At 46.0% G+C, this 144,179-nt stretch overlaps 1 pseudogene; it reads right to left on the bottom strand.

Moving 5' to 3' along the window:
* Positions 1 to 102,997: 102,997 nt before the first annotated feature.
* LOC139278288 (large ribosomal subunit protein eL20-like) lies at positions 102,998 to 104,429 on the bottom strand (annotated as a pseudogene).
* Between the last annotated feature and the right edge of the window lie 39,750 nt (positions 104,430 to 144,179).

The raw sequence follows: 144,179 nt of genomic DNA, 5'->3' as shown, positions 1-144,179 counted from the left end.
ATCATGGCCAGATTTACTTCACCTGGCGCTGTACACCCTGGCTGCTTCTTGATGTGCCAGGCTGGCACCACCCCACACTAACACCATAAAGCATCCCTACAATGCCCAAGCCATTCCTTTCACACTTATCACCACTCGGGGGGGGGGTATCATTATGTTTCACCATTCACTAAAACTCACTAAGCCACTTCCAAAGGTGCACACAGATCTATCCAAGAAGGTAAAATGTTGAAAATAAAGATTTCAATGTTTGACAACACATTAGCAGAAACTTTACATCAGCATTGGCAATAACACCCAAGTGCCTACCCATATGTGTTGTTAGTTGGTATGATTGGACAAGGATGAGGGTGAGTGTGAAGGGTGGCTAGTGAGATGGGGTTGTAATAATGTAGAAAGAGAGAGAGAGGGATGGGTGGAGATGCAAGGTAAGTTGGTGTAAGGATCTGCAGGAGTAGGATAGGGAAGGCAGAGTGATGGGGAAGTGATGAGTGGCACAGCGGGATGAGGTTGAGTATGGCTTTGCAGTAACGTTTCGTGATCCACTGAGATCATTGAAAGGTTTGCGTCACTGCAGCGAGCTCCTCCAGATGAAATCCCTGCTTGTGCCCTCCTGTACAAAGTGCAACCAGGCTGCGTTGGTTTCCTGGGGAGGTCTCTTCCACCCACTGGAAAGGAAGAGAACCTCCCTGTGTGCTCTGCCTCCCTCCATAAACAGCAAGGGAGTCATGGGACAGCCTGTGCACCTCACTGCTGCAGAACACTGACAGCAGAATTGTCAAAATGAACGTGGGCATTGAAACCGGCTGATGACGCGTCATCAGATGATGTTATCAGACCCGCGTCCTTTTAATTGGCTGGGAACCTTGCAGGACAGGCATAACAAGCCCGATCATCATAGAATCATGTTGGAGGCCTGGATCAACACAGCTGCGGGATCGGGACTCGCCATGGAGATCGCCCGTTCCGGATCCACCGAGGTTGGTAAAATCCAGCCTTACACAAGAGCTAAACATCATCATAGATCACAACATAACGAGGCTCACAGACAATATCTGGCTTGTTGATCACTTCACCTGACCTGTGATTTACTTTTTAAGAGAAGCTAACACATCAGTCGTTACCAGAAGATATTACAATGTTAACTGTTTAAATATTTTGGTGAAGATTTTCCAGACCCAGCACTTAAGCATCCCACTGACAACATGGGATTTTGTGTGCTCAGTCATTTTAAACTAGGTACATCTATCCAGGCAAGATCCCAGTCCATATTGGGCCTAGCAATGGAAGCTTATCTTGGGGAGATGGGGAAGTGGGGGTTGGTGGGGAAATCAAGTGGGAATGCAAGGGATGTAGGCACTTAAAGGTCAATGTTTGAAAAAATATGTAACCAATTAAATGCATATTTCAGCTATCATAGACTGTTTAGATTAAAAGAAAATATGGCTGGCAGAATCTAGGCGCTTGCTTAATAAATGTAGAAGCAGAAAACAAAGTCTGTGGGCTAATAGTGGTGGGGCACAACACTAGAACCATTTCTTGAAAGCTGGCAATATGGTGGTGCTGCTGCTGCATGAGCTGGGTATGAGATTTGGCCTGCTTTATGCCAGGGTATCCTGTCCAGAGAACAACAGTGCAGCATGCCTGGCAAGTGGGAGCAGCCAGGCCCAATGCTGTGTGTACTACATGCCAGAGCTGGGAACAGACATAGGAGATGGCAAACCTTAAGGAAGCTGCCAAGATAAGCCTACCAAATCGGACGATTTCATCATCATCATAGGCAGTCCCTTGGAATCGAGAAAGACTTGCTTCCAATCCCAAAGTGAGTTCTCTGGTGGCTAAACAGTCCAATACGAGAGCCACAGACTCTGTCACAGTTGGGACAGACATTCATCGAGGGAAGGGGTGGGTGGGGCTGGTTTGCCGTGCGCTCCTTCCGCTGTCTGCGCCTGACCTCTTCACGCTCTTTGCGTTGAGACTCGAAGAACTCAACGCCCTCCCAGATGCACTTTCTCCACCTCGGGCGGTTTTAGGCCAGGGTCTTCCAGGTGTCAGTGGTGATGTCGCTCTTTACCAGGGAGGCTTTGAGGGTGCCCTTGTAATGCTTCAGCTGCCCACCTTTGGCTCGTTTACCATGAAAGAGCTCCGCATAAAGTATTTGCTTAGGGAGTCTCGTCTCTGGCATGCGGACTATGTGGCCTGCCCAGCAAAGCTGATCGAGTGTGGTCAGCGCTTCAATACTGGGGATGTTAACTTGGACGAGGACACTGATGTTGGTGTGCCTGTCCTCCCAGGGGATTTGCAGGATCTTGGGGAGACATCGTTGGTGATATATCTCCAGCGACTTGAGGTGCCTTCTATACATCGTCCATGCCTCAGATCCATATTACTACAGGTATTACTACAGCCCTGTAGACCATGAGCTTGGTGGTAGATTTGAGGGCCTGGACTTCAAACACTCTTTTCCTCAGACAGCCAAAGGCTGCACTAGCGCACTGGAGGCGATGTTGAATCTCCACATCAATGTCTGCCTTTGTTGATAAGAAGCTCTCGAGATATGGAAAATGGTCCACGTTGTCGAGGGCCGCGCCGTGAATCTTGATGATTGGAGGGCAGTGCTGTGCAGCAGGGACAGGCTGATGGAGGACCTTTGTCTTACGGATGTTAAGCGTACATGGTACCAGGTACATGACCTACATATTCATGTCACATAGTGTTGCCAGGCAATCTATTGCCATTTACTGCTGACCCATGCAACGCCTCACACAGCTTTACATCTCTTTCATTGCATACCTATAGGGCACACATTACAGATGTAACTTACACTCATATCTTCAATGAACTTCACACAAGGTACTGTAACAACAACTAGTTGCATGCTCTATGGTCATTTAATGTCACCCAGAGGGTTTGCAAATTCAGCATATGTCTATCAATGTGCCTTTGCTCCTTCAACGAGCATGTCAAGATTACTCCTTTGATTGCATGACAAGGCAAATACTAGAAGGCCTAATACAAGAGAACAGACTTCATTTGGAGGATAGCTCAGAAATTATCAGCCCATAACTAGCTAGGAAATCTTGCTTATAAAAGAAATGGTGAAGCCAGAGGCCTCGCCCAAATTATGGGCTAACAGCATCTAATTTTGATATCTTGCCCCCCATCTCATGCTCACCCTGACAGGCATACACACAATCACACAAACAGCAGACACAGTTAGTATATTGTTGAGCATAAGAGACTTAGGGCAAAGATAATTGTAGGTGGATTTATGGGGAATGTGACCACATAGATAGAGTGATGATTGGCTAAAAAGAAGTCTCTTGCATTGGAAATCTATTATGAGTGGTGTTTGAAAGGATTGGTCCTGATACATTCATGTTTGTTATATATACATAAGTTACCTGAACTTAGGAATCAATGGAACACGATACGAATTTGCTAATTATGCCAATTTGCAGTGTCTGGCAAATTACGATGGGGATTGCAAAATAATTCATGAATGGCAGATGGTCGTTACGTCTGTTCATGTCAAAATATATTAACTGGAATATTTTGGAAGTAAGGATAGGGATAATGAATACACCAATAATAACATTTTAATTGGAATAGAAAAGCAGAGGGTTCTAGATGTGTTGATACACAGGTCATCAAAGGTGACTATGTAAGTACCTAACAACATAAAAAGGCAAACAGAATCCTTGGGCTGCAGTTGGAGTACTATCTGCAATTTTGGGTGCTTCCATTAAGTATTGAAAAATAATGGTAAATATGCACACTTAATTTGGCTCCTACTCAAAATGGGCATGAGTGAATTATACAGGCATACCGCCCGAGTGTAAATTGAGGCCGGGTACATTTTCAGTGGTAGTAGGTGTAGGCGCCAGCTACCTGATTTCATGGGCCCACTCACCCCAGTTTTGTTGGATGGGAAACTGACCATTATATTTCAATTTTAAATATATAATTATAGAGTCATAGAATGAGACAGCACTGAAGGAGGCCATTCAGCCCATCGTGCCTGTGTCAGCTCTTTGGTAGAGCTATTCACACCCCCGCTCTTTCCCCATAGCCCTGTCATTTTTTTTCTCTTCAAGTATTTATCCAATTCTCTTTTGAAAGTTACTATTGAATCTGCTTCCACCACTCTTTCAGGCAGTCCATTCCAGATCACAACAATTCACTGTGTAAAAAGATGTTTCCTTATGTCGCCTCTGGTTCTTTTCCCAATTACTTTAAAATCTGTGTCCTCTGGTGACCGAGCCGTCTGCCACTGGAAACAATTTCTCCTTATTTACTCTATCAAAACTATTCAGGATTTTGAACACCTCTACCAAATCTCCTCTTAATCTACTCTGCTCTAAAAACAACCCTAGCTTCTCCGGTCTCTCCACATAACTGAAGTTCCTCATCCCTTCTACTATTATAGTAAGTCTTTCCTGCACTCTCTCCAAGGCCTTGACATTCTTTATAAAGTTTGGTCACAGAATTGAACACAATACTCAAGCTGAGGCCTAACGAATGATTTATAAAGGTTTAGCATAACTCCTTACCTTTGTACTCTATTCCTCTATTAATAAAGCCAAGGATCCCACATACTTTTTTAAAAGCCTTCTCAACTTGCCCTTCCATCTTCAGAGATTTGTGTGCGTACACCCCCAGTTCTCTTTATTCCTGCCTCTTCTCATTCTTTCTACCAAAATATATCACTTCACACTTCTCTATGTTAAAGTTGATTTGCCACATGTCTGCCCATTTCATTAATCTGTCTATGTCCACAGAAGTATCTTACTAAACTCTCCATTTTTTACTACATTTCTGAGTATCGTATCATCTGTAAACATTGAAATTATGCCTTGTATACTGTTTTGTATGGGGTTAATCACATATTGTTAATTATGATATTTAGACATTTACAGTGTGTCTCTCTCCCATGCCCCGTGGAATGTTATTGCTATAGAGAGAGAGAGAGGGAAGCAACCTTGGGACGCACACCAGCTTGTTATGAGACAGTCGGCGCCTCGCGATCTCATGCTTTGTGGACGAGCAGCTGGGGCCTTACAGATTAGGAGTTGGCCATACGCCACATGCACCCATGTTTTGTTCAATAGTATGTTTGTTCAATAGTATAAAGGAGCGGCACTGTCCCGTAGCTCTTTGAACTTCACCTTGGACCGTGATTCGCGAGCGGTGCCGGGATCCCCAAGGCTCCAGACCAGCCGTCGTTGCGGAGTTCCCGACGGGCTGAAGGCCATGAGCTTTGTTGCATCTTATCATACTTCTCTTTTCTTCGTAAACTGTCTTATTATGTTTCCTTTCTCTCAGTAAACGGTATTTTATTCTTTACTTCATTTGTCTTGTCTCTTATTTAACATTCATCCAGATCCCGAACCTGGATCTATTATTATCGATCCAAAACATTTTGGTGTCACGAACAGGATCTGGTAAAATGTTTAAGAGAAAAGACAAGAAGCAGTCTCCTCCTGCGGGAGAGAAGTATAGAACACCAGGGTGGAGTACGAGGGATGAGGGTTTTGGCTCTCTTGCCAATGTGCTAGCCCGGTTTGGACCCCTGCAACATTGGGATACGCAGTTATTGGAACAGAGCAAAGATAGAACCGTACCCCACGCGGTACTGTCTCTCCTGGAGGAAGCGGGCTTCGCAAAGGAGAAAAATAGTCCCCCACAAATGGGATGGATTTTGTTGACAGCATTAAGGGCGATGTGTAAACCACTTAAGGAAAGTGAGGCAGAAAACCTACAGTTAAAAACAGCTGTTAAGGTTTTGTAAAGTCAAAACTCGACCCTGACTGAAGCGGTCCGCACTGCACAAGAACGGGCGGACAAGGTCAATGAACAATCAGAAACTTTAATATGCCGTCTGGCGACAGTACAAAATAAAAAGAAAGCTAGACGACGGAAATTACAGATGGATCGGTCAAAAGTACGTGCATTGGTAGCTGGACCCACTTGGGATCTGGCTCGTTGGGACGGAGACATCTGGTACTCCTCTGACTCAGAATATGAGTGGACAGATGGAGAGGGGGGGGGATCGGGAGGAAATTAAAAACCCTCCCCCATACGCTCCGAGCACAGAAGCTAGACCCCTTATGACAAATAAGACGAAACAGCAAGATGGGGAACAGCCGGTAACCACTAGAGGTGGTGCGTGACTTCACCACTAGTGAGTTGCAAGAAATAGGGTCTCGATTTCGTCAAAAACCCAGGGAATCATTGTCAGAATGGCTAACCCGGATTTGGGACCAGGAAGCATCAGGCGTAATACTTAACCCCGAAGAGTTAACAAAAATGGGGACTATGACTACGGATCATCTTAACACAGCAGTGCTACGGAATGTCCAGGGCACAAGTTCACTATGGGACATGGTTACTATAGGGGTCCGGCAAAAATATCCCTCTGCCGTTGATTGGGAAGGGGAGATAAAACCTTGGAATATTATGGCAGAGGGTGCGATACAGTTGCGCAACATGGCAACACAGGGAGGAATATATCACCAACAATATGGGGGGCCAGATCAGGAGCTCTTTAGGGCAGGAATGCGGAGCAGGCTGATGAAGAGTGGCCCTCCTATGATGAGGGGTGCGCTACTCGCATTATTGGGACCAGCCCAAGGGCAGCGGGTGGGGCACGGTGTCCTATTGTTAGGACAGTTAGAGGATGCAGAAGATAGTATGCGAGAGTCGAGAACGGCTAATGTAGAGGGGGATTGGGACCAGCGACAAGGTTCGACCTCTGGGAAAGGTAAAGGGTCAGGAAAGACAAAGAAAAGAGTTACGCGGAGGGACATGTCCGCGGCTTTACTGAAGGCAGGGGTCCCCAAGGAAAAAATTGATGGAATCCCAACAGGAGCGATGTATTCGATGTGGAAGCAACACTGCGTCCCGGGAACAGGGAAGAGTGAAAGAAGGGAGGTAAGGGAGACTAAATCGGATAGCGATAAGCCTGCGGATGTGGAGAAACCACCTCCCGCTAGCCTATACCCCAAAGTAGAAGAGCTGTGGAAGGCTAGCAATCCCCTTGACTAGGGGAGTGGCCAGGATCCGGGAGTACTCCCCGTTAGAACCACATCAACCCAAGCTCCCGGGGATCTGAGGCCACGCATTCCGATTACAATACATTGGTGGGGGGGGAACATACAAAGAGATGTGGCTTTACTAGACACAGGGGCAGAAGTTACTATTATTCACGGAAATCCTAGGAAACACATAGGGACCCGTATGATGATTAATGGGTTCGGCGGGGCAGAAACGCCCGCTATCCAAACAACTATCAGAATGGCGTTGGGAAATTGGCCTCCGCGCTGGGTAACGGTCTTAATATTGGCAGTAAAGGAACATATTATTGGGATGGACCGTTTAAAGGGAACCACACACAACACCTCGTTCTGGCGATTCTCATTTGGGATACGGGCGATCACTGTGATTGCAGGGGAAGCAAAGTGGGAACCAGTGGTAATATCATGGCCATCGCGTATAGTGACTATGGGCCCAAGTTTCGGGTTGCGCCTAGAACGGCGCAGCCCCGACCTGGACGCCCGTTTTTCGCGCCACAAAGTGTGCCTAAAAAAAACTTACCGATTCTCCGGCTCCCTGCAGGCCCTCTGGAGCTGGGCGCGGTGCAGCACAAGCTGTAGGGGGCGGAGCCAGGTCCCTGCGCTGAAAACAGTGCCGGGACCTCTGCACAGGCGCGCTACAGTGGGCGCGCATGTGCAGTAGCTCCAGGCGGCCAAAACTGTGTGGGAGGGGCCCGAAGCACGCAGCCCCTAGCCCTGGCCGAATGGCCTCACTGGGGCTGCGTCGATAAGGCTGCCTCCCACGCCCAGCTCCTGCTTCCTCCGGACCGGACCCGACCTGACTTGAATCCCACTCCCAACCCCCCCCGCCACCGGACCACACCCCCCCCCCCCGACCCGACCTCCGCTTCCACTACTCCCGACCTTCCCCTCCGTTCCCGACCGCACCCCCCCTCCCCGACCGACCTCCACTCCCGACCTCCCCCCCCCAACCGACCTCCGCTCCCGACCGATCTCTGCCACCCCCCCGATCGACCGATCTCCGCCCCCTCCGACCGATCTCCGCCCCCCACAACTGATCTCCTCCCCCCTCCCCGACCGATCTCCGCCCCCCCTCGATCACCGATCTCCGACCGACCAACCCCCCTCCCCTCCGCCCCGACCCGCGCTCCCCCTGACCTGCGCTCCCGACCCCCCCGGACCCGATGCCACCTACCTGTCAATCCAGTAAGTCTAAGCTCGAAGTCTTGGGCCTGGCCCGTTCAGCCTCCCTCTCCTTTCTTTCTCTCTCTCTCTCTCCCTTCTCTCTCTCTCTCTCTCTCTCTCGCTCTCTTCCCCCCTTCTCTCCCCCTCCCCTCCCTCCATCCCTTCTCTCCCCCCTCCCCTCCCTCCCTTCTCCCCCCCTCCCCTACCTCCCTTCTCTCCCCCCTCCCTCCCTTCCTCTCCCCCTTCCCTTCCCCTCCCTCCCTTCTCTCCCCTCCCCCTCCTCCCTCCTCCTTCCCTCCTCCCTCCTCCTCCTCCTCTCCTCCCCCCTTCCTCCTCTGCTCCCCCTCCCCCCCTCCTTTCTCACCACCCCTCCCCTCCCTCCTTTCTCACCCCCCTCCCATCCATCCCTTCTCACTCCCCTCCCCTCCCTCCCTTCTCTCCCCCACTACACCCCCTCTCCCCCACTCCACCACCCCTCCTCCCCCTCCCCTCCACCCCCCCCCTCCCTATCCTCCCCCTCCCCTCCACCCCTTGCTGTCAGAAATACAGACACTGACAGACAGAGTGAGAGAGACACACACACACAGACAGAGAGATAGAGACACTAACAGAGACACACTGGAGGGGCCGTCCCAGCACGCTGTTGGAGGACTCCCGGTGCTGCAGTCAGTAAGTAGAAAATGTTTTATTTATTGATTTTTTTTTTTAAATGTATTAATTTTTTTTGATTGATTTATTGGTTGATTTATTGATGTATTTATCATTTATTATTGATGATGACTCTTTTTGTAAAACTGAAGTGTTTAATATTTGTAAACTTCCATTTAAACCCCCCCCCCCCCTATTCCCTATGCCTGATTTGTAACCTACGCCTGATTTTCTAAGTGTAGACAAGGTTTTTCTGAGCGTACAAAAATCTACACTTACTCCATTCAAAGTTAGTTTGGAGTAAGTTTTCACTGCCTAAACTTTCAAAACGGGCTTAAGAGGCCGGACACGCCCCCTTTTGAAAAATAAAATCTGTTCCAAACTGAAACTGTTCTAACTGACTGGAACTGGAGTAAACTAAATGCCGAGAATTGCAATTTCTAAGATACTCCATTCTAAACCAGTTGCTCCAAAAAAACAGGAGCAACTCAGGCCGAAACTTGGTCCCATAGAAACAGTACCCAATACCTGGGGGACAAAAAGAAATAGGGGAAACCCCCATACAAGGGCTCTTGGAGGCGGTATCATTAGACATGTGGTGTCCCCCTACAATAGCCCTGTTTGGCCTGTGCAGAAACCCGACAAAAGTTGGAGGATGACTGTGGACTACCGACAACTGAACAAATTTGCCCCACATCTGGCTATCGCTGTCCCAGATGTAGTAAATATAACAGAGCGGCTGTCTGAAGAAGGTGCGGAGTGGTATGCGGCAATTGACCTGGCCAATGCCTTTTTCTCCATTCCAATAGCAGAAGAATCCCAGGACCAGTTTGCATTCACTTGGGAAGGGAGGCAATACACATTTAAATGCCTACCTCAAGGTTACCTACATAGCCCTACCCTATGCCACGGATTGGTGGCCCGGGACCTGGACATGTGCACGTTGGTTCCTAATGTCTGACTGACACACTGCATCGATGGGGTCCCACCGAGGCAGTGGTGTCAGAAGCTCTAGTTACTTTAGTCCAACACATGCGAGACAGGGGCTGGGAGATAAATCCGAAGAAGGTGCAGGGCCCTAGCCAGACTGTCCAGTTTCTGGGGATCCAATGGTCTTGGGGGAGTGTGTCATACCCGAGCCTGTGAAGAATAAAATTCAAGAAACGGCCACCCCGACGAATAAAACTGAGACACAACGGTTCGTGGGACTATTGGGTTATTGGAGGAGACACATACCTCACCTCACGATGTTATTGGCCCCAAGTTTCCACATGATTTGCTCCTGATTTTTAGGAGCAACTGGTGTAGAACGGAGTATCTTAGAAATCGGAATTCTTGTCATTTAGTTTGCTCCAGTTCTAGTCAGTTAGAACAGTTTCACTTTGGAACAGAATTTTTTTTTCAAAAGGGGGCGTGTCCGGCCACTTACGCCTGTTTTCAAAGTTTCGTCAGTGAAAATTTACACCAAACTAACTTAGAATGGAGTAAGTGAAGATTTTTGTACGCTCGAAAAAACCTTGTCTACACTTTAGAAAATCAGGCGTAGGTTACAAATCAGGCGTAGGGAATGGTGGGGAGGGGGTTTAAAGGGAAGTTTACAAACATGAAACACTTCAGTTTTACAAATAAAGAGCCATCATCAATAATAAATGATAAATACATCAATAAATCAACCAATAAATCAATGGAAAAAAAAAATAAGAAATAATTTTTTTTTTTAAATCAATAAATAAAACATTTTCTACTTACCGACTGCAGCACCGGGAGCCCTCCAACAGCGTGCTGGGATGCCCCCCCCCCCCAGTGTGTCTCTGTCAGTGTCTCTATCTCTCTGTTTGTCTGTGTGTGTCTCTCATTCTCTGTCTGTCAGTGTCTGTGTTTCTGACAGCGAGGGGAGGGGGAGGAGGGGGGTAGAGGCAGAGAGGGGGAGAAGGGGAAGGGATAAGGGGGGAGGGGGGGAGAAGGGGATAAAGGGGAGATGGGGGGGAAAGGAGATGGGGGGAAAGGAGATGTGGGGGGAAGGAGATGGGGGGCGGGAGGAGATGGGAGGGAAGGAGATGGGGGGGAGAAGGAGATGGGGGGGGGAAGGAGAGGGGGGGAGAAGGAGATGGGGAAGGAGATGGGGGGAAGGAGATGTGGGGGAAGGAGATGGGGGGAAGGAGATGGTGGGGGAAGGAGATGGGGGGTAGGAGATGGGGGGGAAGGAGATTCGGGGGGGGGGAAAGGAGAAGGGAGAGGGAGGCTGAACGGGCCGGGCCCGAGATTTCGGGCAGGGTCCATCCCCAGCACCAGATTTACAGGTAGGTGGCGTTGGGTCGGGTCGGGGGGGTGGTGGGAGGGAGGTCGGTTCAGTTCGGGTCGGGGGGAGGGAGGGAGGGAGGGAGGGAGGGAGAGGGAGGTCAGGTCGGATCGAGTCTGGGGGCGGGGGGGAGCGGGAGTCGGGTCGGGTCCAGTCGGGTGGGGGGTGCGGGGGGACCGGGAGTCGGGTCGGCTCCAGTCCGGGGGCGGGGGTTGGAGCGGGAGTCGGGTCGGGTCCAGTCGAGGGGGGAGCGGGAGTCGGGTCGGGTCCGGTCCGGGGGGGGTGGGGGGAGCGGGAGTTGGGTCAGGTCCAGTCGGGGCGGGGTGGGGGGGGGAGCGGGAGCGGGAGTCGGGTCGGGTCTGGTCCGGTGGGGGGGGTTTAAAGGAAAGTTTACAAACATTAAACACTTCAGTTTTACAAATAAAGAGCCATCATCAATAATAAATGATAAAAACATCAATAAATCAACCAATAAATCAATCAAAAAAAATTAATAAGAAATCATTTTTTTTTTAAATCAATAAATAAAACATTTTCTACTTACCGACTGCAGCACCGGGAGCCCTCCAGCAGCGTGCTGGGATGCCCCCCAGTGTGTCTCTGTCAGTGTCTCTATCTCTCTGTCTGTCTGTGTGTGTCTCTCATTCTCTGTCTGTCAGTGTCTGTGTTTCTGACAGCGAGGGGAGGGGGAGGAGTGGGGTAGAGGCAGAGAGGGGGGGGAGCAGAGGGAGGGAAGGGGAAGGGATGGGGGAGAAGGGGAGGGATGGGGGGGATGGGGGAGGGATAAGGGGGATGGGGGAGAAGGGGATAAAGGGGAGATGGAGGGGAAAGGAGATGGGGGGAAAGGAGATGGGGGGAAAGGAGATGCAGGGGGAAGGAGATGGGAGGCGGGAGGAGATGGTGGGGGAAGGAGATGGGGGGAAGGAGATGGGGGGGAAGGAGATGGGGGGGAAGGAGATGGGGGAGAAAGGAGAAGGGGGAGGGAGGCTGAATGGGCTGGGCCCGAGACTTCGGGCAGGGTCCGTCCCCAGCACCAGATTTACACTGTTTTCAGCGCAGGGACCTGGCTCCGCCCCCTACAGCTCCTGCTGCGCTGCGCCGAGGGCCAGAGGACCTGCAGGGAGGTAGAGAATACGGAGGGTTTTTTTAGGCGCACTTTGTGGTGCGAAAAACGGCGTCCAGGTCGGAACTGCGCCGTTCTAGGCGCGGCTCGAAACTTGGGCCCAAAACCACTGTATGCCGTAACACGAAAAAAGGACCACTTTGAGTGGGGAAAGGAACAACAGATGGCCTTTGATGCAGACAAAGAAGCCATAGCTCAACCTTTACTCCTAGCCCCACGAGTGCCTGGACAGCCTTTTGAGCTACAGGTATCCATTACCAATGATACTGCAGTATGGAGTTTGTGGCAGGTTCAACATGGCAACCGTATACCGTTAGGGTTCTGGTCTAGAAAATTGACAGATGCTGCTACTCATTACACTCCATTTGAGGAACAATTATTAGCATGTTATTGGGCCCTAACAGAAACAGAAGGACAGACAGGGGACGACAAAGTCAGTTTAAGACCAGACCTACCCATATTATCCTGGGGTCTCTCAGAAAATGAGACACACAAGGTCGGGCGAGCGCAGCAAGGCTCCATAGTGCACTGGAAATGGTATATCGCAGACAGGGCAAGTAAAGGAAAAGAAAGAATCACCCGACTACATGAGCATGTGGCTGAATACCCACAAACAGTTGAGAGTGAACTTATGCAGTCGTCTGACAGTTTAACCAAAGAGTCACCGATCTCCTGGGGCGTGTCTTTTGAACAGTTAACACCTGAAGAACGTAGCCATGCCTGGTTCACAGATGGCTCAGCGGTCTGGCGAAACGGCCTTCGGCGAAGGCGAGCCGCTGCCTTCAATCCAAAAACCCAGACAATTGTGCATGATGAGGGCATGGGGGGCTCCAGCCAGCTAGCAGAACTAGCAGCTGTAGTCCTTGCATTAGAAGAGGAACAGCAACAAGTACACATATATACTGACTCATGGGCAGCAGCCAATGGCATGGCGAGCTGGATGCGAAACTGGCATGAACATAACTGGCAAGTAACTGGGAAAGACTTGTGGGGAAAGCACCTAACAAATATGGTCCAAAGCCCAGAAGATGAAAATAACTGTATATCATGTGGACGCTCACATGAAAAACACTTCAAAGACCTCTGAATATAATAACACCGTTGATAATATAGCCTGGGTATGGGCTGTCAAAGAGGCGGAAGAGGAAGAATATGGCATAGGCAAGTGGGCCCACCACAAATCTGGACATTTGGGCATTCAGGGTACAGTACAATGGGCACGAAATAGGGGGTTACATTTGACTACGGACGGTGTTAAACAGATCATAAACATCTGTGAAATTTGTCAAAAGGTGAAGCATTTTCCCCTACAATGACAACCCGGTGCCCATATTAAGAGAGGGACTCAACCAGCACAAATATGGCAAGTTGATTATGTCGGACCTTTACCATTGCAACAACGGTTTCAATATTTGCTCACTGCTGTTGATATCTATTCTGGAATTTTGATAGTTTATCCAGTGACTAAAGCGAATCAACAAAGTATGATTAAAGGACTGGAGAATTTAATCACATACTACGGTGAGCCAGCAGAAGTACAGTCTGATAATGGGTCGCACTTCACAGGTCAGACAGTGCAACAGTGGGCGGTAGACAACGGGATCTATTGGATGTTTCACATACCTTACTATCCGCAAGCTGCAGGGTTAATAGAACGCATGAATGGACTACTTAAGCAACAGATTAAAATATTAACTCCCACCAACACCTTGCAAGGGTGGTTAAAGATCTTACCACAAGCAGTGCGCAATCTGAATCACCGACCATTGCGGAAGGGAACTCCCATAAGCCACATGTTAGGCAAAGTTAGTGTCCCTACTATTGAAAAAGAAAATCAGACTCAGGATACAGTTTGTGAAGGAGGAAAAGTGTGGGTGCAGTACCCCCAGAAACCCTTACAAGCAGAGGAAATCTTAGCGAAAGGAGAAAGAAACACTTATTGGGTGATCCTGACTGGTCAAGATATTCCTCTCTGTGTTGACAAGGGTAAATTGACTAAATGAGGCTGAAATTAATATAGTTATGCTTCCTCCCACAGGAATTCTGCCCAAAATGACGACTTACCAACTCACGCTGGCAAGTCTCTGTGTCTTGTTAAATGTGACTGTGCTACTTCCATCCTCAAACACAGCATGGGATGGCTGTATAGGGTGGTGGTTAGCTAACACTGATTGTACTTAAGACAATCAAGGGTGGATTGTCTTTTACGGATGGTCCCCAAAAACATCCGCCACTTTGAAGCTGTTAATACATCCTACTGTTGTTTTACTCGTCGCGTTATTACTGTTTGTATGTATTCTTAGGTGTAGATTGCGGGCGTTGCTTGCGCATACTCAACGTGTAACTGATGCATTACGTCTTCAACTTGATTATATTACTTAGAGTGTCTCAATATCAAGGGTGGATTGTATTGTATGGGGTTAATCACATACTGTTAATTATGATATTTAGACATTTACAGTGTGTCTCTGTCCCATGCCCCGTGGAATGTTGTTGCTATAGAGAGAGAGAGAGGGAAGCGACCTTGGGACGCACACCAGCTTGTTATGAGACGGTCGGCGCCTCGAGATCTCATGCTTTGTGGACGAGCAGCTGAGGCCTTACAGATTAGGAGTTGGCCATAAGCCACATGCACCCATGTTTTGTTCAATAGTATGTTTGTTTAATAGTATAAAGGAGCGGCACTGTCCCGTAGCTCTTTGAACTTCACCTTGGACTGTGATTCGCGAGCGGTGCCGGGACCCTCAAAGGTCCAGACCAGCCATCGTTGCGGAGTTCCTGACAGGCTGAAGGCCATGAGCTTTGTTGCATCTTATCATACTTCTCTTTTCTTTGTAAACTGTATTATTATGTTTCTTTTCTCTCAGTAAACGGTTTTTATCTTTACTTCATTTGTCTTGTCTCTTATTTAACATTCATCCAGATCCCGAACCCGGGTCTATTATTATCGATCCAAAACATATACCCAAGTCCAGATCATTAATATATATCAAAAAGAGCAGTGGTCCTCATACCAACCCCAGGGGAACACCACTGTATAACTCCCTCCAGTCTGAGAAACAACAGTTCACCACAGTACTCTCTGTTTTCTGTTCCTCAGCTAATTTTGATTCCATGTTGTCACTGTTCTTTTAATCACATGGGCTTCAATTTTTCAAACAAGTCGATTATGTGGTACTTTGTCAAATATCTTTAGAAATTCCATACACACAACATCAACCACACTACCCTCATCACCTCTCGTCATTACTTCATCAAAAAACTCGATCAAGTTAGTCCAGCACGATTTGCGTTTAACAAATCCTTGCTGACTTTCATTTATTAGCATATACTTTTCCAAATGCCAATTAATTTTGTCCCAGATTATTGTCTTTAAAAGTTTCCCCACCACCGACATTAGGCTGACTGGCCTGTAGTTGCCGGGTTTATCCCTCTTCCCTTTTTTAAACAGGTGTGTAACATTTGTAATCTTCCAGTGCTCTGGCACCACCCCCATATCCAAGGAGAACTGGAAGATTATGGCCAGAGGCTCTGCAATTTCTACTCTTAGTTCCCTCTGTAACCAAGGATGACTTGCTTCCACGCCAAAAAGGGATGAGTTCACAGGTGTTTCAATGAAGGACCTAATATTCCAGATCCCGAACTACATGTTGAAGGGTGGAAGATGCCTGTGCGTGGATTTTTTTAACATGTGGTGGCCGTTGCACAGCAGCCACCACACGGGCTTCAGAGAGCCAGGTCTTCGTCCAGTGGCAAGGATTACCCAAGACGACTGAAGACCAGCTATGTTGCCCGGACCTAGCGTGCACACATATCACAGTGTGGGCTGGCCCGTGCTGCCCCTGGGCCCTCGCCTCTTCTGGGCCCCAAACTCACACCTCTCCTGGGCCTCGGTCACTTCCATCTACAAACTCTTGCCGCTCCTTCACCCCTCCTGCTGTGCCTGCCTGCACTACAATCAGCGACATGGCTTTGCAGCCGTCGCCCTCCTGCAGCGGCATGCGCTGCTCCCTGCAGTGGTATGCCGCCGCACGTTGCTCCCTCTAATGGCCCCGGCCTGCTGATGGTGCAGAGGACCTCTGAAACTCTGTACAGAGGACCTCTGAAACACATCAGGAGACATTCTGGGACACTGTGTCAAGACTTTTCCAACACTTGAGCAACATTTAATACAGAAATTCTCTGAGGACCTAATAAGAGTGAGTGCTGTGCTACTCCACCTTAAAGGAGTGGTGGCCTATAGTATACACTCAGTAGCATAATAGTGCCTTTATTGTTCTATGTTAATACATCAAAGTTATAAATCAATAAAAAATTTCAAAAGAGCCTTGTCCTATATAATTGACTCTAAATTCATTGCTTTGCAAACCAAAAAGTAATAATAGATTAGTGCAAAATCCAAACATGTGAGTTAAGTAGAATATGCCATAAGCTTGGCCTCAGTTAAACAAGTAAGAGCATAATCTAGCTTCTGTCATCAAACAATTTCTGCATCACTATCGTAAGTCATTTGGGTGCAGTTAAGGTAATGAGAAAATCTGAGAGATTTACTAAAAACTACATTTTAGACCAACTGATATGAATCAAATGGGATAAACTTGTTCATATCACAGTTACTCTTAAATAGCCTGCATTAGTAAGATACATGTTAATGCATGTTTTTAAAAGTTGCATAATCTAATTCTTCTCTTCAATATTACTTGACCATTTACTGATAGCTGATCTATGAAAAGTGATGGGCCTTGGCCTACATTGAAGCCCAGATGGAGATAAAATCATTCCTGCTTGTTATTGCTAAACAATACTAGGAATTAACTCACATATGAAAATATTTCACTGATAGTATTTGCAATAACCAACATCGACTCTCGCAAATTATATGGTACCATTTCATTTTTTGCTCTTTTTCACCAGTGCAGTATTTGCAAGCTTACAACCAGTGATCACATTCTAATGAAACTGGCAGAGGGCACTATAACAAAAGCTTCAAGTGTAGCAGTACAGAGCAAGCAGACAGTTGAATAGATTTAAGTAAAATATTGATGTAATTATATTAGCTGAAAGGCTTGTACCTGTTCCATCCAGTACCACAAATGAAATAGCATTTTAGTGGTTCAATTCTAGCTTTAGGTTCATTGGGTTTAGATCTCTTCAGATCAAATTGAACAAAACCAAGGCCAGTTCTTAATGATAATGTGCCTCTCTAGGCAATTGAGTATAAAATCTACAATTCTTACAAGAATATCAAAAATCTCCTGAAAAATGACTTAGCAATAATTAAAATGCAGGCACATTGGGTTTATTCTGCCTGTGGATGTTCTTTACTTTTGGTAAGAGGAGGAAAGTAGGTTACTAAAATGTACTTAATTTGCCATGATAGATTGAGTCCATGCTTCAGCGATTGTAATTGAATCTGTGACCTATTTCTTTAGTGAAGTAGACATTGCCTTTTGAGATTTATAGCCAGCATATTCCTATTTTAGAATCTACAAAACATCGACTCGCTGTATATGAAAAAAAGAATGTTTTCTTGCTTACTGGTGTAAATCATTTCTAAATTATTAAGAGTTTGTGCAAATCTTGCCAGAATACTAATGTGCAAATAAAACCTAATCCTCCAGGATTACCTTATTCACCTTATTACTCGCAGCACCAGGTGCAAATTTGGAAATGTGCAGGGATCACACTGGTGTTAGCTGTGGAAAACTGAATGCAGGTGAAATTTAAGCTAAAGGGGAAGTAGCGGAACAAGTGGACAGAAATTCTTACACTTTTTGCAAAAGCTCATCAGGCAGTACAAACCATTGTTATCCTTAGCCAAGGCTGATGTGACAATGGACAAAAGAGACAGGCAAAAAATGAAGGGCAAGGAAATCCAATTTACTGGCATGAGTCAGGTAAGTGAAAGCCTCACTTGATGGCTGCTGAAGTGGCAGTGGTGACCCACAAGTTGGTTATTAAGAGGGCGCCCCATTTGTAAATCCTTGGCATCATCCACACAGCAGCATTGCAACATGCCTGCAAGAACGTGAGGGCAGGCAATATCACAGCTGATTACCCATGCCATTGGCTGTCCCATACCTATAATGCATTGTAGCTGCAATGCTCCTTTCAGCAGATGCACTGCTCTGTATCTGGTTTTGTGATGACCCAGAACCTGTAAATATAGTTCCCCATAGTCTTGGCCAGGTAGCAGTATGGATATGTTTGGTGTCACCTTGACATGTGCAGTCAATCAGTGTGCGTTGGCTGTGCCACAGAGTATATTGCAATTTGATTGAGATGCTTCAAATAACATCGAGGTTAATCAGGTATTCACATATCTTAGTGGTAACATTGGGTCTGCTCTCACAGCTTCTTTAGGAATAAGAGCCTCTGCAAAGGTATGCAGTAATCTTCTGCTGATGTGCAGAGGATCTCACTGGCATCTTTCCATAGGTCTCATTTTCTTCTTCCTAACACCTCAAGTAGGTGTGTTCCCATTGGGGCAATTTTAGAATCACGAAATCATAGAATCATGGAATTATAGAATGGTTACAGCATGGAAGAAGACCATTCGGCCCGTCGAGCCTATGCTGGCTCTCGGCAAGAGCACCTCAGCTAGCCCCACTCCCCACCCTTTCCCGTAGCCCTGCAAATTATTTTCTTTCAGGTACTTACCCATTTCCTTTTTGAAAGCAGTGGTTGAGTCTGCCTCCACCACCCTTTCAGGCAGTGCATTCCAGATCCTAACCACTTGCTGCATAAAAATGTTTTTCTCATGCCACCTTTGGTTCTTTTGCCAATCACTTTAAATCTGTGTCCTCTGGTTCTCGACCCTTCTGCCAATGAGAACAGTTTCTCTCCATCTACTCTTTGTAGACTCTTCATAATTTTGAATATCTCTATCAAATCTTCTTTCAATCTTCTCTGCTTTAAGGAGAACAACCCCAGCTTCTCCAGTCTATTCACGTACCTGAAGTCTTTCATCCCTGGAATAATTCTCAGAAATCTTTTCTGCACCCTCTCCAAGATCTTCACATCCTTCCTATATAACTGTGCTCTTTAAGTGTACTTTTGCCTGACTTCCCCATCCTTAGCTATACTGGATGTCTAATTTCGTCAACGCTGTTTACACTGGAGACTCGAGTCTCATCACCGAGTGCATACAGAAAACAAGCGCAGGCAGCGGAAAGAACGTGAGGCAAACCTGTCCCACCCTCCCTTACCCTCAACGACTGTCTGTCCCACCTGTGGCAGGGACTGTGGCTCTCGTATTGGACTGTTCAGCCACCTAAGGATTCATTCTAAGAGTGGAAGCAAGTCTACCTCGATTCCGAGGGACTGCCTATGATGATGATTACACTGGACATCTGGCATGAATGAGTACCAAGAGTTTGCACACACGTCCCACCTTCTTTAGGAATAAGAGCCTTTGCATAGAAATGCACTAATCTTCTGCCGATGTGAGTGTATGGTACTGGTAAGTGGGAATAGAGAACCTCACATGTCCTTGCCCTATTTTCATATTTAAACAAAACCTTCACCTGTTTCAGACTGGAGTTTCTGCTTCCTGCCCCAAACCCATTGAAAACACTAATGGCATGTAAAATGGGTGAAGATTAGTCAGGACTGATCTCCCATTTTTAAGATTTGTTATGCTCTGTCTGCACTCATTTCTGGAGTAACAGATACTAAAATAAGCCCCATGTGGTTAGCAATGTTTCTTAATAGGAACCTAGAACTAGAAGTTGGACATTCGGCCCCTCAAGCCTGTTTCGCCATTCAATTAGATCATGGCTGATCTGTACTTCAACTCCATTTACCCGTTTTAGCTCCATATCCCGTGATACCTTTACCTAACAAAAATTGGGCATTTCAGAAAAATGTACAAATTAAAAATAATTAAAAGATAAATATCAGTAAAATATGAAATGATCACATAATTTACTCCTGATTAGTCATAAAATAAATATTGTGCATTTTCTAAATTATGTTTTAAAATGAACACATAAAAGTGCTGCCATATTTCAGAGATTTATGGTTATTTTACATCAATCGCTGATCAGAATTCATTCCTGACTTCTGCCATTTACCAGTTAAATGATCACCTTGCATATTCCAAATAATATGTCACACAGGTGTCTCTGAAATATTCAGCTTATGATACATGCGCTTTACATTTTATTCGAAAAAATATAATTTACATTTCAAATATTTTTCTTTAAAGAAATTATATTTTAGTGTACACTCAACTCTGTTTAATAAGCACCAAAATTAATATCTATTTAGATGAATTCAGAATGGCATTTATGATGACTGCTCTTTCTTACTTCTCATTAAACACTATACGAAAAATTGAAGGATGGGCATAACAATTTTCCTACAAAATTGCACACATCAAATATTGTAATATCAGTGAACTGCATATTAAATTCTGCCTACTCTGCTGATGACAAGTAGACAGTTTTCACAGATGATGGTGTGCTTATCAGCATTAGAGGTTAATTTGCTAGTTATTTTCTAAATTGCATATTCAAGTCCTTCTAATTGCTCTGCACAAATTGTGGGCCTTTTCATATCTTGTAAAGCAGCATATTGTACAATGAACTTAAATTAGGGCACTGTTGGAAAGCAATGATATTATGCTACGAACCAATCGGCAGTTATATGCTCATGTAACTTTTACTTAGATAAGCAGATTGAAGAAACTAAAAAACAATTTGAAATAACTGATAAAGATATAACAGACATTTTGAAATAATGAATCGTTTGGAATATTTTCTCTCATAAAAGGCATAATTTGCTGCTTTTCAAGTAAACATTGTATGTATACCCTGTTTGGAGCGTTATGTTTTTATATTTAAGCACAATGGAAATATATTTGTGTTATCTTCCCAGCCTAGAATATACACAACAATATAAAGGATGAGTCCAGAGAAAAAGTAAAATTAAATGGCAGGTATGTTCTTTATATTTGTTGAAGAAAGAAGAAAGAGAAAGTAGGGGTGTTGAGTCTGCCTAATGGTGTTTAAATTAATGATAAAATAGGGGATATTGTGCAGACTGTAACACAGTTATACAATTCTGCTATTATCGTAAATCAGAGGAGCAGATTCTGAATCTGAAGATGACTGGAAAGAGTTATATTACAAATCATTTACAATGACTCTAAAAAAATAACCTGCTTCAGTGTTGGGTTTGATTTAATAAAAACGTCATATATAGAGCAAAATAAAATGATCTTTAATTAAGTGAGGAGTTATTGCAACAATAATTTGTGTAGGTCTTTGTACCTCATTTTAAGGGAACACTATCTTCAGTGTTCTATTTTTTACACTTAGATCGCAGTGAATCTGGAAGAATAGTTATCTTATAACAAATTGTTCCCACCCCCACCCCCAACCACAAGAAATCCAGATTATAGAGTTTCATTAACAATTTATCAAAGAATATTTTGAATTGCAGTTGCAAGAAACATTTGCAGTTGATTTATTGAAGTGTGAAGGAACATTTTTTGTTATCGATGACTGATGCACAGCTTTAAAGAAATCTTACAATGCAAGTAGACATGTGTTGTTATTTCAGCATTGATAGGGACTGAGGCAATGTCAAAACAGAGAGACTAAAAATCTGTGACCAGTGTTTATAAAAACATTCATTTTAATGCTTATCATATACATGAAATAGGAATTGATAAAAGCTGAACGATGTTAACTAAACGTTTTAAATGGCTGAAAGGGAGTACAACAATGGCTGCTTTGTGAAATGAATCTCATTGTGCAAAGATGTTATTAGCATTCTGTTCGCATAGCTCTCATGTGATTTTACTCATGGTGTTCAAGCATATTATCATTCTGGGGAAAGCCTTCTCTACTTACTGTGGCATATATTCAACCACATTTAATTTAAAACATGAATAAAAGCAGACACTTTAGAACAGAGGATTGTTCGTGCACAAGTTTCTACTTAACTTACTGTTGAATAGTTACAACAGAAAAATAATCTAGCCTTAAAATAGCATTACACTGGTAGAAAGGAGGTAGAGATAAAATGTAGAATATTAATACCAAAACATACACGTATAAAGTGTATATAATGTTCCATTTATCAAACTGATAGTTCTAAAAAAAGATAAAAATTATTTTAAAACAATTATTGTAAAGTACAAATTTTGATCAGCACAATGAGAGTCAGCCTAGGATTTGGCTGTGTAGGTGCTAAGAATCCTCTTTTACCTCGCTCAAATGGCTATTCATTATGTATGAGCTTTAGGAGTATGTATCAGCAAGCTATTGTACATTAGGAGGCATCACAATTGAATTTGATCCCATTCTCATTCAATATCCACAGACACATGCATTTTAGCAATAGCAATTAGGAGAAGAAACCCTGCTTGATTTTTCCTCTCACCAGTCTGGGGACATGGAGACAGATTATTATGTGTCCAGCCCTGTTGTGATCAACTACCTTAGCACATACCTTGGATCAAAGAGAGGATCTTCCTGTTCTACCATCTCACTACCATCTCACAGCCTTCAAATTGGGCACATTAAACATTCACACACAGGAACTTGATGCATTCTTATGAAATTCGTTTTTACATCATTTTAACAGAGGGACTAACCTGTTTAAGGAATTTCATGTGTAAGTGTTAGGGACGAAATTCGGTGGTTACCGCCAGCCGATAGCACCCAGGAGAGGCGGAACATCGGCAGAAACAGCTTAGCACCGGTTTTGGATGATGTCGCCGCCTTCTGCAAACTTCAGATGAGTTCTTTCAGCGGCGCAACAAAGTACCGCCTCACCTACTACCACCAGGGAAATCATGATGTCAGTACACCTGCAACATCTAGCTCGCACCGCTGACGCGATATGCGATTTTTGCGCCTCATTTACCGGCTGGCGGGGGACTTGCCACTAAAAGGTGGCGTTCACAAGTCAAGGTTACAATGCCGGGGTGATATATAACAGGAGTAGCAACCGGGGCACAGAGGTCACGGTGAGTGCTATGTATTCTCCGAGCAGAGTGCGTCGGTGTTGGCATGCTACCGCTGCTGAGTACTTATCTTGCCGACTTTCAGCAACATTGACAGGTTCCATTTCAGATCCATTGCAGAGTAGCATTTCACTGTTACACTCGGCAACTTAATGGGGCAGTTCAGGCACACCACATCATGCTGCGGCGATGACTTCAAAGGCACCGGATACACAGATGGGATATGGCCAATGTGGGTCCACGCCAGAGGAGAGGCCGCAGACATCGGGGCAGGTGGTCTTACCCCCGCAGGGTTTACCGTACGCATTCTTTGCACCTTGATATGTCTGAGGAGCAGTGCCTAAGGAGGCTGCGGTTCCGCAAGAAGGTGGTCACGGAGCTCTGCCACCTCCTGCACACAGGCCTTGAAGCTGAAATCGACACCAAGACCTCGCTGTCTGTGCCAGTGAAAGTGACAGTAGCGCTCAACTTCTATGCTACAAGGTCCTTCCAGGCTGCTGTAGGCGATATGTGCACCCTCTCGCAGTTTGCAGTAGGAAGAAGCGGGATCAGCACTCTTGTGGCTTCGCCAGGATAGCGGGCTTCCCAATGGTTCAGGGAGCCATTGACTGCACGCATATTGCATTGTGGGTCCCGCCCCCCAATGGAGAGATGTTTCGCTATCGCAAGGGCTACCACTCCCTTAATGTCCAGTTGGTGTGTGACCAGATGGTCCTCGCTGTGAATGGCCACTATCCTGGCAGCTACCACGATGCCTTCATCCTGCTGGAGAGCAGTGTGCCACGACTGTTCCAGCCATCACAAGAAGGGCGTGGCTGGCTCATCGGTCACAAAGGATATGGTCTCGCCACCTGGCTGATGACACCCCTCCGCAACTCCACCACCCCTGCCGAGCAGCGCTACAACCATCATAGAGCAAACTATCAGAGTTCTAAAGCAACCTTTCCACTGCCTTGGAGGGCCATTTCAGTACTCCCCTGATAAAGTGTCTATGTTCATCGTTGTGTGCTGCATGCTGCACAACCTGGCCATCATGAGGGGCGAGCCATTGCCACTAGGGATGGCAGCTGCACCTCAGGAGGATGAAGACGATGAGGAGGAAGATAAGAAGCATTAGCCATGGAGGAAGCAGCCTGACACTGTTGCCACTGAAGAGCTGCTCGTCAGAGACTCATTGCGCATTGATTCCAGTAAATGATGCAACACATGCCGAGTGGACAGCTTATACACCTGGCATTGTGCTGAAGACATCACGCCCCATCCTCCAACCCGCCGTCTCTTACCAACCGTTCCCTTTTTCCCCCTCCCACGACTATTGCTCCTCCTCAATGGGGTCTCACTGCCTGAAAGTTGCTCCGACGGCGCCGCAAACACAACTTGTATCTTTTTCCACTACTTTAATTTCTCAGACGAGATCATTTTATTCATTGAAATAAAAAGAAATCTTGATCGGGCCCTGGAACTGACGGCTGTGGACTGCACCACCTCAGCATATATGGCAGCACTCTCGGCTGGATGGGTTGCAGACAGCGGCAGGTGCAAAGGCGAAATGATGTCGTCCTCAGAGAGTACATCACGTTCCATCTCAACTGACAAACTGCCACTCCCCTGTGGCAGAGCCTCAGCATCTGGAGCAATCTGGGGAGCACGGATTGCTGGCCTTCTTCAGCACCGTTAGCTCCCCGTTGGACGGATGGGAACCCAGACACGAAAGCAGCAGCCAATGCTTGCATGGCATCAAGTTGACTCTGCATCAAGGCAGAATGTGTTTACATGACAGCGCAGAGTGATTTTATGCCACCACGCACTGATGACATGACAGAATGCAGGCCTTGCGTGGCTTCGGCTTGGTGTTCAATGGCTACTGCCATGTCAGCCATAGCCCGCTCCATCATGTCTGGGACCACATGGTCACTTGTGGCTTCCAGCATCCATTGATATCTACCAAGGATGGGCTGCTGAGACGCAAGTGCAAAGGTTGAGGCAGACTCCTCCATCCTCACAGCATGTGCATCGAGGCTCACGGGCACCCTTGCCAATGCACCAACATCTGCGATGATTGTCTTGTGACAACCTCCAGCTCAGCCTCCTCATCAGAGTGCTGCTGTGCATCACTCAGGCGCGCACTCACCCTCTGGGGAGCTGGTCCCCGGCTTTCCCCTCCCCCATTGCGTTGCTGTAGGTCACTGGGTCCCGGAGCATCACCCACCTCCAAATTACCTACCATGCCTTCCTCGACTGAGGTGCTGTCCCTGCTCGCTGAGGCCGCTGGATCCTTAATAATTGGCAGAGAGGTGTCCTTCGCTCCCTTTTCATCTCCACCATTGCCGGCACTCGACGGCTGACGTATAGACTCCTGAGCCTCTGGTTCATCATTTGAAAGCACAACGCCTGAGAAGAGTGGTCACCTGCAGGGGAGGGGCCCAGGACTGGGAAAGGTGTTCTGAAATGCCAGTTTTATGGAAAGTGGGGAAGGATTGTAGTGTCAGGGCTAAATGGTCTGACAGAGGATGCATAGGCCCTCAACATACTGTCACTGTCCCAAGGAGGCTCAAGCTCACCCACTGCCACCGCACCCACTTGTGCACCCATGAGGGACGAAACTCGTTCCTCCACCGCACTGGGGGCCTGTATCTGTTCGCATCGGTTATGTGCTAGCTTGGCCTGCAAGATGAAACAGAACATCTGAGTTAGTGTCCTTCTATCCATCTATTGAAGTGCCTTACATAGTTGGGTAGATGTTACTCTGTGAGAATCTTCACAGGTCGATGTCACTCGGAATAGCTGCGTGCACTTGGTGTGGCAATGCTGGAATTTGGGGGCCAGCATCTAACAGTCATGGTAAGGCTATCATCTTCCACATGCATCTGGAGACTGAGGAGGCAACAAGACCAGGGGTGGGTCTCAATAACTGAGCAGGAAGGTTAACTGCAAATGCAGGCCTAAGGAGTGGCTGAGGCTGTAATTGCAAATTTTGCATCTGTGCTCACCCACGAAGAACATGGGGTCCGACATATTCTGATTGAGGAGAGACTGCACACACTAGACACTGAAATCAGAGCATGGCATGCTAAGGTTGATGTAAAAGATACTCATCCCTACCTACCACGTCAGGTCGTTGAACTTTTTCCTGCACTGCGTGGCAGTCCTGGGCACCGTGTTTCTCGCAGACACGTTCTGGGCAACTTCCCTCTACAATCTTCAGAAAATCTGCGGCTGTGGCCTCCTGCCAGTCTCGCTCCGCAACAATTCACATCGCCTCTCCACACCATCCAGGAGTGCATCCACAGCGGCATTGGAGAATTGGTGAGCATGTTAACAAGCTCTCGCCTCTGCCATCTTCCCCCTCTCAGTAAGAGTGTGTGGGCAGCGAAGATAAGCTTGAGGTTGTGCCTCGTTCTATCACTGTTTCAATTGACTCCACATGGTGTTAGTATGTCTGTTGCATAGCTACAAATGCTGATTACCACTCGGATTTTACTGCCCCATTTATCGCTGTTTAGTGCCTCAAAAGTGGCGTATGATGCCTGATTTACCGCTCCAATGCCCTCTTCAGATGGTACAACTGAATTTCATGGTTGGTGGCGATAATTACCACCAGGCGGTAAAACCAATGACCAGGTCATGTCTTGTGGACGATATCGAATTTCCACCCCTTAAGCTTTCATACGCTAGTATTCAAACTAGCCATTTTCATGGCAAGTCTGCTGCATTTATTCTATTCCCACGGCCATCAGTTAACCCATTTTGCAATCTGGTGAGGAAAATGTGGGGGTACAGAATTACCAAGCACACCTCTAAAACTTCACTCTAATAGGAGGCGACAAGAAAGGTACTGTGCTATACATACCTGTAGTTAATATAAGAACATAAGAATTAGGAACAGGAGTAGGCCATCTAGCCCCTCGAGCCTGCTCCGCCATTCAACAATATCATGGCTGATCTGGCCTTGGACTCAGCTCCACTTACCTGCCCACTCCCCGTAACCCTTAATTCCCTTATTGGTTAAAAAATCTATCTATCTATGATTTGAATACATTCAATGAGCTAGCCTCAACTGCTTCCTTGGGCAGAGAATTCCACAGATTCACAACCCTCTAGCAGAAGAAATTCCTTCTCAACTCGGTTTTAAATTGGCTCCCCTGTATTTTGAGGCTGTGCCCCCTAGTTCTAGTCTCCCCGACCAGTGGAAACAACCTCTCTGCCTCTATCTTGTCTATCCCTTTCATTATTTTAAATGTTTCTATAAGATCACCCCTCATCCTTCTGAACTCCAATGAGTAAAGACCCAGTCTACTCAATCTATCATCATAAGGTAACCCTCTCATCTCCGGAATCAGCCTCGTGAATCGTCTCTGTACCCCCTCCAAAGCTAGTATATCCTTCCTTAAATAAGGTGACCAAAACTGCACGCAGTACTCCAGGTGCGGCCTCACCAATACCCAATACAGTTGCAGCAGGACCTCTTTGCTTTTGTACTCCATCCTTCTCGCAATGAAGGCCAACATTCCATTCGCCTTCCTGATTACCTGCTGCACCTGCAAACTACCTTTTTGGGATTCATGCACAAGGACCCCCAGGTCTCTGCACCGCAGCATGTTGGAATTTCTCCCCATTCAAATAATATTCCCTTTTACTGTTTTTTTTCCCAAGGTGGATGACCTCACATTTTCCGACATTGTATTCCATCTGCCAAACCTTAGCCCATTCGCTTAACCTATCTAAATCTCTTTGCAGCCTCTCTGTGTCCTCTACACAACCCGCTTTCCCACTAATCTTTGTGTCATCTGCAAATTTTGTTACACTACACTCTGTCCCCTCTTCCAGGTCATCTATGTATATTGTAAACAGTTGTGGTCCCAGCACCGATCCCTGTGGCACACCACTAACCACCGATTTCCAACCCGAAAAGGACCCATTTATCCCAACTCTCTGCTTTCTGTTCGCCAGCCAATTCTCGATCCATGCTAATACATTTCCTCTGACTCCGCGTATCTTTATCTTCTGCAGTAACCTTTTGTGTGGCACCTTATCGAATGCCTTTTGGAAATCTAAATACACCACATCCATTGGTACACCTCTATCCACCATGCTCGTTATATCCTCAAAGAATTCCAGTAAATTTGTTACACATGATTTCCCCTTCATGAATCCATGTTGCGTCTGCTTGATTGCACTATTCCTATCTAGATGTCCCGCTATTTCTTCCTTAATGATAGCTTCAAGCATTTTCCCCACTACCGATGTTAAACTAACCAGCCTATAGTTACCTGCCTTTTGTCTGCCCCCTTTTTTAAACAGAGGCGTTACATTAGCTGCTCTCCAATCCGCTGGTACCTCCCCAGAGGCCAAAGAATTTTGGTAAATTATAACGAATGCATCTGCTATAACTTCCGCCATCTCTTTTAATACCCTGGGATGCATTTCATCAGAACCGAGGGACTTGTCTACCTTGAGTCCCATTAGCCTGTCCAGCACTACCCCCCTAGTGATAGTGATTGTCTCAAGGTCCTCCCTTCCCACATTCCTGTGACCAGCAATTTTTGGCATGGTTTTTGTGTCTTCCACTGTGAAGACCGAAGCAAAATAATTGTTTAAGGTCTCAGCCATTTCCACATTTCCCATTATTAAATCCCCCTTCTCATCTTCTAAGGGACCAACATTTATTTTAGTCACTCTTTTCCATTTTATATATCGATAAAAGCTTTTACTATCTGTTTTTATGTTTTGCGCAAGTTTACTTTCGTAATCTATCTTTCCTTTCTTTATTGCTTTCTTAGTCATTCTTTGCTGTCGTTTAAAATTTTCCCAATCTTCTAGTTTCCCATGAACCTTGGCCACCTTATATGCATTGGTTTTTAATTTGATACTCTCCTTTATTTCCTTGGTTATCCACGGCTGGTTATCCCTTCTCTTACCGCCCTTCTTTTTCACTGGATCTGGCTCAGGCCAAATATGTTCATGGCAAGATTATAGCAATCAATCCAGTTGAAAGAAGACTGTACAAGGGTGCATAAAAAGCTTAAATAGGCCAAATAGAAACTTACTGGACCTTTTGACTTGACAAAATATTCAAGTTCCACGTAGGCTATCGAGTACAATGTCTGGGCAAGATATTAAATTTTTTCATACGCTTTCTTCAGACAATCTTGCCCTGCATATGTGCTCCTACTGGCAGCTATGAAATTAAAAAAACACTTTTATAATACGTCACAGCACATCTTAAATATTATGCTGTGATGTACAAATCACACTTGTGGGCCATTATTCTCAGCAGTATGAGCAGCGGTTATCCCAGAAGGTGAACTTCTGGACTGACAGCAACAAATAGGTGAAACTAATTGTTCATCCCAAAACGGTATTAGCAATCATGTTGACTTAAACATAAAATGAAGTTAGACATCAAAGTAATTACTACCCAAATATTACATTCCATAAAACAAGCAGCATTAACCACATAACAAAAGCAAAATACTGCGGATGCTGGAAATCTGAAATAACAACAGAAAATGCTGGAAATACTCAGCAGGTCAGGCAACATCTGTGGTGAGAGAAACAGAGTTAGCATTTCAGGTCGATGACCCTTCATCAGAACTGGAAAAAGTTAGAGATATAACAGATTTTAAGCAAGTGTAGAGGCAGTGAAAGGGGAGTGGGGAGGAAAGATCAAAAGGATAGGTCTGTGATAGGATGGAAGGCAGGAGAGATTAAAAGGCAAAAGGGATGATGGTGTATGGCAAAAGGAGATGGTAATGGGACAAGAAAAGAAACAAATATGAGTCTAGAAGAGGTGTAAATGGGAATGGCAGAATCATCAGCAGCTGCCGCGTGAAACAATAGGGACAGAGGTTATGGTCTGAAATTGTTGAACTCGATTTAAAGTCCAGAAGGTTGTAAAGTGTCTAATCGAAAGATGAGGTGCTGTTCCTCAAGCTTACGTTGAGTCTTGTTGGAATAGTGTAAGGAGGCCGAGGACAGAGAGATCATAGTGGGAGTGGAGCAGAGGATTAAAGTGGCAGGCGACCAGAAGCTCGAGGTCACACTTACGGACTGAGCAGAAGTGTCTGTAAAGCGGTCTTAAACAATTATTGCTGATTTAATAATTATTTTGCTTGGAACTTGTCTTTGTTTGCCTTTGTGGGGGTCAGAGAGGAATTTACCAGAGTTTTTTTCTGAAGTTGGCTTACGTTATTTTTTGCCTCACCCAGGAAATTTGCATGGCTGTTGGGTGGCGAGGGGGAGGGATTGGATGGGCCGATGGCAGGTGACTGTTTAGGATAGGCTCATTAGTTTCCTGCCCTTTCTTTGCATAAATTCCTATACATTATGGCAGAAAATACAGGAGTAGAAAACATTTTTCTGCACAGTCAGATCTTACAGTTTTCAAAGATTTACATTCTTGGGCCTTATAGAAGTCAGACACTAGGTATTGTAGAGCTGTATGATCAGACCTCTGTCACTGAAACCAATGTGAAAGCAGCTTCAGGTAAATGGAACAACAGGAGACAGGTCAAATGTAATGTGAAATATTATAAAGAGGATGTATCATTGCTATAAAAGGCATTGGTGAGACCTCATCTGGAGTACTTTGAGCAGTTCTGGTCACCTAATCATAAGAAGGATATTAATGCCCTTGAGAACTTGAGAAGCCACAGAGGCAAGAAACAAAGGTGATTCTGGGTATCAGGGATTTAAGTTAAGAGGAAAGTTTTAAAAAGTTGTGTTTGTATTTTTCAGGACAAAAAAATAAAAACTTAATTGAAGTTTTCAAGATCAGGAAGGGAATTGTCAAAATTAATGGGTGATGTCGTTCACTTTGACACCAGAGTTATGAATATAGATTAAAGGATTTGAAATAAGAAGGGAGGCATGGTGGAATTTTTTTCATCCATGAGGATATTTTGAGAAGGCAGAGGTCATCCGTGAGCTTCCGTAGCTTCTCAAGGGTCCTATAGATAGATAGCGTCCTCTGCAGCCAAGAACTGGAATCTCGAAGGGTGTGTGGCCTACCTGGTGCCAGGGTAAGGGATATCTCATGGTGGCTGGAGAGGAACTTGGAAAGGGAGGAGTTAAATCCAGTTGTCGTGGTCCAGGTTGGAACAAATGACATAGGTAGAAACAGGGAGGAAGTCCTACTAAAAGAGTATCAGAAATTAGGCTCTAAATTAAAAAGCAGGACTTCAAGGGTAATAATCTCTGGATTATTGCCCGAGCCACTTGAAAATTGGCATCAAAGCAGACAGATCAGGAGAATTAACATGTGGCTAAAGGCTCGTGTGAGAAAGAGGGGTTTCTTTTCATGGGACACTGGCACCAGTTCTGGGACAGGAAGGAGCTGTACCAATGGGACGGGCTCCACCTGAACCAGGATGGGACCCGTGTCCAAGCAGAAAGGGTAAATAGGGAGGTGGCAAAGGCTTTAAACTAGTTAGATGGGGGGAGGTATCCTCAAGAAACGTAACCAGCTTAAATATAAACAAAACAGGAAAAGAGAGCATAGGAAAGAATCAAGTAAGGGAGGACATTGATGGCAAGGGAATAAATAGAATTATAAAACAGGAGTCTAAAAAGATGGTTAAACATAAAATGAGAGGAAATCCTATTAAAAAATAGGTAAACTGTCTGTACAGCAATGCACACAGTGTTCGTAATAAAGCAGGGAAGCTGGAGGCAATCATGCACTGCGAGGAACCAGACATAGTAGATTAGTAGGTATCATGTATTCTACTGTCATTGTAATCCATGTATAAACTGACCTAATATGTACACCGTGAGAACACTGACCACTAGGTGGTGAACTTGTGGGAGACACTCCTAACCTGGACTTTCAGGTATAAAAGGGGAAGCTCCACCCATCTTCTCCACTTCAGTGCTGGAATAAAGGTTACTGGTCACAGAGTGACCTTCTCTCTAGTATGGGCCTCGTGTGCATTTATACTGTATAGTAAGGACATATTAGAAGGGATCACTGAGACATGGCTACAAAAAAATCAGGACAGGGAATTAAACATTGCAGGGTATTACATATTTAGAAAATATAGAGAGGGGAAAAGGGGAGGTGGAGTAGCTGTACTTATTAGGGATAACATAATGGCAGTAGAAAAAAGTGACTCAGCTATCAGCAAGACAAAAATAGAATCCATATGGATAGAGATAAAAGATAATAAAGGATCAATCACACTAATAGGTGTAGTCTACAGAGCACCTAATAGTGGAGGGGAGAAAGAGGAAGAAATATGCAGACAAATTAGGGAAATGAGTAAAAAACATAGAATAATAATCATGGGAGATTTCAATTACCTAATATTAATTGGACAGAAGAGGTAGGTAAAGGGAATAAGGGAATGGAGTTCCTACAATGTGTACAGGACTCCTTTCTAACCCAATATACAAAAAACCCAACAAGGGAGGATTTGCTATTGGATCTAGTAATGGGTAATGAACCAGAGCAGATAAGAGAAGTAAAAGTAGGGGATCAACTAAGCAATAGTGACCATAATATAATACGCTTTATGATGATAATTGAGAAGGACATAAATATGATGAAAACCAGGATAATAGATTGGAGAAAAGCTGATTTTGAGGAGCTGATATAGAACTTGGGAAAATGAAATGGGCAACAATATTGGCAAAAAACGATTTAGAACAGTAATGGGAAACATTTAAAACGGTGTTCAACAGAGTGCAGGAACAATATATTCCACTAAAGCAAAGAACAAATTAAACAGTAATGAGACTAGTCTGCATCCCAGAGTACTTAGGAAGTGGCCCTAGAAATAGTGGATGCATTGGTGATCATTTTCCAACAGTCTATCGACTCGGGATCAGTTCCTATGGACTGGAGGGTAGCTAATGTAACACCACTTTTTAAAAAGGGAGGGAGAGAGAAAGCGGGTAATTATAGACTGGTTAGCCTGACATCAGTGGTGGGTAAAATGTTGGAATCCATTATTAAAGATGAAATAGCAGCGCATTTGTAAAGCAGTGACAGGATCGGTCCAAATCAGCATGGATTTATGAAGGGGAAATCATGCTTGACAAATCTTCTGAAATTTTTTGAGGATGTAACTAGTAAAGTAGACAAGGGAGAACCAGTGGATGTGGTGTATTTGGACTTTCAAAAAGCTTTTGACAAGGTCCCACAAAAGAGATTGATGTGCAAAATCAAAGCACATGGTATTGAGGGTAATATACTGACGTGGATAGAGAACAGGTTGGCAGACAGGAAGCAGAGAGTCGGGATAAACGGGTCCTTTTCAGAATGGCAGGCAGTGACTAGTGGGGTGCCGCAGGGCTCAGTGCTGGGACCCCAGCTCTTTACAATATATATCAATGATTTGGATGAAGGAATTGAGTGTAATATCTCTAAGTTTGCAGATGACACTAAGCTGGGTGGCAGTGTGAGCTGTGAGGGGGACGCTAAGAGGCTGCAGGGTGACTTGGACAGGTTAGGTGAGTGGGCAAATGCATGGAAGATGCAGTGTAATGTGGATAAATGTGAGGTTATCCACTTTGGGGGCAAAAACGCAAAGACAGAATATTATCTGAATGGTGGCAGATTAGGAAAAGGGGAGGTACAACGAAACCTGGGTGTCATGGTTCATCGGTCATTGAAAGTTGGCATGCAGGTACAGCAGGCGGTAAAGAAGACAAATGGTATGTTGGCCTTCATAGCTAGGGGATTTGAGTATAGGAGGAGGGAGGTCTTACTGCATTTGTACAGGACCTTGGTGAGGCCTCACCTGGAATATTGTGTTCAGTTTTGGTCTCCTAATCTGAGGAAGGACATTCTTGCTATTGAGGGAGTGCAGCGAATGTTTACCAGACTGATTCCCGGGATGGCTGGACTGACATATGAGGAGAGACTGGATCAACTGGGCCTTTATACATTGGAGTTTAGAAGGATGAGAGGAGATCTCATAGAAACATGCAAGATTCTGATGGGACGGGACAGGTTAGATGTGGGTAGATTGTTCCCGATGTTTGAGGAAGTCCAGAACCAAGGGACACAGTCTTAGGATACGGGGTAGGCCATTTAGGACTGAGATGAGGAGAAACTTCTTCACTCAGAGAGTTGTTAACCTGTGGAATTCCCTGCCGCAGAGAGTTGTTGATGCCAGTCCATTGAATATATTCAAGAGGGAGTTAGATATGGCCCTTATGGCTAAAGGGATCAAGGGGTATGGAGAGAAAGCAGGAAAGGGGTACCGAGGGAATGATCAGCCATGATCTTATCGAATGGTGGTGCAGGCTCAAAGAGCCGAATGGCCAACTCCTGCACCTATTTTTTATGTTTCTATGTTTCAATGAGACTCCATGGATGAATAAAGCCAGAAGGAAACAATTGAGGGTAAGGAAAGAAGCATACACTAAGTACATAGACAGCAGGGGAGTGCATGATAAGGGAGAACACAAAAAGATTAGGTGAGAAGTCAAAAAAGCAATTAGGAAGGCAAAGAGGAACTATGAAATTAAATTTTCAAGGAACATCAAACATAATTGTAAAATATTTAACAGGCACATCAATAAAAAAGGAAGGTTGGGATGGGAATAGGGCCAGCAAGGAATAGAAAGGATAATACCACAGGTAATGATAGAGAGATGGCAGAAATATTAAATAATTATTTTGCTTCAGTATTTACCAGGGAGATAGAACAGGTGGACATGACATTGGATGATTAGATAAGTAACTAGATAAGTACATTTAAAATAAAAAGAGGGGATATAGTCAATAAACTAATCAAACTCAAAGAGGATAAAACCCCTGGTCCAGATGGATTGCATCCATGCATTTTAAAAGAATCTAGGGAAGAGATAGCAGAAGCATTTCTACACATATTTAATAATTCATTAGAAAAAGTAGTGCCAGAGGACTGGCAGATAGCTAATGTAATACCTATATTTAAGAAAGGGGATAGAACATGTCCAGGGAATTGTAGACCTGTCAGCTTAACATCGATAATTGAATCCCTACTAAAGGAGAAAATAGAAGAACATATGAAGATAGACTTTAGGCTTCATTGTCGCCGATTTTTTTGGCAGCACAGCTGGTTTTCCGCCCGGCAAGAGTTTCCACGTAAGTTTTTGCCTTGGTATCGCCCACTTTTGAAGTCGCCCGCTGGGACCAAACCACCCATGTGCAATGCCAAGAACAACCGCCAGGACGTAAGTTTGGCCTCAACCACCAACGTCCAGATTGCCGAGAGACCAGCCCTGTAAAAGCTGCTTAAACAGGGCGGTAGGGGGGACCCTGCAAAGAAAGGTAAGTTAAAGCTTTTTCACTTACTTTATAAAAAACTTTAGCAAGGCAATTAGGGTTAAAACTGTCTTGAAAATGCTTTGTACATTCCTTTTTTTTAATGAAATTTTTTTATAAGCTTTCCCCCTCCCTAGGCCCAACCGCAGCCTTGGACTAAATTTTACTACTTACCGTCCATTCCAGTAACGTCCGCCCATGTTGCTAACTTTCCACTTACCCGCCGAGAAAACCGTTAACAATGAGTGTGCAACGCCCATTTTCTCGCCGGGCGAATAGTTTTACTTACTTTAAACTTTAAAATGGAAATTCTCGTCAGCTTTTTTCGCCAAACGTTAGCGGTGCTTCTCAGCAGGCAATCAGGTGTTGAGGGCCTTTAGGGAAAGTCTGGCCCGTGGAGACCAAAAATATAATAACAAATAGTCAGCATGGATTTCAAAAGGGAAAGTCTTGCTTGACCAACCTCATTTAATTTTTTGAAGAGGTAACATAGAAAGTAGACTATGGTAATGCAGTAGATGTAATTTATCTAGATTTTCAAAAGGCCTTCGATAAGGTACCACACACTCGGCTGAACAATGCGGAGTCAGGGGACAAGTAGCTGAATGGATAGCTAGCTGGCTTCCAGACAGAGAGCAGAGGGTAAAAGGTAGCTATTCACAGTGGCAAAAGGCGGGTAGTGGTGTTCCACAATGATCAGTGCTGGGACCACTGTTGTCCACAATTTATTTTAATGATTTAGCATTTGGAATCAAAAACACAATTTCTAAGTTTGCGGATGACACCAAATTGGGGGGGATAGTCAATACTGAGGAGGACTGCAACAAATTACAGGGGGACATTAATTAACCTGCATATAATTGGCAAATGAAATTCAACACAGATAAATGTGAGTATTACATTTTGGTAGGAAGAATAGGGAGGTCACTTATTATTTGGAGGGTGCGAGTCGAGGTGGGGTAGAGGAACAAAAGGATCTTGGAGTACAAATACACAAATCACTAAAAGTTGAGACACAGATTAGTCAGGCCATAAAAAAAGCAAATCAAGCACTAGGGTTTATTTCTAGATCTATAGAATTGAAAAATAGGGAAGTTATACTAAACCAATATCGAACCTTGGTTCAACCACATTTAGAGTACTGCGTAGAATTCTGGTCACCACATTATAAAAAGAATATAGAGGCACTGGAGATGGTGCAGAGAAGATTTACAAGGATATTAGCAGAAATATGATGATATATATATCAGGAAAGGTTGAACAGGCTAAGTCTCTTTTCTCTTGAAAAAAGAAGGCTGAGGGGTGACCTAATAGAGGTCTTTAAAAATAATGAAAGATTTTGATAGAGTGGATATAAAAGAAATTAAGGAGAATATTAGATCCAAGGAGGAGTAATACAAAGTTGCCAGAAAAAGTAGCAAGCCTGAGGATTGGAAGCAATTTAGAATTCAGCAAAAAAGAACCAAGAGATTGATTAAGAGGGGAAAAATAGAGTATGAGAGTAAACTTACAAAGAACATAAAAACCGACTGCAAATGTTTCTACACATACGTAAAAAGTTAAAGATTAGTGAAGACAAATGTAGGTCCTTTACAGACAGAAATGGGAGAATTTGTAATGGGGAACAAGGAAATGGCAGAACAATTAAATAAATACTTTGGTTCTGTCTTCACGGCAGAGGACACAAATAACGTCCCAGAGATGCTAGGGAACCAAGGGTCTAGTGAGCAAGAGGAATTAAAGGAAAGGATAATTAGTAAGAAAATAGTGCAGGAGAACCTAATTCGACTGAAGGCAGATAAATCCCCAGGGCCTGATGATCTGCATCCCAGAGTACTAAAAGAGGTAGCCATAGAAATAGTAGATGCATTGGTTGTCATCTTCCAAAATACTATAGATTATGGAACAGTTCCAGCAGAGTGGAGGGTAGCCAATGTAACCACATTATTTAAAAAGGGAGGGAGAGAGAAAATGGGGAACTACAGACTGGTGAGCTTGACATCAGTAGTAGGGAAAATGCTGGAGTCTATTATAAAGGATGCGATAACGGTACACTTAGGTAATATCAATGGGATTAAACAAAGTCAACATGGATTTATGAAAGGAAAATCATGTTTGACATAGAAACATAGAAACATAGAAAATAGGTGCAGGAGTAGGCCATTCGGCCCTTCTAGCCTGCACCGCCATTCAATGAGTTCATGGCTGAACATGCAACTTCAGTACCCCATTCCTGCTTTCTCACCATATCCCTTGATCCCCCTAATAGTAAGGACTTCATCTAACTCCTTTTTGAATATATTTAGTGAATTGGCCTCAACAACTTTCTGTGGTAGAGAATTCCACAGGTTCACCACTCTCTGGGTGAAGAAATTCCTCCTCATCTCGGTCCTAAATGGCTTATCCCTTATCCTTAGACTGTGTCCCCTGGTTCTGGACTTCCCCAACATTGGGAACATTCTTCCTGCATCTAACCTGTCTAACCCCGTCAGAATTTTAAACGTTTCTATGATGTCCCCTCTCATTCTTCTGAACTCCAGTGAATATAAGCCCAGTTGATCCAGTCTTTCTTGATAGGTCAGTTCCGCCATCCCGGGAATCAGTCTGGTGAACCTTCGCTGCACTCCCTCAATAGCAAGAATGTCCTTCCTCAGGTTAGGAGACCAAAACAGTACACAATACTCCAGGTGTGGCCTCACCAAGGCCCTGTACAACTGTAGCAACACCTCCCTGCCCCTGTTCTCAAATCCCCTCGCTATGAAGGCCAACATGCCATTTGCTTTCTTAACCGCCTGCTGTACCTGCATGCCAACCTTCAATGACTGATGTACCATGACACCCAGGTCTCTTTGCACCTCCCCTTTTCCTAATCTGTCACCATTCAGATAATAGTCTGTCTCTCTGTTTTTACCACCAAAGTGGATAACCTCACATTTATCCACATTATACTTCGTCTGCCATGCATTTGCCCACTCACCTAACCTATCCAAGTCGCTCTGCAGCCTCATAGCATCCTCCTCGCAACCTACTGGAGTTTTTTGAGGATATAACTGATAGAATAGATAAGAGAGATGCAGTGGATGTAGTGTATTTGGATTTTCAGAAGGCCTTTGATAAAGTACCACATAAGAGGTTAGTGTGCAAAATTAATGCACACAGGATTGGGGGTAATGTATTGGCATGGATTGAAAATTGGTTAACTGACAGGAAATAGAGAGTAACAATAAACGGGTCTTTTTCGGGGTGGTGGGCAGTAACTAGTGGGGTACCACAGGGATCAGTGCTTGGGCCCCAGCTATTCACAATATATATAAATGATTTGGGAGAGGGAACCAAATGTAATATTTCCAAGTTTGCTGACGACACAAAACTAGGTGGGATTGTGAGTTGTGAGGAGGATGCAAAGGCATTGCAAGGCGATTTAGATAGGTTGAGTGAGTGGGCAAACACATGGCAGATGCAGTATAACGTGGATAAATATGAAGTTATCCACTTTGGTAGGAAAAAAATAAGGACAAAGTATGATTTAAATGGTGATGGCTTGGGAAGTGTCAACGTACAGAGGAACCTGGGTGTCCTTGTACACCAATCATTGAAAGCAAACATGCAGGTGCAGCAAGCAATTAGGAAGGCAAATGGTATGTTGGCCTTCATTCCAAGAGGATTTGAGTACAGGAGCAAGGATGTCTTACTATAGCTATACAGGGCCTTGGTGGGACCACACCTGTGTGCAGTTTTGGTCTCCTTATCGAAGAAAGGATATACTTGCCACAGAGGGAGTGCAGCGAAGGTTCACCAGACTGATTCCTGGGATGGCAGGACTGTCGTATTAGGAGAGATTGGGTCGACTAGGCCTGTATTCACTAGAGTTTAGAAGAATGAGAGGGGATCTCAATGAAACGTATAAAATTCTGACTGGGTTGGATAGTCTGGATGCGGGGAGGATGTTTCCCCTGGCTGGGAATTCTAGAACAAGGGGTCACAGTCTCAGGATACAGGGTAGGAAATTTTGGACCGAGATGAGGAGAAATGTTTTCACTCAGAGGGTGGTGAACCTGTGGAATTCTCCACAGAAGGCTGTGGGAGGCCAAGTCACTGAATATATTTAAGAGATAAATAGATTTCTAGAAACAAAAGGCATCAAGGGGTATGGGGAAAAAGCGGGAATATTATTTTGAGATAGAGCATCAGCCATGATCATATTGAATGGCGGTGCAGACTTGAAGGGCCAAATGGCCTACTATTGCTCCTATTTTCTATGTTTCTAAAGAGTATGGGCCTGAACTTGGTGGCCTTGCTGGCCACTGCCGTTGGCTGCCGCTGAGTTTTTTGGACGGTTTCCCTCGGTGCCGTTTTCCACTAGGCCTCCCGCCGGTGGGAGGGGAGGGCCGTTGGGAACTGCCCGCTGACAGCCACTGGCGCACAAGGCGCGTAAGTGTTCTCCCGCCCGCCGAGCTGCCAGTTTGGTGCGGGTGGGAGTCGGCGGCAGCAGGGGGAAGGACCGTTGTGTGAATCCAGGTCTAACCCCAATGGTAAGTAAGAAGACCTGTAAAAAAGGCTAGTGAACTTCTTTTTTTTTCCAGCGATTTAGGTGGATGGGGTCCCCTGAAGGTTTTCCAGTTAATTTTTTTTTTGTGTAAATTTTTTTTTTCAGTGTTCCCCCCTTCCTGGGCCCGACTCAATCCTCGGCGGCACTTTGGCGAGGATCACATTTGCCACCGAGATTGGGAGCGCCCGCCCGTTGCCACCCAGGTTCACGGTGTAGGTCATTTTTTTGCCGCCGGGCAGACTTTCAAGGACTTTTTTTCGAAACTCCCACCCAAAGTACCTCAGGTATCTCGGCAGTCCTTTGGGCGGCACTTGGGCGGAACTTAGTTTCCACCAAGTTCAGGCCCAATGTTTCCACTTATGAGGAAGAGCATAACTAGAGGCCATCAATATAAGATAGTCACCAAGAAATCCAATAGGGAATTCAGAAGAAACCTCTTTACCCAAAGAGTGGTGAGAATGTGGAACTCGCTACCACAGGAAGAGGTTGAAGTGAATAATATAAGGGGAGGCTAGACAAGCATATGAGGGAATAGAGGGTTACGCTGATAGATTTAGATGAGAGGAAAGACAGGAGAAGGCTCGAGTGGGGCACAAACGGCGACATGGACTGTTTAGGCCTAATGGCCTGTTTCTGTGTCGAATATCCTATGTAAACCTATGTAAAGGGCATTCTCAGGTAACCAATTAGAAACTACAGCACCTCTCAATGGTAGAATCCAACACTACAACATTTCAATTTGGTCTACAAGGCCAACACTTCAGACTATTTTGTTCCTTCAGGCTTTAAAATCAGAAAACAAGGTCTCAAACTAAAGTGGGCAACTTTCAATTACAAGACCATTGAACTGTGCAGTAGTACTGTTATCATATAATTTAACAGATTACATCAGTAAAAATAAATATAAAGAAAGGTATGAGAATGTTTTGCCAACTCAAACTTTAATGTTTAAATGAATAACTCTCTCAATTAGTTATCAGAGCTTTTAGGAACTATATACAAGGGGATTGAACCAAACAAGCGCATCCCTTTGTCATAGATAATCCTCAGCCTTCTCACAATATGCCACGGATAAAATAATCCCACCTTGGTCCTTGCATTAACTTTGCACAGGACTTTGCACAGAGCTTGCAGCACATCTTTTCCAGTGGTGGCCAACTCGTTTTGCATACTTGTGGACCCAACCGTGATGCAGTGTCTGATGGTTGATGTCACAACTTCCAGCGTACTAAGCTTAAATAAAGGAGACTATGAAGGTATGAGGGCAGCGTTGGGTAAAGTGGACTGGGAAAATAGATTAAAGTGTAGGACAGTTGATGAACAGTGGTGTACATTTAAGGAGATATTTAACAGCTCTCAAGAAAAATATATTCCAGTGAGGAGAAAAGGGTGTAAGAGAAAAGGTAACTAAGGAAATTAGGGGCGCTATCCAATTAAAATCTAGGACATACAAAGTGGCCAAAACTAATGGGAGGACAGAAGTTTGGGAAGCTTTTAAAAGCCAGCAAAGAACGACTAAAAAAATGATTCAGAAAGGGAAGATGGACTATGAAAGTAAACTAGCACAAAATATAAAAACAGATAGCAAAAGTTTCTATAGGTATATAAAAAGGAAAAGAGTGGCTAAAGTAAATGTTGGTCCCTTAGAGAACAAGACCAGGGAATTAGTAATGGGGAACATGGAGATGGCAGAAACTCTGAACAAATATTTTGTATCAGTCTTTACGGTAGAGGACACTAACTATATTCCAACAGTGGATAGCCAAGGGGCTATAAGTGGGGAGAAACTTAACACAATCACAATCACTAAGGAGGTGGTACTCAGTAAAATAATGGAACTAAAGGCAGATAAATCCCCTGGACCTGATGGCTTGAATCCTAGGGTCTTAAGAAAAGTAACGGCAGGGATTATGGATGCATTGGTTGTAATTTAGCAAAATTCCCTGGATTCTGGGGAGGTCCCAGCAGATTGGAAAACTGCAAATGTAATGCCCCTATTTATAAAGGGAGGCAGACAAAAAGTAGGAAACTATAGACCAGTTAGCCCAAAATTGGGAAAATGTTAGAGTCCATTATTAAAGAAGCAGTCGCAGGACATTTAGAAAAACAATATTCAGTCAGGCAGAGTCAGCATGGATTTATGAAGGGGAAGTCATGTTTGACAAATTTGCTGGAGTACTTCGAGGATGGAACGAACAGGGTGGATAAAGAAGAACCAGTGGATGTGGTGTATTCGGACATCCAGAAGGCATTTGACAAGGTGCCATATAAAAGGTTACTGCACAAGATAAAAGTTCACGGGGGCAACATAGTAGCATGGATAGAGGATTGGCTAACGAACAGAAAATAGAGAGTCAGGATAAATGGTTCATTCTCTGGTTGGCAACCAGTAACTAGTGGGGTGCCACAGGGATCAGTGCTGGGACCCCAACTATTTACAATCTATATTAACGACTTGGAAGAAGGGACTGAGTGTAACGTAGCCATGTTTGCTGATGATACAAAGATGGGAGAAAAAGCAATGTGTGAGGAGGACACAAAAAATCTGCAAAAGGACATAGACAGGCTAAGTGAGTGGGCAAAAATTTGGCAGATGGAGTATAATGTTGGAAAGTGTGTGGTCATGCACTTTGGCAGAAAAAAAATCAAAGAGCAAGTTATTATTTAAATGGAGAAAGATTGCAAAGTGCCGCAGTACAGCGGCATCTGGGGGTACTTGTGCATGAAACGCAAAAGGATAGTATGCAGGTACAGCAAGTGATCAGGAAGGCCAATGGTATCTTGCAAAGGGGATGGAGTATAAAAGCAGGGAAGTTTTGCTACAACTATATAAGCTATTGGTGAGGCCAGACCTGGAATACTGTGTGCAGTTTTGATTTCCATAGTTACGAAAGGATATACTTGCTCTGAAGGCAGTTCAGAGAAGGTTCACTAGGTTGATTCCGGGGATGAGGGGGTTGACTTATGAGGAAAGGTTGAGTAGGTTGGGCCTCTACTCATTGGAATTCAGAAGAATGAGAGGTGATCTTATCGAATCGTATAAGATTATGAGGGGGCTTGACAAGGTGGATGCAGAGAGGATGTTTCCACTGATGGGGGAGACTAGATCTAGAGGGCATGATCTTAGAATAAGGGGCCGCCCATTTAAAACAGAGATGAGGAGAAACTTCTTCTCTCAGAGGGTTGTAAATCTGTGGAATTCGCTGCCTCAGAGAGCTGTGGAAGCTGGGACATTGAATAGATTTAAGACAGAAATAGACAGTTTAAGAGGATAAGGGGTTATGGGGAGCGGGTGGGGAAGTGGAGCTGAGTCCATGATCAGACCAGATCCCGCTACCCATAACCCTTAATTCCCTTATTGGTTAAAAATCTATCTATCTGTGACTTGAATACATTCAATGAGCTAGCCTCAACTGCTTCCTTGGGCAGAGAATTCCACAGATTCACAACCCTCTGGGAGAAGAAATTCCTTCTCAACTCGGTTTTAAATTGGCTCCCCCGTATTTTGAGGCTGTGCTCCCTAGTTCTAGTCTCCCCGACCAGTGGAAACAACCTCTCTGCCTCTATCTTGTCTATCCCTTTCATTATTTTAAATGTTTCTAGAAGATCACCCCTCATCCTTCTGAACTCCAACGAGTAAAGACCCAGTCTACTCAATCTATCATCAAAAAGTAACCCCCTCATCTCCGGAATAAGCCTAATAAATCGTCTCTGTACCCCCTCCAAAGCTAGTATATCCTTCCTTAAGTAAGGTGACCAAAACTGCATGCAGTACTCCAGGTGCGGCCTCACCAATACCCTGTACAGTTGCAGCAGGACCTCCCTGCTTTTGTACTCCATCCCTCTCGCAATGAAGGCCAACATTCCATTCGCCTTCCTGATTACCTGCTGCACCTGCAAACTAACTTTTTGGGATTCATGCACAAGGACCCCCAGGTCCCTCTGCACTGCAGCATGTTGTAATTTCTCCCCATTCAAATAATATTCCCTTTCACTGTTTTTTTTCCCAAGGTGGATGACCTCACATTTTCTGACATTATATTCCATCTGCCAAACCTTAGCCCATTCGCTTAACCGATCTAAATCTCTTTGCAGCCTCTCTGTGTCCTCTACACAACCAGCTTTCCCACTAATCTTTGTGTCATCTGCAAATTTTGTTACACTACACTCTGTCCCCTCTTCCAGGTCATCTATGTATATTGTAAACAGTTGTGGTCCCAGCACCGATCCTAGTGGCATACCACTAACCACCGATTTCCAACCCGAAAAGGACCCATTTATCCCAACTCTCTGCTTTCTGTTCGCCAGCCAATTCTCGATCCATGCTAATACATTTCCTCTGACTCCGCATATCTTTATCTTCTGCAGTAACCTTTGGTGTGGCACCTTATCGAATGCCTTTTAGAAATCTAAATACACCACATCCATCGGTACATCTCTATCCACCATGCTCGTTATATCCTCAAAGAATTCCAGTAAATTAGGTACACATGATTTCCCCTTCATGAATCCATGTTGCGTCTGCTTGATTGCACTATTCCTATCTAGATGTCCCGCTATTTCTTCCTTAATGATAGCTTCAAGCATTTTCCCCACTACAGATGTTAAACTAACCGGCCTATAGTTACCTGCCTTTTGTCTGCCCCCTTTTTTAAACAGAGGCGTTACATTAGCTGCTTTCCAATCCGCTGGTACCTCCCCAGAGTCCAGAGAATTTTAGTAGATTATAACGAATGCATCTGCTATAACTTCCACCATCTCTTTTAATACCCTGGGATGCATTTCATCAGGACCAGGGGACTTGTCTACCTTGAGTCCCATAGCCTGTACAGCACTACCCCCCTAGTGATAGTGATTGTCTCAAGGTCCTCCCTTCCCACATTCCCGTGACCAACAACTTTTGGCATGGTTTTTGTGTCTTTTTCAGAATGGCAGGCAGTGACTAGTGGGGTACTGCATGGCTCAGTGCTTGGACCCCAGTTATTTACAATTTACATTAATGATTTGGATGAGGGAATTGAGTGTAATATCTCCAAGTTTGCAGATGACACTAAACTGGGTGGCAGTGTGAGCTGTGAGGAGGACGCTAAAAGGCTGCAGGGTGACTTGGACAGGTTAGGTGAGTTGGCAAATGCATGGCAGATGCAGTATAATATGGATAAATGTGAGGTTATCCACTTTGGTGGCAAAAACACGAAGGCAGAATATTATCTGAATGGCGGCAGATTAGGAAAAGGGGAGGTGCAGCGAGACCTGGGTGCCATGGTACATCAGTCATTGAAAGTTGGCAGGCAGGTTCAGCAGGTGGTGAAGAAGGCTGAGAGGGGATCTCATAGAAACATATAAAATTCTGACGGGACTGGGCAGGTTAGATGCAGGAAGAATGTTCCCGATGTTGGGGAAGTCCAGAACCAGAGGACATCGTCTCAGGATAAGGGGTAAGCCATTTAGGACCGAGTTGAGGAGAAACCGCTTCACTCAGAGAGTTGTTAAACTGTGGAATTCCCTACCGCAGAGAGTTGTAGATGCCAGTTCATTGGATATATTCAAGAGAGAGTTAGATATGGCCCCTATGGCTAAGGGGATCAAGGGGTATGGAGAGAAAGCAGGAAAGGGGTACTGAGGTGAATGATCAGCCATGATTTTATTGAATGGTGGTGCAGGCTCGAAGGGCCGAATGGCCTACTCCTGCATCTAATTTCTATGTTTCTATGTTTCTATTCTACCTCGAGGAATTGGCAGTGGCTCCGAGGAGCAAAGGCCTGCTGTCCTGTCTCAGGATGACATAATTCCCGCGGACATTAGCTGCGCGCACGCTAATGACCTCACCGAGAAGGTATCTGGCGCATTTGGCGGCAGAAGTATGCACACGCGTGCGGGCGCATCGGGCCCCATTTTGGTCACTGAACAGGTCCTGTAGCGCCCAAACAATGGCCACTACTGAGCCCAATTTCACGCCTGCAGAGTCTAAACAAGGAAGTGCAAGTTGGAATAGTTAGTTGAATATAAAGTCTTGTACAGAAAATAAAGTAAAGAGAGGGAAAGAAAGATGGGATTATGAAATTAAAATCTGAAGGAATGAGACTCCACACTTGTAAAATTATATTTTCAGTGCCAGAGAGGTTATTTGGCAGTAATTAAGACTTATCACACCATTAAAAATTCACTTCCACTTAAATGGACAAGCCCTAACTTTTTCTGGAGTGTTTAGTGGATATCCAGTGAGTAAGTACAGCAACTTCATGCCCTTACATGGATTTCAATGCCGTGTCTATCGGTGAGGTACCAGTGTAGCAAGGCTTGTGGAGGAGCAGGCAACTTCCTGATTTCCACATTTAATTGCGCATGTGCAGACGTCAGAATTTGCTGTCCAATTTACTCCTTAATAACAGTGAGTGCTGATAGCCTCGCTGTTAATCTTACCTCAAAATCTGTATAAACTTACCTTGCTGACATACTCCTCAATGGGGCAATCCATTTCTAAGAATAAATCTACTTGTAACATTCTATTTTAATTCTTTTGTGGAATACAAATAGATGCTACAACACAGCATATTGAACATCTTGCAGCAACATAAAAAGTTCAAAGAAATGAAGATATAACAATCAATACTTCATGTGGTGAAAATTTCCATCTCCCTTAACATATGTACATACTGATGTTCTTTATTCTAGACATAAAAGCGTCACTGAAATTATCAAAACAGGCACGCAAACACAATGACGTGATCAGCTGGTTTATGTTGTTAGTGCAAACAGATTGACCCAAACCTACCTCTCAATTTCCCTGTCTGTTACATCAGAAATCCTATTGTGTGACCTCTGAGCAGGCGAGCAAGAGGAGATAGCGGCATTACCACTTAAACAGAAGTGCAGTGACTGATGGGTCAGCTCCATGGAGCGCTCTACAGGAAGTTAGAATGAGTCCAATTGCTGGCACTGATTTTCCTCTGCAGGTCCGGCCGAATGGACACAAAAGTTGACATGCATGTAACTGAACCCTTAATTTACTCCTAAAGTAGAGTAGGAGTGACATTTTTATAATCAATAAAGAGGACTGCAACAATGTGCTCATATGATAGGACTTTTCAGAATCAAGGTAAGTTCAGACCGGAATTTGCGGTCAGTGGTGAAGGAACGGAGCATGGCATTCACCGCGCTGATTGCTGTCCACAAAATGTTTGCGGGCTTTTAAGCACAGACTTACTCTCATCCAGCATCTGGTCCAGTGCGGTGCCCTCTATAGGGCATCTGTGAGCAAAAAACAGCGAGGCTATTCAACCAATCAGATTGAAGAATCCTTTCTGAGGCATGCATAGTCTAAACCAGGAAGTATAAATTAGATTTAAATCATGTACAGCAAACAAAATAAAGATTAGGAAAGACAGAGATAGAGATAAAAGTGACAAATGTATTTTTTTAAACAGATTTTTTTTAACAATCTCCAACATTAATTAACTTCTGAAGGAATGAGACTACACACTTGTAAAATTACATTTTCAGTGCCAGAGAGATTGTTTGGCAGTAATTATCACTTATCACGCTGTTAAAAATTCACTTACTCCTGAATGCACCAGCCCTAATTTTACCAGGTGTGTTTACTGGGTAACTAATGGGCTAGCACTCCAACTTCATGCCATTCCATGTATTTAACTGCAACGTCTCTCGGCGAGGTACTCTCACAGTGCAGCCTGTACAGGAGCTGAGAAACTCGCACCACAACATCTAGATTTTTGCGTTTGATTGCGCATATGTGTACTCTGGATGTTGCTATCCAATTTACTACATAGTAACAGTGAGAGCTGACAGCCTCACCATTATTCTTAACACAAAATCCAAGCCAACATATTGGCAGATCTGCAAAAAGCAACATTCATTTTTTATTCATTTGTAATGTTAGGTAGCTCAATGATGATAATCAATCTTCAAAAAAGGGCAGGATTGGCTCAATTGAAACTTGTAACCTTCGGACATTGAGATAGCCTTCATCATCATCATCATAGGCAGTCCCTCGAAATCGATGAAGACTTGCTTCCACTCTAAAAGTGAGTTCTCAGATGACTGTACAGTCCAATACAGGAATTACAATCTCTGTCACAGGTGGGACAGGCAGTCGTTGAAGGAAAGGGTGGGTGGGGAGTCTGCTTTGCCACACGCTCCTTCCACTGCCTGCGCTAGTTTTCTGTATGCTCTCGGCGATGAGATTCGAGGTGCTCAGCGCCCTCCTGGATGCTCTTCCTCCACTTCGGGTGGTCTTGGGCCAGGGACTCCTAGGTGTCGGTGGGGATATTGCACTTTATCAAGGAGGCTTTGAGGGTGTCCTTGAAACGTTTCCTCTGCCCACCTGGGGCTCGCTTACCGTGTAGGAGTTCCAGGTAGAGTGCTTGCTTTGGGAGTCTTGTGTCGGGCATGTGGACAATGTGGTCGAGTGTGGTCAGCACTTCGATGCTGGGGATGTTGGCGTGGTCGAGAACACTGATGTTGGTGCGTCTATCCTCCCAGGAGATTTGCAGGATCTTGCGGAGACATCTTTGGTGGTATTTCTCCAGCGATTTGAGGTGTCTACTGTATATGGTCCACGTCTCTGAACCATACAGGAGGGCGGGTATCAGTACAGCCCTGTAGACCAAGCTTGGTGCCAGATTTGAGGGCTTGATCTTCGAACATTCTCTTCCTTAGGTGACCGAAGTCTGCACTGGCGCACTGGAGGCGGTGTTGGACCTTGCCCCGATGTCTGCCCTTGCTTATAGTAGGGTACCGAGGTATGGAAAGTGGACAATGTTGTCCAAGGCCTGCCATGGATGTTGATGACCGGGGGGCAGTGCTGTGTGGTGGGGTCAGCTTAGTGGAGGACCTTTGCCTTATGGATGTTTAGTGTCAGGCATATGCTTTTGTATGCCTCAGTGAAGATGTTGACGATGGCTTGGAGTTCAGCCTCTGAATGTCCACAAACGTAAGCGTCGTCCGCGTACTGTAGTTTGATGACAGAGGATGGGACGATCTTGGATCTAGCGTGAAGGCGACGAAGTTTGAACAGGTTCCCACTGGTTCTATAGCTTAGTTCCACTCCAGCGGGGAGCTTGTTGAGCGTGAGGTGGAGCATTGCAGCGAGAAAGATCGAGAAGAGGGTTGGCGCAATAAGAGGGTTGCTCCAGACATGGATTGGGTCTGTGGTGGATCCGTTGGTCAGGATCATGGCTTGCATGTCGTCATGCAGCAGGCAGAGGATGGCGACAAACCTTTGGAGGCGGCCGAAACGGAGGAGAGCGCTCCATAGTCCCTCGCGGTAAACAGTGTCAAAGGCCTTTGTGAGGTCAAAGAAGGCCATGTACTTATGAGATAGAACGTTGTAACGCAGAGGAAGAACATTTGGTCCATCGGGCATGTGCCAGTGATCTGCCTGACAACTTCTAAGTTTTGATAAAGTTGCCAAGTCCACACTAGTAATATAGGCATTGGAACCATTTCCATTCTACATTTTAACAGTCCCTCTTTTTCATATTTTGGTGAAAACATAGAATATGATTTTTTTTATATACATCACTCTTTCCTGAAATCTTGTGGCTTTCACAGGGACCAGCAAAGTGTGATTTAGATGAACCTCTACTGCCTAACCCAGCCAACTTGAACTGCAGTGCTGTCTAAACCCACGTGAACAAAATCTGTGCCGACGTGCAATATTCACAGCAGCAATCATGATCCAGATTCAAATCCCACTGTGGCAAGGTGTGAAACTGATTTCAATAAATCGGGTGATCTGTTAGTGGACACCCGAAGAAGTCACCCTGAAAGCTGCTGGATTGTCATAAAAATCTATGTGCTTCAGGAAAGGGAATCTGCCTGGTCTGGCCAACACGTGACTCCAGTTCCATAATATGTGGCTTAATGCCCTTGGGGCAATAAATGCTCCTTTGACAATGTCACCCACTTTCCAAAAATAAAAGCGCAGCAACTATGCAATCCAGCAGCATGTGTGCAGAAGTGAGCCATGATGACTCATGGGCTGAACGCAAGGAGTGCGGGAGGTTTCAGTCTAGTCGAGTTTACCTGCGAAGAGGGACTCCAGCCCAAATTTATTTCAGGGCAGATGCCATGCAAATGAAGGCCAAGGTGGGCGACAAACCATCCCAACGTAAGCAGCATGAGACCCGGGAGATTTTTTAATTCCCGGGCCTCATCTGCATAGGCCCAGTCAGTCTCCCATCCAAAACTGGCAGCATGTTGGGCCGCAGGAGAAACAGTCCCTAGCACTCGGGTAAGGTGCCGAAGGGGGTTTGGGACGGCCTTATGATTGAGGGAGGTGGTGGGGAAAGCCTAAACTTTTTTTATGGGGGTTTGAGGAGCCCCCCTGCACCTCCTGGCCCCACAAGGAAAGTCAAAAAAAGGTAAAACCACCAATAACAACACCATCAACTTGTATTTATTTAGTGCCATTAATGCAGCAAAATGTCCCAAGACACTTCACAGGAGTATTAAAAAAAAAAATTGACACTGAGTTACATAAGGAGAAATTAGGGCAGGTGACCAAAAGCTTGATCAAAGGGGTAGGTTTTAAGGAGGAAAGAGAGGTTGAGCTTGGGGCCTAGGCAGCTGAAGCCATGGCCACCAATGGTTGAGCGATTATAATCAGGGATGCTCAAGAGGTCAGAATTAGAGGAGCGCAGATATCTTGGGGGTTTGTGGGGCTGGAGGAGATTACAGAGGTAGGGAGGGGCAAGGCCATGGAGGGATTTGAAAATAAGGAAGAGAATTTTGAAATTAAGGCATTGTTTAACCGGGAGCCAATGTAGGTCAGCGAGCACAGGGGTGATGGGTGAATGGGACTTAGTGCGAGCTAGGACACAGGCAGCCGAGTTTTGGATCATCTCAAGTTTACGTAGGGTAGAACGTGTGAGGCTAGCCAGGAATGTATTGGAATAGTGAAGTCTAGAGGAAACAAAGGCATGAATGAGGCTTTCAGCAGCAGATAAACTGAGGCAGGGGAGGAGATGGACAATATTACGGAGATAGAAATAGGCAGTCTTAGTTAAGGCATGGATGTGTGGTCGGAAGCTAATTTCCGGGTCAAATATAAAACCAAGGTTGCGAATAGTCTGGTTCAGTCTCAGATAGATGATAAGGAGAGGGATGGAATCGGTGGCTAGGGAATGGAGTTTGTGGCGGGGACCAAAGACAATGGCTTTGGTTTTCCCAATATTTAGTTGGAGGAAATTTTTGCTCATCCAGTAGTGGATGTCGGACAAGCAGTCTGACAATTTAGAGACCATGGAGGGGTCGAGAGAAGTGGTGGTGAGGTAGAGCTGGGTGTCATCAGCGTACATGTGGAAACTGATGCTGTGTTTTCGGATGATGTCGCCAAGGGCAACATGTAGATGAGAAATAGGAGGGGGCCAAGGATAGATCCTTGGGGGACACAAGATGTAACGATGCAGGAGCGGGATGAGGAGCCATTGCAGGCGATTTTCTGGCTACAATTAGATAGATAAGAATGGAACCAGGTGAGTGCAGTCCCACCCAGCTGGATGACAGTGGAGAGGCATTAAAGGAGAATGGAGTGGTCAACCATGTCAGACAGATCAAGGGGGACGAGGAGCGATAGTTTACCTTTGTCACAGTCACATAGGATGTAATTTGTGACTTTGATAAGAGCCGTTTCGGTACTGCGGTATGGGTGGAAACCAAGGATTTTGGAGAAGAAAGAGAGGTTGGAGATGGGGCGGTAGTATGCAAGGATGGAGGGGTCAAGGGTTGTGTTTTTGAGGAGAGGGGTGATGATGGCAGGTTTGAAAGTGAGGGGGACAGTACTTGTGGAGAGAGAACCGTTAACAATATCAGCTAACATGGGAGCCAGTAAAGGAAGTTGGGTGGTCAGCAGTTTCGGGGAATAGGGTCGAGGGAGCAGGAAGTAGGTTTTATGGACAAGATGAGCATGGAGGGAGCATGAGGGGAGATTGGAGAGAAACTGGAGAGAGATGTGAATTCAGGGCTCTTTTGGCCGTAACTCCTCTTCCTGCTAGGCTGGACAGGCCGAAAGGCCACAACAGGTTCCCCATGCAGGACTCTGTTAAATTAGCATTCAGGCCCTGGTTTCTGGTGGGTGTCTTTCGCACCTGCACAAAATTGCAGGTTAAAATTAGGACCTTTGGAAAGAGAGCAGGGCCACAGACACTTAGAAAATTAAGAGAAATTGATTATGTTGCTGTTATAAAATTTGTCCAGATCTAAAGTGTATATGCATGGGTTTCAAAAGCTGAACTGTAAAAGAAGAAAATGTTCAAAACGATAGAAAGGACTTTCCATAAAATAGCAGCAAGAGAACAAGAAAATGAGGCAAAACTGAATAAATTTAATCGATAAGAAGACATGTTCAAAATGCAAAGTTTTTCTCCACTGTGTAAAGTGCCCTGAGATGTGTCTCTCTGCATGAGGGGTGTAATGGAAATATAAGCTGCTGATGTTGAATGGATTTGCTGTCTGAGTATGATTCCAGGGTGCCTTTATATTTAGCACACAAAAATGCATCTTTTGTTTGCTGCTAAATGTTAATTTGCTCTCCATTGATCTGTCTTGCTGCACGAACAGACTGAGGAGCACTCAGGTAAGACTATTTATCAGATTTCTGCTTCAGACAACAGAACTGGCAGGCTACATAACTCAAGGAGAGCAATGGCTATTCTTCAACTTACCCTTCAAGCACTCACAATAAATTCCTCTCGAAGCTGCTTTGACGTGGGTTAATATTATTACTGAATGCCGGAAAGCAGTATAGACCTTATTTACACTAGCCCAGATGAGTGCAGCTCCAACAACACCACCACCTCTAAGTTTCCCTCCAATTCACACACCATCCTGACTTGAAAATATATCACTGTTACTTCATCGTCACTGGGTCAATATCCTGGAACTCCCTCCCTAACAACAGTGTGGGAGTACCTTCACCACATGGACTGCAGCAGTTCACCACCACCTTCTCAAGGGCAATTATGGATGGGCAATAAATCTTGGCCTTGCCAGCGATGCCCACAATCCCATGAATAAATAGCCCTCAATTTGCGGTCGGAAGCTTCCTGCAGGGAAATGCCTCCGATCCGCAAATAAAATGTTCGCGTACATTTCTAGGAGGTACGGAGACTTGTGGTCCTGGGCCTCTCCACATACCTGTGGGTAGAAGACCATCTATCCCAGAAGTGCACACGGTTCGCAAGTGCCCCTGGGATCACATGGGCTGGCCCAACCAATAAAAGAAGGGAATCCCCATTCATGCCTATGGGGATTCTGTATATACGGAAATCCCATAAGCATCATTGGGACTACCCCCAAAAATGCCTCTAGGCATCAAATAAATAAAAATAAATTACATATTTAAAATTAATTAAAATGGCATTTAATTAAATATTTAAAACAAAAATTTAATTTTTTGAAAAATAAATTGACATGTTTTAATGGGGCTAAAAATAAACTTACCTTATTGCACAGGGTTTTTAATGTATAAATGATGAATAAAAAAATGTAATTTTTTAAAAATTCTTACGCTGCGAAAAGCAGGCATTACACCTACTTTTAACAGGCATAAGAATTTCACAGGCATTTGCTGGGTAGAGGTTGGGCAAATAGCCCAACTCTCTGCCTGCGGATACCCTTTTCCCGGGAATGCAATGGATCTGGTGACAAGACAGATCACAAGTTCCAAGTTTTCGCGCTTGCGTATCGTGCGTGAAAACCCAGAACTTGTGCGGCCACTACGGGCACGTGCGCACCTCGCAAATTACGGCCCAATAAAAAATGTTAAAGTTTCTACCTCAGTTTGTGTATATTTTCTCCATTTGAGAGTGATGTTCCAACAAATAATTTGTGTTTATTAATTTCTCCATTAATTTTTTGTTAATTTTAAATAGATGTTGGAAACCAACTTCTGTCCATCTGCTGTGATGTTTCCCAGCTCTGTGCCTTGTTTCCTCATCTTTGCTTGATCTTCATGGATTTTGGGGGGCTGGTTTCTGTTGTGTATCTGTAAAGCATGCACTCCCATGTTCTGCCACCAGGGAGCGCATCCCCTGAAGTCCCAAGGGATCCCAGCATCCCTTGGGAGCACTGTATATAAGCCGGCCCCGAAGGCCCGTTCCTCACTCTGGAGTGTCTTAATAAAGACAAAGGTCACTGTTACTTTAACCTCCCTGTGTGCAATCTCATCTGTGTTAGGAACGACGAGTATACGAATCCAACGCAAAGATGCAGCAAACTGTGGGCATCCTGGAGAAGTTCTTGGAGGGTGAGGACTGGGAAGCCTATGTCAAACGGCTAGACCAGTACTTTGTAGTCAACGAGCTGAATGGAGAAGGAAGCGCTGCAAAAAGGAGAGCGGTCCTCTTCACGGTCTGCGGGGCACCGACCCACAGCCTCATGAAGAATCTTCTGGCTCCGGTGAAACCTACAGATAAGTCGTATGAGGAGCTGTGTACACTGGTTCGGGAGCATCTTATCCCGAGGGAGAGCGTGCTGATGGCGAGGTATTGGTTCTACACATGCCAGCGATCTGAAGGTCAGGAAGTGGCGAGCTACGTCGCCGAGGACAATGTGAGGTTGATGGCTACCTGGAGCAGATGCTCAGAGACTTTTTTGTACTGGGCCTTGGCCACGAGGCCATCCTCCGAAAACTTTTGACTGTAGAGACACCGACCCTCAGTAAGGCCATTGCGATAGCACAGGCATTTATGTCCACCAGTGATAACACCAAACAAATCTCTCAGCACACAAGTGCTAGCAATGTTCAAAAATTAAATGGAACTGCGTTTGCGAGCAGAAATGTACAGGGCAGAAACCACGAGTCTGCAACTGCCAGCAGGGATAAGGTGACCCAGATGACTCAGAATCCGCAACAAAAGATGAATGCAAGGCAATTCACACCTTGTTGGTGTTGTGGAATCTTCCATTCAACCTATTCATGCCGCGTCAAAAAGGGTATGTTTGCAAGAGCTGTGGAACAATGGAGCATCTCCAACGAGCTTGCAGATGAGCTGCAAGCTCTGCAAAACCTGCTAACCACCACATGGCAGAGGAAGATCGGTCCATGGTGGGTCAAAGCAATTTCGAGCCCCAGAGAGAGGAGGCAGATGCTGAAGTACACGGGGTGCACATATTTTTGACGAAATGTCCACCTATAATGCTAAATGTAAAATTGAATGGCTTACCTGTAGCCATGGAACTGGACACTGGCACTAGCCAATCCATCATGAGTAAAAAGATGTTTGAGAGACTGTGGTGCAACAAGGCACTCAGACCAGCCCTGAGCCCCATCCACACGAAACTGAGAACGTACACCAAAGAGCACATCACTGTCCTGGGCAGCGCCATGGTCAAGGTCACCTACGAGGGCACGGTGCATGAACTGCCACTCTGGATTGTCCCGGGTGATGGCCCCACACTGCTTGGAAGGAGCTGGCTGGGCAAAATCAGCTAGAACCAGGATGACATCCGAGCACTATCACATGTCGATGAGGCCTCATGTACCCAGGTTCTCAACAAATTTCCTTCCCTTTTTGAGCCAGGCATTGGAAACTTTTCCGGGGTGAAGGTGCGGATCCACTTGGTCCCAGAAGCACGACCCATTCACCACAAGGTGCGAGCGGTACCTCACATGATGAGAGAAAGAGTGGAAATTGAGCTGGACAGGCTGCAAAGCAAAGGCATCATCTCCCCAGTGGAATTCAGTGAGTGGGCCAGCCCGATTGTTCCAGCACTCAAAAGTGATGGCACGGTCAGGATTTGCGGCGATTATAAAGTAACTATTAATCGTTTCTTGCTACAGGACCAATACCCACTACCTAAGGCAGACGACCTATTTGCGACGCTGGCAGGAGACAAGACGTTACCAAGCTCGACCTGACTTCGGCCTACATGACGCAGAAGCTGGAGAAGTCTTCGAATGTCTTCGCTGAAGCCTCACCAGCATCAACACGCACAAGGGACTGTTCATGTACAACAGATGCCCGTTTGGAATTCGGTCGGCTGCAGCGATCTTCCAGGGGAACATGGAGAGCCTACTCAAGTCGGTACCACGCACGGTGGTTTTTCAGAACGACATATTGGTCACAGGTCGGGACATCGTCGAGCACCTACAAAACCTGGAAGAGGTCCTCCAGCGACTGGATCGCATAGGGCTGCAGCTAAAGAGGTCGAAATGCGTCTTTATGGCAACAGAAGTGGAGTTTTTGGGGAGAAAGATCGCGACGGACGGCATTCGACCCACAGACGCCAAGACAGAAGCTATCAGGAACGCGCCCAGGCCACAGAATGTCACGGAGCTGCGGTCGTCCCTGGGACTCCTCAACTATTTTGGTAACTTCCTACCGGGGTTAAGCGCCCAATAGAGCCCCTACATGTGTTATTGCGTAAAGGTGAGAACTGGGTATGGGGAAAAAAAACCAAGTAATTGCTTTTGAGAAAGCCAGAAACATTTTATGCTCCAACAAGCTGTTTGTATTGTATAACACGTGTAAAAGACTTGTGCTAGCATGTGATGCATCATCGTACGGAGTCGGGTGTGTATTACAACAAGCTAATGTTGCGGGGAAGTTGCAACCTGTTGCCTATGCCTCCAGGAGTTTGTCTAAAGCCGAGAGGGCCTACAGCATGATTGAGAAAGAGATATTAGCGTGTGTGTTTGGGGTAAAGAAAATGCATCAGTACCTGTTTGGCCTCAAATTTGAGCTGGAAACCGATCACAAGCCCCTCATATCACTGTTCTCTGAAAACAAGGGGATAAATACCAATGCCTCAGCTCGCATACAAAGGTGGGCACTCGCGCTATCAGCGTATAACTATACCATCCACCACAGGCCAGGCACCGTGAACTGTGCAGATGCTCTCAGTCGGCTACCATTGCCCACCATGGGGGTGTAAATGGCGCAGCCTGCAAACTTGTTGATGGTAGCGCAGCCTGCAGACTTGTTGATGGTCATGGAAGCGTTTGAAAATGATAAATCACCTGTCACGGCCCGCCAGATTAGGACTTGAACCAGCCAAGATCCTCTGCTGTTCCGAGTAAAAAACTGTGCACTGCATGGGAGCTGGGCCAGCATCCCCTTTGAAATGCAAGAGTCAATCAAGCCGTTCCAGTGGCGAGAGGACGAACTGTCCATTCAGGCAGACTGCCTGTTATGGGGTAACCCTGTTGTAGTGCTACCCAAAAAGAGCAGGGAGACGTTCATCTCGGGTCTCCACAGCACACACCCGGGTATAGTAATGATGAAAGCGATAGCCAGATCCCACGTGTGGTGGCTCGGTATCGACTCTGACTTAGAGTCCTGTGTACGGCAATGCAACGTGTGTGCTCAGTTGAGCAACGCGCCCAGAGAGGCACCACTAAGTTTGTGGTCCTAGCCCTCCAGAGCATGGTCAAGGATCCATGTCGACTATACAGGCCCGTTTCTCGGTAAAATGTTCCTGGTGGTGGTGGATGTTTTTTCAAAATGGATTGAATGTGAAATAATGTCAGGAAGCACCGCCACCGCCACCATTGAAAGCCTGAGGGCCATGTTTGCCACCCACTGACATACTGGTCAGTGACAACGGGCCATGTTTCACCAGTGCCGAATTTAAAGAATTCATGACCCGCAATAGGATCAAACATGTCACCTCGGCCCGGTTTAAACCAGCTTCCAATGGGCAGGCAGAGTGGCAGTAAAAACAATCAAACAGAGCCTTAAACGAGTCACAGAAGGCTCACTCCAAACCAACCTGTCCCGAGTAAAAAGAAGTAGAAAGAAATCAAAAGGTGACATCACAGCCAAAGGGGTAAGTGATTGGCTGGTGATTGGTGAGTAGCTTTTCTTTTTCTTTTTTATATCAGTAAGTAACCTGTTAACATTGTTGTCGCCAAATTAAGGTTAAGTCATGGCAGGAGAGCTCGGACACGTGATATGCTCCCCCTGTACCATGTGGGAACTTAGGGACACTTCCGGTGTCCCTGACGACTACGTGTGCGGACCGCGATGCGAATTGGAGCTGAGGGTGGAATCACTCCGGAGCATACACGATGCTGAGAATGACGTGATTAGCACGTGTAGCGAGTTGGTCTTACCGCAGGAGAAGGGTCCACAGCCAGATGGGGAATGGAAGACCAACAGGAAGAGCAGTGCAAGGAAGGTAGTGCAGGGGTCTCCTGCGGTCATCCCCCTGCAAAACAGATACACCGCTTTGAGTACTGTTGAGGGTGATGACTCACCAGGGGAGGGCAGCAGCAGCCAAGTTCAAGGCACCGTGGCTGGCTCTGCTGCACAGGAGGGCAGGAAAAAGAGTGGCAGAGTGATAGTGATAGGGGATTCAATTGTAAGGGGAATAGATAGGCGTTTCTGCAGCCGCAACCGAGACTCCAGGATGGTATGTTGCCTCCCTGGTGCAAGGGTCAAGGATGTTTCGGAGTGGGTGCAGGACATTCTGAAAAGGGAGGGTGAACAGCCAGCTGTCGTGGTGCACATTGGTACCAACGATATAGGTAAAAAACGGGATGAGGACCTACGAGATGAATTTAAGGAGCTAGGAGCTAAATTAAAAATTAGGACCTTAAAAGATGTAATCTCGGGATTGCTACCAGTGACACGTGCTAGTCAGAGTAGGAATCGCAGGATAGCTCAGGTGAATATGTGGCTTGAGCAGTGGTGCAGCAGGGAGGGATTCAAATTCCTGGGGCATTGGAACCGGTTCTGGGGGAGGTGGGACCAGTACAAACCAGATGGTCTGCACCTAGGCAGGACCGGAACCAATGTCCTCGGGGGAGTGTTTGCTAGTGCTGTTGGGGAGGAGTTAAACTAATATGGCAGGGGGATGGGAACCAATGCAGGAAGACAGAGGGAAACAAAATGGAGACAGAAGCAAAAGACAGAAAGGAGATGAGTGAAAGTGGAGGGCAGAGAAACCCAAGGCAAAAAACAAAAAGGACCACATTACAGCAAAATTCTAAAGGGTCAAAGTGTATTAAAAAGGCAAGCCTGAAGGCTCTGTGCCTCAATGCGAGGAGTATTCAGAATAAGGTGAACGAATTAACTGTGCAGATAGCAGTTAACGGATACGATGTGGTTGGCATCACGGAGACATGGCTCCAGGGTGACCAAGGCTGGGAACTCAACATCCAAGGGTATTCAACATTTAGGAAGGATAGACAGAAAGGAAAAGGAGGCGGAGTGGCGTTGCTGGTTAAAGAGGAAATTAATGCAATTGTAAGGAAGAACATTAGCTTGGATGATGTGGAATCGGTATGGGTGGAGCTACGGAATACCAAAGGGCAGAAAACGCTAGTGGGAGTTGTGTACAGACATCCAAACAGTAGTAGTGATGTTGGGGAGGGCATCAAACAGGAAATTAGGGGTGCATGCAATAAAGGTGCAGCAGTTATAATGGGTGACTTTAATATGCATATAGATTGGGCTAACCAAACTGGAAACAATACGGTGGAGGAGGATTTCCTGGAGTGCATAAGGGATGGTTTTCTAGACCAATATGTCGAGGGACCAACTAGGGGGGAGGCCATCTTAGATTGGGTGTTGTGTAATGAGAGAGGATTAATTAGCAATCTCGTTGTGCGAAGCCCCTTGGGGAAGAGTGACCATAATATGGTGGAATTCTACATTAGGATGGAGAAGGAAACAGTTAATTCAGAGACCATGGTCCAGAACTTAAAGAAGGGTAACTTTGAAGGTATGAGGCGTGAATTGGCTAGGATAGATTGGCGAATGATACTTAAGGGGTTGACTGTGGATGGGCAATGGCAGACATTTAGAGACCGCATGGATGAACTACAACAATTATACATCCCTGTCTGGCGTAAAAATAAAAAAGGGAAGGTGGCTCAACCGTGGCTATCAAGGGAAATCAGGGATAATATTAAAGCCAAGGAAGTGGCATACAAATTGGCCAGAAATAGCAGCCAACCAGGGGACTGGGAGAAATTTAGAACTCAGCAGAGGAGGACAAAGCGTTTGATTAGGGCAGGGAAAATAGAGTACCAGAGGAAGCTTGCAGGGAACATTAAAATGGATTGCAAAAGCTTCTATAGATGTGTAAAGAGAAAAAGGTTAGTAAAGACAAACGTAGGTCCCCTGCAGTCAGAATCAGTGGAAGTCATAACGGGGAACAAAGAAATGGCAGACGAATTGAACAAGTACTTTGGTTCGGTATTCACTAAGGAGGACGCAAACAACCTTCCGGATATAAAAAAGGTCAGAGGGTCTAGTAAGAAGGAGGAACTGAGGGAAATCCTTATTAGTTGGGAAATTGTGTTGATGAAATTGATGGGATTGAAGGCCAATAAATCCCCAGGGCCTGATGGACTGCATCCCAGAGTACTTAAGGAGGTGGCCTTGGAAATAGCGGATGCATTGACAGTCATTTTCCAACATTCCATTGACTCTGGATCAGTTCCTATGGAGTGGAGGGTAGCCAATGTAACCCCACTTTTTAAAAAAGGAGGGAGAGAGAAAACAGGGAATTATAGACCGGTCAGCCTGACATGGGTAAAATGATGGAATCAATTATTAAGGATGTCATAGCAGCGCATTTGGAAAGAGGTGGCATGATAGGTCCAAGTCAGCATGGATTTGTGAAAGGGAAATCATGCTTGACAAATCTTTTTGAGGATGTTTTCAGTAGAGTGGACAAGGGAGAACCAGTTGATGTGGTGTATTTGGACTTTCAGAAGGCTTTCGACAAGGTCCCACACAAGAGATTAATGTGCAAAGTTAAAGCACATGGGATTGGGGGTCGTGTGCTGACGTGGATTGAGAACTGGTTGGCAGACAGGAAGCAAAGAGTAGGAGTAAATGGGTACTTTTCAAAATGGCAGGCAGTGACTAGTGGGGTACCGCAAGGTTCTGTACTGGGGCCCCAGCTGTTTACACTGTACATTAATGATTTAGACGAGGGGATTAAATGTAGTATCTCCAAATTTGCGGATGGCACTAAGCTGGGTGGCAATGTGAGCTGCGAGGAAGATGCTATGAGGCTGCAGAGTGATTTGTATAGGTTAGGTGAGTGGGCAAATGCATGGCAGATGAAGTATAATGTGGATAAATGTGAGGCTATCCACTTTGGTGGTAAAAACAGAGAGACAGACTATTTTCTGAATGGTGACAGATTAGGAAAAGGGGAGGTGCAACGAGACCTGGGTGTCATGGTACATCAGTCATTGAAGGTTGGCATGCAGGTACAGCAGGTGGTTAAGAAGGCAAATGGCATGTTGGCCTTCATAGCGAGGGGATTTGAGTACAGGGGCAGGGAGGTGTTGCTACAGTAGCACAGGGCCTTGGTGAGGCCACACCTGGAGTATTGTGTACAGTTTGATCTCCTAACTTGAGAAAGGACATTCTTGCTATTGAGGGAGTGCAACGAAGGTTCACCAGACTGATTCCTGGGATGGCGGGACTGACGTATCAAGAAAGACTGGATCAACTGGGCTTGTATTCACTGGAGTTCAGAAGAATGAGAGGGGATCTCATAGAAACGTTTAAAATTCTGACGGGTTTAGACAGGTTAGATGCAGGAAGAATGTTCCCAATGTTGGGGAAGTCCAGAACCAGGGGTCACAGTCTAAGGATAAGGGGTAAGCCATTTAGGACCGAGATGTGGAGAGGCTTCTTCACCCAGAGAGTGGTGAACCTGTGGAATTCTTTACCACAGAAAGTTGTTGAGGCCAATTCACTAAATATATTCAAAAAGGAGTTAGACATAGTCCTTACTACTCGGGGGAATCAAGGCGTGTGGCGAGAAAGCAGGAATGGGGTACTGAAGTTACATGTTCAGCCATGAACTCATTGAATGGCGGTGCAGGCTCGAAGGGCCGAATGGCCTACTCCTGCACCTATTTTCTATGTTTCTATGTTTCTATGTTTCTATGAGTACTGCTCAGCTACCGCACGAGATCCCACTCGCTCACAGAGGTGCCCCCGGCTGAGCTACTCATAAAAAGGACACTTAAAACCAGACTCTCACTGGTTCACCCCAACCTGCATGATCAGTTAGAGAGCAGGCGGCAGCAACAAAATGTAAATGATGGTCGCGCCACTGTGTCACGGAAAATTGATCTGAATGACCCTGTGTATGTGCTAAACTATGGACATGGTCCCAAGTGGATCGCGTGCACGGTGATAGCTAAAGAAGGGAATAGGGTGTTTGTAGTCAAACTCGACAATGGACAAATTTGCAGAAAGCACCTGGACCAAACGAGGCTGCAGTTCACAGACTGCCCTGAACAACCCACAGCACACACCACCTTTTTCGAGCCCACAACACACACCCAAAGGATCAACGACACCTCCCCGGACCAGGAAATCGAACCCATCAAGCCCAACAGCCCAGCAAGGCCAGGCTCACCCAGCAGCCCTGCAGGGCCAACAACACGCTAGCCCAGTGAGGGCACAGCCAACACATCAGAACAGACATTTGTACCGAGGCGGTCCACCAGGAAAAGAAAAGCTCCCGACCGCCTCATCTTGTAAATAGTTTTCACTTTGACTTTGGGTGGGAGTGATGTTGTGTATCTGTAAAGCATGCACTCCCATGTTCCACCACCAGGGAGCGCATCCCCCGAAGTCTTAAGGGATGCCAGCATCCCTTGGGAGTACTGTATATAAGCCGACCCCAAAGGCCTGTTCCTCACTCTGGAGTGTGTTAATAAAGACTGTGGTCACTGTTACTTTAACCTCCCTGTGTGCAGTGTCATCGGTGTTAGGAACACAATAGTTTTCTTAGTCATTTTCACACAATCATTCCCCAATGTTATTTGAGGTTCTTGAAAATATATTTTCTGTTCATATTCTAAGCTTTTTTGCTAAACCATTATGTTTCTGCTGAAAGCCTTCTTTGCCATTGAGCCTTCTTTGAGTCCTATATAGTTCTGCTGCAACGTCTTGTACAGACTGCTCTGACATTTCACTTGAAATTACATTTTATAGATGGATGTAAATGTCAATATTCTAATGGTAGTTCAAATGTTGGCTGGTACATTCACAATAAAGGATGAAACTGAGTACTGTGTACAATGAGCAAGTGTGGCCTTAGCTCCTTTAATAAGACTCCAGACTGCAGGTACCTTGTGGGTGGCCTGCTTTTATATTGTGCTCCCAAGGGATGCTGGGATCCCTTGAGACTTCAACAGGTGGGCCCTCTGGTGGTCAGGTGTCATGCAGGTTACACAGGGTTAAATACATTACAGTGGCCTCTCTGATTTCCGATAGTGCCCACAGACCATGGGCTAGAACCTCCACTTTCGTACTTATTGTCCAAAAATGGGGGTTATTTCTGGTGTGAGTGTTAAAAAAGGGTTTTTAGATCGCCAGCTTCTCGCCTATTCTCAAAACACCGAGATTACATTTTTGAAAATGGGCATTATCGCGAGCAATATCAAATGGGTGGTAGCGTTAATTTTTTTTGAACTTCTGCTGTAAAGTGTGGCCGTCCTTAGCAATGGCATGGCAACGCTCGATTCCCGTGATTCTGGAGGTCAAGTGTCACTATGACATGCGCAGAAGAGGAGACAGAGAGAAAGGGAGCTCAGAGGGGCTGAAGGCGTGGCTGGATGTGGTGCGGCTGTTTTGGGAGGAAGGAGGGAGACTTTAGAGCTTCACAGCAAGTAGGCAAACAAAACTCAGCTGTTACCAGCCACATATTTGACCAAATTTTCCCTATAATGGAGAGAGAGGAGGAGGCATCACAGCACGCTGTGGAGACTGACGCTGGAGAGAGCAGTGAGGTGGGAGAGGCGCACATTGGAGGCCATAAAAGAGCCTGGAGGTTCTCGGACAAGGCAAATGCCTCCCTCCTGCAGGAGGTCGAGTTACGCTGGTGTGATTTGACACAGGGAGGGTGTGAGAAGCCCACCCCAAAGAGCTACCAGAGGATATGGACTGAGATAGCAGAGGTGGTCCCGTCGGCGACCAACGAGGTGCGTGAGGGCAACCAATGCCGCAAACGATGGAACGACCTTGTGGGATCCACAAGAGTAAGTATTACATTGATTTACATGTACTTATATATTTATATAATTTGATTTGTAAAGTCACGAGTGACTATCAGCAGATGTGAGGTCATGCACTTTTACCGGGAATGTTTTACTCAAAGCCTGCGGTCACAGTGCACGCCTTTAGGTAAAGAATGATAATAATCTTAATAATCATGATTACATCTGTCGGTTATGTGTTGTATTTGTCTCTGTGACAGTACCTAGCAATGATATCACGCAATGATCTCATGCCATTTCGCCCTGTCACCTTTTACAGAAGAAGCTATCGACGATGAGGTCCATGCAGAGGCAAACGGGTGGGGGGGGTCACCAGTCCCCAGTGACATCACAGAGATGGAGGAGTGGGTGCTCACACCCATGGGGAAGTACCCCCGGAAAGCCAAGGATGCATCTGCAGATCCTGAAGTGATGCCACGTGAGTAAAGCTTACACCATTGCATCATGTAAAGTCTATAGATGCCACACCCACTCATATCCGAACAATCGTATATGATAGATGATTTCTAAAAGTGTCATAGAAATAATGCTGGCCTAATGAAAATCATTGCAATGCACAATGTGTTGATGGTCATGAAATGTGATATCTGTGATGATTTTGATAGAGGTGGTGCTTTTGTCATGCATATGCTGTGTGCAGCACTGGACTCACCTTGTCAGCCTTCTGCTCTAATAACCTCATTTGTGTTTTGCAGCTCAGTCAGCAGCGCGGCCCCAGGCAAGACCACAGAGGCCAGAAGGTGGGGGCGCGGGGCAGATGTCGGCAGACGATCCTCGCCCATCAATGCACTGGGTCCGCTCTCGACGGAAGAGAGCACGGACTGCATCGCCACGCTCCAGAAGCCATTCCTCCCCATCTACTGGTCCTCCAGTAATTCCCACCTCCACTCTGGAGGTGCCGGCCCCAAGCACCTCTCCACAGGGCATCCCATTTGTCACCAGGATGGCGCCGACCCTGCGGAGGCCTCGTGGATGCAGCTCTGTTCCTCGAGCGCGACATGACAGCGGAGAGATGGTACAATTGTCCAGCAGGACTGAAGACATTGGTGACCAGTTCATCAAAGCATTGAGGGGCATATCCTGACAGCTGGCCACCATGACTGAGTACATTCTGCACATGGCGGAGTCCCTGGATGCGATAGCCAGGAACACTGCTGCCAGAGGCTTCCCAGTGGTCCCCGAGCATGGCTCTCCACCCTTAGGTTCCACACTACCACTGCAAATGACAGATGAGAGCAAGGACCAAGATCCTGCTTCTACATCAGAGAATGTTGCTCCCTCGGCATCCCCGCTCCCGTACCCATGCAACCACCGCATCTGCCTTCATCCCCCACAATGAGGCACCGCCTGAGGAGCTCCTCGGCCAAGCGCCATGGAGAGAGGAGTGAAAGGGGTAGAGGTGGGGAGAAGAAGGAGAGGGGGGAAGGAAAGTGAGGTGCATGTGCGCAGGTGATGGCTGTGTTATATCTCCATCTGGGTGTGTGCAATTTGTTGCAATGTATGGGGGCTGGGGACCACACTCCTGCTTTGTCTTTGTATTCTGTGTTGCTGGACATGTTGAACATGTGATTTATGTCAATAGTGGAAAAAGTGGGGTGTGGGCGGGGGTTGGGTGTTATTGGCTGTGATACTTATGATTTCAGACCAATGTTGGTATTAAACTTTTGTTATTGAACATAACCTTGGTGCGCATTGTCTCAGATAGCTGGACCGTTACACACTGGTGATTCCTTATCATGAAAGAGTTAAATTCAACTTAACATCAATCAACGTAAACTTTAACTGGCACCAAGATGATGGGCACCATTGATGTCTGAGCTGCACACACACAGCAGTGTGTCAACGTTGTCACTCACATCAACGCTCTTTCAAGCAAATCTTTCAGCTATCAGCTCCTCACGTAAGAGTGGGATTTAACAAATGCAAGCCACACCACTGCCGTTCGTTCCGGTTAGTTCCACTTTTTGTGGGCCGTTTTTTGAGCAAGCGATAGTCTGGGCGATATGTGTGTGAGGTGGTGAAATTGACGATGGGCGATCCCCATGGCCGCGAAATATGCTCTTTACGACAAAAAACAGTGGGTGTTCATAGTAAATCTCGACATTAATTCCATGCGGAAAGTAATGCTGGGCGATATTATGGCCGTTGATTTCGCCCATTATGCTGATTCTGCCCCAAAAAAGTGGGCGGGCAGTAATATTTTTTTCCCAGCGTTAAGCACATGGAGAAAATAACGCTCGTCGATAAGTCTCCTAAAAAAGCCCATCAGTTTCCATTTGTGCCAAAATGGGCAATATATGGACATTATACGTCATTTCAGCGGTAAAATGGGTGTTAAGTGGGCATTAAGCATGCAAAAAAAGTGGAGGTTCTAGTCCCATGTTACTAATGCTGCCCTTTTAGGATATCTTGAGTCACTGCAACCAGGAAAAATTCTATAGAAAGTAAAATTTGGATGAATTCTCATATTTTGATGCAAAGTTCCCATAAAGATTTAAGAAACCAATGTTGATTTGCATGTGTAGAGGTTCCTGCATGTGGAAATCCAAAATAAGAACAGGACAGGACTGAAATTTCCAGTGGCATTTTTTAATTTCAAGTTGAAACAAAAATCATTATTTAAGCTTCTGTGGCAGAATAGCAAAGCACTGGTGACTTTTGGTGTTTTAATGATTATATCATTTCATATATACATGTATGTAAGGCTAAATATTTCCAACCCTGGCACAAAGCTAATGGGACCAGCCTGAATCATGCATTGGGAGTATACATTTTTTTTACAAGCCTGACACTGCAAGGTCAGCTCACCTCCATAGTTTGACACTCCCTGTACTGGTTGTCCCAGGTGCAAGAGCCAACGAGGCAGCAGGTCTTAAAGGGCCATGGTTGAAAGAAGCTACCACTTGCAGAAGAAAATCGTTGAAAATGGTTCTGATGAAAGGTCATCGAGCTGAAAGGTTAACTCGGTTTCTCTCTCCACAGATGCTGCCTGACCTGCTGAGTATTTCCAGCATTTTCTGTTTTTATTTCATTGAAAAGAAGGTATGCAAATCATACTTCTCTTTGAAGATGCAATGAAAATGTTCCTGGACCAAATCTACCAAAGGAGGTTTCCTCTCTTTGGGGGCCACAATCCTCACTCACAGCAGTCCACATTGCATGGGAGGAGGCAGCGGGAGGGTAAATGCTACTTCCAACATCTGAGGGTCCTGAGAACAAGAAAGAATGTTTTCCATTCTTTACACGATCGGTAAGGTAATCCAAACCAGCATTGGCCAGTTTCAGATCTGCACAAGATGTTCTCTTGGGTTCACTGTCAGCAATCTCTCCCACAAGTGGACTCCATGTCCCACTACAACTAGGGAGTAGATTTTCAACCTGCTGCCCAGGCGTAAAACTGGAGTTGCAGATCAGTCAACCCATCATAGAACTAACTCGATTTCCATTTCCGTTAAAGTCAATTCTCAACAGCAGTTTTAGGATCAGGCGGCAAGCTGAAAACCTACTCTCAATTTACCTTTACTGCTTAATACTTGGTCATATGATACCATGGCCCAGTGGTTGTAACAATCAAACCCATTGTTGTGTGTGCTGGATAATGTGAATTTATACATGCGTTGATATACAATTTGCCTTTCTTCCAGAAGGTGGACTGAATAACACTCTAATGAGATGAGATTGGTATATTCTACATGTAAAATATGAAAGAACTGAACAGAGTTTACAGTGAATTTTAATCTATTTTGCAAACTTCATCATAACAGGAAGCAACAAAGAATACATAATTCCTGTTACTGGGCTAAATTCAATTTACAGACCAGTAAACCTCTGAAAGTAGTCAGCTTTAATCTTAAGAAGAGAAATCTTGCCCTCATGTCTGTCTCCCACCCCATTCCAATCCTTTGTGTCCCAGCTAAACAGTAAACTAAACTTGATCTCAAATTCCTGCCCAGATCTGCGTGTCCAGGGATTTGGGTTGGCCAGTCGAGTTGCAAATCAAACCTGCTACCACCCCCTGAGTTGTGGGCTCCTGTCAACTATCCCCACTGAGGTCAAATGAATGAAGTTATTCCAAGGTTGTTAGAAAAAGACTCTTTATGGCTATCTCTGGTCACTTTAAATAATCAGGTTCGAGTGCAAACCAATATGGTGGGTATATTGCGTTTAACCAAAGTTTAAAGCGGAATATAACACATTAGCGAAAACATATGACCGTGACAAGTAGCTGATACCGATCCAATCGGACAGACGGTTGGCACACATGAGCAGTTATCTGAGTGGCTTCTCTTCCTTCTTCCTTTTGTCTCGAGCCTCCCTCTCTCTCCTCCACTGTCTGCGAGGACAAGCTCTTAGCAGGTTACTTTTATTCTATTTTTAGGGTTGGGCCTCAAAAAGAATATTGACAAGACATTTTGGTCTGTAGAGGTTCCCCTAAAAACTCATTAGCTGTAGAAAAAAAAAATTTAAGTAGAGGGAACCTAATTAATCAAAGGGGACCTAATTAAGTAAAGTTAAAAACCAAAAGCAAGGCTGTGAGAAAAAAGAAAAAATACGTACTACGAACAAAGGGAAAATGATAAAATTAGAACTCTCAGGAAGATAGATCTTCTTATCACAGTATAAACCAGACAGTTGGGAAAAATACACTCCAAGGCTAGGTCACATGGGGTGGTAAGAGATTACGGGAAACAAAAGACGATTAAAGAACATTTCAACTGGTTGAAAGCAGTTAGGCCAAGAGGAGAAGAGTTCGCAGACCTGAGACTGATGTGGCACGTAACTTATCAGATAAAAGGTGCACAGGGAAGGTAACAAAGCTTGCTGTCTATATAATTGTATTAACCAATTAATCATAGTAGGCAGGGAAACAACAAAAGGAAAACCTCCGCGCGGAACTTCATGATTTTAGAAAACATAGAAACATAAAAAATAGGTGCAGGAGTAGGCCATTCGGCCCTTCGAGCCTGCACCAATATTCAATATGATCATGGCTGATCATGCAACTTCAGTACCCCATTCCTGTTTTCTCTCCATACCCTTTGATCCCTTTAGCCGTAAGGGCCACATCTAACTCCCTTTTGAATATATCAAATGAACTGGCTTCAACAACTTTCTGTGGTAGAGAATTCCACAGGTTCACAATTCTCTGAGTAAAGAAGTTTCTCCTCATCTCGGTCCTAAATGGCTTACCCCTTATCCTGAGACTGTGACCCCTGGTTCTGGACTTCCCCAACATTGGGAACATTCTGCATATAACCTGTCAAATCCCGTCAGAATTTTATATGTTTCTATGAGATCCCCTCTCATTTTTCTAAATTCCAATGAATATAAGCTTAGTCGATCCAGTCTTTCTTCATATGTCAGTCCTGCCATCCTGGAAATCAGTCTGGTGAACCTTCGCTGCACTCCCTCAATAGCAAGAATGTCCTTCCTCAGATTAAGAGACCAAAACTGTACAAGGCCCTGTACAACTGCAGTAAGACATCTCTGCTCCTATAATCAAATCCTCTCGCTATGAAGGCCAACATGCCATTTGCCTTCTTCACTGCCTGCTGTACCTGCATGCCAACTTTCAATGACTGATGTACCATGACACCCAGGTATCGTTGCCTCTCCCCTTTTCCTAATCTGTCACCATTCAGATAATATTCTGCCTCCCTGTTTTTGCCATCAAAGTGGATAACCTCACATTTACCCATATTATACTGCATCTGCCATGCATTTGTCCACTCACCTAACCTGTCCAAGTTACCCTGCAGCCTCTTAGCATCCTCCTCACAGCTCACTCTGCCACCCAGCTTAGTGTCATCTGCAAACTTGGAGATGTCACATTCAATTCCTTCGTCCAAATCATTAATGTAAATTGTAAATAAGTGGGGGCCCAGCACTGAACCTTGCGGTACCCCTTCTGAAAAGGACTCGTTTATTCCTACTTTTTACTTCCTGTCTGCCAACCAGTTCTCTATCCACTTCAATATATTACCCCCATACAATGTGCTTTAATTTTGCACACTAATCTTTTGTGTGGGACCTTGTCAAAAGCCTTTTGAAAGTCCAAATACACCACATCCACTGGTTCTCCCTTGTCCACTCTGCTACTTACATCCTCAAAAAATTCTAGAAGATTTGTCAAGCATGATTTCCGTTTCATAAATCCATGCTGACTTGGACCGATCCTGTCACTGCTTTCCAAATGAGCTGCTATTACATCTTTAATAATTGATTCCAACATTTTCCCCACCACTGATATCAGGCTAATCGGTCTATAATTACCTGTTTTCTCTCTCCCTCCTTTTTTAAAAAGTGGTGTTACATTAGCTACCCTCCAATCCATAGGAACTGATCCAGAGTCTATAGAATGTTGGAAAATGACCGCCAATGCATCCACTATTTCTAGGGCCACTTCTTTAAGTACTCTGGAATGCAGACTATCAGGCCCTGGGGATTTATTGGCCATCAATCCCATCAATTTCCCGAACACAATTTCCTGACTAATAAGAATTTCTTTCAGTTCCTCCTACTCGTTAGACCCTCGGTCCCCTAATATTTCCGGAAGGTTATTTGTGTCTTCCTTAGTGAAGACTGAATTATTTTATTGTATGTATTTTGACTGTATAAAAATAGTAACCCGACGATTGTTCAGAGAGAACAGCTGGTTTGGGTCACCGAGTTACTGAACTCGTGTAGAAGCTGTCTCTCCCTCGATCGAGTACTTAATAAATGATTCATTTGTCCAAAACAGATTTATGTTGAATATCTTTGTAATACTCCAACACATTACCCAATGGGGCTATGAGTTATTTGCCTCGATTCTTGTGTCAAAGCCCACCCTAAAGATGTCTCAGGATCTTGTCCACATGTCTTTTCTGTTCATACTTTCTCATTTGGAATTTCCCTGATCCCTATCCCCTTGGGTACCATTAATACAAGGTCTAGCTCAGTACTCTTTCAACCATGAGGCCCAAGCCAGAGCTATGTAACACTTCAAGTGATCATTATCTGTCTTTATGACCTAGCAAATTGCTCAATTCTGAGATATTGTTTACATTAATTTTGCATGCAGTTCTGTTAAACTAACTTCAATCCCTACCTTACCAGTACACATAAACAAGGTTCAAGTCTAAACTTAAAAACAACAGATAATCGCTTAGCAACAGGGAGATTGTATAAAGTACAGAATGCTGTACCATTAGCAGGAAACCAAAACATTAGCATTTTTAAGCATCTATCTAGTCCAAGGAGACTTTTGTCTCAAGTTCTAACACAATCATGTAAACACAGCATTCTTCACATCACAGTTTTAGTCACATAATCATATGTTTTTTAGAAACATAGACATAGAAAAATAGGTGCAGGAGTAGGCCATTCGGCTCTTCGAGTCTGCACTGCCATTCAATAAGATCATGGCTGATCATTCCTTCAGTACCCCTTTCCTGTTTTCTCTCCATACCCCTTAACCGTAAGAGCCATATCTAACTCCCTCTTGAATATATCCAGTGAACTAGCATCAACAACTCTCTGCGGCAGGGAATTCCACAGGTTAACAACTCTGTGAGTGAAGAAGTTTCTCCTCATCTCAGTCCTAAATGGCCTACCCCTTATCCGAAGACTATGCCCGCTGGTTCTGGACTTCCCCAACATTGGGAACATTCTTCCCGCTTCTAACATGTCCAGTCCCGTCAGAATCTTGTATGTTTCTATGAGATCCCCTCTCATCCTTCTAAACTCCAGTGAATAAAGGCCCAGTTGATCCAGTCTCTCCTCATATGACAGCCCAGCCATCCCTGGAATCAGTCTGGTGAACCTTCACTGCACTCCCTCAATAGCAAGAACGTCCTTCCTCAAACTAGGAGACCAAAACTGAACATAATATTCCAGGTGAGGCCTCACTAAGGCCCTGTACAACTGCAGTAAGACCTCCCTGCTTCGATATTCAAATCCCCTAGCTATGAAGGCCAACATACCATTTGCCTTCTTTACCGCCTGCTGTACCTGCGTGCCCACTTTCAGTGACTGATGAACCATGACACCCAGGTCTCGTTGCACCTCCCCTTTTCCTAGTCTGCCGCCATTCAGATAATATTCTGCCTTTGTGTTTTTGCCCCCAAAATGGATAACCTCACATTTATCCACATTATACTGCATCTGCCATGCATTTGCCCACTCACCTAACCTGTCCAAATCACCCTGCAGCCTCTTAGCGTCCTCCTTACAACTCACACCGCCACCCAGTTTAGTGTCATCTGCAAACTTGGACATATTACACTCAATTCCTTCATCCAAATCGTTAATGTATATTGTAAAGAGCTGGGGTAACGCACTGAGCCCTGCGGCACTCCACTAGTCACTGCCTGCCATTCTGAAAAGGACCCGTTTATCCCGACTCTCTGCTTCCTGTCTGCCAACCAGTTCCCTAGCCACGTCAGTATATTACCTCTAATACCATGTGCTTTGATTTTGCACACCAATCTCTTGTGCGGGACCTTGTCAAAAGCCTTCTGAAAGTCCAAATACACCACATTCACTGGTTCTCCCTTGATAACTCTGCTATTACATCCTCAAAAAATTCCAGAAGATTCGTCAAGCATGATTTCCTTTCATTATTCCATGCTGACTTGATCCGATCCTGTCACCGCTTTCCAAATGCGCTGCTATTTTGTCCTTCATGATCGATTCCAACATTTTCCCCACTACTGATGTCAAGCTAACCAGTCTATAATTACCCGTTTTCTCTTTCCCTCATTTTTTAAAAAGTGGTGTTACATTAGCTACCCTCCAGTCCATGGGAACTGATCCAGAGTCGATAGACTGCTGGAAAATGATCACCAATGCATCCACTATTTCTCGGGCCACTTCCTTAAGTACTTCTTGGATGCAGACTATCACGCCCCGGGGATTTATCGGCCTTCAATCCCATCAATTTCCCTAACAAAATTTCCCGCCTAATAAGGATATCCTTCAGTTCCTCCTTCTCACTAGACCCACTGTACCCTAGTACATTCGGAAGGTTATTTGTATCTTCCTTCGTGAAGACAGAACCAAAGTATTGGTTCAATTTATCTGCCATTTCTTTGTTCCCCATTATAATTTCACCTGAATCCGACTGCAAGGGACCTACGTTTGTCTTTACTAATCTTTTTCTCTTCACATATTTATAGAAGCTTTTGCAGTCAGTTTTTATATTCCTTGCAAGCTTCCTCTCATACTCTATTTTCCCCCTCTTAATTAAAGCCTTAGTCCTCCTCTGTTGAATTCTAAATTTCTCCCAGTCCTCAGGTTTGTTGCTTTTTCGAGCCTCTTCCTTGGCTTTAACACTATCCTTAATTTCCCTTGTTAGCCATGGTTGAGCCACCTTCCCAGTTTTATTTTTACTCCAGACAGGGATGTACATTTGCTGAAGTTCATCCATGTGATCTTTAAATGTTTGCCATTGCTTATCCACCGTCAACCCTTTTAGTCTTGTTTGCCAGTCTATTCTAGCCAATTCGCGCCTCATACTGCCGAAGTTACCTTTCCTTAAGTTCAGGACCCTCGTTTCCGAATTAACTTTGTCACTCTCCATCTTAATAAGGAATTCTACCATATTATGCTCACTTTTCCCCAAGGGGCCTTGCACAACAAGATTGCTAATTAGCCACTTCTTATTACACAATATCCAGTCAAGGATAGCCAGCTCCCTGGTTGGTTCCTCGACATATTGGTCGAGAAACCCATCCCTAATACACTCCAGGAAATCCTCCTTCACCGCATTGCTACCAGTTAGGTTAGCCCAAACAATGTGTAGATTAAAGTCGCCCATGATTACTGCTGTACCTTTATTGCACAAATCCCTTATTTCTTGTTTGATGCTGTCCCCAACCTCACTACTACTATTTGGTGGGCTACACACAACACCCACCAGCGTTTTCTGCCCTTTGTAATTCTACAGCTCCACCCATACCGATTCTACATCATCCAGGCTAATGTCCTTCCTTACAATTGCATTGATTTCATCTTTAACCAGCAACGCCACCCTGCCTCCTTTTCCTTTCTGTCTATCCTTCCTAAATGCTGAATACCCCTGGATGTTGAGTTCCCAGCCTTGGTCCCCCGGAGCCATGTCTCCGTGATGCCAATCACATCATATCCGTTAACTGCTATCTGCGCAGTTAATTCGTCCACCTTATTCCGAATACTCCTCGCATTGAGGCACAGAGCCTTCCGGCTTGTTTATTAACACACTTTGCCCCTTTAGAATTTTGCTGTAAAGTGGCCCTTTTTGTTTTTTGCCTTGGGTTTCTCTGCCCTCCACTTTTACTATTCTCCTTTCTATCTTTTGCTTCTGCCTCCTTTTTATTTCCCTCTGTGTCCCTGCATAGGTTCCCATCCCCCTGCCATATTAGTTTAACTCCTCCCCAACAGCACTAGCAAACACTCCCCCTAGGATATTGTTTCCGGTCCTGCCCAGGTGCAGACCGTCCGGTTTGTACTGGTCCCATCTCCCCCAGAACCGGTTCCAATGTCCCAGGAATTTGAATCCCTCCCTTCTGCACCACTCCTCAAGCCACGTATTCATCTGACCTATCCTGCAATTCCTACTCTGACTAGCACATGGCACTGGTAGCAATCCTGAGATTACTACTTTTGAGGTCCTACTTTTTAATGTAGCTCCTAGCACCCTAAATTCGCCTCGTAGGAACTCATCCCATTTTTTACCTATGTAATTGGTACCTATATGTACCACGACAACTGGCTGTTCACCCTCCCTTTTCAGAATGTCCTGCACCCGCTCAGAGACATCCTTGACCCTTGCACCAGGGAGGCAACATACCATCCTGGAGTCTCGGTTGCGGCCGCAGAAACGCCTATCTATTCCCCTTACAATTGAATCCCCTATCACTATCGCTCTCCCACTCTATTTGCTGCCCTCCTGTGCAGCAGAGCCAGCCATGGTGCCATGAACTTGGCTGCTGCTGCTCCACCCTGATGAGTCAACCCCCTCAACAGTACTCAAAGCGGTGTATCTGTTTCGCAGGGGGATGAACGCAGGGGATCCCTGCACTACCTTCCTTGCATTGCTCTTCCTGTTGGTCTTCCATTCCCTATCTGACTGTGTACCCTTTACCTGCGGTAAGACCAACTCACTAATCGTGCTATTCACGTCATTCTCAGCATCGTGCATGCTCCAAAGTGAATCCACCCGCAGCTCCAGTTCCGCAACGCAGTTCGTCAGGAGCTGGAGATGGACACACTTCCCGCACATGTAGTAATCAGGGACACCGGAGGAGGAGCATAACACGTGACCGAGCTCTCCTGCCATGACTTAACCCTTAGATACACTTAAATTGGCAACAACAATGCTAAATGTTACTCACTGATATAGAAAAGAAAAACGAAAAACTACTTACCAATCACCAGCCAATCACTTACCACCTTGGCTGTGACGTCACCTTTCTATTTCTTTCTACTTCTTTTTTGCCTTCTTCCTGTAGCTGCACAAGCTGGGCCTTTATAGGCCTCTCCGACCCCGGACTCACGCCTTAGCGACGCACCTCCCGACTGCTGAACTCGCGGCCTTTATAGGCCTCTCCGACCCCGGACTCACGCCTCAGCGACGCACCTCCCGACTGCTGAACTCGCGGCCTTTATAGGCCTCTCCGACCCCGGACTCACGCCTCAGCGACGCACCTCCCGACTGCTGAACTCGCGGCCTTTATAGGCCTCTCCGACCCCGGACTCACGCCTCAGCGACGCACCTCCCGACTGCTGAATTCGTGGCCTTTATAGGTCTCTCCGACCCCAGACTCACGCCTCAGCGACGCACCTCCCGACTGCTGAACTCGCGGCCTTTATAGGCCTCTCCGACCCCGGACTCACGCCTCAGCGACGCACCTCCCGACTGCTGAACTCGCGGCCTTTATAGGCCTCTCCGACCCCAGACTCACGCCTCAGCGACGCACCTCCCGACTGCTGAATTCGTGGCCTTTATAGGTCTCTCCGACCCCAGACTCACGCCTCAGCGACGCACCTCCCGACTGCTGAACTCGCGGCCTTTATAGGCCTCTCCGACCCCGGACTCACGCCTCAGCGACGCACCTCCCGACTGCTGAACTCGCGGCCTTTATAGGCCTCTCCGACCCCGGACTCACGCCTCAGCGACGCACCTCCCGACTGCTGAATTCGTGGCCTTTATAGGTCTCTCCGACCCCAGACTCACGCCTCAGCGACGCACCTCCCGACTGCTGAATTCGTGGCCTTTATAGGCCTCTCCGACCCCGGACTGTCTCCTCAGCGACGCACCTCCCGACTGCTGAATTCGTGGCCTTTATAGGCCTCTCTCCAACCCCGGACACACGCCTCAGCGACGCACCTCCCGACTGCTGAATTCGTGGCCTTTATAGGCCTCTCCGACCCCGGACTGTCTCCTCAGCGACGCAGCTCCCGACTGCTGAACTCGCGACCTTTATAGGCCTCTTCGACCCCGGACACACGCCTCAGCGACGCACCTCCCGACTGCTGAACTCGCGACCTTTATAGGCCTCTCCGACTCCGGACTCACGCCTCAGCGACGCACCTCCCGACTGCTGAACTCGCGGCCTTTATAGGCCTCTCCGACCCCGGACTCACGCCTCAGCGGCGCACCTCCCGACTGCTGAACTCGCGGCCTTTATAGGCCTCTCCGACCCCGGACTCATGCCTCAGCGACGCACCTCCTGATTGCTGAACTCGCGGCCTTTATAGGCCTCTCGCCGACCGCGGACTCACGCCTCTCCACGCACCTCCCGACTGCTGAACTCACGGCCTTTATAGGACTCTGCTGATCCCTGCACTCACGCCCCTCCACGCATCTCCCGACTGCTGAACTCACGGCCTTTATAGGCCTCTGCTGATCCCTGCACTCACGCCCCTCCACGCATCTCCCGACTGCTGAACACGCGGCCTTTATAAGCCTCTGCTGATCCCTGGACTCACGCCCCTCCACGCATCTCCCAGCTGCTGAACTCGCGGCCTTTATAGGCCTCTCGCCGATCCCGGACTCACGCCTCAGCGATGCACCTCCCGACTGCTGAACTCGCGGCCTTTATAGGCCTCTCGCCGACCCCGGACTCACATCTCTCCACGCACCTCCCGACTACTGAACTCGCGGCCTTTATAGGCCTCTGCCGATCCCCGGACCGGCAGAGGCCTATAAAGTTTTTAACACAAGGTAGTAGGTGCGAATGTCACTAGAAGGTCTTAACAAACCCTAATGTTCTATACTGACATTGTGTTCAAGAAACACCAAACTGGACAGTTGCTTCATCTGAATTTAATCTATGTTCTGAGAAGTTGAGTTTGCAGATTGAATTTAATCCCCTGTGGGCTGAATTCACGTTAATAGCATAATCTTAATGTAAATTAATCCAAAAGCACTTCTATCAATGAACTCAAAACATGACATAGCTAAAAATGGGCAAAAGCTGAATTGAGGCACATTTGAAATGAAAAGATCACAGAAATCTATATTTACTGTTATTAATTCAGCTCTATCAGGTGCCAGGTGGGAAACGCCTCCCAGCCAGTTCTTCTGGCCACTGCTGACTATTTAACCAAAAAGATTGTTTTTGTCCCTTTTATTTTGAAAATCAACAGAAGGGGATAGAAATGGTTTGATTCTGAAAACAAAGAGGCAATATTTGCTTATATTAATAGAAAAAAAACTATTTCAGCAAGGCATTGTGACTGTGGGTGTATACATCAGTAAAATGGATGGAACACAGCCACTGGATCAGAAGAAGGGGTATGGAAGCATACTGGTTATGTTACTGGACAAGTAATCCAGAGACCTGGAGTAATGATCCAGAGACAATGGCGTGATTTCACCAATGGTGGCGAGGCTGGGCAGCCGGCATTGGTGGCGTGTGGTGAAGGTGCTCCTGGCTCCAGGCTGTCTTCTCACAACAATCTTCCATTGATTCGGCATGTTAAGCCTGCCCTGCGAGGTTCCTGTAGTTTCTTAAAGGGACCATGGCCAACTTCTTTTTGGTAGTTGTTCTATCAGTGTTTTGCAGCATTGAGGTACAGCAAACACTGACAAGCACTGCACAATGATGCACAGCTGCACCCAGGCTTTCCCATGACTCCCTCCAAAGATTCACCATCCTCTGAGTGAAGAAATTTCTCTTCATCTCAGTCCTAAATGGCTGACCCCTTAATCTGAGACTGTGACCCTTGGTTCGAAACTCCCCAGCCAAGGGAAACAAGCTCCCTTTATCTACCCTCTCAAGCGCTGTAAGAATTGTGTATATTTCAATTAGATCACCTCTCATTCTTCTAAACTCTAGGGAATATAGGTCTAGTCTACTCAATCTCCCCTCGAAGGACAATCCCCCCCATCCCACGAATCAGTCTGGTCAACCTTTGTTGCACTCCCTCCATGGCAAGTATATCCTTCCTTAGTTAAGGAGACCAAAAATGTACATAATACTCCAGGTGCGGTCTCACCAGGGCCCTGTATAATTTCAGTCAGTTATCTTTACTCTTATACTCAAATCCTCTTGTAATTAAGTTCAAGATACCATTTGCTTTCTCAATTGCTTGCTGTACCTGCATGTTAACTTTCAGTGATTCGTGTACAAGGACAACCAGGTCCCTCTGAACACCAACATTTCCCAATCAACCATTTAAAAAATTCTCTGCTTTTCTATTTTTCCAACCTTCATATTTCTCCACATTATATTCTGTTTGCCATGTTCTTGCCCACTCAATTAGCCGGTCTATATCCCCTTGAAGTCTTTTTGCATCCTCCTCACAACTTACATTCTCACTTGGCTTTATATCATCAACAAACTTGGACATCTTACATTTGGTCGCCTCATCCAAATCATTGATAAAGATTGTGAATAGCTGAGGCCCAAGCACCAATCCTTGCAGCACTACACTAGTTACAGTCTGCCAACCCGAAAATTATCCGTTTATTTATATTCTCTGTTTTCTGTCCGGTAATCAATCCTCAATCCATGCTAGTATATTACCCCCAATCCCATGAGCCCTAATTTTATTTAATAACCTCTTCAGTGGTACCTTGCCGAATTTCTGAAAATCCAAATACACCACTTCCACTGGTTCCCACTTATCTATACTGCTAGTTACAACCTCAAAAAACTCTAACAGATTTGTCAAACATGATTTCCCTTTCATAAATCCGTGTTGACTCTGCCCAATTCTATTATGATTTTCTAAGTGCCCAATTACCACATCCTTGATAATAGATTCTAGATTTTCCCTACTACTGATGTCCAGCTAACTGGTCTGCAGTTCCCCATTTTCTCTTTCCCTCCTTTCTTAAATAGCAGGGTTACATTAGCTACCTTCCAATCCGTGGGAAGCTTTCTAGAATCTATGGAATTTTGGAAGATGACAACCAAAGCATCCACTATCTCTATAGCCACCTCTTTCAAAACCCTAGGATGTAGGCCATCAGGTCCAGGGGATTTATCGGCTTTCAGTCCCATTAATCGCTCCAGTACTATTTCTTTACTAATACTAGTTTCTTTCAGTTCCTCATTCTCGCTAGACCCTTGGTTCTATGAATGAATTTAAAAAATGTTGGGCACATTTAACAGTGTAAAAGATGAGGAAGATGCATTTTACTATACACTTTATTAGTTTACTTAATCATTTTTGACATTTTGCTTTGCACACCTATGAAATCAATCACAAGAATAGAAAATGAAAATATTGAGGCTATGTTGGTTGTTTTCTTTGTGAGATATTGAGTGCCTGGATTTCTTTATTAAGAAGCAAGACCAATACCTTACTATTACAATAATGCAATCAACTTGGCTTTGTAACAACATGCTTTTTATTAATCTCAATGGGATTTGCCGCATTTAAAAGTTAGAAATATAGCCCAGTAATAGCTAATGCAATGGGGGTCATTTTCACTTCAGGCGCAGGTGGAAACCAGCAGTTACAGATTGGCTCCTGTTATGTGTCCTGCCCCATTTCCCTTTCCTTTGATTTTACCCGCTGAAGTGGAAATTGACCCTTATGGTACAGTTGGAGGATCAAAGGTCAGAGTGGTCCTTGGAATATCAGGAAATGGAAATAAAAAGTACAACCAGTCTTCACTGCAGCTTCATCAATGGAATGAGTGTAAATCAGATGTTTGTCTATGGAAATCATGAGGGAAATGTCTTCATCATTTCTTAAGTAAACCTTTTCATATTCTTAAAGATCACTGGAAGGAAAATGATTACGTTAGATAACTGCATCTAAGGTTTGCCCCAGTGGGAGGAGGAAGTGAGGTGGATCTTGAAAAGAGACTTTTGATTAAACTTGATAATGAGCATAGTTTTTGAAACCACTACAGTAATTAGGTAAAGCTGTTTTTATGATCTCATTTCATAAATGATTAATTTTCTTACATTATAGAAATCCCATAGATGCTGTTGTCGTGTTGTATGAATCTAATTAGCTTTACTGCATCAATTATGTTAAAAGTGACACTCTCATAATGAATAAGCAAGACGGTTTTGTTATATGTACCTAAAAAAAGAAGCTTGGTCATCTTTACAGCACTTCATAGAACTAATCACAATTGATTTATTTCACTGTATTCTACCAGCTAAATGATCAGACTTAAATGGTTTACCAAACCCTGAGGGGAAGTTTAATATAAATAGATGAACTTCTTAACAAGCCCAAGTTGTATTTGTTGACAGTCTTCGATTTGGATTATCTGAGCCCATGCAATTAAAGGTAATGAACTGCATTTGCTTTTAATTATGCTTGAGAAACCTTTGCCTCATTTCCTATGTATCCACTTTACTTTAATGTATAGTAATTTATTAACTGGGAAAAATGCTGGCATCTACAAAGATGTCAAATCAAGACTGCACTGATCAATTAAAGTGTGTAATGCCAATAGAAATGTCCTTGAGCCAGAGAGTTTGAGCTTGGTAGAGTTCTGTTTTGGTTATACATAGAAAAATAGAAACGTAGAAAATAGGTGCAGGAGTAGGCCATTCGGCCCTTCAAGCCTGCACCGCCATTCAATAAGATCATGGCTGATCATTCCCTCAGTACCTCTTTCCTGCTTTCTCTCCATACCCCTTGATCCTCTTAGCCGTAAGGGCCATATCTAACTAGCTCTTGAATATATCCAACGAACTGGCATCAACAACTCTCTGCGGTAGGGAATTCCACAGGTTAACAACTCACTGAGTGAAGAAGTTTCTCTTCATCTCGGTCCTAAATGGCTTACCCCTTATCCTTAGACTATGTCCCCTGGTTCTGGACTTCCCCAACATCGGGAACATTCTTCCCGCATCTAACCTGTCCAGTCTCTTCTGAATTTTATATGTTTCCATGTGATCCCCGCTCATGCTTCTAAACTCCAATGAATACAAGCCAGTCTCTCCTCATATGTCAGTCCTGCCATCCTGGGAATCAGTCTGGTGAACCTTCGCTGCACTCCCTCAATAGCAAGAACGTCCTTCCTCAGATTAGGAGACCAAAACTGAACACAATATTCCAGGTGAGGCCTCACTAAGGCCCTGTACAACTGCAGTAAGACCTCCCTGCTCCTTTACTCAAATCCCCTAGCTATGAAGGCCAACATACCATTTGCATTCTTCGTTGCCTGCTGTACCTGCATGGCAACTTTGGTGGTGGTGAGGTGGAGCTGGGTGTCGTCAGCTTACATGAGGAACCTGATGTTATGTTTTCAGCTGATGTCGCCGAGTGGCAGCATGTACATGAAAATAGGAGGGGGCCAAGAATAAATCGGAGGAAGTGTAGTCCAGGCAGCTGTGGGAGTCAGTGGGCTTATAGTGGGTGTTTGTTGATAGCCTTTGCCCAGAAATTGAGACAGAGAAGTCAAAGAAGGGAAGGGAAGAGTCGCTCCCCTACCTCTGGAATCTCCCAAGTATGTATGCTTGAAAAGGTGAGGGAAGGGTTTAAATTGGAAGTGAATGAAATGTTCTAGTTCAGGGCGAGAGCAGAAAACAGCACATCAATAGTGCAATAATACCAACTAATGGCACACAAGGGTAGCCACTTGAGTGTTTTATCCAATGTTCATGTAAAGTTTATTTTAATGTGCTGTCAAACATTGAAACCTTTATTTTCAAAGCTTTGCATTATTGGACAGATTTGTGTGCACCTTTGAAAGTGGCTTAGTGAGCTGCAGTGAATGGTGAAACTGAGCAGTACCCGCTGCAATGGTAGTGAGTATGAAAGTAATAGCCTGGGCATTGTAGGGATGCTTTATGGTGTTGGTGTGGGGTTATGCCAACCTGGTGAATCATCTGGCAGCCAGGATGAACAGCATCAAGTGATGTAAAATTGGCCATGGTGAGGCCATCCCTGGCCTCCTGGGCAGCAATGTGGTCAGGTTCTGATGCCCTCTGTCCTGTGTAGCATCAGGTGATTGCGGAGAAGGTTAGTGTTGTTGTTGGTACTGCTGGTGTTGGGGCTGATAGTGGTTGGGTCCAAGGTGAAACCGTATAAATGGTACCCATACTGATGTAACAGATGGCAGGTGAAGTTGAGATGACAGAAGCAATCTGTCAGTGGTGAGAGAGATTGTTCCAATGAGGTGACACTGGATCGAGAATTTGCTCCAAACACTTGCAGCCTGCATAAGGCTGAATCTGTCTTCCAAATGCAGTAAGCAACAGCTTTCATACTTGGAAAGTGAACAGCTGTGAGGTGGCAGCTTTTATAGTACATTGCAAGCTGTCAACTAATCAGCTGAGACAATGGCCATTCAACTCCCACCTCAAGTTAATAGACGTGGTCCACGAGCAGCTTGGACTCCGTGAGCAAGCAGTTAAAGTTAAAAGGTAAGGTTAAAACCATTATTAAGTGTCCATCAACAAGCCATCAATTGCTTTAATTGGGTTGTCTGCCTCTGCGGGTCTCGTCCGGTCTGGGATCACAGACACACCATTGAGAACGCCGCAAATTTCTCACCCGACCCGTCACCAATCTTGCCCGCTGAACGCCAGGAAAATTCTGGCCTAAATAATTCGAGTTCATACAATGGAAAAATACTGCGGGTGCTGGAAATCGGAAACTAAAACAGAAAATGCTGGAAATTTTGGGTTTAGAGTTGATAGTGGAGTAGATTGCACAGAAATTCTGCAAGGAGCAGATTTTGTCAGGTTATGCCTTGTCATGGTCTTTTTATCATTTCTTGTGTACTCTTTTGCTGACCTGAGATAATTATGAAAAAAGGTGATTTATTTGAAAAGACATTCACCTGAGGATGGTCCATAAAGCAACGGAACTACTTAGCAGCACCATGGATTGGATGACATGGGTCTGTGCCCACATTTCCAACTTCACCAGGGCTGCAGGAAGTAGGGCCCCCAGTGGAAACACCAGGGCATAAGTTTGTCTTGGGCAGTAGGACAATACTGAGCATAGTGAATCAGGCACGCATTTTACACTGGTTTTAAACAAAACCGGACAGAATGCAAAACAGGTTGCTGATTCGCTAATGCCGATTTTGCGTTGCCAACCAGAACAAATTTATACTTTTCCTATGGGGGAAATAAGCACATGCAACTTTGTAAGTCTACCACAGTTATACTGCAGCAGAGAACAAGTGATTTAACTTGCCCATTGACTGGGGAATGGTGCATGTCATGATGAACGGAGAAAAGTGCAGCAGGTAAACGGTGCTTCAGTATAGAACTGCTGGCATGCGGCTTCCCCCCCCCTCCCAAGACTGGCTTTACTATGTGCGGATTGTATTGTTGCACCAAGTTCCAGAGGCAGGTGGGCTCCCTGCTGAATTCTCTGAACATGTAGGATTTTTCATCAGGACCACAAACAGAGGAAGTCTGTGCTGAGCGATTTCCTGAGTTTTTTAAGCAGACGTTTGCTGCGTTGCTTGAAACAGTGTGCAACTGGAGGAAGTAGATTTTGGTCTAGGCCCATTTTCAAACCCAGGCTCGTCATTGTGCGATTAGCACCTGACCGAATCAAGAACCCCAAGAATCAATGGAAATTGGTCATCCCTCCACATGCAGCTTGCCCCAGTAAAGTGTTCAATGTTGAGCTGCCTGCCTTGCTGGTACGTCCCAGGAGGAGTGGTTAGAGCTGGCTACGGGGCGGGTGATCACGACTCCTGTGCAGTCAGATTAACAGCGCTCCTGTTCCCCTGGCTCCAGAGGAAGAGTAAAATCACTTACTTAACTTTGGTTAGCAGCCACGGGGCCGTTAAAGATTCCCGAGCCAGGCCGACTAATTTCTGGATGGGCCTCTAGCTTGCATAATTAAAGGGTCGAAAGCCCACTCGGGGCACCTAAAAAAGGGCTCCACTAAGTTAGGAGTGGGACCAATGCCTGCACAGATATGGTGCAAGCCATCCCTCTGCTAAATTGGTATGTTTTATGCCATTATACTACACTGGCATCTACCCGATAAAGTGGAAAGTTGCCTAGGTATGTCCTGTCCACAGAAAGCAGGACTCATCCAATCTGGCCAATTACCGTCCCATCAGTCTACTCTCAATGATAAGCAAAGCGATGGAAGGTGTCGTCGTGTAACGAGATAATGTATAGCGCCATCTAGCTAGGTGGTATCGATATACTGCACAGCGCCATCCAGCTAGAAGGTATCGGGAGCTGTATTGAGAGAGAGGGTCTGTGAAGGAATGCAATCTTAAGCTCCACATGGCTCTCTGAGATCTCCCAAATAAACAGAATTAAGTTGAACTAAGAGTGTCCAAGAGACTATAAAATATATGGTGTCAGAAGTGGAGAATTCCGATCTTTCGTCGAACACATCTACGACTGAAATATTGGAACTGTAAGACCTTTTCGAGCTAATCAAAATTGACGTTAAGCAGTACAGTGTAGAGCGTGCTTCCTACACAAGCTTTTGACTGCAAAAGCTTCGATAGAAATGTGAAGAGAAAGAGATTAGTGAAGACAAACGTAGTTCCCTTGCAGTCAGAATCAGGTGAATTTATAATGGGAAACAGAGAAATGGCAGACCAATTGATCTGTCTTCACGAAGGAAGACACAATTAACCTTCCGGAAATTCTAGGGGACAGAGGATCTAGCGAGAAGGAAGAACTGAAGGAAATCCTTATTAGTCAGGAAATTGTGTTAGGGAAATTGATGGGATTGAAGGCCAATAAATCCCCAGGGCCTGATAGTCTGCATCCCAGAGTACTTAAGGAAGTGGCCCTAGAAATAGTGAATGCATTGGTGATCATTTTCCAACAGTCTATCAACTCTAGATCAGTTTCTATGGACTGGACGGTAGCTAATGTAACACCACTTTTTAAAAAAGGAGGGAGAGAGAAAACGGGTAATTATAGACCGGTTAGCCTGACATCAGTAGTGGGGAAAATGTTGGAGTCAATTATAAAGATGAATTAACAGCGCATTTGTAAAGGAGTGACAGGATCAGTCCAAGTCAGCATGGATTTATGAAAGGGAAATCATGCTTGACAAATCTTCTAGAATTTTTTGAGGATGTAGCTAGTAGAGTGGACAAGGGGGAGCCAGTGGATGTGGTGTATTTGGACTTTCAAAAAGCTTTTGACAAGGTCCCACACAAGAGATTGTTGTGCAAAATTAAAGCACATGGTATTGGGGGTAATGTACTGACGTGGATAGAGAACTGGTTGGCAGAGAAGAAACAGAGAGTCGGGATAAAAGGGTCCTTTTCAGAATGGTAGGCAGTGACTAGTGGGGTGCTGCAGGGCTCAGTGCTGGGACCCCAGATATTACAATATACATCCATGATTTAGATGAAGGAATTGAGTGTAATATCTCCAAGTTTGCAGATTACATTAAGCTGGGTGGTGGTGTGAGCTGTGAGGAGGATGCTAAGAGGCTGCAGGGTGACTTGGACAGGTTAGGTGAGTGGGCAAATGCATGGCAGATGCAGTATAATGTGGATAAATGTGAGGTTATCCACTTTGAAGGCAGAATATTATCTGAATGGCAGCAGATTAGGAAAAGGGGAGGTGCAACAAGACCTGGGTGTCATGGTACATCAGTCATTGAAAGTTGGCATGCAGGTACAGCAGGTGGTGAAGAAGACAAATGACATGTTGGCCTTCATAGCTAGGGAATTTGAGTATAGGAGCAGGGAGGTCTTACTGCAGTTGTACAGGGCCTTGATGAGGTCTCACCTGGAATATTGTGTTCAGTTTTGGTCTCCTAATCTGAGGAAGAGCATTCTTGCTGTTGAGGGAGTGCAGCGAAGGTTCACCAGACTGATCCCCGGGTTGGCAGGACTGACATATGAGGAGAGACTGGGCATGTATTTACTGGAGCTTAGAAGAATGAGAGGGGATCTCATAGAAACATATAAAATTCTGACGGGACTGGGCAGGTTAGATGCAGGTAGAATGTTCCCGATGTTGGGGAAGACCAGAACCAGGGGTCACAGTCTAAGGATAAGCGATAAGCCACTTAGGGCTGAGATGAGGAGAAACTTCTTCACTCAGAGAGTTGTGAACCCGTGGAATTCTCTATCGCAGAGAGTTGTTGATGCCAGTTTGTTAGACATATTCAAGAGTGAGTTAGATAAGGCCCTTATGGCTAAAGGGATCAAGGGGTATGGAGAGAAAACAGGAAAGGGGTACTGAGGTGAATGATTAGCCATGATCTTATTGAATGATGGTGCAGGATCAAAGGGCCAAATGGCCTACTCCTGCACCTATTTTCTATGTTTCTATGTTATCGCGCGTGGATCCATGAAGGGCAATAAATAGACATAAGCTTGTAAACTTAAAGTGGCATAACTTATTGTGGAGACCTCGATTGAAAAAGTATTTCTACAAATACATGGCCATGATATTTTACTATTAGACTTATTCTAGTCCTCTGGGTATTTGCACTGTATGCATGTATGTGACAAATTCAAAGTCCTAAACTGTAGCGAGCTATCATGACCACCATGGCGCCAACTCCCACATACATTTCTCTCCAACATCCATCCATTGCAGGTGACTGGCGATTTGAAAGCCAACTGGAAAAAATTCAAACAGCTGTGGGGCAGCTGTGAAATTATCACAAATATTGTGGAAAAACCAGATAGAGTTAGGGTTGCAATGTATATCAGTGTCATTGGCAGCAATGCCCAAGATATCCATAATAATCTTCCCTACAAATCAGAGGAATACAAGCAGGAAATTGAGATTATTTTGAAGCTCTGGGAAGAGCATTGTAAAGGTGGAACCAACATCATCTATGAACGGTACCAGTTTAACAACTGTGTACAAGGGGACAAGCGGTTTGACAGATATCTCGGGAACGTGAGAGAGCTAGCATCGTCGTGTGATTTCGGCAATTTGAGGGATGATTTCATCAGAGGCCGCATAATCTGTGGAATATCTGATAACACTCTGCATAAAAGGCTGTTGCAAGAATCAAGCCTAACACTCGATAAATGTGTGATGCTCTGCAAAGCCACAGAGGCCACAGTTGCGCAAATGAAATCCATGAAGCTCATTAAAACAGACTCTGAAGATATCAAACAAAAACCACGATCCACAAAGAAAGAATTCACAGACAAAGAGTTCATGAACAATTGCAGATATTGTGGCAAAAGACATGAGCTATCAAAAATTAAATGCCTGGCATCTGGGAAAACCCGCACAAGTTGTGGCAAACTAAATCACTTTTCTCAAAAGTGCAAGCAAAGTGGATTGAGGCAGAAGTCTACACATAACCCTAAATATAAGGGCAAGTCAAAAGTTCATGCACTATATGAAGAGAGTTATGATTCTGATTTTGAAATCATGATTATAAAGATGCTTGGTAAAGTTGATCGCACAATCAAGGACAAAGCTGACAGAAAGTATCCTGAAAAGATTACAGCTACCTTCTCCATTAAAGGTCAAATGGTAAAATGCAAATAGATTGTGGGGCCACATGCAATATGCTACCTCTTAGATACTTCCCTAAAGGTTTAAAGATAATAGAATCTAAGACAACACTGTCACTATATGACAACCATCGCCGAGCTGATCGCCGAGGTGATTGCTCGCACATCGCCCAGTCTAACTTTCGGCACATGGCCGGGCTGATCACTCGCCGACAACAGTGCCAGGAAATAGTTGCTTTTCCCTGGCTTTACTCACAGAGCTCGGCACTACGGACGCCATTTTGATGCCATTTTGAATATCGGAGGGAGGCTGCAAAAACAAGAGTGCTAGTAATTTGTGAGTTATAAGTGTATTTGACAGATATATCCAGTCAAATTTAAACATATTACTTATTATAATTATATTTTCATTTAGTTTCATAGAAAGGTCAGTTTAGTAGTAGAAAAGGCATTTCTATGAACAGTGAAAGAATGGGGGCTGCATCTTCTCTGCCGTTACTTGTAAGTGCAGAACTGATGGCATCTGAGCTTGAGTTAAGTGAAGGATTAAGTGAAGGGGTTAATCATAAAGGTCACAGAGTAACACGTGGACATATGAGGAGACCTTACAGCTGAAGAACTTACGAGGAAAAACAATCTTACCTGAACTTTTCTGATAACGCATGCCTTCGGAGGTTGCGCTTCCGAAAGGAGGTCATCGATGAGATTTGTCAGCTCATCAAGGGGGATCTGCAGCCTGCCAGCATCATCAGGACTGCACTGCCCACTGAGATAAAGGTTACTGCGGCACTATCCTTCTACGCATCAGGCTCCTTTCAGCCTTCAGCTGGCGACATCTGCCGTATCTCTCAGCACGCCACACACTGCTCCATTCGACAGGTGACTCAAGCCCTTTACGCGTGCAGGATGGACTTTATAAACTTCCCTATGACCAGGGAGGCACAAACCAGGAGGGCTTTGGAGTTCTCGAGAATAGCAAACTTCCCCAAGGTGCAGGGAGCAATAGACTGCATGCACACCACCCTGAAATCACCTTTACAGAATGCGGAGGTGTTTCGTAACCGAAAGGGATTTCACTCGCTAAATGTGCAGCTCGTTGTCGACCATAACCAAATTATCATGGCAGTTAATGCCAATTCTCCAGGCAGCATCCATGCATGAGAGTGCTGTCTCTGACCTGTTTGCCAATCAGCCACAAAGTCACGGTTGGATGCTGGGGGATAAAGGATATGGCCTTGCCAGCTGGCTCATGACCCCTCTGCGTAACCCCGTTATTGTGGCCGAGAAGCCACATTGCTACATGCAACTTCGTCGAAAAGACAATTGGAGTCCTAAAGCAGCACTTCAGATGCCTGGACCACTCAGGAGGCAGCCTACAGTACCATCCTGACCAGGTCGCTGAGTTTATTGTGGTGTGTTGCATGTTACATAACCTGGCTGTAAGGAGAGGACAACATTTTCCAGATGGGGCTGCCAGTCCACCTCAAGAAGGATTGGAGGCAGAAGAGGTAGGTGACGAGGAGCAGCAGGAGGAGGAGGAGCAGGAGGAGGCCGATGAGCACCTCGGGGAGGACATTAAACCTGCCGATGAGTCCATGCCCCCATGCCCACCCGAAAGACTAGAAAACCCTGTGGGAGTTACGCGGCTGCAAAAGTGTTGCATGAGCAGCTCATAAATGAACGCTTTGCATGAACTTTCATTGTGGACAGTCAGTGTTACAGTTATGTTTATCGCAAAACAACGGTTGCGTTTGCGTTGAGCTACGTTACCTCATTGCCCGGTCTGGTCGGCCATTGTTTAACCTAATATGTTATTACGTTATTATAAGAAAATGCACAACAATTGTAAATTGTAGAATGTAATAAAACATTTTTACTCAAACAAAATTTCAATTTCAACTACAACAAGAGCAACCCAAACAACCCAACAATCCACTCACCCACTCACCCTCCCACCCAACCTCCCCAAACAACACCCCAACAGAAAACAGTAAATCATTAACAGAAAGTACAAATATTATTCACGCATCACCTGCGGTTACGTTTCCCTCCCCGTACTCTAGCCACATCCGCTCGGGTGGCACCGAGACGTCGCAGGTGTGCAACTGCCAACAGCAAGACTTCCTACTGTGGTGGGGGAACTGCTGGTCCGATCGCCTGTTGTGGGGTGCGGGGGGGGAGGGGGGGGGGCCGGGGCGGTGTAGGAAGGAAAGGTGAAGCATGGGGATCACTTCCGAGTCAGAAGGAATTTCTTCCTCCTGACCCGCTTGTGTGCTGGCGTTTGCGGTCTGCGGCATCACGGCAGGTTCAGGTGCAGCGCCGTGTCCCGCCAACAATGCATGCCGCAAGGCATTAGTGGTGGCAGTCTGTTCACGCATCTCCTCGAGCGTCTGCTGTGACACCCTGGAGTAGGCCTCCATGAAGGCCTTCGTGAAGGCCACAAACGCCTGAGGAGGGTCGCGACTTATCGCGATCGTCGCCTCGCACAGTTGAGACAAGCCATCCATGCGATCGGCCAGGGTAGGTGTGCGCCCTACTCACTGACGCGACGTCCGTGGGGTCTGCGAGGGCACTAATGCTCGCCTTGGCATCGACAGTTGCACGCCGCTTGGTCCCGCTGCTTCTTCCGTCGAAGATGCCGATGTAATGGCCACAGGTCCCACAGGTGATTCCACCACATGATGAGGGATGTTAGGGGCATCTTCCTCCCAATCCAGTTCCTCCTCCTCCTCAGGCTCTGTGGTATCTTCCGCCTCCTCCCCACCCATGGTGAGGACCACCTGTCATGGAACCGCTGGCGATCTGCACATTTGTGCTGTGGGTGTTGTGGACTCTGCAAAACACAATTGAGCTGATTGAGTTTATTATAGCAGAGGGGTACACATTGCAGAGGAGCAATAAATGAGACCAGGAGACGTTACATAACAATGCATCATATGTTGGTACATATGATAGTACATCTCTGCGGAATTCAGTCACATAGGGTTGTGGAGGCAGGATTACTTTAACACTACTTGACACATTACTCACGTGACACATCAGTGGGCTCGCAGATCCACGGGAGGTGGCCGCTCGACTGTCGCTCCCCACTAGAGCCGCAGCCCGCTCCTCAATATCACTCAATGCTTATAAGGCAGCTGTGCCCCCTCCCGTGCACCTCTGTTGGGCTCGGTTGTTCGACATCTTCCTCTGCAAAATTGGCAAAGTGCATGGCACAAGCTGTATGGTATGTGTACTCTCATGGAAAGACATTTTAACAGTTATAACACATATCAGGGATACGAGGTGATGACTGACACAAACATATCTCTCTCTAATACAATCTCCATTCAGGTCTGCAATGTCAGGAGCTAATGTACAAAAGTGTCCCGCTGTCTACAAAATATATTTCAATGCAAGCGATTTAATATTAAAATTATAATAATATACAATGTAAAATCTGTATTTACTCTTGCTGACGCGACCAGGCTGTTCCAACGTTTGCGGCATTGGTCGCATCCCCTCACCTCGTTAGGCACCGCCACGACAACGTCCGAAATCTCGGCCCATATTTTCCTGTACGCCCGGGGTGCGGGTTTCCCACTGCCACCCCGGGTTAAGTCGCCCCACCTCGCATACACCTCCTGAACAAGGACCTCGTTTGCTTCATCTGAGAAGGGCTTGGCCCTTTTGCGAGCCTCCTCTACATCAGACGATGATGCTGACATATTTGATCTTTCTAAGTTTTAATATTTTGAATTTACGTTTTAAAATTAACCTTTTCGAATGTACGTTTTTAATTAAAAGTTTTCAAACTGACGTTTTCAAATTTATCATCTTTTGCTCTTCTCTCACTTCAATTCTAGCTCTCTCCTCCTTCTCACTTTCTCCCTCTCTCTCCCCCACCACAAATGGGCTTCTACGCATGTGTGGATGACCCCTGACCTCCTGAAACGCACAAAATGCTGTCAACCGGAAAAAAATGTTAAAATCGCATGCGCAGAAGGCCGTAGCTAGGGAAGCTTTTGCCTTCCACGTCGCTGGCCATTCATTGGGCGCACGTCACATCGCTGACCTTTTGCATTGCCCATTTGACATCGCTGGCCTATCGCCGAGTGCAAAATCGGCATCCAAAGAATGGCCGATGAGCCAGCGATTGGTAAGGCTGGGATATCAAACATCGCTGTAACATTGCCCATTTTTTGGGTGATAGACAGGAAAGTGGAAAGTCTAGCCCAAAGAACAAGCAAAAATATGCGCTGCCCTTTGTGATCGTTGAGGGCCAAAGTGCACCACTGATTGGCTCACGCACTGCTCAACAGCTACAACTGATAAAAGTGCAGCATCAGAATATCGCGGTGGTAAATGAACCGTGTGAATCGCAAACTACGAACAAGGCAAGCATCTCGCTAGCGTCAAAAACTGATGTCAACAATGTGTATCCTGATGTGTTTAAGGGACTTGGACACATGCGAGGAACACTTCACCTTAAACTTAATGAATCAGTGACACCAGCTGTAATGCCACCCAGACGGGTGCCAATATCGATCAAATAAACGCTAAAAGAGGAACTCGATCGTTTGGAAAAACGGCAAATCATCACGAAAGTGGTTGAACTGATGGACTAGGTATCCACTCTAGTGACTGTACAAAAACCAAATGGAAAGATACGAGTATGTATCGACCCTCAACATCTGAACAATGCCCTGAAACATCGACACTATCCACTTCCTATGATGGATGACATCTTGCCACAAATGTCAAATGTAAAGGTCTTCACTAAAGCAGACTGCAAGGAGGGTTTCTTACAATGTGAACTAGACAGAGAGTCCTCCTACCTCATGATCTTCCAGACTCCATAGGGACGATATCGATATAATAGAATGCCGTTTGGCATCAGTCCTGCCCCAGAAATGTTCCAGCAGAAACTAGACCAGAACTTCAAGGGTCTAGATGAAGTCTACATTGCAGATGATATCTTGATCACTGGATGTGGTGAGACACTTAAAGAGGCCAATCACGATCATGACGTAAACTTACGCAAATTCATGCAGAGATGCAGAGAGCGAAACATCAAACTAAACTTCGATAAGTTCAAATACAAGAGCAACCAGTAAAATACATGGGAAACATACTGTCGAGTGATGGACTCAAAGCCGAGCCAAACAAAGTGGTCGCAATCAACGAAAGGCAGAAACTGCAGGATGTTGCAGGTGTACAACGATTTGTCAGCATGACAAAGTACTTGCAAAATTCTTGCCAGATCTTTCAGACCTCAGTGAGCCTCTGCGACGGCTTACTCATAAAGACTCGGTCTAGAAATTGACTGAAGAACAAGACAAAGCGTTTGAAGCTATCAAACAACACGTGACAGTTTCTCTGGTGCTCAGGTACTTTGACCACAAACTTGCAATCGAAGGTCAAGGAGATGCTTCGATTAAGGATCTTGGGTTCATCCTTCTCCAACAGGGACAACTAATTGCATACGGGAGCCGAGCGCTCATTCCAGCAGAAACACAATACTATCAAATCGAAAAGGAGCTGCTTTCTCAAGTCTTCGGAATGGAACGAAACCATCAAAATGCATGCGGTCACAAGATCACGCTATGGACATACCATAAGCCTTTGGTTGCTATACGTTGCAAACCGTTATCTGCAGCACCCAAGCGACTACAACGACTGCTCATTCGGCTCAACCAATATGTCGTTGAAATAAGTGATCAACCAGGAAAATAAATGTACCTAGCAGACAACCTGTTGTGCGCATACCTCAAAAATGAGCAAAGATCACCAACAGAAATTGCAGTGGAATGCATTCACATGGTGGACTTTCTCCCACTCTCCAAACAAGGACTGACTATCATACAATGCGCAACTGCAAACGACTCCACACTACAACTGGTCATACAACAAATCACAACGGAATGGCCAGAAACGACACATGAATGTCCGCCTGAAATACATGCATATTTCAAAGTTCGTGACGAACTCACAACATACCTTCAAAGGCTACCACTGTGTCATACCAAAATCCCTGAGATCCGACATTCGTCAGTGACGTCATACTGTTTACACTGGCGTCGAAAGCACTCTTCGACGTGCCAGAGAATACATTTACTGGCCAGGACTGAACAGTGACATAAACGACTATAGGCTAGAAATTTTCCTAGTTCGCTGGCGCCAGATCCTTAGCGGTATTCCGGCGGTTGCGTCTTTTGAACCGCCGGAATACCGCTGGTGCGCGCTCCCACAGTTTTCTGGTCTTCAATGTTGGCAGTGGCGGAGCGTTCTGAAAGCGGACGGGAGCGGTGATCTGCTTGCCTTACTAAAGGCAAGCAGAACAACTGTACAAAATAGCTAGAAAACCTTCGCTGCGCATGCGCGGCCACTCTCCCGCGATTTGGGGGTCAAGGGTGATCCCGCACATGCGTAGTGAAGACTGAGACAGCACTGGATAGTTTCAAATTACAGAACTGGGTAGAGGTCAGTGAGAAAGCAGCTGTGAAAGGATTTTGAGTAATACATTCAGTAAATTGAGTACATTTACTATTATTTGATAATGTAATATAATATAATTGATAATATAATGTAATATAACTAGCAATAATTATAATAATAGTAATCATAAATAATTATTTAAATTCAAATATATATAAAAATAAATATCAAGACAAGGAAAATCAAGCCATGGAAGTGGAGAGGGAGGTAGGTGGGAGGAAGAGGGCCACTCGTTTCTCAGAAGAAGCCCAGGAGTCATTGGTCAACGAAGTGGAGACTTGCTGGGACCAATTAACACGGGGTGGGCGAGGAAAACCTGCACCGTGTATATCAGCGGTTATAGCGAGAGAGCGCTGAGGCGGTGTCCTCCGTCGTGCCCATGATGCGGGGACCAAACCAGTGCCGCAAACGGTGCAATGATATCATTGGGTCTGCGAGAGTAAGTAATAACTTTTATCATGCATTGACGAATTACTCTTAGGTAGTGCCACGTTTTATTATGTTGTAAAGCTTGGTGACATTTTTTATTACCCATCTTTGATCTCATATTGTGTTAGTTTTCTGTATTTTCATGTGTTCATCATGCAACACTTGTGTGTTAACAAAACTTAAATGGTGCACTCGTTGACAAAAAGAGGGGGACGGTTAATTGGGGATGTGTACTTATATATTGTGTATCTATGTATGTGTGTGCTCGGTATTAGTAGCTGTCAAATTAGTTCACACATTTTTTGTCACCTTTGCAAAAAAAAAATTAGCTGGCAACAGGGCAGAGCTCCGCAAAACGGGCACCGCCACGTGTGTTGGTGCCAAACCAGTTCTCCTGGAGGGTTAGTCTGTATAATCCCTGGACTGTACTGTGGTCATGTAATTCAATCTTATGGCAATATAATGTAGAATATAGTGTAATGCTGGGAGCAAGAAATGTTGTTAGTTGTGACATGATTTATTGGTTGATCACACTCTGCCACTTGGAAAGCAAACTGTTTGGGACTCAAGTTTGCTATGTCATGTACTTTCTCTATACTTTGCTTATGATAGTTTCATGTAATGATTCTCGGTAAAAAATGTTTGTTCTCCACATAAGCCTGTGCAAAGTGAATTGCTCTGATGTTACCTCTGACCCCTCCCCGCCCTGCCACCACCATTAATGTTATAGAAACATAGAAACATAGAAAATAGGTGCAGGAGCAGGCCATTCAGCCCTTCTAGCCTGCACTGCCATTCAATGAGTTCATGGCTGAACATGAAACTTCAGTACCCACTTCCTGCTTTCACGCCATACCCCTTGATCCCCCTAGTAGTAAGGACTTCATCTAACTCCCTTTTGAATATATTTAGTGAATTGGCCTCAACTACTTTCTGTGGTAGAGAATTCCACAGGTTCACCACTCTCTGGGTGAAGAAGTTTCTCCTTATCTCGGTCCTAAATGGCTTACCCCTTATCCTTAGACTGTGACCCCTGGTTCTGGACTTCCCCAACATTGGGAACATTCTTCCTGCATCCAACCTGTCCAAACCCGTCAGAATTTTAAACGTTTCTATGAGGTCCCCTCTCACTCTTCTGAACTCCAGTGAATACAAGCCCAGTTGATCCAGTCTTTCTTGATAGGTCAGTCCCACCATCCCGGGAATCAGTCTGGTGAATCTTCGAGGTGGAGCCGCCTGTCCCTCCCAGAGAGGAGTCATTGCAGGGAAGAACAAATGAAGAGATGGTGGAAGAGACGGAGGAGATGGTGCTGCAGGAGCTGGAGGAGGCCACTCCTCAAAGCGTTGTAACGGTGGTGGTACAGGAGGAGGGAGGGGTGGCGGAACTTGAAGGGTCCTTTCTACCTACGGCCACCGGTTTCTCATGTTGGATTCCTGCCCGAGGAAGCGGGATCAAGCGGAATGCAACAGCGTACATCGACCCCCATGGTGAATCCGCAGCGGCTGATCCACCAAAGTGGGAATGCTGCACGACAGGCAGATGCGAGCCTGTACATGGTAGTTTGTCTGAAAATATCGCAGCTTTAGCAGCCCGTCATTCGGAAGACATGGCAGAGAACACCCAGACCGTCAATGCCAATGCAATGCGACAATCGACGGCCATGGGATATGGCACTGCATCCCAAGGTGCCATACCACCGATGGTGACAACACCCAATCGTCAGGAGGAACCAGTTTCTTCCGACTTTGAAGATGGGTGCTCAGCAGCTCCATCTCCTCCAGAGCTCCCAAAAGATAGCGCTGCCATTGTTGTTCCCGCCCCCCCCCTCGGCAGACACGCTCAAAGTCCTGTGCTGGTGCACGACATACTGTTCCCGATGTGGGCAGGGCCAGCGGTATTGTTAGCGGGAGGAGGAGGAGGGGGACAGGGCCAAGAATCAGAGGGTGATTGAGGAGGAAAGGCGTTGGGAAAGATGGCCGCAGGTAGAATTGTGGGAGGGTGCAGGGGTGTTTTGAGTGTTGTTTATACTGTTGTTGATGTTGTTGTTGCTGTTTTTGTTCAGAATGTTATTTTTTGTAAAAGTTTTCATTCAGAACAATTATGTTATTTTATTACATTGTTAAAGTTTAATACAAATGACAGGTTTTATATAAAATGTTATTTAACTAAACTGTTCTTGTATTGTGTCTCACTCACCTCTGGGAAGGTGAAAATATGTTCCATAAGACAACTTTTAGGAAACACAACTTTAAATGTGTGATTGCCAGTGTCCCTTGTAAACTCATATCTCATTTTGGATGACCTCGACCCAACTGACTGGGTTTTTCTTCAGTCTCGTGAACATCACGTAATTAGCTAAGCCACTCACAATACAACAGCTCTACCAACTTGTGAGCATCCTCACAGGTGCATACATTACAGTTGTGATGCCTGCTACAGTTGAATAGCCCCACGAACACATTGTCAAGCCAAGTGAAGAATGGTTACTTGGATGAGGCCCCAGTGCGTAGACACAACCCCTCCCCCTCCAACCCCGCCCTCCCAGCCCCACTACAGCCAGCATTAGTAAAGGGAGGGGCGGGGGAGAAAATTTCCTGCAAATAATTCATGTTCAGCAGTGAATAATTCAGTGGGCTGACTCTAATAGCTTTTTCCTGAGTGGTGTTACATATGTTACAAAATCCCTTTCCTGCCACCTACAAAATCAGCCCCTCGGCATGTTACACAGGTACTGGTCAGTTACTCCAGTCAAACAGACGTGAAACATCTGCAATCGAATGGGCTTATTTTTTAAATAATGTTTCGATTGGGAGCGTTTGTTTCTGCGGACCCAGAAATACACCAGGCAGCATCGCTCAGCAAACACCCTGAGTTCAGTGTCTCTCTGAACAGACGACAGTGAGTGAGACATGGCACGAGATCAGTCGTGAGGCATCATTCCTCGCCAACCCTCATTCCTCAGTTTAAAGAAAAGTTTAAGCAATAAAATGAACCACTCCTCTCCCTCTTCCCATCCCACTCACACGTGTAACTGCTAATAAAATATTTCATTGGTGGTGATCGCTGCGACTGGCTTTAATTAGATCAGCCCAGGCCTGGTTGTAAGTACTCCAAAAGTTACCTTGTTGTTCATGAAATGTGATAATAAATGCAGATTTTCTTTCTAAAGGCTAACAAGCATTAGTGCGTCCCAAGCTCAAAATGTTTGGATCAGCCTCTGCAAATGTTGCATCCTCTCCATGCAAATAGCTCCAGTAACTGAAGTTGGCCCAGGAGTTTGATTGAAGTCCAACTCATGATGTTGATGGAACAAATGCTGAGGTCGCTACTCGTCGGTCTAATTCAAAAATCTCTGGTTGGATTTAATGGGGAGCAAAAGTTGTTGGGAAGGTAGGGGGTATCTCCCCAGACTGTTATGTCACCTGAGAGTGAGATTGAAAAGGGGTGAGAGCCTATTTTCTTCTCTGGAAGTTGTTATGTATTTAGCCCCTTGTAACCTTGTAACCTACATCACACCTGTCCATCAGAGGGCCTACCTGCTGGAGTCCAAAGGGATCCCAGCATGAGTATAACAATTGGCGACGAGGTAACGAACCACGCGAAAATGCAGAGAACAGTCGGCACCCTGGTGAAGTTCTTGGAGGGGGATGATTGGGAGGCCTTCGTGGAGAGATTCGACCAGTACTTTGTGGCCAACGAGCTGGAAGGGGACGAGAATGCAACCAAGCGAAGGGCGATCCTCCTAACTGTCTGTGGGGCCACTACCTATGGCCTCATGAAGAATCTCCTGGCCCCGGCCAAACCTACAGAGAAATCCTACGAAAAGCTGTGTACGCTGGTCCGGGAGCATCTAAATCCTAAGGAAAGTGTTTTGATGGCGAGATATCGGTTCTACACGTGTCAACGATCGGAGGGCCAGGAAGTGGCGAGCTACGTCGCTGAACTAAGGCGCCTTGCAGGACATTGTAAGTTTGAGGGATTTCTAGAACAAATGTTCAGAGTCTTTTTTGTACTGGGCATCAGACATGAGAGACTCCTTTGCAAACTGTTGACTGCAGAAACTCCGAATCTAAGTAAAGCCATAACGATAGCCCAGGCATTTATGTCCACCAGCGACAACATCAAACAGATTTTGCAGAACAAAGAAGTTTCGGCGAGTACTGTACATAAAGTAACGTCGGTTTTGAGCAGAAATATAGAAGGCAGAATGTACACGCCGGCTGCTGTGGCCCGACCTCAATTGACCCAGAGTCCGCCATCATCTGTTAATGCGAGGCAGTTAACACCCTGTTGGCGCTGCGGGGGTGATCGTCGGCCCCATCAATGCCGCTTTAAGCACTTTGAGTGCAATGGCTGCAGAACAATGGGACACCTCCAACAAATGTGCAGGCGAGCTGCAAACCCTGCAAACCGCCACGTTGCAGAGGAAGATCGGTCCACAGTGGATCAAACAGAATTGGAAACTTGCACGGAAGAGGCAGAAGTGTACGGGGTACACATATTCACGACGAAATGCCCACCAATAATGTTGAAAGTTGAACTGAACGGTATTCCAGTTTCTATGGAGCTGGATACAGGGGCAAGTCAGTCCATAATGAGTAAAATGGCCTTCGACAAGCTGTGGGGGAAGAAGGCACACAGGCCCAAGCTCAGCCCATCCACATGAAGCTAAGAACTTACACCAAGGAACTAATCCCTGTAATTGGCAGTGCTGAAGTCAAAGTCTCCTATGATGGAGCAGTACATGAACTCCCGCTGTGGATTGTGCCAGGGGATGGCCCCACGTTATTTGGTAGAAGCTGGCTGGAGAAAATCCGCTGGAACTGGGACGACATCCGAGCGCTTTCGTCTGTTGACGACATCGCATGTACCCAGGTTCTAAGCAAGTTCCCATCGTTATTCGAGCCAGGCATTGGAAGTTTCTCGGGGGCGAAAGTGCAGATCCATTTGGTTCCTGGTACGCGACCCATCCACCACAAGGCTCGGGCGGTACCATACATGATGCGTGAAAAAGTGGAAATCGAGCTGGACAGGCTGCAACATGGTGACATCATCACGCCAGTGGAGTTCAACGACTCGGCCAGCCCGATTGTTCCGGTACTCAAGGAGGACGGTACAGTTAGAATTTGCAGTGACTATAAAGTAACAATTAACCATTTTTCGCTGCAGGACCAGTATCCGCTACCCAAGGCAGACGACCTATTCGCGATGCTGGCTGGAGGGAAGACGTTCACCAAGCTGGATCTGACCTCGGCTTACATGATGCAAGAGTTTGAGGAGTCTTTGAAAGGCCTCACCTGCATTAACACGCACAAAGGTCTATTTATTTACAACCGGTGCCCGTTTGGGATTCGGTCGGCTGCAGTGATCTTCCAGCGAAACATGGAAAGCCTGCTAAAGTTGGTTCCTTTTACAGTGGTCTTCCAGGACGACATATTGGTTACAGGTCGGGACACCATGGAGCACTTGAAGAACCTGGAGGAGGTTCTTAGTCGGTTGGATCGCGTGGGGCTCAGGTTGAAATTCGGTGTGTTTTCCTGGCACAGGACATCGAATTCCTAGGAAGGAGAATCGCAGCAGACGGCATCAGACCCACTGACGCCAAGGCAGAGACCATCAAGAACGCACTGTGACCACGGAACATAACGGAACTGCGGTCGTTTCTGGGACTCCTAAACTACTTTGGTAATTTCCTACCTAGGTTAAGCACCCTGCTAGAACCCCTGCATGCGCTACTGCGCAAGGGAGATGACTGGGTATGGGGAAATTCGCAAGAGGCTGCCTTTAAGAAAGCCAGAAATTTACTGTGTTCTAACAAACTGTTTGCCCTGTATAACCCATGTAAACGACTAGTGTTAGCTTGCGATGCGTCGTCATACAGGGTCGGGTGTGTGTTGCAACAGGCTAATAAATCGGGAATATTGCAACCTGTTGCATATGCATCCAGGAGTTTGTCCAAGGCCAAAAGGGCCTACAGCATAGTTGAAAAAGAGGCTCTGGCGTGCATTTATGAGGTAAAAAAAAATGCACCAGTACTTGTTTGGCCTCAAGTTCAAGCTTGAAACAGACAACAAGCCGTTCATTTCAATGTACTCGGACAGCAAAGGGATCAATACCAATGCCTCTGCCCGCATCCAAAGATGGGCGCTCATGCTGTCGGCATACAACTATGTAATCCGCCACAGACCGGGCACAGAGAACTGCACAGATGCTCTCAGTCGGCTACCATTGCCCACCACAGGGGTGGAAATGGCACAGCCAGCGGACTTGCTAATGGTCATGGAGGCATTTGAGAATGAGAAATCCCCTGTTACGGCCCGCCAGATCAGGACCTGGACCAGCCAGGATCCTTTACTGTCCCTGGTAAAAAGCTGTATCCTCCATGGGAGCTGGTCCAGTGTCCAAATGGAGATGCAGGAAGCGATTAAGCCATTCCACAAATGCAAAGATGAGCTGTCCCTGCAGGCGGACTGTCTCTTGTGGGGCAATCGTGTGGTATTGCCCAAGAAAGAGCAGAGACACATTTATTGGGGAACTACACAGCACCCACCCAGACATCGTGATGATGAAAGCCATAGCCAGATCCCATGTGTGGTGGCCAGGCATCAACTCAGATTTAGAGTCATGTGTACGCCAGTGCAACGCTTGCTCTCAGTTGAGCAATGCACCCAGAGAGCACCACTAAGTCTGTGGTCCTGACCATCCAAACCATGGTCGAGGATCCATGTAGACTATGCAGGCCCATTCCTAGGCAAAATGTTTTTGATTGTCATGGATGCTTACTCAAAGTGGATTGAATGTGCAATAATGTCTGGAAGCACGTCCACGGCCACCATGGAAAGTCTAAGAGCTATGTTTGCCATGCACGGCCTGCCTGATGTCCTAGTCAGCGACAATGGGCTGTGCTTCACAAGTGCCAAATTCAAATAGTTCATGGTCTGCAACGGGATCAAACATGTCACATATGCGCCGTTCAAGCCCGCATCCAACGGCCAGGCAGAACGAGCAGTCCAGACCATCAAGCAAAGCTTGAAACGTGTGTCGGAAGACTTCCTGCAGACCCGATTGTCCCAAGTACTGCTCAGTTGCCGCACCAGACCCCACTCACTCACAGGGATTCCGCCAGCCAAGCTGCTCATGAAAAGGGCGCTTAAAACAAGGCTCTTTCTGGTCCACCCTGATCTACATGATCACGTGGAGATCAAGCGGCATCAACAGAGTGTGTACCATGACCGTGCAAACTTGTCACGCAATATTGAGATCAATGATCCTGTATTTGTGCTCAATTATGGACATAGTCCCAAATGGCTCACAGGCACGGTCACAGCCAAAGAGGGGAGTAAGGTGTTTCAGGTCCAACTGACCAATGGACAACTGCACAGAAAACACTTGGACCAAATTAAACTGCGGTTCACCAACAGCTACGCACAACCTGAAGAGGACATCACCAACTTTGACCTTCCAACACACACACAAGTGGCAACTGACATCACAGTTGACCATGAAACAGAACTCATCATCCCCAGCACCCCGGCAAGGCTGGCCGGCTGTCCAACAGCCCAATGAAGAACTCACCAACCCAACCACACCAACATTTGTACTGAGACGATCGACAAGGGAGCGCAAAGCCCCAGATCATCTCACCTTGTAAATAAGTTATTGCTGACTTCACGGGGGAGTGATGTTATGTATTTAACCCCTTGTAACCTTGTAACCTGCATCACACCTGAACACCAGAGGGCCTACCTGTTGGAGTCCCAAGGGGTCCCAGCATCCCTTGGGAGTACAATATATAAGCAGGCCACCCATGAGCTGCCTGCACTCTGGAACTATAATAAAGGAGCTAAGGTCACACTTGCTCATTACACACAGTACTTGGTCTGACCATTTATTATGAATATAACAGAAGTACTACTTGTCCTTGGAGCTCTGATCCACAGCAGCCCTCCAACATCTCACCCAAGCGGCTATCCCTTTGAGCCTAGCGATTTTTGGACTATTTGGCTATTAATCAAATTTACAGCACGGAAGGAGACCATCTCGGCCCATCGTGTCCGCGCCGGCCGACCAAGAACTATCCAGCCTAATGCCACTTTCCAGATCTTGGCTCTGTGGGTGTATTGCAGCCGAGTCTGATCAGGTGATCCAACAGTATATCAATACATTTTAGAAGAAAGTGTTTGGTCTCTTGGTGCTGAAGCGCAGCTTGTGCTGGTGACGCAGGATTCAGAGGGAACTTGATCATGGAATCATGGAACAGGGAATGAGGGACGATCCCCCTCCAGGTCAGGCAATGGGGTGGCGATCCTCCTCTGGGTCAGGGAATCAGGGAATGGGGGCTCCCACTCCGGGTCAGGGAATGGGGGGGGGGTCTCCCCCTCCAGGTCAGGGAATGGGGGGGTCTCCCCTTCTGGGTCAGGAAATGGGGGGGTCTCCCCTTCTGGGTCAGGGAATGGGGGGAGCGCTCCCCCTCCTGGTCAGGGAATGGGGGGGGCTCCCCCTCCGGGTCAGGGAATGGGGGGGAGAGCTCCCCCTCCGGGTCAGGGAATGGGAGGCTCCCTCTCCGGCTCAGGGAATGGGGGGGCTCCCCCTCCAGGTCAGGGAATGAGGGAGAGAGCTCCCCCTCCAGCTCAGGGAATGGGGGGCTCCCCCTCTGGCCTTCACCCGTTCCCTGATCTCTGGGACCACCTGCTGACCCTCACTGGCTGGACTCAAACAGTCCCCAGTCCCGCGGGAGACGGAGGCTTCAGAACGAGCGCGTGCCTCACCCGGCTCCAGGCCGGGCCCCAGGGGGTCAGGTTCCCGGGGCGGGCGGGGGGGTGGGGTCAGTGTCATGTTCCTTATCTGAGGGCTGTCCGACCTGTTCTCCTTCACCTATGTGGCAGGAAGCTGGATCCTCTTCTGAATGAGGAGGACATGTTCGATCTGATCAAAACTTGCCTCGACAGCACCCCTCGGGATGAAGAAGACCAAGGACAAGACCAGTGCCGACATGAAGGAGAGAGAGGCAATGATCGACGTTGTTTCGGCGCTCATAGCAGAGTGACCGCAATACTGGCCTTTGACCTATGGTGCCCAAGTTTAAAGGGAGCCTTACTCTGTACGTACCTGCCTTGGCAGTGTTTGATGAAACGGTGTAGAGGGAGCTTTACTCTGTGTCTAAAATCTAAAATCATAGCAGGCCAGTGACACTTGCTCGATGGTATCTCTTCTATCTTCATGATCTGAATGGAGTAAGCACGAGCACGATGGCCACCCCCCATGTCACGGTAGCACTGGGTAACAGCACCAGCAGTGGTCAGGTACCTGTACTCCCGGTACATATTATGGGTTCTACTACAAGAGTCGTAGCGCAGCCAAATACCAAAGTTCTTCACTTCTTCTTGTGACTTCTCAAAAATCTGTCCACAATAGACAATTTCACCAGCAGATTTTTCAGTTTCTTCATCTAAGAAATGAAGTACTAGAATCGAGACTTGGCAACAATATTTTTTGGAGCAAAGATGCGCATCCGATACAGAGCAGGGCCGGGCTCTTTCGTTGAGGGCAGGCGCCGCCCAATCACCTTGTATTCCTTAACGGTGCCTGAAGCCTTCATGTCGCCTCTCGCTCACTCGCCTGCCATCCGAAAGAGTGTTGCGTGCCCATCCATGCATCATGTGCCATGCAATTTCCAGCTGGGGTCATTGGACAGTGATCAGGAGCTCAAACCCTGGTTTTCATATTCTTCTCCCAGACTGGGGCTGTCGAGGCCAATTCCAAAGACATCAATTTCACCTCGATTAGCTAACTTGACACAAACTGAGAATTAAATCTGATCTAGTTGTTTTAACCCACTAAGCAGTTGCTGCATTTATATATTAAAAACAATCTTCTCCTCTCCCCTCTGGCTCTTTGGGCAATGACTTAATCGTGCATAATGCTGGGCCCAAATCAGGTAGGTACTTTAAAAATGAGTGGTTGTGATCGGAGCGATAACAGGCTCTTTGGTGTGAATTAGCGCTTGGGGGAAATGTTAGCCGATTTCTGGATGGAAAATGTGGATGGGCGATTTACAGCAATGCCAGCGGTAATCATAGGCCGAAATTACCGCCAGCGATAATCGGAAGGTGAAACGGGCGGAATAGGGCGGTAATTTACATTTTTGACCAAAACGGGCAATAACTGGGTGGTAACTGGGCATTAAATTGCTGACCCTAGGGGAAATTCTAGCCCGTGTACAAAGTGTGAAACATGTAACACCTATCAATCGAGCCAACCAAAAGAACCATTGATAAGTCATGACCGCCCTCAGAGACCGTGGGAAAAGATTGGTTGTGACATATTCACACTCGGTGGCAAAGACTACTTATGCACAGCGGACTACGTGTTTCTTGAGGTGTTTGATGATGACAGTGGCATCTTTCTTTCCGTGTCGATTGTCTATCTCAAAATAGTCCAAGTAGTAGTCCACTGTGCATAAGTAGTCTTTGCCATCGAGTGTGAATATGTCACAACCTTTCTCTCAAACCACGGTATTCCAGACAAGATTCAATCTAACAATGGACTTCCCTTCAACTCACAACAGTTCACAAACTTTGTCACAGAATATGGATTCGATCACGCAACAAGCTCACCAGAATAGCCACAAAGTAACGGAAAGGTTGAGAACGGAGTTAAGCTCGCAAAGTGGTTAATTTCGAAGACAAAGAAAGACTGCGGTGACTTCTAGATGAACCTTCTCATCTGACGAAATACGCCAACTGAAAGCCTTGATAGTTCGCCAGCACAACACTTACTCAGTTGCCGCACAAAGACAAACATCACGATCACAAATGAATTACTCAAAGCAAGAATCATACACGACGTCATCATCAACAAAGAAAGGAACCATGCCAAACAAGTACACTACTACAACAGAGCTGCTACAGCACTTCCTACAGGAAGAAGAAACAGTGAGACTCAAACAAACAAGAGAAAACAAAGAGTGGCAAAAAGCTCAGGTTCAAAACCAAGTCAGCATTTGTTCATATCAGATCATTACAGAAGATGGCCATGAGTATCGCAAAAATCAGAAACATTTGAGAGAGAACACTGAGACATTCATCGAAACTCCAGAGATCTCAGTGACACCCACAGACGATCCGCTACCGACACAGCCAACTAACATGTGAAAACAGGGATATGTTGCCTGATATTTCCCCTCAGAGCACTGATAAAGGGACAAAAGCGATCAGTGCACAGAACACCACTGAAACAACCAGTTTGAGGCGAAGCAACAGAATCCACACAATACCAAAATACCTGGAACACTATGTATAGAAATAAGAAATCATGGACACTTGGATAAAGAATTAATAAGACAAGAGTTTTGTTGTTGTTTGTTAAACTTGTAGTTGTTTAATACATGTATTCATCAGAAGTTAACTACCCATTTATATTGAAGCTAACTTTAATTCATTTTTGTTTCTTATGAAAGGAAAGGTGTAACAAGATAATGTATAGCACCCTCTAGCTAGGAGGTGATATAATGTATAGCACCCTCTAGCTAGGAGGTATAGGAAGCTGTATTGAGAGAGAGGGTCTGTGAAGGAACGCTATCTTAAGCTCCACATGGCTGTGTGAGATCTCCCAAATGAATAGAGTTAAGTTGAACTAATAGTGTTCAAGAGTGTTCAAGAGGCTATAAAATACAGTCGACAGTGCTATTAAGCAGCTCTTACGCACCAATGCAGCGACGGTAGCATAATAGTTATGTTACTGGACTAATAATCCAGAGGCCTGGGCTAATGATCCAGAGACGTGGGTACAAATCCCACCATGGCAGCTGTGGAATTTAAATTTGGTTAATTAAATAAATCTGGAATAAAAAACTAGTATCAGTAATGGCAACCATGAAACTACTGGATTGTCGTAAAAACCCATCTGGTTCGCTAATGTCCTTTAGGGAATGGAATCTGCTGCCCTTACCCAGTCTTACTCCAGACCCACAGCAATCTGGTTGACTCTTAACTGCCTTCTGAAAAGGCCAAACAAGCAATTCACTGGGAAAACACCTCACGGACTGCAGCAGTTCAAGAAGATAGCTCACTGCCACCTTCTCAAGGGAAATTAGGGATGGGCAATTAGGGCCAGCCTTGCCAGCGACACCGGTATCCTATGAATGAATTTAAAAAAACACTCACTGATACTCAGTTTGGGTTCCATCAGGACCACTCAGCTCTAGACCTCATTACAGCTTTGGTCCAAACATGGACAAAGAGCTGAATTCCAGAGGTGAGGCGAGAGTGACTGCCCTTGACATCAAGAACACATTTGACCGAGTGTGGCATCAAGAATCCCCAGTAAAATTGAAGTGAATAGGAGTCGGGGGAAACTCTCCATTGGTTGGAGTCATAGCCAGCACAAAGGAAGATGGTTGTGGTTGTTGGAGGTCAATCACATCAGGCCCAGGACATCACTGCAGGAGTTCCTTAGGGAGTGCCCTAGCATCAACCATCTACAGCTGCTTCATTACTGAAGTTCCTTCCATCATAAGGTCAGAAGTGGGGATGTTCACTGATGACTGCACAGTGTACAGTTCCATGCGCAACTTCTCAGATGTCCATGCCGCCATGCAGCAAGACCTGGACAACATTCAGGCTTGGGCTGAAAAGTTGCAAGTAATATTCTTGCCACACAGGTGCCAGGCAATGACCATCTCCATCACGGGAGAGTCTAACCACCTCCCCTTGACATTCAATGGAATTATCACTGCCAAATTCTCCACCATCAATATCCTGGGGAGGTCAATATTGACCAGAAACTTAACTGGACCAGCCACATAAATACTATGGCTAGCAGAGCAGGTCAGAGGTTGGGTATCCTGTGGCGAATGACTCACCTCCTGACTCTCCAAAGCCATTCTACCATCTACTAGACACAGGTCATCAGTGTGATGGAATAATCTCCACTTGCCTGGATGAGTGCAGCTCAAACAACACTCAAGAAGCTCAACATCAGCCAGGATAAAAAAGCCCGCTTGATCGGCACACCATCCAACACCCTAAACATTTACTCCCTCCACCACCAGCTCAACATGGCTGCAGTGTGTGCCATCTACAAGATGTACTGCAGCAACTCGCCAAGGCTTCTTTGACAGCACCTCCCAAACCCACAACCTCTACCACCTAGAAGACAAGGGCAGGAAGCACATGGGAACACCACCACCTCCAAGTTCCCCTCCAAGTTACACGCCATCCTGACTTGGAAATATATCGCCGTTCCTTCATCATCGCCAGGACAAAATCCTGGAACTCCCTCCCTTCACCTCACAAACTGCAGTGGTTCAAGAAGGCAGCTCTCTACCAAGTGCAATTAAGGATGGGCAATAAATGCTGGCCTTGCCAGCGATGCCCACATCCCATGAATGAAAAATAAATACACCTGAAAAACAGGTGCAATGTGTACCAATTTATACTCCAAGTACTCACGACATGTGTGATGTCCATGGATGCATTCTCTAGAATTGTATTATGTGTAACAGCAGGTCCACTGTGCTCAGTGATTTACTATTTTTGGAGAACTTGGGGAATGTCAAATTTAAATCAAATTGAATTTGAAACTGAAACCCAACAAATATGTTTTCATTTAACCTTGTGTGTAATGGGCTGACAAGAGTTATGTGAGTCTTGATTTTTTTTTAGAAAACAATTTATCTTTTTATATTTTATTATTTTCTCCCTCCTGGTGGCTCCCTCTGCCACAGACATTAGCAGATTGAGTTGAAGCTGGGCCACGGTGGTCTTTCCTCAGTCTTTCCCTCCCCTCCCTCATGCAGATACACCTGGACTCTTCTCAATCTCCCCATGACAGAGCCTGTCAATTCTATGCATGGGGAGGACTTAATGCATACACACATCCGAGCACTCCATGCCCCAGAGCACTGCATTTCATTCTTAAAATCATCATCATGATTACCTCTCATAACAATACAAACCCTTTGCACCACATCAGTTATGAGATCACCACTCTCATGAATACGGTTCATAAAGACCAGGCACAGATATTGGGTGGCAGACACAAAGGCTCTCTTCCACACTGAATCAATATCCATCAGGATAGTTTTAACGAATGTCGACAGATCAGGTTAGCTGCAGAAGTTCTCTGGCAAGGATTCTTTGGGCCTTGTGATAGTTGTATCTGTAGAGTTCTCAACTCTAGAACATATTCACATGAGGCATATACTGCAGACAAGGTCACTCATGACCTGCACCTTTATTCCCCGGACCAAGGAGTGCAGAGCCTGCGTGGAACCTCCCTTTAAGTACCTGGCTGACCAGGTAAGGAGTGTTTCCCACAAGTTCACCCCCTGTGGTCAAGGTGTGTATTTCACAGTTGTATACAGTGTACAGTGTTGTTACATATTGGCTACAGTTATGTGAAGGTTACAAACATGACATCACCTACTCCCGCAATGTCTTTGGGTCAAAGATTGAGTCTTTCAGGCGGTCGACGCTCTCTCGTGGAGCGCCGCAGTTGTGGTTCTGGTGGTTGAGCCATGGCAGGCGTCTCTGTGGCCTGAGTTGGTTCCGGCCTGTCCGGGCTGGCCGCAGGGACTGTGCGTGCTGTTGACTGTCCTTGTTGCTCGTTCACTGGCAGTGGTGTGGTTGACATCCCATGGTCTATTTCAGGTTCCTCAGTGTCCATGCTGAACCTTTTCTTTACCTGGTCCAGATGTTTGCGGCATATCTGCCCATTGTTTATTCTGACCACTATGACACTATTTCCCTCTTTATCAACTATGGTGCCCTCAAGCCACTTGGGTCTTAGTGCATGGTGAAGCACAAATACAGGGTCATCCATTTCTATTCACCTCCCCCTTGAGTTTCGATCATGGCACTCGGTTTGGGACTGCCACTTGCCCTCAACAATGTCTGCCAGGGCTTGGGTGAATGAGGGACAGTCGCGCTTTGAGCATGCGTTTCATGAGGAGTTCCGTTGGCGGGACTCCCGTGAGCGGGTGCGGGCGGGACCTATAGGCCAGCAGGAGACACGATAGGCGGTACTGAAGAGAGGGTCCCTGGATACGGAGAATGCCTTGTTTTATGACTTGGACTGCAAGTTCTGTCTGGCCATTGGAAGCCGGCTTGAAAGGTGCCGTCCGGACGTGTTTAATGCCATTACCCAACATAAACTCCTGGAATTAATGGCTGGTGAAACACGGGCCATTGTCGCTGACCAGAATGTCCGGCAAGCTGTGGGTCGCGAAAACCGTGCGCAGACTCTCCACGGTGATGGATGTCATGCACGAGTTTAATATGATGCACTCGATCCATTTCGAGTATGCATCGTCGACAAGCAAGAACATTTTTCCCATGAACGGCCCCACAAAGTCCACGTGGATGCGTGACCATGGCCTGGTGGGCCAGGGCCACGGGCTGAGCGGGGCCTCCCTAGGGGCATTGCCCAGCTGGGCACACGTCGTGCACCTGAGAACCCCGTGTTCCAAGTCTGAGTCAATCCCCGGCCACCATACATGTGACCGGGCAATGGCCTTCATTAGCACAATGCCAGGGTGTTCACTGTGGAGTTCCCTAATGAATGCTTCCCTTTCTTTCTGGGGCATGACCACCCGGCTGCCCCATAGTAGGCAGTCGGCTTGGATGGAGAGCTCATCCATCCATCTCCGAAACGGTCTGACCTCCTCGGGGCATTCCCCGTGTGCGAGCGCCCAATCCCCAGTCAGGACACATTTCTTTATCATGGATAGGAGGGGGTCCCTGTTGGTCCAGAGTTTGATCTGGCGGGCTGTGATGGGGGAGCCTGTGGTGTCAAAAACCTCAACGGCCATGACCATCTCAGCGCTTTGCTCCGCTGCCCCCTCGGTGGTGGCCAGTGGAAGCCTGCTGAGCGCGTCAGCGCAATTTTCAGTGCCTGGCCGGTGCCGTATGGTGTAGTCATACGCAGCCAGCATGAGAGCCCATCGTTGTATGCGAGCTGACGCATTGACATTGACAGCCTTGCTGTCGGACAACAGGGATGTTAATGGCTTGTGATCTGTTTCTAACTTGAACGGTCTGCCGAAAAGATACTGGTGCATCTTTTTCACACCGTAAATGCAAGCGAGTGCTTCCTTTTTGACCATGCCGTACGCATGCTCTGCCTGGGAGAGTGACCTGGAGGCATAAGTCACCGGTTGTAGTCGGCCATCGTCATTTCCCTGCTGCAACACACACCCAACCCCTTATGGTGATACATCGCATGTTAAAACTAGTTTTTTACAGGGGTCATACAAAGTCAACAGTTTGTTCGAACAAAGCAGGTTCCGCGCCCTATTGAAAGCCCGTTCCTGACAGTCCCCCCAGAACCAGTCACAACCCTTACGCAGGAGCACATGTAACGGCTCCAACAATGTGCTTAAGTTGGGCAGGAAGTTCCCGAAATAGCTCAAAAGTCCCCGGAACGATCGCAACTCCGATGTGTTGCCGGGCCGGGGCGCACGACGGATCGCCTCCGTTTTGGATTCGGTAGGCCGGATCTCGTCTGCGGCAACCCTCCCAAAAACTCGACCTCTGGGGCCAAAAACACACACTTGGCCTTTTTCAGCCGCAGGCCTACCTGGTCCAGTTGGCGTAGCACCTCCTCCAGGTTGTGGAGGTGTTCCTCGGTGTCTCGACCCGTTATCAGGATGTAGTCTTGGAATACGATTGTTCCAGGAATGGATTTGAGCATGCTTTCCATGTTCCTCTGAAAGATAGCTGCCGCCGAACGAATGCCAAACGGACACCTGTTGTAGATGAATAGTCCCTTGTGTGTCGTGATGGTGGTCAGAAGCTTGGATTCTTCAGCCAGTTCCTGAGTCATGTAGGCCAAAGTGAGGTCCAACTTAGTGAACAGCTTGCCACCTGCCAACGTGGCAAAAAGGTCCTCCGCTCTCGGGAGCGAGTATTGGTCCTGCAGCAACACTCGGTTGATGGTGGCTTTGTAGTCACCGCAGATCCTGACCGAGCCATCCGCTTTAAGGACAGGAACAATGGGACTTGCCCAGTCACTGAATTCAACGGCCGAAATTATGCCCTCTCTGAGCAGCCTGTTCAATTCACTCTCAATTTTCTCACGCATCACATACGGCACCGCTCTGGCTTTGTGGTGCACTGGTCTGGCATCCAGGGTGATGTGTATCACTACTTTGGTGCCCTTGAACATTCCGACACCGGGTTGAAACAGTGACCTGAATTTTTGTAGGACCTGCGAGCATGAACTTCGCTCCACAGACGAAATGGTGTGCACATCTCCCCATTTCCAGTTCATCTCGGCTAGCCAGCTCCTTCCCAAAAGCGCGGGGCGATTTCCTGGAACAATCCAGAGTAGCAGGCGGTTCTGTGATCCATTGTGTGTTACCACCAGGTTTGCACTGCCCAGCACTGGGATGATTTCTTTGGTGTATGTGCGTAGCTGCGTGTCAATGTGTTCCAGTTTGGGCCTGCTAGCTCTGTGTGGCCATAGTCTCTCAAATTGTTGGACACTCATAAAGGACTGGCTGGCTCCCGTATCCAGCTCCATGCGCACCGGGATGTCATTCAATAAAACTTTCATCATCATGGGTGGCGTTTTAGTGTATGAGCTGCGGACGTCAGCCACATGAACCCTCTGAACCTCAGCATCCATGGCTTGGCCCCAGGCATCATCCTGCATCCTACAGAACCCTCGTCTGATTCCTCTGTTTCATAGATTAGCCTCGCTGCAGCCTTTTGGCACATTCTAGCCAAATGTCCTCTGGCATTACAATTCCTGCAGGTAAACTGCTGGAACTTGCAGCTTTTAGCAGTATGTCTACCCCCGCATCTCCAGCATTGGCTCAGATTGTTGTTCACAAAGGGGCTGTTACCAGGCATTCCTCTCTGACTGTCCCCTTGGTTGTTTCCAAGCACTCTGGCGGTGGGTGGCAATTGTCCCATCACGGGACGCATTGTTCCTCTTGATGGCGTGAACTGCTGATCCTCCTGCCATTGTCTCTGTTGCTGTCCCACCCGAGAGCCTGTTGCTGCCTGGGCGGTGTCGAATTGCCCTTGCCTGCCTGCCTGGGCGGTGTCGAATTGACCTTGCCTGCCTGTGGGGTTCTGTATTACTTTTACAACATTAACTCCCTGGTTCATCGCAACGTTAAAACCAGGGCTGCTTGCGTAAATTATCTTGACCTCCTCTTCCCCTGCCAAGAAGGTTCGAGCTATCAAAACTGCCCTTTCCAAAGTCAAGTCCTTGTCCTCAATAAGCTTCCTGAAAATACCGGCATGGCTAATGCCCTCAATGAAAAAATCCCTTAACATCTCTGATAGGTTCTTACTATCCAGTATAAATGCACACGAGGCCCATGCTTGAGAGAATGTCAGCCTGTGACCTGTCCTTTATTCCTTAGCACTCCAAGTGATGAAGGTGGGTGGAGCTTCCCCTTTTGTACCTGAAGGCCCAGGTTAGGCGTGTCTCCCACCTACTGGTCATTGTTCTCAAAGTGTACAACTTAGGTCAGATTATACATGGGTTACAATGCTGGTTGAATACATGACATCACCTCCCCCACCAAAGTCTTATTGGGATCACAGGTTGTGTCTCTCTGGTGGTTTACGCTCTCTTGTAGAGCGCCTGAGTTGGGGCTCTGGTTGTTGGACGCTGGCCTGAGTGTCCGCTGTTTGCGGTGCCTCAGGCCTATCCAGATGCCCACAGTGATTGGGCTCTCCTCCCTTTAGTTCCGGTGTTCGGTCACTTGTGGTGGAGTGAACTCTACATCGTGTTCTTCCTCTGCTTCTTCTATGGGGTTGCTGAACCTCCTTTTTGTTTGATCCACGTGTTTGCGGCAGATTTGTCCATTGGTAAGTTTAACTACCAGAATCCTATTTCCCTCTTTGGCAATCACAGTGCCTGCGAGCCATTTGGGCCCTGCAGCGTAGTTGAGGACAAAAACAGGATCATTTACATCAATACATCGCGCCCTCGCATTCCTGTCATGGTAGTCATATTGTGGCTGGCGCCTGCTCTCAACAATTTCTTTCATGGTGGGGTGTATAAGGGATAACCGGGTTTTGAGCGTCCTTTTCATTAGCAGCTCTGCAGGTGGAACCCCTGTGAGCGAGTGTGGTCGGGATCTATAGGCCAACAAGAGGCGTGATAAGCGTCTTTGTAGGGAACCCCCTTGGATTCTGAGCATCCCCTGTTTGATTATCTGCACTGCTCGTTCTGCCTGGCTCTTTGAGGCCAGCTTGAACAGTGCCATTCTGACATGGTTAATTCCATTGCCTGCCATGAAGTCCTGGAATTCAGTGCTTGTGAAGCACGGGCCATTGTCGCTGACCAAGACATCCGGTAAACCGTGGGCGGCGAACATTGCCCGTAGACTTTCGACCGTGGCAGAGGATGTGCTTGAATTTAAAATGTCACACTCAATCCATTTGGAGTAGGCGTCTACTACAACTAAAAACATTTTTCCCATGAAAGGATCTGCGTAGTCCACATGGATGCGTGACCAAGGCTTGGCGGGCCATGGCCAGGGGCTAAGGGGGCCTTCCCTGGGCGCATTGCCCAGCTGGGCACACGTGTTGCACCTGCGAACACAAAGTTCCAGATCTGCGTCTATCCCTGGCCACCAAACATGTGACCTGGCAATTGCCTTCATCATGACAATGCCCGGGTGCTCATTGTGGAGTTCTCTGATGAACACCTCTCTGCCCATCTGGGGCATGACTACGCGGTTTCCCCACAGTAGGCAATCGGCCTGAATCGAGAGTTCATCCCTGCGCCTGTGAAATGGTTTAAATTCCTCAGGGCATACCCTGTACGTGGCTGCCCAGTCCCCATTCAGGACACATTTCTTGACTAGAGACAATAGCAGGTCTCTATTTGTCCACACTTTAATCTGACGGTCTGTCACAGGTGAGCCTTCGCTTCCGAAAGCTTCAACAGCCATGACCATCTCAGCAACATGCTCGGTAGCCCCCTCGGTGGTGGCTAGTGGGAGCCTGCTGAGTGCATCGCCGCAGTTTTCGGTGCCCGGTCTGTGCCGAATTTTATAGTCATAGGCGGCTAACGTGAGTGCCCACCTCTGTATACGGGCCGATGCGTTTGTATTTATAGCCTTGTTGTCGGCCAAAAGTGACGTTCGGAGTTTGTGATCTGTCTCCAGCTCAAATTTCCTGCCAAAAAGGTGCTGGTGCATTTTCTTTACAGCATATACACATGCGAGCGCTTCCTTTTCTACCATCCCGTAACCCCTTTCCGCCTGGGACAGACTCCTGGAGGCATAAGCTACCGGCTGTAATTGACCCTTGACATTGACATGCTGCAACACACACCCGACACCATAGGGCGACGCATCGCACGTTAACACAAGTTTCTTACATGGGTCATATAGTGTTAACAGAGTGTTGGAACATAACAAATTGCGTGCTTTATTAAAAGCCCTTTCCTGGCTGTCCCCCCAGACCCATTCGCGACCTTTGCGTAGGAGCACGTGTAGCGACTCTAGCAGCATGCTCAATTTGGGAAGAAAGTTACCAAAATAGTTCAGGAGCCCCAGGAACGAACGCAGCTCCGTCGTGTTATGGGGTCTGGGTGCTCTCTGGATCGCTTCCGTCTTGGACGCAGTATAGCTGATCCTGTCTGCTACTACCCTCATCCCCAGGAATTCTACCTCTGGAGCTAGGAAGACGCACTTTGCCTTTTTCAGTCGCAGCCCTACCCGTCCAGCCTGCGTAGCACCTCCTCCAGGTTGTGGAGGTGTTCTTCAGTATCGTAACCCGATGAGGATGTCCTCCTGAAAAACCACCATCCCTGGAATCGACTTGAGGAGGCTTTTCATATTTCGTTGGAAGATCGCGGCGGCCGAGCGAATTCCGAACGGACATCTGTTGTACTCAAACAACCCCTTGTGTGTCGTGATGGTGGTCAGCTTCTTCGACTCACTCACCAGCTCCTGGGTCATATAAGCTGAGGTCAGGTCCAATTTTGAAAAAAGTTTGCCATCGGATAGCCTCGCAAAGAGGTCCTCCGCTCTTGGTAGCGGGTACTGGTCTTGGAGTGACATCCGATTGATGGTGGCCTTGTAATCGCCACATATCCTGACCGACCCATCCGCCTTGAGCACCGGCACAATCGGGCTCGCCCAGTCACTGAATTCAACTGGCGAGATGATGCTTTCCCTCAGCAGGCGATCCAATTCGCCTTCTATCTTTTCCCGCATCACGTACGGCATCACTCTGGTCTTGTGGTGTACTGGCCTGGCGTCCGGGTTTATGTGAATCACTACCTTGGCCCCCATGAAAGTGCTGATGCCGGGTTGAAATAGTGAGTTAAATTTGTCCAGAATCTGTGAGCATGATACTCGCTCCACAGAGGAAATTGCATTAACATCGCCCCATTTCCAGTTCATGACAGCAAGCCAACTCCTCCCCAGTAGTGCGGGACCGTCCCTTGGGACAATCCAGAGTGGCAATCTGTTCTCCGAATCTTTGTGGGTCACAACTACTGTGGTGCTGCCTAGCACCGGAATGATCTGCTTTGTGTAAGTCCGTAGCTGTGCGTCAATCGGCAATAATTTTGGCTTCCTGGCTTTGGACGCCCACAACTTTTCAAACTGTTTGATACCCATCAGAGACTGGCTGCCCCCCGTGTCTAGCTCCATTGATACTGGGATGCCATTGAGGAGCACTTTCATCATTATCGGTGGCGTCTTGGTGTATGAACTGTATATGTGCTCCACATGAACTCGCTGAACTTCAGCTTCCAGCGATTTCCCCCAGCGTTCATTTCTGCAATTTCTGCAGGTATTTTGCTCATCTGTGCAAACTCCGGCTGAGTGTGTGCCTCCATGCCTCCAACATGAGCTGTTGTTGGAAACAAAAGGTCCCTTGCCAGTCGATTGTCCCTGACTGCCCCTGTTATTGTCCTTGAGTGCGCCATTAACAGGTGTTGATGGTCCCATTACTGGCCGCATTGTCCCTTGCAATGGCGTGAATCGCCGTTCAGCTTGCCATTGTCTCTGTCGAGCTCCCCCTTTGGGTTCGACTACATGTTGGGGCATGCCCGATTGCCTCTGTCTGCCTGGAGAACTGTGTGCTGCTTTAACAATGTTGAATCTCTGTCCCAACCATTCCTTAACACAGTACCTTTCGTCTGTTCTGCTCGCGTGGTTTAAATCCCAGTTTCTCGTCGCCATTGATAGGTCCTTACTATACAGTATAAATGCACATGGGGCCCATGCTTGAGAGAAGGTCAGTCTGTGACCTGTCCTTTATTCCTTAGCACTCCAAGTGATGAAGGTGGGTGGAGCTTCCCCTTTTGTACCTGAAGGCCCAGGTTAGGAGTGTCTCCCACCTAGTGGTCATTGTTCTCACAGTGTACAACTTAGGTCAGATTATACATGGGTTACAATTCTGGTTGAATACATGACAATCTCCCCCCTGCAGGTGTCTGTGAACTTACAGAAGCTGGCCAAGCAGCTCAGGTCTGCAACGAAGTCCGAGATGTTTTGCCCTTCCCGACGCCGGTGTGTTTAAAACCAGTGCCGGGCCATGTGTACGCTGCTTGCCGGTTTCAGATGTTCGCTGATCAGCTGGCTGAGCTCTTCGAAGGCCTTGTCAGCCGGCTTGAGAGGTGCAAGCAGGTCTTTCATCAGCGCGTATGTTTTTGTCCCACAGCTTGTCAGTAGATGCGCACACCGCTTGTCAGCCGCTTCCACTCCCAGCCAGTCCTTTGTGACAAAGGTCTGCTGGAGTCATTCCACAAAATCGTCCCAGTCCTCACCCACACAGTAACGTTCCTCTGTGCTTCCGGTGGCAATCCTTGTGGTTCAGTGATTCCCGTTTCTCGTCGCCAGATGTAGAGTTCTCAACTCTGGAACATATTCACACGAGGCATATACTGCAGACAAGGTCACTCATGACCTGCACCTTTATTCCCCGGCTGAGCCTGCATGGAACCTCCCTTTAAGTACCTGGCTGACCAGGTAAGAAGTGTCTCCCACAAGTTCACCCCCTGTGGTCAAGGTGTGTATTTCACAGTTGTTTCCAGTATGCAGTGTTGTTACATATTGGTTACAGTTATGTAAAGGTTACAAACATGACAGTATCATTGGATATGAAGATGGCTTTGGCATGAAAGCAGCAGGGTACATTTAAGTTTGTCCATCATTTTCAAAAGCTCCATTTGTCGACATGACAAATACCTTGGGCTGGATTTTCGGTCTTCGGCCGCCCCTGTTAGCGCCCCGCAGAGGTGGCAATGGTGGCGACAAGCACTTCCGGGCAGGCGGCCAGCCTTCAGCGCCCTGCTGGGACATTTAGTGCCAGTTTCAAGGGGGCGCAGAGCATTACTGCCTGGAAGTAGCGCCCTGGTTGTGACACCAGCTTGATTTTTGGCTACAGCCCGACCCATGGCAGTCTGTAGAGTGCCCTGCTAGGATTACCTGTGGAAGCTGGTGTTCCAAGCTGTAGCGGCCGTAGTGAGGTAATTAATGGTGATAGTTTTGGGGGTTTTTTGCGATTTATGTTGTGGTGGTGTGAGTTATGTATTGGGAATGTTTTTGTGGGTTTTTTTCAGTTTTTTTCCCCTCCCGAAACCTTTCTTATGGTGCTCTGAGGCCAGTTATTTAGCTCAGGATTTTCGCTTGCTCAGCCGGCCTCACGTTCTAAACTACGTGTGCAACCTTAGCGCTCAGCTCCAAACTCCAGGCCCAGCTGATGAATTTTGCTTCAGCAAACTGTAAGAATAAAAGTTTTCGTAATGATAACATTAATTCTGTGTGTATATATATATATATATATGTTAAAAGTGTAGATTATACGAAAAGACAAGTTTGAAGAGACAAAATGGATACCTTCCCCAAGTTCACGTCTCCTGGCTGGGCAGAGCTCAACTTATAAGGGAAGCATGGCTTTCAAACTCACCAAACTAGAAAAGATGTTAATTGGAAAGCTATTAACCTAATCAAGGAAAGGCACCGGCCCTCCAAACAAGACACATGTATGAGGAGAAGCCAATCAGGAACGGCCCTGGAACCAAGACCCAATCCTGAGGCTTTCTGAAAAACTATTGCCTTCAGAGGTAAGAAAACTCAAGCCAAAGATTGCTCTGTCTTTTTTTTTAAGCACACGGCAAAAAGCAGTACCTTCCTCTACAGACAAAGGAGCAAGCCATGTGCTTTGCCAGAGGGAAGTAAAGTATAACTTTTTATACCTTTTTTATTGTATCTGTTGTAATTAAGTAGAGTCCGTAGGATACTAATAGACTGCTGTTGTGTTGGATAGGCTATTTGCATGTGTGTGTGCTTAACAACCTTATTCCAAATTGTTTTAAAAGAATTGGTCTTGCTGTCAATTTAATGCCAGAGATTTAGAAATCTTACAAAACGCAATCGATTTGCCGCCGCAAAATATAGCGCGCCGCCTGGGTTACCGCCGCAACTGAGGCGTGACCACATTTCTCCCCAGTGTCTCCAATTTGTAAGTAGCTTGGAGAAGAAGCAGGGCAGCAGGATTAAAGTATTTATCGCATTTTTTTCCAAGGCCAATGTGCTAAAATATCAATTGTACAACACTGTTGCTGTATTTAATGTCACTGATATAACATCATACTATTGTGCCACTGAACACAACGGGACATGATGCTGGGGAAAATATATAATTTAAAGGCGTCAATTTAAAAAGCTGTCATATGGTATTGATTGATGTCTTGAATAATTGCCATATAAAATGCATTTTAATAAGGTTTATTTCACTGAGTGACGTATTTAATAAATCAAGTTGTTTCCAGTGCGAGCTGGATATTTACATTAACACCAACTCTAAGCCAATTTAGTGTGTCCATCATGCACCTCATGAATTACTATTAAAGTCCTCAATTTCTCCAGTGGGAACCAGGCACTCAGGACTAGATATGTCAATTACAGAGAACAATGTCATGCTGATATTCATTTTAAACAGAATGTAAACCTTTTCCATCAATTTAATGGACAAATATTGGGAGTAGAAGCAAAAGATAAATTAAATGAAATGTGTTATTCAAGGTAAGTGGTACAAATAATATAAGGTTATATTAAATTGCATTTTTAACTCGATATACTGTACACCAGCAGGAGATGTAATCACAACATGTCATCTGACATTTTATGTCTGTCTGTGGGAAGCGATTAGGCTCTAAGTGGAAACTGCAAATTTTCTTATATTCAGGCAAATTAAGCGGCTTGCACAATCACCAACAGATCTGACACTGCACAGCCCTAGTGTCCCTACTAATCAAACCAAGTTAATTAAATCTATATTAAATGTACGAATCTAATGCAAGATGCTCTTAGGGACACTTGAAGGTGTGCATGCTCATAAATAACACTGAATAAAACCAATCTAAGATAAGACACACCATCAGTGTTTCAGCTACAAATAATTTCCAGTCCTAATTAAATGTTACCGAACAAAAAAAATAACAGAGCTTCGGCTCAGCATGCTGCATGCCTAAAATCATGTCTCGAACAGCAACTTAACAATTAACATAATGCTCCAATAGCTGGAAACCCAAGTATCTGTCATTTAAAGACAGACAATTTCACAATCACTTCCCTATACCTGCAAAGTATTATTGCTGCTGACATTTTGTTAAAAAGATTACTCACCTCCAAGACATTTAATAAAAATGATTGAATATAGCAAAATCAAAATGGATACATTATGAACCTGTATTGTAATACAAACCTGCCTACGTACTACAGGTCTTAGTATTGGTTTAAACATAACCTAATTTGTATTTGATTTCAACATTTTTTTCTCAGCAAATAGAATTTTGTAAACGCCAAAAATACAATAGCATTAAATCCATGAAATATGTGCTGTCATGCACCAGAATCTAGTGCAATAATTAAAGTAAAATAAGAAAAGATAACAGGCATATCTTGCAAGCTCATGTATAGATTTCATTAGCTGTGCCTCACAGTGGAACGCAGGAAGGTCAATGTAAACCGATGCCAATATTATCAGCACTTTAATGAATTCTCTTTTTTTTCTATTCTGTTCGATGCATGTGACCCCAGGCAACTAGAGGGCCTCTGTGATCATATTCTTTGTGTGAAGAAACAAGAGCTGTTATACATCAGTATTACAACAAAGAATACCAGAACAGAAGTGGAGCATGCTGCAACTATCCTTTCAGCTTTAAGCATTCTGATGAAATGCAGTCTCAAGTGGCGCTGGTAAAAGATTAAGGACAGACCAACTGGATTTCCAAGAAGTGGCGTTATTGTATTCCAGCATTTGTATGAAAATATTTAGTTCAGGTAATCATGTGACACTACTGTCTCACTTATACATTGTGTGATATTTCTAGATAGATCAGGTCACACAAATTTTGTCGAGTAATTTTTGGTCCATTTGTGCATTCTCACGTTTTTAAAATACATGCAAATATATATATAGAATATACACATCTTAAAGCTGTGTTTTAACAGTTCCAAGGTCACAAGACTTTCTGTAATTGGTAATCACATCACAAATGCAAAGGAGATAAGAAGTGATCGACCCAGGGTACAATGGCACAGAGCAATAGAAGCAAAATTTGCAACTGCCACTCCATAAACAGCGAGTTCCCAATTGTAGCTGGGTTGTCGCAAGGTACCAAGCACAAGCTTCCCCACTGTTACGAAGGAGGGAAAAACTATCAGCACAGCCATTCTAGATCAAACTAACTACACTGGCCTGCTTCCCAAACACCCAGCTACTGACAGGAGAACACATAGCTTGGAGTGTTACAATGCAATAATACATCAAGGAGGAGTTGGGATCACTTCATAAGCTATGACAGCAAAGCCTAAACAGTTTACCATTATCTGAAGCCCTGTGTTATATTCTAGATAAACACTTTAATCGGTGTTAATTATCATTGGATTGGTAGTATTACCAGACATATTAAATCGACTAGATTTTACACATTATCCATAATCCTAAATACTACTACTAGGCAGTCCCTTGTAACGAGGATGACGCTCTTCACACCAAAAAAGGATGGGCTCACAGGTGTTACAATGAGTTACATCTTAAAGGGTGGAAGATACCTGTGCGTGGATTTTTTTAACGTGTGGTGACCGTTGCACATCAGCCACCACACGGGCTTGACAGAGCCAGGTCTTGGTCCAGTGGCGGGGATTGACCAAGACGACTGGAGACCAAGCTCTGTTGCGCTCCCCTGAGCCCGACTCCACTGCTGTTAAATGCTGCGCCGCTTCTGGGCCGCGACCCTGCCACTGTTAAATGCTGCGCCGTCCCTCGCTGGGCTCGATGTCCGCCCCCCACTGAAATTATTTGAAAAGGTAAAACAACAATGAAGAACTAGAGACAAGAACTAAAATGTTCATTTTTCAATAAACCTATTGACATGAATTCCAAACTGCAAATTGTACACAGTAGCTATAAATATCAATCTGTTAACAGTTTTGCAAAACAATTCTTACAACTACATATATGTGTGTTGAGCAGATCTAAATTGGAAGTAAAAGCCACCACAATGCAGCTGTTGTCCTTACTCCTCTATTCATGTGGTGAGGTGCTAAGCTATTCATTGATCATTTTTGCAGTCAAATAATCTATCAATTACTGGAAAGAATAACCAAATATTCAGAGTTTGTTCATTGAAATGTCAATACATCAGTGGACACGGTTCTGAACACATAGATAACCTAAATACATTAAACATGTAATCCAGTATATTCAGATGACGTGTTCAATCAATTCTGGAAATTACATTGCTAGCAGCCTGAAGGCTGGAAATTCTGCTGAACAAGATCTAAAGGGCTGGATTTTCAGCTTTTCTGTTTTTTTAGGGGCGATAATGGCGGCAGGACGGGAAAGTTAGCGGCCGGGAATAGTTTGCGCATTAGTATGTAAGTTTGGGCATCTGGGCCCTGCGTCAGGGGACACAGCACTAAGGCAGGTGTTGTACACCTCTCGTGGTGCAAGGAAGGTAAACTCCCGAGCTAAAGAGCCGGGCCGTGAGCACTCCGAGAGAGGCTTGGTGGCGGGGGGGGGGGGGGGGGTGGGGGGAACCTAAAAAAAACCCACAAAAACATTCCTAAAACATTGTCCACGCCACCGCAACATAAATTAAAACAAAAAACACTCGCACTTACTTTTGTAGCACTTTACCTACCTCTCCACCACCAGCATGGCTGGACTGCTCTGATTTCCCAGGCGGTCATTGCGGGGGCACTTCCGGGCGGACGGGTCAGGCAAGACTCAAAACTCGTGCCAGTGTCACAACCAGGGGCGTTGCACACTCAGCGCAGCTCTTCCCGACGGTGCTGCTCAGCGCCGCCACAAAACCCGACCAGAGGATCGCGGCGGGGCGCTGGAGACCTCACCGCCGCCTTTCACACCGCTCCGGGGAGAAACCCAGAGCGCAAAGGACCGGAAAATCCAGCCCAAAGAACTGAAACAAAATCTACAGCACAATATATCATTCCTAGTAAATGGTGGATAACAATGCAAAAATTGGTTGAACGGTTTCAATTTCACATTGGCTAAACAATTCTGTTCAATTAATCAGCATTTGCTACCTCCACAAAGTAAAATACATTGGCATTCTGCTAACGCACTTCATTCTTTATGTTGCATTTAGAATAACTCCATAAGACTGTATATCTTAAGCTCAAACTGTTGTGTCCTTGGTCTTTTTATTGTAACTCCAGAGTGAGGAGGCAGCATGGTAGACTGCCTTTTTTACCTGCTTGTCCAGGGTGTGCAGGTGACCCTTGGGTCTCCCACAGGTGCACCCCCTGGTGGCAAGTCTTACACATTGGTAATGTTTACATATATAACACTTTAACTGTCCCAAGGACTCTGATACATCTTAGTAGGCTGGGGATCCCACAATGTCATCTCTGCAGTGAATGCACATATCGACTACAGAGATTAACAATGCTATTGAACTGGTAATTATTTAACTTTCAAAATTACAACCTTTTTAATAGCACTGAACTGCCCGAGAGTACAAGTGATTGCCCATAATGGGAACAGAGAAGGGAACAGAGACTGTAACAGAGGTCACAACATGTGCTGTTGAATCATTCAAGGGTTTTTCTTGTATCTGTATGTTTGGTTCTATTGCAGTTCTCAGACTGTTCTGAAAAGAACAAGGTGCTGGCTGCAAGGTTATCATTAAGAGCCGTGCAGAACTTTATGTTTTTCATTGACTATACATTCAGAGAACAGTGGGAATAAGCACTTGGATTCTGCTTTACTTTCACCTTTCAAATTCACATTCAGGGTCAGTTTTATTCAGTTGGACTAAAGCCAAAACTTCAGGTGGTTTGATTTAGCTTAACGTAGTCCTGGTAATCAGACACCTGGAAAAATGGACCCATCCAAGCCAAGGATCCACTTTGGTTATCCTGAAAGGAAAGCTAATGGTTTCAACTTAGAAGTATTTTATTTGATAGTACTTTATTTCACATCAACTATGCTGTTAAAAAAGCTGACAATTGATGACCAACAGCAAACCTACTTAGAAAATGTTTGCTAGAGAGCTTTTCATCAATATTTTTTCTGAATAAAGTTAAATTAGATTGTGATACTTCTATGGAGACAGAATAATACTTGAAGTAGGCTGATGGTGACATCTAACATATGCCATTTGTAACCAATAGTCCCACTTGACTTGGTATGATTCAGCAAAAAAGGCCAGACTCACTGTATACTACGTGATATACATTGAATAGAAACATAGAAACATAGAAAATAGGTGCAGGAGAAGGCCATTCTATCCTTCGAGCCTGCATCACCATTCAATGAGTTCATGGCTGAACATGCAACTTCAGTACCCCATTCCTGCTTTCTCGCCATACCCCTTGATCCCCTTGGTAGTAAGGACTTCATCTAACTCCTTTTTGAATATATTTAGTGAATTGGCCTCAACAAGTTTCTGTGGTAGAGAATTCCACAGGTTCACCACTCTCTGGTTGAAGAAGTTTCTCCTCATCTCGATCCTAAATGGCTTACCCCTTATCCTTAGACTGTGACCCCTGGTTCTGGACTTCCCCAACATCGGGAACATTCTTCCTGTATCTAACCTGTCCAATCCGTCAGAATTTTATAAGTTTCTATGAGAACCCCTCTCATTCTTCTACATTCCAGTGAATATAAATCTAGTCGATCCAGTCTTTCTTCATATGTCAGTCCTGCCATCCCGGGAATCAGTCTGATGAACCTTCGCTGCACTCCCTCAATAGCAAGAATGTCCTTCATCAGATTAGGAGACCAAAACTGTACACAATATTCAAGGTGTGGCCTCACCAAGGCCCTATACAACTGCACTAAGAGCTCCCTGCTCCTGTACTCAAATCCCCTAGCTATGAAGGCCAACATACCATTTGCCTTCTTCACCGCCTGCTGTACTTGCATGCCAACTTTCAATGACCGATATACCATGACACCCAGATCTCATTGCACCTCCCGTTTTTCTAATCTGTCACCATTCAGATAATATTCTGCTTTCTTGTTTTTGCCCCCAAAATGGATAACCTCACATTTATCCACATTATACTGCATCTGCCATGCATTTGCCCACTCACCTAAACTGTCCAAGCCACCCTGCAGCCTCTTAGCGTCCCTCTCACAGCTCACACCGCCACCCAGTTTAGTGTCATCTGCAAACTTGGAGATATTACATTCAATTCCTTCGTCTAAATCATTAATGTATATTGTAAATAGCTGGGCTCCCAGCACTGAACCTTGCGTTATCCCACTAGTCCATGCCTGCCATTCTGAAAAGGACCAGTTTATTCCTACTCTTTGCTCCCTGTCTACCAACCAGTTCTCTATCCATGTCAATACATTACCCCCAGTACCATGTGCTTTAATTTTGCACACTAATCTCTTGTGTAGGACCTTGTCAAAAGCCTTTTGAAAGTCCAAATACGGCACATCCACGGGTTCTTCCTTGTCCACTCTATTAGTTACATCCTCAAAAGATTCTACAAGATTTGTCAAGCATGATTTCCCTTTCATAAATCCTTGCTGACTTGGACCGATCCTGTCACTGCTTTCCAAATGCGCTGCTGTTACATCTTTAATAATTGATTCCAGCATTTTCCCCACTACTGATGTCAGGCTAACTGGTCTATAATTCCCTGTTTTCCCTCTCACTTCTTTTTTAAAAAGTGAGGTTACATTAGCTACCCTCCAATCCATAGGTACTGATCCAGAGTCTATAGAATGTTGGAAAATAACCACCAATGCATCCACTATTTCTAGGGCCACTTCCTTAAGTACTCTGGGATGCAGACTATCAGGCCCTGGGGATTTATCGGCCTTAAATCCATCAATTTCCCGAACACAATTTCCTGACTAATAAGGATTTCCTTCAGTTCCTCCTTCTCGCTAGACCCTCGGTCCCCTAGTATTTCCAGAAGGTTATTTGTGTCTTCCTTAGTGAAGACAGAACCAAAGTATTTGTTCAATTGGGCTGCCATTTCTTTGTTCTCCATTATAAATTCACCTGATTCTGACTGCAAGGAACCTACATTTCTCTTCACTAATCTTTTTCTCTTCACATATCTATAGAAGCTTTTGCAATCAGTTTTTATGTTCCCTGCATGCTTACTCTCATATTCTATTTTCCACCTCCTAATTAAACCCTTAGTCCTCCTCTGCTGAATTCTAAATTTCTCCCAGTCCTCAGGTTTGTTGCTTTTTCTGGCCAATTTATATGCCTGTTCCTTGGATTTAACAATATCCCTAATTTCCCTTGTTAGCCATGGTTGAGCCACCTTCCCCGTTTTATTTTTACGCCAGACAGGAATGAACAATTGTTGAAGTTCATCCATGCGATCTTTAAATGTCTGTCATTGCCTATCCACCGTCAACCCTTTAAGTAACATTCGTTAGTCTATCCTAGCCAATTCACGTCTCATACCATCGAAGTTACCTTTCCTTAAGTTCAGGACCATAGTCTCTGAATTAACTGTGTCATTCTCCATCTTAATGAAGAATTCTTATTATGGTCACTCTTCCTCAAGGGGCCTAGCAAAACAAGATTGCTAATTAATCCTCTCTCATTGCACAACACCCAGTCTAGGATGGCCTGCTCTCTAGTTGGTTCCTCGACATATTGGTCTAGAAAACCATCCCTTATACACTCCAGGAAATCCTCCTCCAGCATATTGCTACCAGTTTGGTGAGCCCAATCTATATGTAAATTAAAGTCACCCATGATAACTGCTGTACCTTTATTGCACGCATCCCTAATTTCCTGTTTGATGCCATCTCCAACCTCACTACTACTGTTTGGTGATCTGTACACAACTCCCACTAGCGTTTTCTACCCTTTGGTGTTCCGCAGCTCTACCCCTACAGATTCCACATCATCTAAGCTAATGTCCTTCCTTACTATTGCGTTAATCTCCTCTTTAACCAGCAACGCCACCCCACCTCCTTTTCCTTTCTGTCTATCCTTCCTGAATATTCAATACCCCTGGATGTTGAGTTCCCAGCCTTGGTCACCCAGGAGCCATGACTCCGTAATCCCAATTACATCATATCTGTTAACAGCTATCTGCACAGTTAATTCATCCACCTTATTACGAATGTTCCTCGCATTGAGACACAGAGCCTTCAGGCTTGTTTTTTTAACATTCTTTGTCCTTTTAGAATTATGTTGTAATGTGGCCCTTTTTGATTTTTGCCTTTGGTTTCTCTGCCCTCCACTTTTCCTTATCTCCTTTCTACCTTTTGCTTCTGCCTTCATTTTACTTCCCTCTGTCTCCCTGCATAGATTCACATCCCCTTGCCGTATTAGTTTAAATCCTCCCCAACAGCACTAGCAGCTTTACCCATACAGATTCCACATCATCCAAGCTAATGTCCTTCCTTACTATTGCGTTAATCTCCTCTTTAACCAGCAACACCACCCCACCTCCTTGAGCTCCCCCTAGAACATCGGTTCCGGTCCTGCCCAGGTGCAGACCGTCCGGTTTGTACTGGTCCCACCTCCCCCAGAACTGTTTCCAATGTCCCAGGAATTTGAATCCCTCCCTCTTGCACCATTCCTCAATCCACGTATTCATCTTAACTATCTTGCTATTTCTACTCTGACTAGCACGTGGTACTGGTAGCAATCTGAGATTACTACCTTTGAGATCCTACTTTTTAATTTAACTCCTAGCTCCCTACATTCATCTTGTTGGACCTCATCCCATTTTTTACCGATATCGTTGCTACCTATATGCACTACGACAACTGGCTGTTCACCCTCCCCCTCCAGAATGCCCCGCAGCCACTCCGAGACACCTTGATCCTTGCACCAGGTAGGTAACATACCATCCTCGAGTCTCGGTTGTGGCCACAGAAAGGCCTATCTATTTCCCTTACAATAGAATCCCCTACTGCTATAGCTCTCCCACTCTTTTTCCTGCCCTCCTATGCGGCAGAGCCACCCATGGTGCCATGGACTTGGCTGCTGCTGCCTTCCCCTGATGAGCCAGCTCCCCCAACAGTATCCAAAGCGGTATATCTGTTTTGGAGGGAGATGACCGCAGGGGACTCATGCACTACCTTCCTACTCCTGCTCTGCCTGATGGTCACCCATCCCCTATCTGCCTTTGTAACCTTTACCTGCAGTGTGACCAACTCACTAAACGTGCTATTCATGACATCCTCAGCATCGCGGATGCTCTAGAGTGAATCCATGTGCAGCTCCAGTGCTGGAATGCGGTCTGACAGGAGCTGCAGCTGGATACACTTCCGGCACACATAGTTGTCAGGAACACGGGACGTGTCCCTGATTTCCCACATAGCACAGGAGGAGCATGACACGGGTCTGGGCTCTCCTGCCATGACTTAACCCTTAATTAACTTAATTTGGCAACAATGCCAAAGGTTTCTTACTGATAAGAAAAAGAAAAAAAGATAAAGAAAAAAGAAAAACCACTCACCAATCAACCAGCCAATCACTTACCCTCTTGGATGTGACATCACACTTTGATTTCTTTTGACTTCTTTCTTTTACTTTTGACCCCACTGCCGCTGCTTCCCTCACAGGTCCGCCCGCTCCCGCTGCTGCTCCCGACTGGCTCGGTCTGGGCCTCGAGCCTTGGGCTTTATTGAAGCGCTCCGCTGCTGCCGCTTCCCTCACAGGTCCGCCCGCTCCCGCTGCTGCTCCCGACTAGTCTGACATCCAGTCTTGGATGAGTCTTTACTTCCTCCAGCCAAGGGAATCAATAACTTGCATTCATATCGAGCCTGTAAAGGCTCTTGGCAGAGGCATGAAGAAAACAGATGCTAAGCCAAAGTAGGAGAGATTAGATGGAGTGACCATTCCAGAGAGTAGGACCTATACTTTGGTAGTCACAGCAGCCAGTGGTAGAACAAAGGGCGGGGAGATGCACAAGAAGTTGGAGTCAGAGGAAAGGAGATTTGTCGGGGGTGGTGTGGTTGCAGGGCTGGAGGAGGGTACAGAGATGGGAAGGCAAGGCCAGGAAGACATTTCATAAGACATGAGGATTAAAATGTTAAATTTGGTATATTGGGGAACTGGGAGCCAAGGTAGGTCAGTGAGAACTGGGGCGATGGAGAGTGGGACTTGGTGCAACATAGAATATGGGCAGCAGAGTTTTGGATTAACTGAAGCTTATGGAGGATGGGAGGCCAGCCAGGGGAACGTTTATAGTCATTAACTCTGAAAATGACAAAGGCATGAATGAAAGTTTCAGCAACAGATGAGTTGAGACAGACACTATTATAGGAGGTGGAAGTAAGCGGTCTTTGTGATGGAGAAGCTATGAGGTTGGAAACTAAGCACAGTGTTGAATATATCACCAAGGTTACAAGTAGTCAGATTCAGCTTGAGATAATGGCCGGGGAGGGGCATGGGATCAGATGTAAGGGAGCAGATTTTATGGCAAGGTACAAAGACAATTTTTTCTGGTCTTCCCAAAGTCTGGCTGGAGCAAGTTAAGACTTACCCAAGACTGGATGTCAGACAAGGAGGGTAATTTTGACTCTCTGTGATAGTGTAAAATGGGTGGTAGTGAATTGTCAATGGAAATAAAAATCAGGAGCAAAGTAAAACAGGCTGCCGATTTACTATCACCTGTTTAACATTATCACGCAAAACCAGAATCTACCCCAAACAGTGCAAAGGCAGTGGAGGGGTGAAGAGAGAGGGTGAAGAGGTGTCATCCAAGGGATTAGCTGTGATAATCAAGCTGTTACATATTAGGCACAATAAAGAAATATTCTGCTTTAAAGAAGTGAATTTTGTAAACTTTAGTTAAAAAATATGGGGGGAAATTCGTGTGGTTTGCGTCACACATTAGCGTCACAAGATGCTGCTAAAATGCCGTTGACAGCTGTAACGACCGCTGATGTCGGTTCCAGCACCGCACGCCATATCGGTGTTGCCAGTAGCACTGCCGGTAAACTCGATCGCCAGGGACCTCGCCATCATGGAGTGCGTGACATCAGTGAGTGTGCAATGTTCATTGGATGTCCAATCTCCCAACTTTGTTATAGCCACTTATCTTAACGGCAGCGCAGAACCACACAGCAGGCATCTTCCAGCAGGAAGTGGGCTGCAGCTGTGATATTTAAAGGTACCATCCCCAATCAGCTCCAACTAACATGGTTCTGCAGTTTCAGAGCCTGTTTGCTACTTCCTACAACTGAAACAGCTTCCCTTAGTTATTTCAAATATTATTGTGACAGGGTGTGTTGATTCAAGTGCTGAAGTCACAGATTATTTGTTAAAGGCTTCTGCTCACAACACTTCACCAGTGACAAGCAGGATTGCATGATTACCTCAGGAGGACGAGGCAGAGGAGGATGAGGAGGAAGATGTGATTTCTAAATCTCTGGCATTAAATTGACAGCAAGACTGATTCTTTTAAAACAATTCGGAATAGTTTATTAAACACACACATGCACATCTTATCAGAGAAACAGCAGTCGTCAGCTCGCTTACGGGATCTATTTAGTTACAACAGATTATATCGGGCTAGCTGGCTGAGCATGCAGTCTGCTGTTTGGGCTGGTCTTGAGAGGACGGTTTTCCTGTTTTGCCGTGTGCTCAGGAGAGAAGAAGATAGACCCAGCCATCTGTGCTTGGGTCTTTATAGTCCTTAAGTACATTGTTTCTCAGAAAGCCCCAGGATTGGCTCTTGATTCCAGGGCCGCTTCTCCTCATACATGTGTCTGTCTGGGGGACCGGTGCCATTCTTTGATTAGGTTAATGGCTTTCCAATTTGTTCCTTTAAGCTCTGTCCAGCTAGAAGACAATATACAAACAGAACATGCTAAAAGTCTGTGAGCATCCATTTTGTCTCTTTCAAAACTGTCTTTTTGCATAATCTCATTTTTTAACATTTATAAACATGCAGAATCAATTTTGTCATTACTAAACACTTTTATTCTTACAAAGAGGATGAGGAAGAAGAGATTCAGGAGGAGGAGGACGAGAAGGAGGAGGAACAGGAGGGAGGGGCGATACAACAAGTCAATTGGCCTTCTGGACAGGCTGTCCGTGACCGGCTCATCAGGATCCGATTCGCTTGAATTAAATCCAAGATCCCTATAGCTCACCATATCTCCATCATACAATTCCTGTCTCTTGTCATGAGAGAGACCACAAAACATTCCAAACATACTTAATAAATGTATCTATAAACATATCACACATATCACATGAATTCTAATAACGAATGAGCCTTGTGCCTGTCACAGTTGAATGTCATTGTGTGCATGGTGTGAGATGTGGGTGTTATTTTTATTCGTTCCTGGGATATGGGCATTGCTGGCAAGGCCAGCATTAATTGCCCTTGAGAAGATGGTCATGAGCCATCTTCATGAACCGTTGCAGTCCATGTGGTAAAGATACTCCCATTATTAGGGAGGGAGTTCCAGGATTTTGACCCAGCGACAATGAAGGAATGCGATATACTTCCAGGTCAGGATGATGTGTGTCTTGGAAGGGAACGAGGAGGTGACAGTGTTCCCATACGCCTGCTGCCCCTGTCCTTCTGGGTGGTAGAGGTCACGGGTTTGAGAGGTGCTGCCGAAGAAGTCTTGGTGAGTTGCTGCAGTACATCTTGTTGATGGTACACACTGCAGCCACGGCACGCTGGTGATGGAGGGAGTGAATGTTTAAGGTGAAGGATGGGTTGCCAATCAAACGGGCTGCTTTGTCCTGGATGGTGTTGAGCTTCTTGAATGTTGTTGCAGCTGCACTCATCCAGGCAAATTGAGAATATTCCATCACACTGCTGACTTGTGCCTTGTAAATGATGAAAAGGCTTTGGGGAGTCAGGAGGTGAGACACTCGCCGCAGAATACCTAGCCTCTGACTCTTGTAGCCGCAGTGTTTATGTGGCTGGTCCATTTAAATTTCTGTTCAATGGTGACCCCCCCAGGATGTTGATAGTCGGGGTTCCGTGATGGTAATGCTGTTGAATGTCAAGGGGCGGTGGTTAAATTCTCGCTTGTTGGAGATAGCCATTACCTGACACTTGTGTAGTGTGAATGTTACTTGCCACTTATCAGCACAAGCCTGAATGTCGTCCAGGTCTTGCTGCATGTGGGCATGGATTTCTTCATTATCTGAAGAGTTGCGAATGGCACTGAACACTGTGCAGTCATCAGCGAACATCCTCACTTCTGACCTTATGATGGTGGGAAGGTCATTGATGAAGCAGCTGAAGATGATTGGGCTGAGGACACTGCCCTGAGGGATTCCTGCAGCGATGTCCTGCGGTTGTGATGATTGACCCCCAACAACCACAACCATCTTCCTTTGTGCTAGGTATGACTCCAGCCAGTGGAGAGTTTTACCCATGATTCTCACTGACTTCAGTTTTACTAGGGCTCTTTGATGCCACACTCAAATACTGCCTTGATGTCAAGGGCAGTCACTCTCACCTCACCTCTGGAATTCAGCTCTTAGTCCATGTTTATACCAAGACTGTAATGAGTTCTGCGGCCAAGTGATCCTGGCGGAACTCAAACTGGACATCGATGAGCAGGTTATTGGTGAGTAAGTGCCGCTTGATAGCACTGTTGAAAACACCTTACATCACTTTGCTGATGATTGAGAGTAAACTGATGAGGCAGTAATTGGTCAAATTGGATTTGTCCTGGCTTCATCGGCAGCACCTCCCAAACCCGCGACCTTTATCACCTAGGACATACCTGGGCAGTTTTTCATATTGTCAGATAGATGCCAGTGTTGTAGCTGTACTGGAACAGCTTGGCTAGAGGTGTGGCTAGTTCTGGAGCACAAGTCGTCAGCACGACAGCCGGGATGTTGTCGGTGCCCATAAGAACCTAAGAAATAGGAGCAGGAGTAGGCCATTTGACCCCTCGAGACTGCTCCACCAGTTAATAAGATCATGGCTGATCTGATATAACCTTTGCTGTAACCAGTGCACTCAGCTGGTTCTTGATATCACATGGAGTGAATTGAATTGGCTGAAGACTGGCTTCTGGATGGTGGGGACCTCAGGAGGAGGCCGATATGGATCATCCACTTGGCACTTCTGGCTGAAGATGGTTGTAAGTGCTTCCTCTTGTCTTTTGCATTCACGTGTTCATTGAGGATGGGGATAATCATGGAGCCTCCTCCTCGACTGGAAGTGGCAAGACTGCAGAGCTTTGATCTGATTTGTTGATTGTGGGATCGCTTAGCCCTATCGATAGCATGCTGCTTCCATATTTTAGCCTGCATGTAGTCCTAAGTTGCAGCTTTCCCAGGTTGGCACCTCATTCTTAGGTACGCCTGGTGCTGCTCCTGGCATGCTCTTCTACACTGGGCTGGATGTGTCATTGTCGTGTCCGCAGCCGGTACCAAGGTCGATGCCAGGTGGTCCATGTGGCTTTATTCTTCTTATTGTTTCTCATAGTGTTTTGTTACACCTGAGTGGCTTGCTAGGCGATTTCAGAGCGCAGTTAAGAGTCAACCACATTGCTGTGGGTCCACACTAGATAAGGACAGCAGATTTCCTTCCCTAAAGGACATTAGTGAACCAGATGGGTTTTTACGACAATCTGATAGTTTCATGGTCACCGTTACTGATACTAGCTTTTTATTCCAGATTTATTTAATTAACTGAATTTAAATTCCCCAGCTGCTATGGTAGGATTTTAACTCATGTCCCTCGATCATTATTCCAGGCCTCTGGATTACTAGTCCAGTAACATTACCACTATGCTACCATTCCTGTTAGTGTTGCTAGGTAGAGATTGTTGCTGGGTGAGTGTTGTGGGTGTGGTACATTGTGCAGTGGGTGTGGTACATTGTGCAGTGTGTGTGGTACATTGAGCAGTGTGTGAAACTTGTGGTACAGATGGTTTGTTGATGCCTTCATTCACCCTGCTCACCCATGTGAACATGTTAAAGTTATTCCTGCACTGGTTGTGGGTCCTGGGGAGCACAGTGTTGCCCGTGATGTGGTGTGCCACCTTCTCTCCACCGCTAAAACCAATGTCTCCAAAACTTCCTTGGAAAACCTCTGGGCTCTCTCCCTGGGTCGGCGATCTGCCATCAGGGTTGGTAAATAAGTGCTCCTTCTCCTTGTCCCTCTTCTATGGATCGTTGAGGCAGCTGCACACCCATCAATGCTGAGAATGAGGTGCTGCAGCATCAGTGAACCTTCTCTTTAAGTAGTGAAAAAAGCCTGTGAGCCTAACCTGCCATTACCATCTCAAGTCAGCCCATCATCAATTTTGTCTCTCAAATCTCTCCTGTCTTCCACCCTATCACAGACCTTCCATTTTGTTCTTTCCTCCCCTCCCCTTTTCAGTGCTCCTTAAGAATCTGTTCATTTTAAACATTAGCAGGTTCTGACGAAGGGTCATCGAGCTGAAACATTAACTCTATTTCTCTCCACAGATGCTGCCTGACCCGCTGAGGTTTCCAGCATTTTCTGTTTTTATTTCAGATTCCAGAATCCGAAGTATTTTGCTTTTGTCCTATGACAATCATTACTTGCATTTAGACTGCCTCCAAATATGGTCCATCCTTTCAGTGTCACGTCGAAGAGCTTGGGTTTTTAGACGTGAATAATGACTGCAATCATTTTAATAAGGACTGAGGCAGAATTTTGCATGCAGTCTAGATGATTTTCAGGTGGTGCTACTTAACCATTTTTAGGCTAAGCACTGCACATTTCTTGGCCATAATGAATTTCTATCCCTGAGTCTTTTAAAATTTGGTGGTAAGCCTTTATTGGGTAAATGCACCATATAGTATGGCACTGTGTCTCACAGACCAAGAACATCAAAGGTCTGTTTTGAGTTAAAGCCTCCTATGTCTTTAGCAATGCCTTCCCTCACAGCCCTATTACTAATGCTCAAAGTCAGTTTTTCTTTTTTGTTCAGCATCTTTGGATATTTACTGCAATGTAGCGGGTACATAAATGCAGTGTAGCCCTATCTCTGTAACTTCCTCCAGTCCTACAACCCATGAGATCTCGGTGTTCCTCCAATTCTGGTCTCTTGCACATCTCCAATTTTAATTCTTCCACCATTGGCGGCTGTGCCTTCAACTGCCTGGGCCCTAAGCTCTGGAATTCCATTCATAAACCTCTCTGCCTCTCTATATTTCTTTCCTCTTTTAAGACACTCCTTTAAACCTACCTCTCATCTGTCCTAATATTTCTTTAAGTGCCTTGGTGTCATATTTTGCTTGATCACATTCCTGTGAAGCACCTTCGGACATTTAAAGATGCTCTATAAATGCAAAAGTTTATTTGTAGTAGCAGTAGTGTTGTTAACAGACCTCTGCAAGGATGGCACCAGGAGTATTAAAGTTGTTCCCAAGCTAGAAAAAACAAATTAGCTGGGGCTCCCACTCCTGATTAATGCTAGTGACCTTTGCAAAAGCTGAGCACGTGTGGATGTCAGGTGAAGCAGACTCAGTCAGGGTGGCCTCCATGATATGATAGACCACATCCTTCACTGTCCGTGCTTACACATGAAGACTGGCACTAGGGCAAGGCACCAGAGACCTTCAGCATCCCTTGGAAGCCTATGTCAGCATCAGTCCCCAGCTTCAGGACAGAAAGGGAAATAGAAAATGTTCAAAAGGAATTTAGAAGGGAATTTGGAAAAAAGTAATTCCGTGTAAACAACTCATGACAATGATTTCATCTATTAAAACCTTCGCTAATCTAACTATCCATGCAGCTACAGTATATCTTGTGTATACTGTCTAGTTCTGTAATCGAATATAAAATGGCAGATTGACTAAAGTTTTCCTGTCCATATTACTATGATTTATGAACTTTTTGTTGGTGTTTATTTTTCGTGGTTTTATTACTTATTTGTTATTTTATGTTTCCATAAAATCAGCATTTAATGCTTGCCTTCAATTGAAATCTAAACATTTAATTATGAAAGTCTTCACAGCAGTGCCACTACAAACCCAGGCAATTTATCAACTCTGTCAGAAGCTGAAGGAAAAACCTTCAACAATCTAACAAACCACATCATTGGAAGATACCAAAATGTTCTCACTTGTAACACTGACTGGTACCTTCAGATTTTATATACACAGGCATCCAGAAGCATCATCTGATTATAAAGCAGCAAGAGTGTGAAAAGTAATTGTATTTCTGATGTTTAATATATTACCCTGGGATTTTTTCAGTGTTACTAAGATTCCAGTGGTTCTGTTTTTTTGGTATTTTATATCACAACTATTGAATACACCCGAAAATTGGGAACCCAAATTACTTTTCGCAGACATGGTGCAATTAGATGTCGCCCGTATGGTTTCTTATACATTTGTTTTTCTGATAAAAAGTTTGAAAAAAACAGCAAGAGACAGGAGGGATGTAAGATAGGGTGCTTGCCACAATGTTAATGGTCAACTAGGAAGAGATGAGATACTGTTCCTCCCCTCCTATGTCCTGGCCAATATTCATCTCGTTGCTGTTTGTGGGAGCTTGCTGTGCACAATTTGGCTGCATCATTTCTTACATTGCAACTGTGACTACAATTCACCTCAGTGGCTGTAGAACACTTCGGGACGTCCTGTGATTATGAAAGGCGCCATAAAAATGCAAGTTTATTTCTTATTATTTTCCTGTTCCTCCACTCCTGTTCAGGAAGAGTATCTCATCTTTCTGCCTGACATTCTGCAGACCTCAGTAACAAAGAATGGGGTGGGTTTTATAGTTGTTTGCGCTCTATTTTTTGTCCCAGAGCGGCGGCAGTGAGGACTTCTGGGCGGGCGGTCAGCCTCCAGCGTCCCGCGGGGGGGTTCGGGGCAGGTTTTGCGGTGACGCGGAGCAGCAGCGCCCGGAAGAGCTGTGCCGGTGTGAAACGCCGCTGCGTGTGACACCTGCGCGCTTCTTGACTCCCGTCCGACCCATACGCCCTGCACCCCGCTGTGAGCGCCTGGGAAACCAGGCGGTCCAAACTATACCGACTGCAGAGAGGTAAGTAATGCCGTCCTACGGTAAGTGTGATTGTTTTTTCTTTCCGGTCTTTTGCGATCTATGTTGTGGTGGGTTGGGCTATGTATTAGGAACGTTTTTGTGGATTTTTTTCAGGATTTGTTTTTTTCCCCAGGCATCCCTCGGAGCGCTCCCGGCCCATCTCTTTAACTCGTGATTTTCCCATGCTAACGCAATAAGAGAGGTGTACAACTCCCTTAGCGCTGCGCCCCAGACTCGGGGCCCAGCTGCCCAATTTTGATGACTGAGGCGTAAACTGTTCCCGGGCACAAACTCTACTGGCCCACTGCCATTACTGCCCTGAAATCATCAAAGGCGAAAATCCAGCTGACTTTAGTAACTTTAGACATCGATTATGCCCTCCATTTTCCTCATAGCAAAAGATTTGGAGGGTGAAATTGCCCTGTGCCCTGATTGGGGATGGTAACCAGCTGGGTCTGGGTCTTTCTGCACCTGGCGCAGAAGTCCCGCCCCGCCACTGAATTGGGCACAATCTCGCACGCTCCACTTCCTTTAGTGGCAGGACCTGGGGCGCTACTGGGACAGTGAGTGAAGCGCTACACTATACTGACGCTCTTCAATGCCCCTCCCTTTCGCTTAAAGGGGAGGGCCACTGCGCATTCTGCATAGCCTCGGAGGGCCTCCACTAGGCCACCAGGGCAGCATGGGACTGGGCCTACAGCCCCGCACCCAAAAATGGAGTCCTGGACTGCACAATGGCTGCTTGGACTATGCTTGGGTTGCTATCCTGGAGCCGACTCGAGAGTCAGCAATCCATAAAAAATGGCAGCCTGGCCGCTGGCTCCCTCCCCTTTACATAGCGCCCCGAGAGCGGATGTCGGCCAGCTTCACAACTCGCTGCCGGGGCAGCGCCTCTCCAAACTCCCAAGCAATTTCCCGGGAGGCGGTAGCAACCCCTCCCCTGGGCGAAAAGTATCCTCCGCCCCATTATCACATGAGGCTGGTTGCGCGCAATCCTCAAGAAAGAGAGAGAGAGACAGAGAGAGAGAGAGACAGAGAGAGAGGCGGATTGCCTGTTAACATATGTTAATCGCTCAATTGGAATGATATTACAACACAATTATAAATTTATCGTCACATCCATGGCTTTCCTGGGCTTCCTAAAACTCATTGGTGAAAGCAAGGCGAGAACACAACGCCAATTGACAGGGCTCATTAAAACACAAGAAAATAATGCAATAAATACTCAGTACTCACAGCTAGCTTCTTATCTGCTGGTGGGAAAGGGTTTGTTCACAGTACTTTTGCTGAGAATTTACTTTATATACTTTGGAGGTTTTCTGAATCACATCAGGATGGGTGGTGCCTTGGCTGCCTTAGATTGGACCTCGGATGAGGAGAAATATGACAAGCATCAGCACCAGCCTGCTGTTCAGAGACCTGCAGCTGGACAGCAGAGGGAGGAGCCGTAGAGGGATGCAGCTCTCAGGTGTCAGTACCTGCGACAAAGGGTGTACAGGCACAGGCTGAGTTTCCTTGATATAGTAGTGCTTCAGGCTGTCGTGTCAGATTGTTCCAGACACCTGAAGCCTCCTAGAAGGTGGTTACCCGTTACCAGTGGCTGTCAAACTCATTGCCGCCCTCAACATTTTTGCCTCCGGATTCTGCTGGAAACATAACCAGGATCTCCCAGTCAGTGGCCTACAAATGCATAAGGCAGGTGACTGATGGGTTGTTTGCCAGGACTGGCAATTATGTGAACTTCGCCTGCGATGACACCAGTCAGAATCAGCTGGTGTTCAGCTTTGCGTCTCTGGCTGGCTTCCCACAGGTGCTGGGCATCATCGACCACACACACGTAGCTATCTGCACCCTCCCAGATCAACCAAGAGTATTCGTGAACAGCAACTGCTTCCACTCCATCAATGTGCAGCTGGTATGAAACCACAAAAATATGTTTCTGCAGGTGTGTGGAAGATTCCCGGGAGCTGCCATGATGCTTTCGTCCTGGGGCAGTCCAAGCTTCCTTAGAGGTGGATGCTAGGAGACAAGGGATACCCACTTCAAACTTGGCTGATGACACCCATCAGAAACCCAAACAATGAAGCCCAACAGTGCAACAATGAATGCCATATCACCAGCAGATGTGTGATCGAAGAAGTTATCGGCATGCTGAAGATGCGCTTCAGGTGCCTAGACAGATCTGGAGGTGGCCTTCAGTGTGCACGAGCCAGCGTGTGCAGAAAGGTCATGGTGTGCTGTGCTCTGCACAACATTGCACAGCAGCAAGGTTTGGGCCTGCAGGACGAACAAGTTACAGAGTGCAGATGCTATGCAGACAATTCCAAGTAGGAGGATGGTGCTGAGGGAAATGCAGTCCCAGCAGCTCACATTGTTGCCTGTGATGCCACATATATATGTAAACCTGTAAATACCTTGTATAGCCACCAGAGGGCTCACCCCCTGGAGTCCCAAGGGATCCCACGATCCCTTGGGAGCACAGGTACTTAAGGAGGCCTCACAGGCTGGAGAGGCACTCTGGAGACCTGCAATAAAAGACTACGGTCACACTTTACTTTGAGCTCACAGTATCTGGTCAGACTCTTTACTCATACATAACAACTGGCGACGAGATTCAGATGACGAACCCAACGAGAGAACAGTGGGCATCCTGGGGAAATTTTCGGAGGGAGATGATTGGGAAATCTTCGTGGAGCGACTCAGCCAATACTTCGTGGCCAACAAACTGGAAGGAGAAGCGAACGCTGCCAAACGAAGGGCGATTCTCTTCACCGTCTGCAGGGCACCAACATATGGCCTCATGAAAAATCTGCTTACTCCAGCAAAACCCACAGAGAAATCATAGAACGATTTGTGCACACTGGTCCGGAAAGCATTCTGATGGCAAGGTACCAGTTCTACACCTACAAAAGGTCTGAAGGCCAGGAAATGGTGAGCTATGTCGCCGAATTGAGATGCCTTGGAGGACATAGCGAATTTGAAGGACATTTGGAGCACATGCTCAGGGACTTCTTCATACTTGACATTGATTAAGAAGTGATACTTCGCAAACTTTTGACCGTAGAGACCCCAACCTTGAGTAAAGCCATAATGATAGCCCAGGTGTTCATTGCCACCAGTGACAAAACTAAGCAAATCTCTCAGCACACGAGAGCTGTTACAAGTACTGTGAGCAAAGTGATATTGTTTTCAAATCACAACATACAGGGCAGGCTCCACATGCCTGCAGCTGCACGTCCGCAGATGTCTCAGAGTCCACCATCAAGGGTGATAAACGCAAGGCCATTAACACCTTGTTGGCGCTGCGGGGGTGATCATCATTTCCATTCATGCCGTTTAAAACTGTACACTTGCAAAGGCTATGGAACAATGGGACACCTCCAATGTATGTGCAGGCGAGCTGCAAACCCTGCTAATCCTGAAAACCACCATGTTGCAGAGGAGGACAGATCCACGGCGGATCACGATGAACCAGAGCCTCAGACCAACGAGGCAGAGGTATATGGGGTGCACACATTTACCACAAAGTGTCCCCCGATAATGCTGAAGGTTGAATTAAATGGACTCCTGGTGTCAATGGAGCTGGACACAGGTGCGAGCCAGTTCATTATGAGCAAAAAGACTTTTGATAAATTGTGGTGCAGCAAGGCCTCAAGGCCAGTCCTGACCCCGATTCGCACTAAACTGGGAACTTACACAAAGGAACTGATTCCCGTAATCAGCAGTGTTACTGTAAAGGTCTCCTACGATGGAGCGGTGCACAAGCTACCACTCTGGGTGGTACCGGGTGATGGTCCCATGCTGCTCGGCAGGAGCTGGCTGGGAAAGATACGTTGGAACTGGGACGACGTCTGAGCGCTCTCATCCGTTGACGACACTTCGTGTGCCCAGGTCTTAAACAAGTTCCCCTCGCTGTTCGAATCAGGCATCGGGAAGTTCCAAGGAGCAAAAGTGCAGATCCACCTAATTCTGGGGGCACGACCCATCCATCACAAGGCGAGAGCAGTACCGTATATGATGAGAGAGAGCGTGGAGATAGAGCTGGACCGGCTGCAACGAGAGGGCATCATTTCGCTGATCGAATTCAACGAGTGGGCCAGTCCGATCATTCCAGTCCTCAAGGGAGATGGCACCGTCAGAATCTGTGGTGATTACAAAGTAACTATCAATCGTTTCTCCCTGCAGGATCAATACTCACTACCAAAAGCAGATGATCTTTATGCGACGCTGGCGGGAGGAAAGACGTTCATGAAGCTGGACATGACCTCAGCCTACATGACGCAGGAGCTGGAGAAATCATCGAAGGGCCTCACCTACATCAACTCGCACAAAGGTTTCTTTATTTACAACAGAAGCCCGTTTGGGATTCAATCAGCCACAGCAATATTCCAGAGAAACATGAAAAGCTTACTGAAGTCGGTCCCACACACGGTGGTTTTCCAGGACGACATCTTGGTTACAGGTCGGGACACAGTCGAGTAGCTGCAGAACCTGGAGGATGTTCTTAGTCGACTCAACCGTATGGGGTTCAGGTTAAAACACTCAAAGTGCATTTTCCTGGCACCTGAAGTGGAGTTCCTGGGGAGAAGAATCGCGGCAAACGGCATCAGGCAAACCGATTTGACGACGGAAGCAATCGGGAACGCACCGAGGCCACAGAACATGACGGAGCTACGGTCATTTCTAGGACTCCTGAACTATTTTGGTAACTTCTTACCGGGTCTCAGCACACTGTTAGAACCACTGCACGCCTTACTGTGTAAAGGAGACGAATGGGTATGGGGTAAAAGCCAAGAAAATGCCTTTGTAAAAGCTAGAAAACTGTTATGCTCAAACAAATTGCTTGTGTTGTATGATCTATGTAAGCGTTTGGTACTAGCATGTGATGTGTCATCATATGGCGTCGGGTGTGTATTACAACAAGCTAATGAATCTGGGAAATTGCAACCGGTTGCTTATGCATCCAGAAGTCTGTCTAAGGCTGAGAGAGCCTACAGCATGATTGAAAAAGAAGCGTTAGCATTAGCGTGTGTTTATGGGGTAAATAAAATGCATCAATATCAGTTTGGGTTCAAATTTGAATTGGAAACTGACCATAAGCCACGAATATTCATTGTTTCCAAAAGTAAGGGGATAAATACGAATGCATTGGCCCGCATCCAGAGATGGGCGCTCACGTTGTCCGCATACAACTACGCCATCAGCCACAGGCCAGGCACAGAAAACTGTGCTGATGCTCTCAGTAGCGCCATTGCCCACCACGGGGGTGGAGATGGCACAGCCTGCAGATTTAGTCTTCGTAATAGAAGCATTCAAGAGTAAGCAATCACCCATCACAGCCCAACAGATTAGAACCTGGATGAGCCAGGACCCCTTACAGTCCCCAGTAAAAAATTATGTGCTTCATGGGAGCTGTCCAGTGTCCCAGTGGAAATGCAGGAAGAGATAAAGTCATACCAGCGGCGCAAAGATGAAATGTCTATACAGGCAGACTGCCTTCTGTGGGGTAATCGGGTAGTGGTCCCCAAGAAGGGCAGGAACACTTTCATCAGTGATCTCCACAGTACTCACCCAGGCAATGATGAAAGCGATAGCCAGATTCCACGTGTGGTGGCCCGGTATCGATGCGGACTTAGAGTCATGCGTGCACAAATGTAACACATGTTCACAGTTAAGCAATGCACCCAGGGAGGCGCCACTAAGTTTATGGTCTTGGCCTTCCAAACCGTGGTCCATGGTCCACGTCAACTATGCAGGCCCGTTCTTGGGTAAAATGTTCCTAGTGATTGTGGATGCGTACTCCAAATGGATTGAATGTGAGATAATGTCGGCAAACACATCTGCTGCCACTACTGAAAGCCCGCGTGCCATGTTTGCCACGCACGGCCTGCCTGATGTCCTTTTGAGTGACAACGGGCTGTGTTTCACCAGTGCCGAGTTCAAAGAGTTCATGACCCGTAATGGGATCAAAGATGTTACATCTGCCCTGTTCAAACCAGCATCCAATGGTCAGGCAGAGAGAGCAGTGCAAACCATCAAGCAGAGCTCGGAGGGTAACTGAAGGCTCACTGCAGACTCGCCTATCCCGAGTCTTGCTTAGCTACCGCATGAAACCCCACTCGCTCACTGGGATTCCACTCGCTGAACTGCTCATGAAAAGGGCACTTAAGACAAGGCTCTCGTTGGTTCAACCTGATCTACATGAACAGGTAGAGAGCAGGCGGCTTCAACAAAGTACATATCATGGCAGCGCAAATGTGTCCCGCGAACTTGAAATCAATGATCCTGTATTTGTGTTGAATTATGGACACGATCCCAAGTGGCTTCCCAGCACTGTTGTGGCCAAAGAGGGGAATATCGTGTTTCGGGTCAAACTTTCAAATGGACTCGTCCACCGGAAACACTTGGACCAAACCAAGTTCAGATTCACGGACTATCCAGAGCAACCCACATTGGACCCTACCTTCTTTGATCCCCCAACAAACACACCAGTGGCAACCGGCACCACGGTTGACCATGAAGCAAAACCCACAGCAGCCCTGCAGGGCCCAACACACCAGGCAGCCCAGCAGGGCCAGCTGCACAGCAGCCCAGCGAGGGCCCAACAAACGATTCACCAAAAGCAGCATTTGCACCGAGACGATCGACCAGGGCAAGAAGGGCCCCAGATTGACTCACATTGTAAATAGTTACACTATTGACTTTGTGGGGGGAGTGTTGTTAGATATGTATAATTGTATTTACTCTGTACAGCCATCAGAGGGCTCATACCCTGGAGTCCCAAGGGATCCCATAATCACTTGGGAGCACAGGTATTTAAGGAGGCTTCCCAGGTTGGAGAGGCACTCTGGAGACCTGCTTTACTTTGAGCTCACAGTGTTCAGTCTGACTCTTTCTCCATACACAACAGGGGACTCCACTGAAAGTGCTTTCACT

The sequence above is a fragment of the Pristiophorus japonicus genome, chromosome 13 (genome assembly GCF_044704955.1).
Source record: "Pristiophorus japonicus isolate sPriJap1 chromosome 13, sPriJap1.hap1, whole genome shotgun sequence".
NCBI classification, from domain to species: domain Eukaryota; kingdom Metazoa; phylum Chordata; class Chondrichthyes; family Pristiophoridae; genus Pristiophorus; species Pristiophorus japonicus.
The sequence above is the reverse complement of the archived record's forward strand: the minus strand, read 5'-3'. Positions and strand labels throughout refer to the sequence as shown.